At 42.9% G+C, this 128501-nt stretch overlaps 4 protein-coding genes and 1 pseudogene across 9 annotated transcripts; all 5 read right to left on the minus strand.

Annotated features, from left to right (window-relative positions):
- Positions 1-7319: 7319 nt before the first annotated feature.
- On the minus strand, positions 7320-21918 carry LOC115109099 (vascular cell adhesion protein 1-like). The gene is made up of 10 exons (XM_029633694.2): positions 19648-21918; positions 19033-19308; positions 17369-17659; positions 16711-16971; positions 16229-16504; positions 14883-15152; positions 12122-12433; positions 11485-11760; positions 9073-9333; positions 7320-8675 (listed from the first exon to the last, which is right to left on the minus strand). Exons 1-10 carry the CDS (start codon positions 19682-19684, stop codon positions 8515-8517), a joined length of 2421 nt encoding a protein of 806 aa, XP_029489554.1. The 5' UTR covers positions 19685-21918; the 3' UTR covers positions 7320-8514.
- Positions 21919-23320: 1402 nt separating this feature from the next.
- Positions 23321-29768, minus strand: LOC115109100 (vascular cell adhesion protein 1-like). Its single transcript, XM_029633695.1, has 6 exons — positions 29550-29768; positions 29168-29449; positions 28692-28982; positions 27897-28154; positions 25165-25440; positions 23321-24636 (listed from the first exon to the last, which is right to left on the minus strand). Exons 1-6 carry the CDS (start codon positions 29596-29598, stop codon positions 24521-24523), a joined length of 1272 nt encoding a protein of 423 aa, XP_029489555.1. The 5' UTR covers positions 29599-29768; the 3' UTR covers positions 23321-24520.
- A 127-nt stretch (positions 29769-29895) lies between these two features.
- LOC115109764 (G protein-coupled receptor 88-like) lies at positions 29896-31292 on the minus strand (annotated as a pseudogene).
- Positions 31293-39582: 8290 nt separating this feature from the next.
- LOC115109101 (dual specificity protein phosphatase CDC14AB-like) lies at positions 39583-103752 on the minus strand. Of its 6 annotated transcripts, none has more exons than XM_065009623.1 (18): positions 103359-103752; positions 102668-102820; positions 101397-102159; positions 93787-93877; positions 90118-90193; positions 85508-85600; positions 81675-81754; positions 76733-76799; positions 65458-65520; positions 64672-64759; positions 64115-64345; positions 60776-60914; positions 55605-55776; positions 53852-53955; positions 50346-50393; positions 47048-47179; positions 44231-44630; positions 39583-41870 (listed from the first exon to the last, which is right to left on the minus strand). In XM_065009623.1, the coding sequence occupies exons 3-18, from the start codon at positions 101497-101499 to the stop codon at positions 41841-41843; spliced, it is 1917 nt and encodes a 638-aa protein (XP_064865695.1). In that variant the 5' UTR covers positions 101500-102159; positions 102668-102820; positions 103359-103752; the 3' UTR covers positions 39583-41840. The 6 variants fall into 6 exon arrangements, with proteins under 6 accessions (XP_064865695.1, XP_029489557.1, XP_029489556.1 ...); XM_029633697.2 differs by having other exon boundaries at positions 47048-47182; XM_029633696.1 differs by lacking the exons at positions 101397-102159; positions 102668-102820; positions 103359-103752 and adding exons at positions 87638-87682; positions 94340-94841 and having other exon boundaries at positions 47048-47182.
- Positions 103753-103853: 101 nt separating this feature from the next.
- LOC115109102 (RNA 3'-terminal phosphate cyclase-like) lies at positions 103854-119797 on the minus strand. Its single transcript, XM_029633701.2, has 11 exons — positions 119355-119797; positions 119140-119240; positions 118461-118604; positions 117506-117629; positions 116985-117043; positions 116747-116888; positions 109684-109805; positions 106050-106108; positions 105290-105384; positions 104957-105061; positions 103854-104837 (listed from the first exon to the last, which is right to left on the minus strand). The coding sequence occupies exons 1-11, from the start codon at positions 119397-119399 to the stop codon at positions 104739-104741; spliced, it is 1095 nt and encodes a 364-aa protein (XP_029489561.1). The 5' UTR covers positions 119400-119797; the 3' UTR covers positions 103854-104738.
- Positions 119798-128501: the final 8704 nt, after the last annotated feature.

The following is a 128501-nucleotide window of genomic DNA, read 5'->3' on the forward strand; positions in this document are numbered from 1 at the left end:
ATCTCTTGCAAAAAAAAAACATGTTTACACCTATGCAGTACCTTTAGCAATAAGAATAATAAACCTCTACTTTAGTAAGGAAAACCATTATGATAGGTGTGTTGTAATAAAAACAAGGGGTGTCCACTGATTAAATGCAGTCGTTCTGCATTGTGAAGAGGGAAAACCCAGATATTCACAAAGTTTGTGATAAATGACAGGTTTCTTCATGCAAAATAGATTTGGTGTCACACCCTGACCTTAGATATCTCTGTTTTTCTATATATTTTGGTTAGGTCAGGGTGTGACTAGGGTGGGTACTCTAGTTTTTGTATGTCTAGGGTTTTTTGTATGTCTAGGGGTTTTTGTATGTCTATGTTGGCCTGATATGGTTCCCAATCAGAGACAGCTGTTTATCTTTGTCTCTGATTGGGGATCATATTTAGGTAGCCATTTTCCTAATTTGTGTTGTGGGATCTTGTCTATGTATAGTTGCCTTAGTGCAGTAGCGGCTTGGTTGTTGTTTTGTTAGGTGAGTTTCAGTTTATTAAAATGATGTGGAACTCTACTCACGCTGCACCTTGGTCTCATCCTTATGACGAACGTGATATTTGGGGTATAAAATTAATTTAAGATGTTTTATTTTAGGGGGTTAGAGAAGGAGTGTCATTTTTTAAAACCGTAGCACAAGGGGAGTATACAGAATGTTAAGACTACACAAAGGTTAAAGGGCTGTATTGATGTCTATTCAACCATTCTAAGGTCATCACAAATTATGCAGCCTGTTGCTCTCCAAGAGCAGAGAACACACAGACAGTACAGATTTCTGCTTAATTAAGAATGCAAGTCTTGGCCAAGCATTTTTATCATCATTGCTAAAACTACTTTAACCAAGGTAGACACGTGGCAAGACAAAGTATCCATTCAATGGGTCAAGTACTTTATTTAACTAGGCAAGCCAGTTAAGACCAAATTCTTATTTACAATGATGGCCTACCCAGGCCAAACCCGGACGACGCTGTGCCAATTGTGCGCCGCCCTATGAGACTCCCAATCACAGCCGGATGTGATACAGCCTGGATTCAAACGAGGGACTGTAGTGACGCCTCTTGCACTGAGATGCAGTGCATTAGACAGCTGCGCCACTGAGTAAGTAAACCCATCTGCAGCAGGCAACAGGAAAGCAAGCATAACTTTGGTGTTACTTTGAATACTTCTTAGTGCACCTTGTGCAACCACTTTATCCCGGACAAATTGTTATTTCGAGACACAAGCACTTGCTTTCCTCATTGATTTTCATAAGGAACTTGGAACTTCAAACATAGCGTTCCTGCATGGATCAGCATGCTTTGGGAAGGCCTTAGGGATGTGGGGGAAGGCAGGGGGAACATGCAAGAGGGAACATGGAAACACAGGTCATTGGAGAAGATAAACACTCTACTGCCCTTGTACTCCCTTACATTTTTCTCCCTAGACAAATGTTCTGACATTTATTGACTAATATTAATGGTAAGTTAACTGGCAAGCATTCTAATGAAATATTCCATGTCAATTGTTTTGTGTGATGTAAATATAAACTGTGAGGGCCTCCCAAGTGGCGCAGTGGTCTAAGGCACTGCATCACAGTGCTTGAGGTGTCACTACAGACCTGGGTTTGATCCCAGGCTGTGTCACGGCAGACCGTGACCGACAGACCCATGAGGCGGCACACAATTGGCCCAGCGTCGTTAGGGGAGGGTTTGGCTGGCCGGGATTTCCTTGTGCCATCGCGATTTTGCGACTCCTTGTGGCGGACCAGGTGCCTGCAAGCTGACTCCGGTTTCCAGCTAGACGGTGTTTCCTTCAAACATTGGTGCGGCTGGCTTCCGGGTTAAGCGAGCAGTGTGTCAAGAAGCAGTGCGGCTTGGCAGGATCGTGTTTCGGAGGCGGCATGGCACTAGACCGTTGCCTCTCCCGAGTCCGTAGGGGAGTTGCAGCGATGGGACAAGACTGTAACTTCCAATTGGGGAGAAAAAGGGGTACAAGTACAACAAAAATAAGTATAAACTATGAAGATTTCTCACCCAGTCTTGTCGTGCAAACTACACAAACAACAATCAAAATCAGGTCTGTTGGAGACTGGTCGAGTTCAACCCAAACCCAGACCACATATGCCCCTCTGGCAACAGGGGTCCGAGCCCTGTCTCGACCATTCTGTCTGGGGTTACAACTCATTTGTGGCCCAAAAAACGAGAAGCAAGCGTTGAGGTCGGAATAGTTTGCCCAATTGAAGCGAGCGGGTTGGTATGAGAATCATGCCCACATCTACTGTATGCAGTGCTTGTAACGGCTGTTTGAAGAAGAGGACCAAGGCGCAGCGTGGTAAGTGTTCATGATTTATTAATAGAACTGAACACTGAATAACAAAAACAAAGAGAACGAACAAAACTGAAACAGTTCTGTCTGGTGCAGACACAAAAACAGAAAACAACTACCCACAAAACACAGGTAGGAAAAGGCTACCTAAGTATGGTTCTCAATCAGAGACAACGATAGACAGCTGCTTCTGAGAACCACAACCGGCCAAACACACAGAAATAGAAAACATAGAACACAAAAAAAGGATCTCTAAGGTCAGGGCGTGACAGTACCCCCCCCCCCCAAAGGTGTGGACTCCGACCGCAAAACTTAAACCTATAGGGGAGGGTCTGGGTGGGCATCTATCCGCGGTGGCGGCTCTGGTGCGGGACGTGGACCCCGCTCCACCTTACAGGCTTGGCCCACTTAGGTGGCGCCTCTGGAGCGGGGACCCTCGCCGCTGACCTCGGACTGGGGACCCTCGCAGCGGGCCCCGGACAGGAGGGAGACTCCGGCAGCTCCGGACAGGAGGGAGACTCTGGTTGGGTGAGCAGAAGGACTTGAGTTCATGTATGTTTTTATGATTACACCATGAGTCGTTAATCATGATGCATACCCCCTTCTTCTTCCCAGAGAGGTGTTTATCTCTGTCGGCGAGACTCATGAAGAAGCCAGGTACTGAACCGACTCCGACAACGTATCCCGAGAGAGCCATGGTCCTGTGAAACAGAGAATATTATAATCTCTGATGTCTCTCTGGAAGGCAACCCTTGCTCTAATTTTGTCTACCTTGTTGTCAAGTGACTGGACATTGGCAAGTAGTATACTCGGAAGTGGTGGGTGGTGTGCTTGCCTACGGAGCCTGACAAGGAGGCTGCTCCGTCTGCCTCTTCTGCGGTGTCATTGTTTTTGGTTGGCTTTTGGGATAAGATCCACTGTCCTGGGTGGTATTCCTGGTCATAATGTTGGTAAGTTGATGTCGCTCTTATTGCTAATAATTCTTCCCGGCTGTATTTAATAACACGTAAGATTTTCTGGGCTAATAATGCATTAAAAAAAACTAAATACTGCATAGTTTCCTAAGGACTTGAAGTGAGGCGACCATCTCTGTCGGCGCCATCTTGCTAAGGTAGCCTAGCGGTTAGATTGTTGGGCCAGTAACTGAAAGGTTGCTGTTTTGAATCCCGAGTCGACAAGGCTCTGTTGATGTGCCCTTGAGCAAGGCACTTAACCCCAATTGCTCCTGTAAGTCACTCTGGATAAGAATGGGTCTGCTAAATGACAACAAAAAAAACACAACTCAACACCATCACAGGAAAGCTTTTTAAATGGAAAAGCACTCAACAGTGTTAGCTGTGAGATATCTCCTTTAATACCAATATGGCACAGGCCAGTGAAGCAAGAGAGCAGCTCATGTGCTTCACCATGTACAGAACTGTCCTTTACTCCCATACACATGTTGAACGTTAGCTGAGTTCCATTGATTTACCATAGCTAATTGGTTAAAAATGCTTTGTAAATATTTTCCATGATTATTATCTTCTTTTAGAAAGACATTTCTGGTAACTCTTCTTCTAGCGTAGGCCGGCCCTAGACTGGCCAAGTGCATTCTTATACAATACAAACTTGCTGAGCAGCATATCAATGCACACCTCACGTGCCCACTCTAATGTGTTCAAAGTTAGGCTGTGGAGAGAACCTAATACAACAATAGATACTATAGGAAGAGTTTTCAATTGCACATCTGACCAAAATAAGATTCAAATGTGTTTTTTGATCAAAATCAAAAGTGATATTCATTTCCAATATCCCTCAATGTGCTTTTTCACTCCTTATTCAAGTGTAAGTACAGGGCTGCTTAGTATATCGGAAACCAATCAAATCACAATAAAATCATGAAGTATATTTTATATATTATAAGTATATTATAAGTCTTCATAAATTAATAACAGTATTTCTACTTAATGAAGGTGAACAGTAAATGTATTCCAATGAAACTGCTTGCGAACACTCATTAATTCCAGAGAAGGACTGTTTTTTTTCTTCATATTCAGCAACATGCATTTTTAACCCATTCAGCAAAATAGCATTTTTAACCCATAGTCTTGGGATCCATATGATCACAAAATAGACCTATACCCAAGGAGATCCTCTTCACCCTTAACATGTTCTGCTACCAATGGGTCTCTCGCTCACTGTCTGTCAAATTTGAGACATCAGTGGCCTGGATAAACTTACTTTGCCATCTCTCCAAGACAGACCACAATGCTCCATTTGCCCCTCCCCTACTCTCTCACACGTCTTTGTCCTCGGGGGTTGTCTTTGTCCTCTGGATATTACACCCGTCTTTCCTTCTAAAGCCAGGCATCGGGGCTGTTTCCATGGCGACTAGCCAATATGGTGGAAAGGGAAAAGAAAATAGACAATAGACAATAGACAATGTGCTGAAGAAAGGAGCTGGGAACATTATAAAGCCTTGTTAAAGCAGCAATGCCTTGTTCTGATTTGTCCACCCTGATTTCTTTGCCATATTGAGAACGACTATCAGTGCCCATGGGGGCTCAATATACGTTTGATTAAAGACATCAATGGCCATCACTTAAAGTAACCTTTAAAGACAGAACATGGAAGCTTGTTATGGACACTAATTATGTTTTAAACCCAATGATTCAACAGTTTAGTTTGGTGTGACATATCCTCAGTGTGCTAGAACTCTCTGAACATGCAATCTGATTGTATAAGACACCTGGGCCTCTTTTCACTACATAATTGAGAAACTCAATGTTCCCTGTAATTAAGAATAGATACTACACTCTTATAAATCAAGGTAACAGTTGAAACCAAATAAGGTTCTTCAGAATGATGCCATAGGGGAACCTCAAAGGGGCATTTCACCACTGCTCTAGTTAACAATATATGTCCATTAACATGTTATTAACATATCATATGTTTCATAAAAATCAAGAATTTCCTCAATACATGCAAAAAATTGCGTTTCTTCATTTTAGCGGTAGAAACAGGACAACTCAATGTTCTGGTTGTAAGGAAACCACAATGTCCAGAATTCATATTGATTTCAGGACGTGGAGGACCGCCCCGTTGAGGTGTATCCAATTGATGTCAGAAATATAAAAATGTGTCGCACCAGCCTTCGCTTTGGCTCTCCCTCCTGTCCAGCTCAGGCGTTTGGCATCCCCGGCCTTCGAGCTGCTGCCAAACATACTGCTGGCAAATGCCCTTCACTCATCAACCCCGGACTTGTCTCGTCATCATTACATACACGTGGTTCCAATCCCCACTCTATCACTGTATATATACTCCCTCTGTCATTTGTCTTTGTCGGTCATTGCAAATGTTACTTGTTTTCCTGAGAGGAATCTCGCCTACTTGCCAGTTGGTCAGCACATGCTCGCAGTACACGTCCTGGTAATCCGTCTGGCCCTGCCTGAAACATCCTGGAAAAACACTGCAAATAGTGTCTAGCGGTGAGGTTTCCTGTTAACCCTTTAAATGGGATGGTTATTTGAAGAACCCTACAAAAATTAAAAGCTCCAAAGAACCATTATTGTATCTACAATATTATGGAACCAATAATGGTTATTTTGATGTTTTTGGGGTGTTGTTTTGGGTGTTGAGCCTGATTTGCATATTTCCCATGGTGCATTTAGAGGAAATGTTAGAGTTAAAATGATCTATATATTGACAAGATATTGGACGGACCACTTTAACAATGCGATTAAATGTCTGCAAAGGTGGAAGACAGGCGGTAGCAGGCAGGGACATTCTAGCCAACAATAGGGAAGACACACGTGAACAACAGGCACAACTCTGATATAAAATAGTTTTTCTGAAATTTGCCGTGATGCCATGTGCGTCCAAATATATCCTAAACAATCCTAAACACTTATGTTCTAAACAACCTTAACATTACGACACTTCTATTTGATCAAATAAGCCCCTCGTAGCAAATTAGGAATCCAAATTTGACACTCTCATTGACCTTCAGGCAAAATATCCCCATGTCACGCAGACAAATTTTAGCCCTCTCGGTTCGCTTCTTTCTCTCTGATACCACCCATTACTGTGTTTGGGGTCTTATGTATCAAGTGTCTCAGAGAAGGAATCTTGATCGAGCGTCTAAATAATCTGATTCAATATGATCTAAAAGGGAAAACTGATGCTAGCACTTTGATGACGCTTTTTGACTACGGCATAAGAGCAACGCAAGATGTACATATTCCTAATCTTCTATTGTCCTCAACGTATGATTCATGACAGGATTCAGCCCTATGTGAATATCAACATCCCAATATAATATATATGAATATAACACCCCAATCAACCAGTCATGTGGCTTTCACCCATGTGAGATCCTAAGTGAATATGCTATCATTGCATTATTTAAGACGATACAATACATATTTCATAAGGCCTTATTTTGAGGGCCTAGTTTACCCTAATACAGTGGCCTGAAACTCACAGTTTGCAGGCCACATCAGGCCAGCAAGTCGCATTATATTGGCTTGCAAAGTGATGTGTAATTCCGATTGGAATCCAGCCAGAGTGGGGACAGCTAACATTTCAGATTTTTAAGAGTTAAGAAGACTAAGATAAGAGACTACATAAAGGATCTAAACTCGGCATCGTTGGGAAAGAGCTTGTAAGATCCTGAGTGGCGCAGCGGTCTAAGGCACTGCATCTCAGTGTTAGTGGTGTCACTACAGATCCTGGTTTGAATCCCTGCTGTATCACAACTGGCCATGTTTGGGAGTTCCATAAGGCGGCGCACAACCCAGCGTTGTCCAGTTCAGGGTTTGGGGTAGGCGGTCATTGTAAATAAGAATTTGTTCTTAACTGACTTGCCTAGTTAAATAAAGGTCAAATAAAAATAAATAAAGCATTCAATACAAAGCCCCTGATACTTGTTGAAACGTACCCTGGCTTTTCCCACTGCAACAGGAGACCCCAAACCCAAAGCTCCTATTTCAATGAACAGCTTTTAGTTATGGAAATAAATATTTAATAATGAACATCTCTACGAATGTACATTCCAAACACAATTCACAAAAAATAGGGCACAACATATTCACAACATACAAAGGAGTATGAACAGTCATAAACATAACAAATACATTCTATATAGGCTTTGATTTAAAAACAACAGCTTCTTTAATCACGTACCAAACCGGCTATAATATCCCACAGCAATAAAGAAAATGGTGTGGGACAAAAATACTCCATGCACATTGCACACATGCAAACACTTCTAGTAAGAGTCCACATTAAAGCTGGAATCCTTAATGGTGAAATTGCCACATCCGTTTGCGATATTACATCCACCAAATAAGTTAATGCAAACAACAAACACTGTTTTTTTCCCTGCAGCGGACATGATTGCACGCGCGAAAGAACACCATTTTTTTGTTACTACGACACTCCCCAGCTCTGCTTCATCAACAAAACAAAAACAATAACAACAGCTGTGGGGGTGGACAGTGGCGCTGTTTCCCCTGTATACAAAAAAAGCAATGAGGCAAATACAGTTTACCTTGCTTCTCTATATTACATTACCACAATACCGACTTCACCTATTGTTGGGAAACCACCTTCCCATACTGATATAACAAAGTTAATTTAAACTGTACATTTCAAATGCATTGTAATTAACTCATTAAACATTTCAACTTTTTATCACAGCAAATTACAAATGGTATAATTTTGTTTAAAAACATGTACATTGCATTCATCCAATAGTTGTGACACTTAGACATCAATGGGTTCAATGAAAGCTGCCAAGAAGTGAAAAAAGGAGCAAATAATAGTTAGTTGCAGACAGTTAGATTATTAAACATTTGACTGACTTCTAGCTTAGGTTTAATAAAAATGAAAAACATCCAGAAGACCACATCTCCTTAAAGGTACTTCTCTTTTCCTCTTCCAGTAACATCCAAAGGTCATACGGCCTTGTCCTCTGCCCTTCAACGGAGACCTGACAGTGGACAAACCTCTCGTCTGTTCCCTCTCCACTCCAGGTAGGTCTGTCCCTTGGTATGCCTCTGCACACAGTGTAAAAGTCATTTTGCCTGAGGAACCACAAAACACTCACCGATGTGATACTCATACAGTACATGGTCATTTTGGTAGCACAAGTGGGGGCCACAATCTGGCTCTGGACCGCAGGTTTTAGACTCCTCTAGTCTATGCAGACCCGGGCTTACACTTTGCCAGCTCATAGAAGCCCTTCCTCCTGGCTCTCCTCAGGTAGTCCAGGATTAGGCCCGTGGTGGTCACCATGATACCCACACAGACAGCAGGAATGACTACGTGGTTCCAGTCTGGTGAAGTACTGGAGTGCTTCTCTGGAGGCCAAGGGAAGAGGGGAAGAACAGGGAGACAGTGAGGACGAGACAGATTGGCTAACATTTTAGATTTTATGTTTCAACAGCATTCGAGTCCTCTCAAATGACACCAGTGTTTGTTATTGGTGGATGGAATTTCCTTGGCTTTTGCAAGCTTCACTGTTCTCAAACTACTGTACACTGTTGTCAGGTCTATCTCTGAGTTCACTGTTCCCAATTTCTCAGTTCAACATAGGGTTCAAAGTGGTTTCAAGTAACTGGTTTTATTGTGACTTATATTTCATATAATAATAACAAATATAATAATTATATTTGTGGTGAAGGGAAATAAAGAGCTCTCTTCCTGTTTCTTCTAGCATGCCAAGCTAAAGAGCGAACACTGAACCACATCACTCACCTATGACGTTGATGCTGAAGATCTCGGTCTCATAACCCAGGTCATTGGTGACATTCACCTGGTATAGGCCTGTATCATTGGGTGTAAGGTTAACCAGCAGGAAGTTCCCATCCAGGGAGTAGAGCTCTGTGCCATTATCCAGTTTCCTTAAAACCACAGCAGGTGGGGGGAAACTGACAGAGTGACAGCAGATGGTGACATTTTGGCCTTCCTGCACCTCAGCAGATGGATATATCAGGACTGTTGTGTTCCTAGGAGGTGCTGGACACAAGGAAAATAGAACACACATCAATGCTGAGGGAAGACACTTGAGACTGCCTTGAGACAACAAAGGAATTTTAAAAATTAATATAGTACAGTTATAGTCTGAAATACTGTACAACATTTAGTCTATTGGCAGTTTACAATGCAACATACAATATTTATAAAAAAGTATGTCGACACCCCACTGTCATAGGATGCCACATTTCCAACAAGCCAGTTCGTCAAATTTCTGCCCTGCTAGAGCTGTCCCGGTCATCTGGTAAGTGCTGTTATTGTGAAGTGGAAATGTCTAGGGGCAACAAAGGCTCAGCCACGAAGTGGTAGGCCACATAAGCTCACAGAACAGGACCGCAGAGTGCTGCGATAAAAATTGTCTGTCCTCGGTTGCAACACTCACTACCAAGTTCTAAACTGCCTCTGGATGCAACGTCAGCACAAGAACTGTTCGTCAGGAGCTTCATGAAATAGGTTTCCATGGCCGAGCAGCTACACACAAGCCTAAAATCACCATGCGCAATGCCAAGTGTAAATGGAGTGGTGTAAATCTTGCCGCCGTTGGACTCTGGAACAGTGGAAACGTGTTCTCTGGCGTGATGAATCACCATCTGGCAGTCCGACGGACAAATCTGGGTTTGGCGGATACAAGGAGAACGCTACCTGCCCCAATACATAGTGCTAACTATAACGTTTGGTGGAGGAGGAATAATGGTCTGCGGCTGCTTTTCATGGTTCGGGCTAGGCCCCTTAGTTCCAGTGAAAGGAAATCTTAACGCAACAGCATACAATTATATTCGAAAAGATTCTGTGCCTCCAACTTTGTGGCAACGGATTGGGGAAGGCGCTTTCCTGTTTCAGCATGACAATGTCCCCGTTCACAAAGGCGAGGCGAGGACAATACAGAAATGGTTTGTCAAGATCAGTGTGGAAGAACTTGACTGGCCCGCACAGAGCCCTGACCTCAACCCCATCAAACACCTTTAGGATGAATTGTAACGCTGACTGCAAGCCAGGCCTAATCCCCCAACATTACTGCCCGACCTCACTAATGCTCTTGTGGCTGAATGGAAGCAAGTCCCCAGAGCTATGTTCCAACATCTAGTGGAAAGCCTTCCCTGAAGAGTGGAGGCTGTTATTGCAGCAAAGGGGGGACCAACTCCATATTAATGCCCATGATTTTGGAATGAGATTTTCGTACAATTACTGTCTGTTACATTGTTGATTACTGAGCAAAATGTGTGAAACTACTGACAACAGTGTGTGAAATATCAATGAGGCATGTTCTATAGAACCCATTATCTAGAATGACTTGTCATTGTCATTTCATGTTGTTGAGTTCCTGTGCAGTGTTAAGTGTGGTATAAGTGTGATATTCTATTTTGGTACAGTGTGACAACAGCTCAGCCAATGACGAACTTATAGAGCATGTTCTTAGATACTGACAGCTCCCCAGACGTGGAAAAAGTATTAAATTGTCGTACATGAGTAAAAGTAAAGGTACCTTAACAGAAAATGACTCAAGTAAAAGTCACCCAGTAAAATACTACTTGAGTAAAAGTCTAAAAGCATTTGGTTTTAAATATACTTAAGTGTCAAAAGTAAAGGTATAAATAATTTCAAATTTCTTATATTAAGAAAAACACAATTTTCTGTCTTATTTTTTTAAAACGGATAGCCAGGCACACATTCCAACACTCAGACATAATTTACAAACAAAGCATTTGTGTTTAGTGAGTCCACCAGATCAGAGGCAGTAGGGATGACCAGGGATGTTCTCTTGATAAGTGTGTGAATTGGACAATCAAAATGTAAAAAGTACATTATTTTCTTTAGGAATATAGAGAAGTAAAAGTTGGCAAAAATATAAGTAGTAAAGTACAGATACCAAAAAAAGTACTTAAATACTTTACACCACTGCAGCTGCCACATGATGATAGAACGGCCACACTCCAACAAATGAGAGCAAATAACAGACCATAAACAAGAAGCAAAAACAAGAGATCTGTGGGTGTAGAGAACAGTGACTTCATTGAAGAAGCAAAAAAAAGCTAATCAGGGTTAGGGAAAGTTTACTGTTGTTTCCAGTATGAATCCGTGGGAGCGGAATAAAGACTTGATGTGGTGTGTTCTTGCCAGAAGCCTGGCACCCACCTTTGACTGTAATGTATGTGCTAGCTCGCTGGCTGCCGAGCTCATTGAAGGCCTCGCACCGGTAGAGAGCAGAGTCTGCTAGCAGGGCAGAGGAGAGGGTGAAGGAGGTGGAGAATCTGTTGCTGGACTGGAGTTCTATATCCTGGTCCTCAGAGAGTCTCCTCAGCACCATACGTCCCACCGGAACTCCGTCCGACAGGCAGGACACCGCCACGCTCTCCCCTTCCTTCACCTCGTTGGCTGGGCTCACTGTGATGGTGGTTCCCCTGGGGGCATCTGCACAGCAAACATCAGACTCAGTTTAGGTTTATAAACACAGACATCGGTTATAAACCCTCACTACACAACTGCCATTCACACCTCAAGGACTGAAGTTCGGCATAAAGGATTCCCTAAGTTGCAGGCACCAAGGGGGTGGACAACCCACCATAAACACATGTGATTCAAGCAATTAACTGTTCATGGTCCTCCATTCAGAACACAATGTGTGGAATCCGGTGTGTTATAATGATGGGGCGGAACAAAATCCTGTACCACCTTGTGGCTCTCTAGGACCATCCCAATCCTTATCTACCCCACGGCCATAAAAAAAGTTTAGTTTTTTTTTCAGATTTCAATGATCTGTAAAACCACTTACAGTGGAGCTCCAGTACAGTCACTGCCTGCCTCTCTCTCCCACTCTGAGGGACTTCATCCATCTGAAGACTGACTCTGCAGGTGATCTGTCTGCCCTGGTCCTCCGGTCCAATCGAGAAAGAAAGCGTTGACGTCACATTCTGGAGTTCACTGGAATACTGTCCCATCTTGGAGGCTAGCTCGATTTCCCCATCAAGCCACTGGATCTGCAGGAGATTGGCTGGGTAGACGTTGGCTACCGAACAAAAAAAGATGCCAACTCCGTGTTCCAGAAAGGGGCCAGTGTTCTCGATGATAGGGTCCGAGGGGAAAGCTGGGGGGAGAGAGAAATGGGTAGATTAAAATATTAATATGTGACTAAAAGAAGCTGAGACCAGATAGAGATGTGAGCGAGTAAGTCAGGCATGTTGAATGGTAGACTCTTCACTTTGAAGGTTCAAAGATGGGGTGTTTCAAATCCTAATGTTGGGACCTGACAAATTCCCATAAGATACCGTTTTTTAAAAATGACTTCCAGTAAGGGAGGCATTAATCCACACAACTTGTGAAACATCCCTCTGGATATAACCGTGGGTCAAAGACCTGGAATACAGCAACCCTTACCCCCTTCAACACAATGACATTCACATCTAGGAAATATGAAATGTCTTCACTTCAGTGACCCTGGAGTGTATTTATTATTCTTCACTTCTTGGTGATCCCTCTCCCACATTGAACCAGACTACTGATCCCAGTGCAATCCGACAAAAGCAAACTGGACCTCTGCCCATGTTATGTGGGAGAGCAGCATGAAGGATCATTCAAGCTTTAAGTCCTACGTTTGGTTTCATAAGAGGAGGAGTATTCTTCTAACCTCCTACAAAGCGTCACTGTACTCTTTCCAAGTCAGTGAAGTGAACCTAAGCATTACCCAAAACTGAGCAAAACAGTTACTGTAGCAACATAAACCTGTAGAATTGAATGAGGCCATGATCCCACTGAACAAGTGTAAGGCAAGAAAACACACAACCCCAACTAACTTTGTTTTCAACTGGACATTTCCAAATAACCTTGAATTCATCGTATCAATCTGGCATTGGACTTCTGTAAAAAGATGGCTGATGCAAAGCACGTTTCAAAGCAAATACATTGACCTAAACCAAGCCACCTTTCTGATGATATACAGTGGCAAGAAAAAGTATGTGAACCCTTTGGAATTACCTGGATTTCTGCATAAATTGGTCATCAAATTTGATCTGATCTTCATCTAAGTCAAGACAATGGACAAACATAGTGTGCTTAAACTAATAACACGCAAATTATTGTATTTTTCTTGTCTATATTGAATACATCATTTAAACATTCACAGCATAGGTTGGAAAAAGTTATTGAACCTCTAGGCTAATGACTTCTTCAAAAGCTAATTGGGGGTCAGGAGTCAGCTAACCTGGAATCCAATCAATGAGACGAGATTGGAAATGTTGGTTAGAGCTGCCTTGCCCTATAAAAACCACTCACAAAATTTGAGTTTGCTATTCACAAAAAGCATTGCCTGATGTGAACTATGCCTCGAACAAAAGAGATCTCAGAAGACCTAAGATTTAAGAATTGTTGACATGAATAAAGCTCGAAAGGGTTACCAAAGTATCTCTAAAAGCCTTGATGTTCATGAGTCCACGGTAAGAAAAATTGTCTATAAATGGTTCAAAGTTCAACACTGTTGCTACTCTCCCTAGGAGTTGCCGTCCTGCAAAGGTAACTGCAAGAGCACAGCGCAGAATGCTCAATGAGGTTAAGAAGAGTCCTAGAGTGTCTAGTAAAGACTTATAGAGATCTCTAGAACATGCTAGCATCTCTGTTGATGAGTAAGATATGTAAAACACTAAACAAGAATGGTGTTCATGGGAGGACACCACGGAAGAAGCCACTGCTGTTCGTCTGAAATTTGCAAAAGTGCACCTGGATGTTCCACAGCGCTACTTTCAAAATATTCTGTGGACAGATGAAACTACAATTGAGTTGTTTGGAAGGAACACACAACACTATGTGTGGATAAAAAAAGGCACAGAACACCAACATCAAAACCTCATCCCAACTGTAAAGTATGGTGGAGCTGCTTTGCTGCCTTAGGGCCTGGACAGCTTGTTATCATCGACGGGAGAATGATTTCCCAAGTTTATCAAGACATTTTGCAAGAGAATGTTAGGCTATCTGTCTGCCAATTGAAGCTAAACAGAAGTTGGGTGATGCAACAGGACAATGACCCAAAACACAGAAGTAAATCAACAACAGAATGGCTTCAACATAAGAAAATACGCCTTCTGGAGTGGCCCAGTCAGAGTCCTGACCTCAGCCCGATTGAGATGCTGTGGCATGACCTCAAGAGAGCAGTTCACACCAGACATCCCAAGAATATTGCTGAACTGAAACAGTTTTGTAAAGCGGAATGGTCCAAAATTTCTCCAGACCGTTATGCAGGTCTGATCCTCAACTACAGAAAACATTTGGTTGAGGTTATTGCTGCCAAAGGAGGGTCAACCAGTTATTAAATCCAAGGGTTCACATACTTTTCCCACCCTGCACTGTGAATGTTTACACGTTGTGTTCAGTAAAGACATGAAAAAATATAAGTGTTTGTGTGTTATTAGTTTAAGCAGACTGTGTTTGTCTATTGTTGCGACCTAGATGAAGATCAGATCAAATTTTATGACCAATTTATGCAGAAATCCAGGTATTTCCAAAGGGTGCACATACCTTTTCTTGCCACTGTATCGTATACTCACAGAAGACCTTGACCTCAGCGTGCTTGGCCTTAATGACAGAGCCACACTTGGCCTCACAGGTGTAGGCTTGCTGGTTGATCAGCCCAAGTGGGCCCAGGTAGAGCTGGGAGAGGGAGTCCTGGGTGTGTGCACGGCTATGGACGGGCATGTCCAGCATGCTGCTCCAGTAGAAGGCTGGCTGGGGACAGCCCCAAGCCCGGCAGGAGAGCACCAGGTTGGATCCCATCTCAGCCGTCACCCCCACATCCATCGCCACCTCCAGGGGATACCCTGAGAGAATAAAACCACAGGAGAGAGGATAGATGCCGTTGCAGTTTCTATGCCCAGTTCAATTGAATAGAGAGAAATTCAGTTCAATTTGATTCTGTTCCATTTTCAAAAATTCTGTTCAGTTAATTGAATTAAATTAAAACTACTATCCTGCAAGAAAAGCTCTTAGCAAAATCAAACATCTCTACATCTTAATCTACAACAGAAAAAAACAAGGCAAACATTACAGTGAATTAAGAAGAGTAAACACACATCACAAAGTAAAGTTTCATCACAAAAATAATCTGATGGGTAACACAATGAATATTTTGCCAGAGCCCTCCACTTCACATGATCATCACCAATAGTATTAGAAACATGTACTTTATTTATCAGATTCTCTTATCCAGAGCAACTTACAGGAGCAATTATGGTTACATGCCTTGCTCAAGGGCATATCAGCAGCTCCTGTACTTATCTCATCTTACCTGGAGGTGTGAAGCCTATCCTCAGAGTGAAAATAGCAGCAATCCACATTGGAGTCTCTCAAATGTCTGTATGAGTGTGAACAGATCATTTACTATTTCTGCTATCTGCTATGCCACTGTTCTGTGGCTCTTCTACCCAGAGGGGAACCTACTGGCTTGGTGACGCAACACTGTTTGCTCCCCAGAGGATGTGGGTTATCAGTAAGTTTACTAAGACAAATTCCCCGTTTACGATAGTACGTGCCTCTTACCTGTACATTACTAAAGTAACATTCTGTTCATTCTTATAGTTCAACTGAAGGACAACCACCCAGACATACTGGTGACCTTTTTGCAGAACAACAGGGCATACTGTATTTAGGTTACATTTTACATTGAAATATATTATACAGCTACTTTGGTAATTATATGTAATACACTGAAACAAGGCAACTATTTTGAAAAATAATTTGGCCAGTTTCCATTATTAGAATCCTGCCCTTGTTTAATGTACAAAGCTGAAATTACATAATTTGACTCTGGTAACTAAAGTAGTTATAGTAACTACTGTGCAAAAGCATAAAGTCAACTTAAAATGTAATATTACCCAAATGTTTAAAAAAATCTCACCTTCAACAGAGAGCAAGGCGCTGACCTTCTGACTGCCGTGTTCATTGAAGGCCTGGCACTGGTAGAGAGCAGAATCTGCTAGCAGGGCAGAGGAGAGGGTGAAGGAGGTGGAGAATCCATTGCTGGACTGGAGTTCTACATCCTGGTCCTCAGAGAGTCTCCTCAGCACCATACGTACCACCGGAGCTCCGTCCGACAGGCAGGACACCGTCACACTCTCCCCTTCCTTCACCTCACTGGCTGGGCTCACTGTGATGGTAGTGTTGGTTGGGGGAGCTGCCAGAAGGGAAATCATCCAGGATAGAGAGCACAAGACAAAACTTTAGCTTGCTAGTTTAGACATTGTTTTATTGAGATTGCTCCTCCAAACATACTTTTTAGACAAAGCAATAAAGATTACTCCTAACTATTAAACTATCTAGTGACACCAAACAGTAATGATCCAAAATACAAAACTAAGGGGAAATTCAAAGTCATCCTACCTTGAACAATAACGTTCACGCTGGCTGTGATGTTTCCAATGGTGTTGCTCACCACACACTCATATTGACCAGCATCCACCAGTGTCATCTCTGTAAGGACAAGCTCCTCGCTCTGCCCCACAATAACAGCCTGTCCATCTGGACCAATGGCCTTCCACTGTGTATCTGGTCTGGGGTTCCCTTCAGCATGGCATGACAACGTGAGACTGGAGCCAACTCTCACAGCAGTCGGCTCAGATATTGATATATTCTGTGGCGCATCTGGAGAAAATAAAGAACACATTTTTGATGTGGTTGTTGTAGGTAGGTCTCAATCTAATCCTTACTCATGACTCAAATTCCATTGCATTCCATTGAGTCATTGTTAATTGCTAAACTGCGCATGGTAAGTGTATCTTTTGAATTCAAAAGATTATTTGTTGCCGTTATGAAAGTTAAGTTCCAAATGTTTCCAAACTCTATAGTAGTTCAATTGAACCAGTTGTGCCTGGGGAAGTCCTGGGTGTGTGATTTTCCTTTTGTGAGGGTGGAGACAGAACTCTCAATTTCTAACACATATAAACAGAAATGAATCACACAGCTGACCAAATTCCGCAATATTTTACACTGGGTTAACAGAGATTACCCTTTGTCTAACATTTATACTTTAGTAACTTACAAAGCACTGTGAGAGATACGGTGGTTTCCTTGGTCTTCTCTTCATCAGGCACACCATCCTGATCGTGAGAGGCTCTGCATGTGATGCTTGTCTCTTTGTCCTCTGGGGTGGGCGTGAACCTGTAGGTAGATACAACGGACTCTGCGTCTGTCTGGAGCATGCTGTCTCCTCGCAGCCACTCAAGTCGCAGGTGCTCCACGGGATAAGCATCTATCACCTCACATGTCAGAGTGTTGGACTGGCCCAAGAGAAGATGGTCGTAGCCTGATATGACAGGTGCCTCTGGAAATGCTGTAATATCAAATGTCGATCGTAGGGCAGCTACACATGTTTGAAATTGAAATTCGTAGACCTCCTTTCAACATGTACAGTGCCTTCAGAAAGTATTCATACTCCTTTATTTATTCTACATTTTGTTGTTACAGCCTGAAATCAAAATTGATTAAATATTTAAAAAATTACCACCCATCTACACACAAATACCCATAATGGCAAAGTGAAAACATGTTTTTAGATAGTTTAGCACATCTATTGAAACTAAAATGCATCTCTAATTTACCTAAGTAATACATGTTAGAATCACTGTCGCCAGTGATTATATCAGTTTGGAGTCTTTCTGGGTAAGTGTTTAAGAGCTTTGCACACCTGAATTGTACAGTATGTGTACATTATATAAACTGTCTTAAAACTGGTTGTTCATTGCTAGACAGCCATTTTCAATTCTTGCCATAGACTTTCAAGCTGATTTAAGTAAAAACTGTAACTAGTCCACTTAGGAACATTCAATGACATCTTGGTAAGCAACTCCAGTGTATATTTGCCTTGTGTTTTATGTTCTTGTCCTACTGAAAGGTGAATTTGTCTCCCAGTGTCTGTTGGAAAGCAGACTGAAACAGGTTTTCCTCTAAGATTTTGCCTGTGCTTAGCTCTATTCCATTTATTTTTTATTCATAAAAACTCTGTAGGCCTTGCCGTTGACATGACAAGCAAACCCATAACATGATGCAGCCACCACCATGCTTGAAAATGCGACTCAGTGATGTGTAATGCTTTGTATTCAAGAAGTAAAGTACATTTCTTTGCCACATATTTTGCAATATTACTTTAGTGCCTTATTTCAAACAGGATGCATGTTTTGGAATATTTGTATTCTGTTCAGGCTTCCTTCTTTTCACTCTGTCATTTAGGTTTGTATTGTGGAGTAACTACAATGTAACTCCTCAGTTTTCTCCTATCACAGCTATTCAACTCTGTAACTGTTTTTATGGGGTATTGTGTGTCGGTCAGTGACACAAAACCCAAATTTAATCCATTTTAAATTCAGGCTGTAACAAAACAAAATGTGGAAAAGTCCAGGGGTGTAAATACTTTCTGAAGTCACTGTAGAACTGATTCAATTGGACTGATTAAATTCCCTAATGAATTAAGTTACATACGGCTGACTTTATAATACGTTGTGTGATTATTAAAGTATTAATAAACAATTTATTGATCCATTCATATTTCATTTATAAGCATTTATAAGGATGATAAGCATTACAATTCAACAGCATTCATCATATTTATAATAATAGTTGACAAACTTATAAGCATTCATGTGCATTTTATATTGGCTAATTACAATGGTTTATGATGGCTTACTGAATCAAGTTTAATGGACTTACAGTACACTTTGACAACCACACGCTGTTGTTTGGTCAATGCTCCGCAACTGACTTTGCAGAGAAGTATGTCATCATGTACTGTCATCACAGGCTCAAAGGCCGCCACGGAATCCGATCCTGAGGTGTGTATTTTAGCAAACATGGGCTTATCCCCCAGCAAAGCCCAGGACATAGTAACCTTTTCGTTACAATCCTTCACCGAACATCGCAGCTCCTGCCTATCACCAACTCTGAAAAATGCACTCTTTGGTTTTAGCTCCACATGAAATGCAAAGGCTGAAATGTAAAATAAGAATGAATTAGAATTCCCATTCATAATCAATAACACATAACGGTAGCTATAAAGTAGTCTAAGGAATGTTGAGGTCATGACAGTCAATTATTAGTCATAAGGTAGGCCTATTAGTAAATGATCATATTTAGCTACTATGGCTGCATATGTAAATATCGTCAAGTACAATACTGACATTTTCTGATTAGTTCACATCACAAGTCTACCCATAATCATATTAAAATGCATGAAACACAGTAGGCTTCCTACAGTATATAGATTGAAGACAAGTCACATTGATTGTAAAGTATAAATCTGTTGGAATGATAGGAATATAAGCTTACCTGTTACTGGTAGTATCACTATCCATAACAGAGACATCGAGCTAGACTGTAAATTTCCTTAGTCCTCCTTTGTTATGCTGTGGATGTTGTGTCTGGTCTGCCCAGTGTCCAGATCCAGAGCCTGTGGATTTATCACTTGTAATAGGGGGGATACAAACAGGGGGGAAATATATATTTAAAACACCCCCTTAAAATACCAAGGATGAATTCCCCCACTCTTTGAGTGGCCTCTAGTCTCGGTCTCTGTCTCTGTCTCTGTCTCTGTCTCTGTCTCTCTCTCTCTCTCTCTCTCTCTCTCTCTCACTCTTCTTTCTTTCTCTCTCTCTTTGTCTGGTTTGGTTGTGAATGACAACCCCCTCTGCTGGTTTAAATGGAACACAAGATGGTTTCCTTTAAAACGTGATTAAATTATATTTTAGCAGAGGAGCAAGATATTTGGGATCCCTCTGAAAATCACAGACATGATATGTTAACTAACATAGACATGTTCCATATTTATGTATTTTATCTGCCTGCCTGTCAAGTATTTTTTTTAATTGAATTTAACCAGACAAGTCTTATTTACAATGACAGCCTCTCCTAACCCGGATGACGCTGGGCCAGTTGCGCAATGGGACTCCCGATCACGGCCAGTTGTGATACAGCCAGGGATTGAACCAGGGTCTGCAGTGATGCCACTAGCACTGAGATGCAGTGCCTTAGACCACTGCACCATTAGGGAGCCTACATATATACAACACGTATTGAGCTAAATTAAATCTCCATGAACATAAATATGTGTATGGTTTACCACCTAACTGCAGCATTAAGTATAACCATAGCAATATAACTAGAATGTATTCCTAGGACAACACCAATGCATCTGAGGATATAGATGTCCATGTGATGAGACCAGTCTGATTTACAGACCAGTATCCTCTCATATACAGTGCATTCAGAAAGTATTCAGATCCCTTGACATTTTCCACATTTTGCTACGTTACAGAGTTATTCTAAAATTGAATCCATAGTTCGCCCCTCATCAATCTACACACAATATCCCATAATGACCAAGCAAAAACAGGTTTTTAGACATTTTTGTAAATCTATTAAAAATACAAATCTGAAATATCACATTTACATAAGTATTCAGAACCTTTACTCAGTACTTTGTTGAAGCACCTTTGGCAGCGATTACAGCCTTGAGGCCTCTTGGGTATTACGCTACAAGCTTGGCACACCTGTGTTTGGGGAGTTTATCCCATTCATCTCTGCAGATCCTCTCAAGTCCTGTCAGGTTGGATAGGGAGTGTCGCTGCACAGCTATTTTAAGGTTTCTCCAGAGATGTTTGATCAGGTTCAAGTCCGGGCTCTGGCTGGGCCACTCAAGGACATTCAGAGACTTTTCCCGAAGCCATTCCTGCGTTATCTTGGCTGTGTGCTTCGGGTAATTGTCCTTTTGGAAGGTGAACCTTCACCCCAGTCTGAGGTCAAGAACACTCTGGAGCAGGTTTTCATCAAGGATCTCTCTGTAGTTTGCTCTGTTCATCTTTCCCCATCCTGACTGGTCTCGCAGTCCCTGCCACTGAAAAACATCCCTACAGCATGATGCTGCCACCACCATGCTTCACTGGATAACAGCTGCACCCCACCCCCAAATTACTTCCCGTGGCTATGGTCAGGCGCCTTTTGGATCGTATGAAATTGCTGTGGTATGTCAATGAGATTTCAGGGGTGCTGGAGGGTGTGGAAGAGCACTGCCCTGGTATAGAATGTACCCTCTAAATCAGTCTTACTTGTTGAAAAACAGACACAGAGAGAGTCTAGTACACAGAGTGCTCCGTGTTCATCAATTTGAATAATAACTTTTAGCTAGCTGAGTGCACAAAGTTTCTTCAGGAATGTCCTTTTCTTGTTGTTTTGTTTTAAAATCTCAAATTGATAAAGTGGTAATCCGCTGATTCTCTTCACCGCAGATCTAACCCATCACACCCCTCTTCAAGAGGGGCACTACGCTCCAGATCGCCTTATGTGCTCAGAGGTCCTTGATGAGGATCTACCCCATCACACCCCTCTTCAAGAGGGGCACTACGCTCCAGATCTTATGTGCTCAGAGGTCCTTGATGAGGATCTAACCCATCACACCCCTCTTCAAGAGGGTCACTACGCTCCAGATCGCCTTATGTGCTCAGAGTTCCTTGATGAGGATCTAACCCATCACACCCCTCTTCAAGAGGGTCACTACGCTCCAGATCGCCTTATGTGCTCAGAGGTCCTTGATGAGGATCTAACCCATCACACCCCTCTTCAAGAGGGTCACTACGCTCCAGATCGCCTTATGTGCTCAGAGGTCCTTGATGAGGATCTAACCCATCACACCCCTCTTCAAGAGGGTCACTACGCTCCAGATCGCCTTATGTGCTCAGAGGTCCTTGATGAGGCTCTAACCCATCACACCCCTCTTCAAGAGGGTCACTACGCTCCAGATCGCCTTATGTGCTCAGAGGTCCTTGATGAGGATCTACCCCATCACACCCCTCTTCAAGAGGGTCACTACGCTCCAGATCGCCTTATGTGCTCAGAGGTCCTTGATGAGGATCTACCCCATCACACCCCTCTTCAAGAGGGTCACTACGCTCCAGATCGCCTTATGTGCTCAGAGGTCCTTGATGAGGATCTACCCCATCACACCCCTCTTCAAGAGGGTCACTACGCTCCAGATCACCTTATGTGCTCAGAGGTCCTTGATGAGGATCTACCCCATCACACCCCTCTTCAAGAGGGTCACTACACTCCAGATCACCGTATGTGCTCAGAGGTCCTTGATGAGGATCTACTCCATCACACCCCTCTTCAAGAGGGTCACTACGCTCCAGATCGCCTTATGTGCTCAGAGGTCCTTGATGAGGATCTACCCCATCAATACCCCATGATCTATTTTAAATGTAAGACTATGTTGCATATTTAAAATTAAATTGTTGACTATGGAAACAAATAGAAATGTGATTAACAATATTTTCAATATCCAACTTTACCCTCTGCAATACTTTTTACAGTAGGTAATAAGCTGTAGCTTTTCGTGGAGAAAATATATAAAACACATTGACTGCAATCTGGTATGAAACAATCAGAAGAAAAACAAAGGACCTCTTGGACTTCCTTGAATTGTTGTTATATCTGGATTACTATTCATATCGTGGAAATCTTCTTGCTTCAAACAATTACAAAAATATAACAAGTGTGTTTTTGAGGTGGGGGAGAAGGGCACCGATCATATTTGCAATAGAGATGGTATAGCATTACAGTAAAACCCATACACAACCTATGTTGTAGACTTTCTGGTAAGGTTCAAATCCTTCCATTGGACCCAAGCATTCCATTTATTTCCGTTTGATTGTTAAGAACAACCTGTTATCTTCACAATATACACTGAGTGTTCAAAACATTAGGAATATCTTCCTAATATTGAGTTGTACCCCCTTTTTCCCTCAGAACAGCCTCAATTCTTGCGGGACTGAGTGGCGAGCGGTCAAAGGCACTGCATCTCAGTGCTAGAGGCATCACTAGATGTTCGATCCCGGGCTGTATCACAGCCAGACATTGAATATCCCTTTGAGCATGGTGAAGTTTTTAATCACACTTTGGATGGTGTTAGGTTCTAACTTTTCAGAGTAAATAACTCACGGACACTAGAGAAGCTTAACCAAGTTTAATTCTTCCCCAAGGGTCATTACAGCTGTATTCAGACAAAATAACATTTCTCACCCTTACAATTATATATACCCCACTTTAGACACTCCTCCGGCTCTCCAATCCTTACATCTTATGGTTCCACAGGAAGAGAGTAATAGGGTAATAAACCCTTATTACTCCCTTCAGGGGATCTGACCTGACCTCAACCTCTCCTTCGCCTAATCCACAGATATCCATCTGCTCCCCTATAGATCTCCTCCTGTACACACAACACATTCCAAAGCCATGTCTTTCTACAGAAAACAATTAACTTCTGACATAAAACCCAGTCTCTTTCACTCCATATATTCAATGCTTATGATAATTTATTTAATATCTCAATGTTCAGAGTTCATCCCGAATCCAACAATGGTGTATCAATACACCCAGTCACTACAAAGATACAGGCTTCCTTCCTAACTCAGAGTTTAATGGCTGTGATAAGAGAAAACTGAGGATGGATCAACAACTCCAAAATACTAACCTAAATGACAGAGGGAAAGCAGGAAGTCTGTACAGAATATACATTTTCCAAAACATGCATCCTGTCTGCAAAAAGGTGCTAAATTAAAACTGCAAAACATGTGGTAAAGAAATTAACTTCATGTCCTGAATACATAGCATTATGTTTGGGGCAAATCCAACACAAAACATCACTAGGTACCACTCTTCCTATTTACAAGCATTGTGGTAGCTGCATCATGTTATGGGTATGCTTGTAATCAGCAAGGAATAGGGAGTTTTTTGGGTTAAAAAGAAACGAAATAGAGTTAAGCACAAGCAAAACCCTAGAGGAAAACCTGGTCTGCATTCCAACAGATACTGGGAGTCAAATTCACCTTTCAGCAGTACAATAACCTAAAAACAAGGCCAAATATACACTGCAGTTGCTTACCAAGACAACATTGAATATTCCTGGGTGCCCTAGTTAGAGTTTGGACTTAAATCGGCTTTAAAAAAAATGATTTAATCTATTTTGAATTCAGGCTGTAACACAACAAAATGTGGAATACATTATTAAGGGGTATGAATACTTTCTGAAAGTACTGTACATTAATCGCTGTTAAACTCTGCTGTATGAATTGATAATAAGGCACTCTGGTTGAGACCATCTGAATGGCTCCGGATTAGATCCCACACAGTGAGGTGATTTAAGGTAGCATCACTTCAGCCATTTAGCTAACATGAATCCTGCCACGATGCCTCCTGTGATTCCGCTGACAAGACTGCCAGCCACTGCACCCACCATCTGAGTGAACACCTTAGACTCGGGCTCCGCTGCAGGCACAACAGAGGGACACCACATTTAAATAACATGGCATTTTAGGGAATGTAGTACAAGTAGTGCAAAAGCCTGTATTACTAAGCCGTTTAAAGATGTGGAACTGGCAATATGAACAGCAGTAAGGTTTGACTGGTTAGTCTCCATGTAGAAACCTCCACGTTTCCTTTTTACAAATGACTATCAATCTATAAATCAGTTCTCTTTAACCACTTAATTCCTTGATAGCATTTTCTATTTACTTATACCAGGGCTCTCCAACCCTGTTCCTGGAGAGATACCGGCCTCTAGGTTTTCACTCTAATCTAGCGCACCTGATTCTAATAATTAACTGGTTGATAAACTGAACCAGTTAGTTACAACTGAGGTTGGATTGAAAACGGGACAGGAGCTCTCCAAGAAGAAGGTTGGAGAGTCTTGACTTATACATAGACTGGTAATTTTGTGAATCAATATACATTTATTGATGGAGGAAATCATTACAAGGCAGCAAATATGACAACACACGGGTGGCTATTACGTACCTTGAACAGAGGCGGTATAGAATGCTCTCTCTGTATTCCCACTGTGGTGAATCACTCTACACTCATAGATGCCTTGGTGGTGCTCTTGGAAGTTATCTATGATTAAATGGCTGTTCGTAACCATGGCCTCCTTGGGTAGGGCCATATCTGGGATTCTGGTCCAGATGTACTGTTTGGCTTTGGGGTACATGTCTGACAAGCAGGTAAGGTTCAGCTGAACCCCATAGGAAATGGCCTGCAGTGGGAAGGACTGGATACTTGTGTTTGCTGGTCCGTCTGCAAAGATCAAACAAATGTTGTTAAAAATGCATAGATAATATGAAAGTATATACACTGAACAAAAATTGTATATTTCAATTTCAAAGATTTTGCTCTGTTACAGGAAATCAGTCAACTGAAATAAATTAATTAGGCCCTTATCTATGGATTTCACATGACTGGGAATATAGTTGTGCATCTGTTGGTCACAAATACCTTTAAAAAAAGGTAGGGAGGTGGATAAGAAAACCAGACAGTATCTGTGTGACCACCATTTGCCTCATGCAGTGCGACACATCTTGTTTGCATATAGTTGATCAGGCTGTTGATTGTGGCTTGTTGTCCCACTCCTCTTCAATGGTTGTGCAAAGTTGCTGGATATTGGTGGGAACTGGAACACGCTGTCGTACACGCCAATCCAGAGCATTCCAAACATGCTCAATGGGTGACATGTCTGGTGAGTATGCAGACCATGAAATAATTGGGACATTTTCAGCTTCCAGGAATTGTGTACCGATCCTTGCGACATGGGGCCGTGCATTACCATGCTGAAACATGAGGTGATGGCGACGGATGAATGGCACGACAATGGGCTTCAGGATCTTGTCACATTATCTCTGTGAATTCAAATTGCCATCGACAAAATGCAATTGTGTTCGTTGTCCGTAGCTTATGCTTTCCCATACCATAACCCCACTGCCACCATGGGGCACTTTGTTCACAACGTTGACATAAGCAAACCGCTCGCCCACATGTCTGCCATCTACCCCATACAGTAGAAACCGGGATTAATCCGTAAAGAGCACACTTCTCCAGCATGCCAGTGGCCATCGAAGGTGAGCATTTGCCCACTGAAGTCGGTTACGACGCCGAACTGCAGTCACGTCAAGATCCTGGTGAAGATGACAAGCATGCAGATGAGCTTCCCTGATATGGTTTCTGACAGTTTGCACAGAAATTTGTTGGTTGTGCAAACCCACAGTGTCATCAGCTGTCCAGGTGGCTGGTCTCAGATGATCCCGCAGTTAAAGAAGACAGATATGGAGTTTCTGGGCTGGCGTGGTTACACGTGGTCTGCGGTTGTGAGGCTGGTTGGACATACTGCCAAATTACCTAAAACTATATTGGAGGTGGCTTGCAGTATAGAAATTAACATTAAATTATCTGGAAACAGCTCTGATGGACATTCCCGCAGTCTGTGTTGCCGATTGCACGCTCCCTTAAAACTTGAGACATCTGTGGCATTGTGTTGTGTTACAAAAGTGTACATTTGAGTGGCCTTTTATTGTCTCCAGCACAAGGTGAACCTGTGTAATGATCATGCTGTTTAATCATTGATATACCACACCTGTCAGGTTGATGAATTATCTTGGCAAATGAGAAATGTTCACTAATAGGGATATAAACAAATTTGTGTACGAAAATTTGAGAGAAATAAGCTTTTTGTGCATGTGGAAAATTTCAGGGATATTTTTTTTCAGCTCATGAAGCATGGGACCAACACTTTACATGTTGTGTTTACATTTTTGTTGAGTACAGATGTCAAAATGCTGTCATTTGTAAATGCAAATAGTACAATTATGAATCAAACGATGATGCGGACACGGTCAACCACTCACCACTGCGACCTGTATGCTCTAGACAGCTGGCCCTCGCTACATATTCATCGCCAGACCCACTGGCTCCAGGTCATCTATAAGTCTATGCTAGGTAAAGCTCCGCCTTATCTCAGCTCACTGGTGACGATAACAACACCCACCCATAGCACTCACTCCAGCAGGTATATCTCACTGGTCATCCCCAAAGCCAACACCTCTTTGGCCGCCTTTCCTTCCAGTTCTCTGCTGCCAATGACTGGAACGAATTGCAAAAATCGCTGAAGCTGGAGACTTATATTTCCCTCACTAACTTTAAACATCAGCTATCTGAGCAGCTAACCGATCGCTGCAGCTGTACATAGCCCATCTGTAAATAGCCCACCCAATCTACATACCTCATCCCCATATTGTTTTTATTTACTTTTCTGCTCTTTTACACACCAGTATTTCTACTTGCACATCACGATCTGCACATCTGTCACTCCAGTGTTAATATGCTAAATTGTAATTACTTCCCTACTATGGCCTATTTATTGCCTTACCTCCTGACGCCATTTGCACACACTGTATATAGACTTTATTTTTTTTCTATTGTGTTATTGACTGTACACTTGTTTATTCCATGTGTAACTCTGTGTTGTTGTCTGTGTCACACTGCTTTGCTTTGCTTTATCTTGGCCAGGTCGCAGTTGTAAATGAGAACTTGTTCTCAACTGGCCTACCTGGTTAAATAAAGGTGAAAAAAATACATTGCCATAACAATTAGCGTGGGCATATTATTACAGTTCCAGTACCATCAGATAAGGTATCTTAAGCTTAGCAATGTGGAACCCCTGCTTGTTGGCTCCTGGCTAATGTAGTTAGTAGAACACTTACATTGCACCTCCAGTTTCATCTCTTCCTTTGCCTCGGACACCCCGTTCTTGGCCACACACTGGTAAACCCCTTGGTTGCTGCGGTGTAGCCGGCCCGTGACATTTCCTTGTGCGTGTCGATGCAGATTCTTGGGCCACAGCTCCCCTTTTCTCTCCCACTCAATAGTAGGGGTGGGGTTGCCGTCACTTCTACAGCTCATCACCACTTCCTCCTCTTCCATCCCAGATGAGGAAGCACTGATGTTGATCTTAGGTGCATCTGGAACACAACAACACGTTACTATGAGATATCTGAGGACATATCATATTATCATATTGCTTCAGGATCTATGTGATCCTGTCTGATCTACATGAGTGCCCAGGGAGTGGCGCCTTGAGGGCGATTAGTAATTCAGCATAAGTCAAACAGATTAAGTGTACTGTACTGCCATCAAGGTTGGAAGGAGACATCTTTGAACACAGTGAATCATTTCAGTAACACTCTACCGAGAGCATGTAGGAGCCTTTATAATGTCTTATAACAAGTCTTATTTGCTATGTTTCTCTATGTGTAACATTTTCTGACATCCCAAACTGGCTGGCATTTTAGTCCAGATCATTGGGATTATAAGACATTATAAAGGGGCTCAAACATACGCATGACAAGTCTTACACTGCATAGCTGCATCATAATGCATTATACGTGGATGCTTTCAGTAACGTGTTAGCATTATCTATTCACAAACCAACTAGGGACTATCACTAAGACACCGTATACCCATTCTGAAGTGAATCGGAATTGTAATCAGGTACTCACAGTGTATGTCGAGACAGTAAGAAACCTGTTTTGAGTTATTTCTCATGTCTGCTTTCACTTCACAGGTCAGACTCTTCCCAGTATAGTCCCTCAGGGCAGTGAGAGTCAGTGTGTCCGACACGTTAGCTGCATCCAAAGTCTGCTGAGTTTCATCTTTAAGAAGCTCACTTCCTAGATACCAGCTTATGTGGACACTGTCAACGTGGTCAAATGCATCAACACTGCATGTGACATCACAAGCCACATTTTCCGTCAAAATACTTGGCATCACCAAAACAGGTTGACTAAAAGCTGTAAAATCAGAGAGAAGTTGATGGAGAGTGATTTTGCTCTTTCACACGATGGCAAAACAAGTTATTTAGGCCTTGGCTAAAGTAGACTAGCATTATAATTTACAGTGTAAATATGTCAAACTATTCAAGACATTACTCAAGGCATTGACAGTAGTTTTTGAGGTTATGTCATCACATACTTACCATAGACAGTCATCTTGACAGATTTGAGTTTTTTCTCTGAACTGCCATCGCACTTTGCATCACAGGTATATCGACCCGCATCCTCAATCTTCACCTTGGAAAATTTGAGAGTGCTGTTTTTGGTTCGCATACGATCAGAGTCAGTAGTAGCTCTTGTCCAGCTGAACTGTGGTGTCTTACAACTACCAACGCAAACACAGGTGAACTGGAAGGCTGAACCTGCTAGCACAAATACCTCATTCCCAGGAGGTGAAATGGCGACTTCTTCTATCTGACTACAGACTACAAAACAACAATACATACATTAATTGAATACATAAAATATCCAAAGCATAAATGGAATGAATAATATGAATTTATTGATCAGAGAAAATATGTTTACCTGTGACATGGAAGAAGGCACACAGTTGAAGAAGTTGCATCTTTTTCATATCCAGTTAGAATATTGAGCTTGAATGTAAAGTTTTGCTGCAGAGCTTGGCCACTCGATGTGCAAGGTATCCACCCTTTACTCTAAAAAGACTGGACATTCCATGATTCTGATGCCAAAAAGGGCTAAGCTAGATCTTTTCCTGTTATTATTGGCTCCTTAAGTCATTTCCAAATGGAAACAATGATGGCGACAGGAAACCGTGTGTGTGTGTGTGTGTGTGTGTGTGTGTGTGTGAGAAAGTGAAAGTGATGATAAAGAAGCCCCTAGTCTCCTGTAATGGCCAGATGTGAAACAAAGTTTTGCACTTAAAAATGTTGCTTTATTAAAATGAACACAAACTGATTTACAATTAGCATATAACACTATTACAACCATGGTCCATAAAACAGTATATTGAAAAATACATGAAACTAGACAAACTAGTGTTATACACAATGTTTTTACAAATATTTGACTAATTTGTTGAGTGTGCTTCCAGTTGACAGTGTTTTCCATAATGGACCTACAGAATAAGCTGTAACAGCATCAGTAACATTTTCCAATTGAGAGTAACATTATGGTGTCATTTTTTTATTGCGTTGTCAGGTAGGCTTTCTAAAACACTGTAGCAGCTGTATCCTTACAATAACCAATGTCATAGCAGTTCAGATTATGTTCAATTCATCTCGGCCAAAAATTTGACTATTTTGTCTTGGGAGAAGCTGAGATATTGTATTCATGGTAATGGGCTCAACTCCAACTGCAAACCCTCTCCAAAATTCTCCCTTGAGCACGGATCTGAAATATTTTCTAAACTCCTCGTTCTTCCACGTGTAGAGAAATTGGTTTGTAACAAAGATAGTGCAGAAAATAATCCATGAACATGTCCCAAGTGCCAATGGAACCGTGGTAAAAAAAAAGTGCTGTTAATAAACACCCGGAAATGGGGCTCTGTAGTGAGGATGAATATGAAACACACTGCCAACACGTAGAACCCCCAACGTTTGTCCTTTCTGGGGAGCGAATATGGAAGGTTATTCACGATAGGAAAATGTAATATGTTGACCCTCTTCACACTCATCCGCACCCTTCGAAATATTTAGAAATAACAATACAAAACAACCATTGTCTGACCAATAATAGTCAACACCAGGGTACCAGCTTCAAATGGGTCAGAGAGAATGGGCTTCCCTCATTTGAGCAGTGATGCTGCGGAATCAAGGAGATATGAGCATCCTTCCTGTGGGTACCGCGAAGACGTGATCCAGGGTAGAAGAAATCCCAGCGCCGAATGCCAAGACGCAATTAGCATCCATTATGTGTGTCTTTTTTGGTAGATGGACAGATACGTCGCTGGTGATTTGGTAATCAACCCGTATCGATTGACGGCTATGAGGGGATGGGAGAAAAGAGAAGTGATGCCGAGGAATAGGAGCGCATCTTTGAAGGCTTGGTACCCAGCCGGAAAAGGACTACCAGAAGAAATCTCCACTGCCTCGTGCGGCATCCAAATCGCGCACACCAACAGTTCGGCTATTGAGCCGTTCACAATGAACGCATTACTAGCCGTTCGAAGTTTCTTAAATGTCTTGACCAGGTAGACAACCAAAAGGTTTAAAATTGTCCCAGACAAGCACATGAGAGAATAGACTGCCGCAAGGTTGATTTTGCATTGTGTCCCACATCGCAGTCTATCAGTTGCGCCGATTCAAATCAAATCAAATGTATTTATATAGCCCTTCGTACATCAGCTGATATCTCAAAGTGCTGTACAGAAACCCAGCCTAAAACCCCAAACAGCAAGCAATGCAGGTGCTTGCTGGTGCCATTCGTTTGGCATGTTTGAAGAATAAAAAAGGTTTTTCATATGAAAGGATGAAAAAGGAGTCCTTATGCAATATTGTTTATGCCAATCTCCTATTCAGTGGATATGTTCCCCATGTTAATGCGGCAGTGATACAGTTGCATGGGGGGTAATAGACTATGCGCGCAGCGCGCCTGTGGTGATGCTACAGAGTGCAGAAACTAGCTCAACAAAGACCTATAAGAAGAAGAATGGAGCAGCACGCAGGTTGATGTTAACACTTAGCCTACACATCTAGCCTATTGCACCCAGCGTCTTCATTAATATGGAATGATTTCAGATACTGAAATAACTAGAAGCGCAAATAGGCAGGGACTGATTAATGCAGGCAGGGTGTTATGCGGGTGAGTGAGGACCCAAAAGCGATTTAACAGAAACAGAGTCTTTTAATGTCCAAACAGGGAAAACATAAATCCTCAATCTTTACAGGAGATGTCCAAACAGGGAAAACATAAATCCTCTATCTTTACAGGAGAGTCCCCCTTCTAGTAGTAGAGGAGAATAGCAGGGCTAGCGGCAACAGACTGCTGGTCCCTCCGGGTAGGCGCGGGCCGTAGAGGACAGAGACACCTGCTCACACGCAGCATCTGATGAAGAGGCAGATTATGACAGGACGGGACAAGGGCAAAGCAAACAAGAATCCGACAAGGACAGAAGCAGAAACAGAGAGAGAAATAGAGACTTAATCAGAGGGCAAAAGAGGGGACAGGTGTGAGAGAGTAAACGAGGTCGTTAGGAGAATGAGGAACAGCTGGGAGCAGGAACGGAACGATAGAGAGAGAGAGAGATAGAGAGAGAGAGAAAGTAACCTAATACGACCAGCAGGGGGAAACGAAGAGAAGAGAAAGCACAGGGACAAGACATAACATGACAATACATGACACAGGGTAAATAGGGGAAGGCCCTGGGCCCAGGCCAAAAGAGGGCCCAATAGGCAAAAAATAAAACAATAAACAAATATATACAGTATATATTATATATACAGTATACAGTTGAAGTTGGAAGTTTACATACACCTTAGCTAAATACATTTAAAATCAGTTTTTCACACTTTAGTCCTAGGAAAAATTCTGTCTTAGGTCAGTTAGAATCACCACTTTATTTTAAGAATGTCAGAATAATAATAGAGAGAATGATTTATTTCGGCATATATTTCATTCATCACATTCCCAGTGGGTCAGAAGATTACATACACTCAATTAGTATTTGGTAGCATTGCCTTTAAATTGTTTAACTTGGGTCAAACATTTTGTGTAGCATTCCACAAGCTTCCCACAATAGGTTGGGTGAATTTTGGCCCATTCCTCCTGACAGAGCTGGTGTAACTGAGTCAGGTTTGTAGGCCTCCTTGCTTGCACACGCTTTTTCAGTTCTGCCCACAAATATTATATAGGATTGAGGTTGGGTCATTGTGATGGCCACTCCAATACCTTGACTTTGTTGTCCTTAAGCCATTTTGCCCCAACTTTGGAAGTATGCTTGGGGTCATTGTCCATTTAGAAGACCCATTTGCAACCACGCTTTAACTTCCTGACTGATGTCTTAAGATGCTGTTTCAATATATCCACATAATTTTCCTCCCTCATGATGCCATCCATTTTGTGAAGTGCACCAGTCCTTCTTGCAGCAAAGTACCCCCACAACATGATGCTGCCACCCCCGTGCTTTACGGTTGGGATGGTGTTCTTCGGCTTGCAAGCGTCCCCCTTTTTCCTCCAAACATAACGATGGTCATTATGGCCAAACAGTTCTCTTTTTGTTTCATCAGACCAGAGGACATCACTCCCAAAAGTACGATCTTTGTCCCCATGTTCAGTTGCAAACCGTAGTCTGGCTTTTTTATGGCTGTTTTGGAGCAGTGGCATCTTCCTTGCTGAGCGGCCTATATCAGGTTATGTCGACTCGTTTTACTGTGAATATAGATACTTTTGTACCTGTTTCCTCCAGCATCTTCACGGGTCCTTTGCTGCTGTTCTGGCATTGATTTGTACTTTTCGCACCAAAGTATGTTAACCTCTAAGAGACAGAACGCGTCTCCTTGTTGAGCTGTATTTTTTATTTTTTATTTATCTTTATTTAACTAGGCAAGTCAGTTACGAACAAATTCTTATTTTAAATTATGGCCTAGGAACAGTTTGTTAACTTCCTTGTTAAGGGGCAGAATGACATATTTTTACCTTGTCAGCTCGGGGATTGAATCTTGTAACCTTTTGGTTACTAGTCCAACGCTCTGACCACTAGGCTACCTGCCGCCCCAATAGTATGACGGCTGTGTGGTTACATGGTGTTTATACATGCTGTGGTAGACCAGGGGGTTGGGTCAAGACGTTTACACAGATCAGACACAGACAGAGTATGATTAGGGTGTTTATTAAATAATAAATCAAAAGAAAAGGATAGATCTCCCCCATGAGACCCCCCCGGGATACCGTATTCTGGGCTCCGGGTCTTGCTGTATCCTGTCGGGCACACAAACTCAAATTCCCTCGTCTTTGCTCGGGCACCGTCTCCAACTACACGGATGTCATCTTACTTCCCCCAGTCCTCTCCTGTGTGCTGCACTTCTGGCAGCTTTATGGGGCTTGTACAGCTGGTCAGACATTGATTACTCACAAACTCCCCAATCACCCCCAATTAGTCCTTGGCGGAGAGCCCGTCGAGACCTGGCACGTCCAGCAGATGGAGCCATCGCCTTCTGATGTACACTCCGTCTGTCACCAGGCCTCGACGAGTCTCCCCCTGGTAGCTGACCTGTTGTACGCAACTCCACCCCCCACCCCCCCTAGCTCTGTCGGGAAGGGGACTGTCATCAGTGCAACGTACGTCTCCCTTCTCGATAGGGCATCCGCGTTTCCATGCTTCACCCCTGACCTTTGCACAACAGAAAAAGAGAAGTGTTGAAGGGACAAGAACCACCTGGTAACCCGATCGTTTGTGTCCTTTCCCCTGGCCAACCAGACCAGGGGAGCATGGTCCGTGACCAGGGTGAAGTGGGTACCCAACAGGTAATACTTGAGAGTGTTTAGCGCCCACTTCACCGCTAGACACTCTTTCTCCACAATGGAGTACTTTTTCTCTCTAGGAACCAGCTTTCTGCTGATGTACATGATGGGGTCCTCCTACCGATCGTGTATCTGGGACAGAACGGCGCCTAGTCCCATATCACACCCATCCGTCTGGACCACCATCGGAAACCTAGAAATCGGGCATTACGAGAATCGGATGGCAGCACAGCGCTTCCTTCAGATGGCTGAACGCCGCTTCTGTCTCGTCCGTCCATTTCACTGTTTTCAGGGGCGGGCCCTGGTTAGATCGGTGAGGGGGGAAGCTATAGCCGCAAAGTTGGGGATAAATCTGCTATAGTATCTTGCCAGTCCCAGGAAGGACTTGACCTGTGTCTTGGTGCATGGAACGGACCAGTCACGCATCGCGTGAACCTTCCTCTCCTGGGGATTGACGTTCCCCTGTCCGATCAAATACCCCAGGTACTCCACCTCCTCGAAACCTAGTTTGCACTTCTTGAGGTTCGCTGTCAACCCGGCTTGTCTGAGCGCGTCCAGCACCGCCTGGAGGCGCGTCAAGTGCTTTTCCCAGCCTTGGCTGTGGATGATGATGTCATCCAAATAGGCTGCTGCGTACTGCTGATGGGGTCAAAGTACTTTGTTCATCAGCCGTTGGAATGTGGGTGGGGCTCCGTGGAGACCGAACGGGAGTACCCGGTACTAATACAACCCGTCTGGTGTCAAAAACGCTGTCTTCTCCCGGGAGGAGGCTGCCAATGATACCTGCCAATATCCTTTGGTCAGGTCAAGGGTGCTGATGTACTGGGCCTTTCCCAATCGGTGGATGAGCTCGTCCACCCTCGGCATGGGATATACGTCGAACAAGCTGATGTCAGTCACCCGCTGGAAATCGTTACAGAAGCGGAGGCTACCGTCCGGTTTGGGAACCACCACTGGTCCCGTTGGCGTCCTGGGTCCCGACCACAACATGGCCAAGGCTGTTCTCTCGTGCCACTTCTTCAACAGGTTCACGTAGTAAATCTGTTGATGTTTCCGTCTCTCCGGTTGACGTAGACGGTAATTGACAGGTCCCATCTTCTAGACCACCTCGTATGATCCGTGCCATGTTGCCAGGAACTTTCTTTCGGCTGTGGGGATTAAGACCAGCACCCTGTCTCCCACCTGGAATTCTTGGGGGCTGGGCTCCCCAATTATAGACCTGGGCTTGGGCGCGTTGGGCCTTCTCCATATGTTCCCTCATGACGGGCCATATGGCTGTCATCCTCTCCCTCTTCGTCTCCACGTGCTCTACCACGCTGCGTAATGGGGTCGGTTGGGCTTCCCACACCTCCTTTGCGAGGTCCAGTAGGCCGCGTGGCCTCCTCCCGTAGAGGAGTTCGAACGGGAAAAATCCGGTGGAGGAGTCGGGTACTTCTCGTATTGAGAACATTAGGTGGGATAGTAGCTGGTCCCAGTTCTTCCCGTCCTGCTCGATGACCTTCCACATCATCTGTTTGAGCGTTTTATTAAAGCGCTTGACGAGCCCATCCGTCTGCAGGTGAAAAAGGTCCAGATCTGCTTGATCTGCAGGGGGGGATAAAACTCTTTCATGAGGCTGGATATAAACTTCGTACCTTGGTCTGTCAAGGTCTCGTTCGGGATGCCCACCCGGCTAAAGAGGTGGAACAGCTCCTGGGCAATTCCCTTGGATACCGCCGCCCGTAGTGGAATGGCCTCGGGATACCGGGTGGCATAATCTACTATCACCCGGATGTACCGGTGTCCTCATGCTGGTTTAACCAGGGCTCCCACTATGTCCATGGCGATGCGTTCAAAGGGCACCCCGATGATCGGTAGGGGGACCAATGGGCTTCGGAAGTGGGCTTTCGGGGCTGTGAAATGACACTCCGGGCAGCTGTAACAGTAGACGTCCACGGCCCTCCTCATCCCGGGAGGCGATCCGTTCCCGGGTCTTCTCCATTCCCAGGTGCACCCCCAACAGGTAGGTGTGGGCCAGCTGAAGAATGGTTCCCACGTACAGTCGGGGCAGTAACAATACCTCTCGAAGTTGGACACCTTATACAAAAGGTTATTCTTGATTTGGAAATGGTGGTATCGCCAGTCACTCACTCCCGGAAGTAGCTGTCCATCCACCGCTATCATTTGGGCTGCGGCGGATTTCAAGTTCGGATCCTCCCACTGGGTCATCCCGAATTGTCCCCTCAGTTGGCCCCCAGCGGGGGTCTCGACAGGACCCTCGAAATCGAGGAGGGGGAGGATGGGCTCCTTCCAGAGGTTCCCCAGGGGGTTCGGGTTCCGGTGCCCCCTCCGACTCCGGAGCCGTAGACTCATGCTGGTTAACCGGTTGCTTCCGGGCCACACAGGCTATTGGTCGTCCCGCTCTCTTCCTCGGCTGGCTCGTACCTTCTTCCTCAACTCGTGTCCCCATAGGGCTGCGATCCCGTCCCACTAGGAGAGGTACCGGCAGTTCTGGCACTGCACCCACTGTAATCTGGCGGCTCCCTTGTGGTCCATACGGTTGATTACCACTTTGTGTCAACCGTGAACACAGGAAATGGACATCTTCCTACCCCTTTCGGTCTCCTGGATCAGAAAGGCACGTGGTTACGAGCGAAACCATACTTCCGGAGTCCAATAGCGCTTCCGTGGCTGACCTGCTGTACGCCACAATGCGTACTATTGTTTGTACAGATGAACGTGGTACCCTCAGGCATTTGGAAATTACTCCCAAGGATGAACCAGACTTGTGGTGGTCTACAATTATTTTTGATTTTCCCATGATGTCAAACAAAGAGACACTGAGTTTGAAGGTAGGCCTTGAAAAACGTCCACAGGTACACCTCCAATTGACTCAAATGTTGTCAATTAGCCTATCAGAAGCTTCTAAAGTCATGATGTAATTTTCTGGAATTCTCCAAGCTGTTTAAAGGCACAGTCAACTTAGTGTATGTTGACTTCTGATCCACTGGAATTGTGATACAGAGAATTATAAGTGAAATAATCTGTCTTTAAACAATTGTTGGAAAAATTACTTGTGTCATGCACAAAGTAGATGTCCTAACCGACTTGCTATAGTTTGTTAAAAATAAATTTGTGGAGTGGGTTGTGCCGTGGCGGAGATCTTTGTGGGCTATACTCGGCCTTGTCTCAGAATGGTAAGTTGGTGGTTGAAGATATCCCTCTAGTGGTGTGGGGGCTGTGCTTTGGCAAAGTGGGTGGGGTTATATCCTTCCTGTTTGGCCCTGTCCGGGGGTGTCATCGGATGGGGCCACAGTGTCTCCTGAACCCTCCTGTCTCAGCCTCCAGTATTTATGCTGCAGTAGTTTATGTGTCGGGGGGCTAGGGTCAGTTTGTTATATCTGGAGTACTCCTTCGGTCTTATCCGGTGTCCTGTGTGAATTTAAGTATGCTCTCTTTCTCTCGGAGGACCTGAGCCCTAGGACCATACCTCAGGACTACCTGGCATGATGACTCCTTGCTGTCCCCAGTCCACCTGGCCGTGCTGCTGCTCCAGTTTCAACTGTTCTGCCTGCGGCTATGGAATCCTGACCTGTTCACCGGACGTGCTACCTGTCCCAGACCTGCTGTTTTCAACTCTCTAGAGACAGCAGGAGTGGCAGAGATACTCTTAATGATCGGCTATGAAAAGCCAACTGACATTTACTCCTGAGGTGCTGACTTGCTGCACCCTCGACAACTACTGTGATTATTATTATTTGACCATGCTGGTCATTTATGAACATTTGAACATCTTGGCCATGTTCTGTTATAATCTCCACCCAGCACAACCAGAAGAGGACTGGCCACCCCTCATAGCCTGGTTTCTCTCTAGGTTTCTTCCTAGGTTTTGGCCTTTCTAGGGAGTTTTTCCTAGCCACCGTGCTTCTACACCTGTATTTCTTGCTGTTTTTCTGTACAGCACTTTGAGATATCAGCTGATGTACGAAGGGCTATATAAATACATTTGATTTGACAAGTCGCGGTTTTGTCTCACCAGGGGTGATGGTCGCATTCGTGTTTATCATCGAAGGAATGAGCGTTACACCGAGACCTGGAGGAGGAGGGTCCGTCATGGTCTGGGGCGGTGTGTCGGCCTGAGCTTGTTGTCATTGCAGGCAATCTCAACACTGTCCTCCCTCGTGGTACACTTCCTGCAGGGCCATCCTGACATGACGTTCCATGATGACAATGACACCAACCATACTGCTTGTTCTGGGAGTGATTCCTGCAAGACAGGAATGTCAGTGTTCTGCCATGGCCAGCAAAGATCCCAGATCTCAATCCCATTGAACACGACTGGGACCTGTTGGATCGGAGGGTGAGGGTTAGGGCCATTCCCACCAGAAATGTCCGGGAACTTGCAGAGTGGGGTAACATCTCACAGCAAGAACTGGTGCAGTCCATGAGGAGATGCACTGCAGGACTTAATGCAGCTGGTAGCCACACCAGATACTGACTGTTACTTTTGACCCCCACCTTTGTTCAGGAAGACATGAATCCATTTCTGTTAGTCACATGTCTGTGGAACTTGTTCAGTTTATGTTTCAATTGTTGAATCTTATGTTCATACAAATATTTACACGTTAAGTTTGTTGAAAATAAATGCAGTTGACAACGAGAGGACTTTTTTTTTTTTGCCGAGTTTATTCATGCACCAGAAGAGACTAATTGACCCTTTCGGTTTCGATTGACCTCGCACAAAGTGCATCTTTGTGGAGTATTATACAAAGGTATTTGGTAATCGACTTTCATGATAACGATTGTCTGTGGCTGTTAAAAATCTCTTTCAAGATAAGAAATGTAGGTTAACAACCCAGCTTAACAGAGTTGATGCAGAGCCTTTATTGCAATAGGAGGCTCTGAGTTGATGTGCCTTGGTTGTTGTCATTGGAAATAAATATGCTATTTATAAAGGGATGCTATGTTCAGTTAGCGTTTTCAAATAAAGCATTTAACCTGAAAGGATAGAACAGCTGTCAAACCAAGACAACCAGAATCAGTCAGAGCTTGTGTTCCTTCCTTTGCTATAATAAAAATGTTCATTCTTATCTGTCAAGATGGCAAGAGTTCTAAAGAGACAGTAGGAGCAAGAAAAAATCATTTACAGAGGCAAGAATCTTGAAAAGTATATTTTTTAATTGTGTTACTTCCTTCAGCAACCTCTGTTCCCTGTAAAATATACACATGTAGTACAGTAGACATTGTACTATTCTTACTGTATGAAAATGAATACTAATCTACAGTTATAGATTTTCTTTACATACTGCTTGAAAAATAAATTCAAGTACGAATTTTATCGCTATAAATTGTACATTTCAAGGAGGTAGAATACCTGCATTATTAAGATTCTCCCATCTCGAAACAAAGAAACACATTTCACTGCCAGGAATGTACAGAGCTCTAACAAAATAAAAAATAAAATCCTTGCAGCCATGAACAGATGCTTCGGTACACATTTATTTAAATCAACTTTGAAATTCAACAAAAGTTGAAAAAGTAAAAAGCATATAGGGACTCTTATAAGGTCCAACAGAAAATGGATGAGTTAGTCGCGCCACAGTAGGTCATATTCATTGGTAAAAAAACAAGCTTTGATAATGACTGCTGCATTGTACACACAATGACATCCAGCATGAGATTTTAAAGACGGTATTTTGGGGGACAGTTGTGCTTTTCCATTTTTTTTAGGAACCTCTACCTGCAAAGCGGAAATGTTTTTTATCTCCTTCTACAGTCTGAAAGAATCGTAATATGCAGGAAAAGTTTCTGCGTTGTTTTTACATTCTTGACAAAAACTGGGAAATATTTCAGTAATAGCGACAAACATATGTTATCATTGTGCCCTGACGATAACACAACTAACATAACTGGTTCTACAGTAGGTATGTGTTAAAAATAGGCTGCCACAAATCAAGTTCCATAACCCACAGCTTGTCGAATAACACTGAAAATGTGCTCCTTTTCCTTTCAAAGAGCATTATTGCAGTGGGATCTTGTCTCTGTGGAGGGGATTGCTAAACTGCCTGGTGTATGGTATACCGCAGGGACTGAGGCTTATGTTGTGGGTGGTGTTGGTCCAACAACACAATACATTTTCTCTACTAATGACCACTGTTCATCATGCTCAACATACCTAGTCACAATAACCTAGTCTGGTTATTGGTATGACTTTAGTTGTCAAATCATTGACCTGTGAGGGTTTATGAAATGAGCTACATCCTTTTTGGTGATAATATTCTGTATTTATCCTTTACTTGACCATGAGTCCCATTGAGATGCAAATCATTCAAAGGAGTGACGTAGGCTTGCGACAGAGGAGAACATTAAGCATGAATTAGTTCCAATTGGGGGTTACCAAATCCCACCAGTTCATTGAATCGATTTAAAACCATTTAAAATAGTGAAGAGGAGACAACACTCATCTCTTCCCTATATGTCATTCTCTTCTCTCTAGAGACCCTTTCACTCCATGGGCAGAGGACTGCACACACATGGTTTCTAGACACACTCACTATGCAGTCTCATTCACACGCTCACATAGGTAAGTACGTACGTACAGGTTTTTATACAGTCTATGGAACATACATTAGCGTGCCTGTGCACGCGGTCTACATTCTCACACACAAAACAGAATCATAATTGCAAGAGCACATCACCCTGAGCCTGGTCCTGTGCTGCCAATACATTGCTGATAAGGAACCTCTCCATAAACCCCTCGCATATTTGGATGTTGTTAGTGAAGTAGTAACACTCAGACAAAAATAGAATTGCGATAAACCAAAACATGTTTGCTAACCCACTTGTAAATATAAACATATTTCTTTATCCAGGCAACACAATTGTCATGTTTCATGTATAAAATCCTCGTCTAAAAATATCCTATTTTTTCAGTACATGTCATGTGTTGTGTACACAGTAATTTTGTATAGCACATGTACACATAAATAAAAACGGAAATCTGTGATGCAGGGAAGCAGAGAACCTCCAGTCTACAGTATATGGCCATATCTCAGCTTTAAAGAGACAGAGCACTCACATAGTTACAGCCTGGCCAAGCCTAACTACAGCCGGGTAATCTCCCTTTGTTAGCATTATACAGTGACTTCAGTTAAGGTGGATCGAGGCCGTCTGAAGCTGACAGAAGAAGCTCAAAACTCAAAGTTCCATAAGCCCTTGTGAGTTTGTGGCTGTCTATGTGCCTGCCCCCAAAGATGACAGCCGTCCAGATGCCAAGAGAGAAGAATAAATGTAATACGTCCTATAGCGCCTCGTGGTTTATTCATTTCCCTTTTCAGTATGTGGGAGAAAGCAGGGAAGAGGGGTGGGAGACTCCATGGCGCCCAGTCCGGTCTTGGTCAACGCAGAACCGCAGCTTTAGTATTGGACATATTCAGATTGAAGGGACTGCAAGAGGTGGAGAGGGGAGACAGACACAATATGACCTTGAGTATAATGAACGTGAATCACAGGGCATCATAACACAACCTATGACATCATAACACAACCTATGACATCATAACACAACCTATGGATCCATGGTAAATGTAAAAGCAAATTGCTGCATGTAATTGTTTTCAAAGTGTTGACGGCAGACAAAGAACATGCAGGGAGAAGGTTGTTATATAACAAGTCTGCATGAAATGTTATATTCTAACAGGGTACAATAGAACTGTTGGTTGCAAAGGTCAAAGAAAAGCCATTCAAATAGACAATCCTTAAAATGCCAAATGTATATTCCTGAACTAATGAATACATTTATGGTGGACAAGACAGACAGGGTGTCTCTGTGTGTCTGCAGCTAGAGAAGGAATTAGCAGGACTGACACAGATGGGGGTAGGAGGCATGTTGCAAGAAGGGAGCAAATGAGAGAGAAGGAAAAAGCTTATGTTATTCTGATGAAGCCACAACTCCACTGACTGGCAAAACAAAGAGACGAGAGGACAGCTGAGACATTCATAACAGACAGTCATCCAATAATCCCCATTGTCAACCACTCCCTCTGCCATAACCACTCACTATCCGTCACATCACCGGTTCCCCCTATTCACACGGTTTGTGGGCCTGTGGCTGCCAGAATGGTGTGCCACTATCACCTAGGAAGGGTTAGGGGAGTAGATTGGAAGATGACGCGATTTCATCTACAATTTATTTATTTAGTAGGCAAGGTGATAGCGAACAAACGTGAATTAACTTGATATCTGTGCAAGGGTAGCAGCTTTTGAGTCTGTCCCTCCTCCAATGCTAAATTAATGACAATGGTGCAACACTCTAGGTTGCCTGAGAAACAGTAGTGAGAATGTTGGCACAAAGCATCATTCCTATATCACCAAAATGCTACCAGTGGTGTAGAATGAGAAGTAACGTCAGCTTGCCCGGTGTAATCTAAAGACAGCGATACTGCACCAACCGTATACGTTTTTAACCAGAGTCCGTCTATTCTGAGCGGAATCAAGTGTGGGAAGTTCTGGGAATTAGCCTTAGATGTCTGGCCTTCATGGTCGTGGCCTATGAAAGTCCCCCTCGTGGTCGGGGCCTATGAAAGGCCTCCAAATATTCATTATAAAGGAAGAGGATTACTAGGCTGGCCTCTCAGGGAATGAGTGAGCGCTACAGTATGGCTGAGCGTGTCAAATTCTTGTAATAGCAGAGAGCAGCACCAGACTGCCAGCCTAAAAACGTACAGTTTTTAATTTAGCACATTCTTATCCACATAGTCTAGATTTAATAATAATGCTTACAAAAAGTGCATCTTTGGGGGAAAAAAGTTTACATTGAAAATTATGTATACAAAGGCCTTCGGTTGGCCAGTCGAATGGAAAAAAAGCATAAAAGTCAGGATGGACAAAGATGAAAAAGTTTCCAGGATCAATTGGAAGTGGAAATGAGTCAAACTTTAATCTCTCTTAGGCATATGATGGCCTACGACGTTGGGGGGGGAATTATGGTGTGATCGGTCTTCCTTTGCATCTATAGAACACACTAGTCTATCTTTCATTTCTTATGTTTCAAGTGTTGTTAGATGGCTCAGATATTAGATGTACTCATGTTAAAGCCAAACCCAGAAACCAAAATGAATCACTCTGAAATCTAGCCAATCACCCAATGAAATGACCTCGCACATCAGCCAATGAGACCACAGTGTTGAATAAACCTTTGTTTACCCAGAATCCACCTGGTTAGTAGTTAAAGCACATTTTCAGTTTAGTGTTCATTCTGTTGATGAGTTTTATTACTTTTAATTGGTATGCGATGCTAGGATCCACTCAATAGAGGTGAATACAGTAAACAGCCTAGGAAGAACAGAGCCGCAAAATAACTCTCCACCAACACACATTTGAAGAGGCACCATCGTTCATAACACTAATTAGACTTCTGCCCAAATGGGCCAGTAAATGATTTTAACTGGAGACGGATATCGAGTGGGAAATGGCCGAATAGCCATGGTTAGTGTGTATGAAGTAGGCATTTAGACTGGAACAAGGCCATCGCAGGTCCTGTTTCAGCACCATGCAGACAACAGACAAGGAACAGAGGAGTTCAGTGGAGCCGCCAGAAAGTTAGACACACAGTTAGAGCCCTTAGCAGCAGCAGGGATAGGACAAAAATGTTGACTGGCTACGATTATAAATAGACAACATCGACACAAAAAGGGAGGACAGAAGTGCAGAGAGGAAATATGACAGTTCAAAATAAGGGTAAGAGTGTAGAAATACCAAAAAGATGGTGATGTTGGAGTATTTTTGGGGGCAGGGCACACACTTACGGGTATGGAGCGGCTGAGGTAGCGGCCGGAGGGTCCGCTGAGCCCAGAGTAGCCCTCCTGCTGGGGTCTGAATGGGCTGTACTTATCAGGCCCGGGGCCCAGCCTGCCTGCAGCATGTTGGGGGGCCCCCGCAGGGCTGAACACCCCAGTAGGGGACGAGTTATACTGATTGTTGTTGACCTCATGGTGGTGGTAATTGGCGCCGTGCACGCCGTTAGCCACGTAGCCGTGAACGGAGGCGGCCCAGCCCGACGGAGGGATGGGGGTGGTGACGATGGAGGGAGGAGAGGAGGAAGAGTGTGATGAAGAGGGCGTGTACGGCAGCTTCCTATTGCCCTCGCTGCTGTCAGCTGCGTACAGGTTGCCTAAGGAGCTGGCTAGCCTGCAGTTAATGAAGGAGCTGAGGGAAAGGTAGATGGGAGCGGGGAAGGGGACATAAATACATAGCACACATCCCAAACACCAAACAAACACAATGACAAGAGGACTAACTTCTTTCACCGGCTCAGGAGAGGACGACTGCCTACTGTGGACTGGTACTGTGGATCTAATAGTGGACTGATTTACTATATTTTCACTGGGGCTGTCACAAACTAAAACAAAATCTTGGTCGACCAAGTGCCATCTGTTCTTTCAACCAATCTACGAAATTTTAAAATGTTTTTCCCCATATATAGACACACTGTATGTGTTTAAATAAAATCAACTATATGTAAGATACTCAGCTTGTCTGAGTAGTCTACATAAGCGCACTGTGATTAAATAATTAAGACAAATGACACAAGAGGGATTCCGAGGTCAAGACAGCCTAACCAGGAGAAAAAACCTGTTCCCGAACCACCACCTCCCGCTGCTGGCCTTCTCAGGTTCTGCCATAAGCTCCTGAAGTTGCAGGTAATAGGCTACACCAGGGGTCAGCAACCTTTTCCATTCGGAGTGCCAATTTACCTTACCATTTCTACTAATCTGCGTGCCAGTTACTTTCATTTATTTTATAATAAAGTCTTTACATCTCAAAATCGTTGTCATGTGATTAATAAAAAATGATATCGAAATGAAAATTATACAAATCTAAAAGTATTGTCATTTCCAACTATGTAAAAATAGCTGACATAAAGGCAACAAATAAAAACATTGCATCGTGCAGGTAGAAAAGATCCCGATAAAAATAAATCACATTGGCTATGCATGGCCTGTCTGCAAGGAACTTGAAACATTGTATGAACTATCAACTTGGTTCAGCCCAAAGCTTGCACTAAGGATCTTGCAACATTGTATAAGATATTCTGGACCCTCAGAGTTTCCTGGCCAGTGAGCTCTGGACAAACACAGCTGTATTTGTGCAAGGGATAACAAGTAACCAGGTAGGCCTATTTTATGACGTCTCCACCGGATCAGAGCATGACATTTTTCCCCCAATTCACACCAAGTGGTGGTTACTGAAAGGGAGAGAGCTGGAAAGATTGTTCAAATAGGCTACATTGAGGAACTATTGTGATTCTCAACAGATGTAAAAACAGATGTTGTTTACTTGTTGTTTGAAGTGATGAAAAAAATAACTGAGAAGATCCACAGCTCATTAGTGGTGGTGAGTTAAGACAATCAGAAATATCAGATCCCCAAATGGGAACATTTATAAGACTACCTTTGCGCGCAGGCCAGGTAGACTAGTCCTACTTCTATGTGTAATCACGTGCATGTCCTTACTCAATGTTGACAAAAACAAAACGAATAAATTGACAACTCATAAATGGAATGAAATAAACCAAAACTTGTTTTTCACAAGTGTAGCCTAGATTGTGCGTTCTGCAAACAATGTGTCCACTCCTACAATGACAACAGTAAGACTGTAATAATATATGTAATGCGTTAACAGAAATGACGGTAACCAAACAGACATTGTAGGTTAGAAATGATGGGAATTAACGTTAAATATACTACTGGTGATACTAGTGTGCCACCTCTGCAATGGATTTGTCTACTGAGACTGGCGTCAATCAAGACTTGGCGTTAAACATCTTTATTTATTTCTTAACTGCTCGACAAACCCTATCGATCAAACAATCGACCAGTCGACTAAATGGGATCAGCCAAATTACACACAACCGATTTACACTGACGGCAAGCAGTCTACAATAGTGGATTGAGTCGGACAGTAATAGCAGATTGATTCAGCCAATCTATATTGCCATGGCTACCTACCTACACATTCACTGTTGAATAATTTGGTAGAATAGAAAAAGACAATAACAAATCCTGAAAAGAGCACAAAGTACAGTAGGTCTGGTACCGCTCCTCCAGAGGAGAGATTGTTGTGACATATTTCTGTGTTGTGTTATGTGCTAGTCCCTGTCTCTAGTGGTGCAGAATGCGGGGGATTTAGATTTGGTCTGTTGAGAATGCTCACAGCCTGCAGAGCATCAACCCTCTCTGTGAATCGGTCTGGTCACTGAGACACACTGCACACGTGTTCCCTGTCCTGCCCTGCATATCCTTCCACCTGCCACTTGCACTCAGGACATGGGGTAGTCACAGACAGGCAGAAACACAACCAGGGGACTGAGACAGCCAAAAAAGGACAGGACAGGAAAGAGAGGGAAAGAGAAATGTTAAAGGAGTAAAATACAAATCTATAGGAAACAAGAGAAAGGGTAAGTGGATAAATGGAGGGATGGGAGGCTGCGCAGTGTGAAACAGAAAGAAAAGGGAGGAAGAAATGGGAGGAGAGGGGGAAGAATGAAATAAAAAAAGAAATAGTGAGTAGATAAAAGAGGAGTAAAGGGTAAGACGTGTCGGGGGGGGGGGGGGGGGGCTCACCTCTTGAGGTTGGATGCCGAGGAGGAGGAGCTGCGGCTGATTCTCTTGGCCGTGGCGGAAGCAGAGGATGATGGGACTTTGGAGGACTTGAGTGGGGAGATGGTACACTGAGTGCCCACTCCAAGGTTCATCCTACTGGGAGAGAGAAAGAGGGAAGAGAGAGAGAGACAGATAGAAGGAAAGGAGGAATCATTGGATAGACATAGTGTGAGGTGAAATAATAGTAAGAGCTGTTAACACTAGAGCTTTTGCCAACACACAATCTCTACTACTAGACACACATAAAACATTTAGTCGGACATGCTAATTGGATAGTTTACACTCCTTAAAGACATAAATGACCTACAGTACAAATCCCATTGTCAGAAACAAACAAAAGAGTGGGCAAGACTTTGATGACACCCAGTGAAAGTTCTACCCTGTAACCACAGACTACAGAACAGTACCTGAAGGACTACTGATTAGGTAAGGATTTATCAAAGCATAACCATTTAATATTTACTCTCGTATAATACGCCAGTATTATAGATGTGTGAATGAATGAGGGAGAGAGATAATAAGAGACAGAAAAGAGGTAAGAGGCATCACTCCCAGTTCCTTCATTAAAGCAGTCTGTCCGCTGCTTGTGGATGTCTGTGATCTGTCTGTCAGTACTGGGCTGAAGAACTTCCAACGTCATTCAGGATGGTACAGCAATTAGAGGAGACTGTGCTAGTCTGAGTAGCCTTGGCCTCTTTCAGTGACACACACTAGAGGTCGACCGATTAATTAGGGGCGATTTCAAGTTTTCATAACAATCGGAAATCGGTATTTTTGGACACCGATTTTGGCCCATTTTTTTTTTTACACCTTTATTTAACTAGGCAAGTCAGTTAAGAACACATTCTTATTTTCAATGATGGCTTAGGAACGGTGGGTTAACTGCCTTGTTCAGGGGCAGAACGTCAGCTCTGTGATTCAATCTTGCAACCTTACGGTTAACTAGTACAACACTCCAACCACCTGCCTCTCATTGCACTCCACGAGAAGCCTGCCTGTTAAGCGAATGCAGTAGAAGCCAAGTTAAGTTATTGCTAGCTAGCAACTTATCTTATAAAAAACAATCAATCAATCATAATCACTAGTTAACACATGGTTGATGATATTACTAGTTTATCTAGAGTGTCCTGCGTTGCATATAATCGATGCAACGCTGGGGGATGATTTAACAAAAGCGCATTTAAAAAAAAAGCACAATCGTTCCACGACTGTACCTAACCATAAACACCAATACCTTTCTTAAAATCAATACACAGATATATATATATTTTTTAAACCTGCATATTTAGCTAAAAGAAGTCCAGGTTAGCAGGCAATATTAACCAGGTGAAATTGTGTCACTTCTCTTGCGTTCATTGCACACAGAGTCAGGGTATATGCAACAGTTTGGGAAGCCTGGCTCATTGCGAACTAATTTGCCAGAATTTTACGTAATTATGACATAACATTGAAGGTTGTACAATGTAACAAGAATATTTAGACTTAGGGATGCCACCCGTTAGATAAAATACCGAACGGTTCCGTATTTCACTGAAATAATAAAAGTTTTGTTTTCGAAATGATAGTTTCCGGATTCGACCATATTAACGACCAAAGGCTCGTATTTCTGTGTTATTATGTTATAATTAAGTCTATGATTTGATATTTGATAGAGCAGTCTGACTGAGCGATGGTAGGCAGCAGCAGGCTCGTAAGAATTAATTCAAACAGCACTTTTGTGCATTTTGCCAGCACCTCTTCGCAAGCACAGCGCTGTTTATGACTTCAAGCCTATCAGCCTAATGGCTGGTGTAACCGATGTGAAATGGCTAGTAAGTTAGCGGGATGTGAGCTAATAGCGTTTCAAACGTCACTCGCTCTGAGACTTGCAGTAGTTATTCCCCTTGCTCTGCAAGGGCCGCGGCTTTTGTGGAGCGATGGGTAACGCTGCTTCGAGTGTGGCTGTTGTCGATGTGTTCCTGGCTCGAGCCCAGGTAGGGGCGAGGAGAGGGACGGAAGCTGTACTGTTACACTGGCAATACTAAAGTGCCTATAAGAACATCAAATAGTCAAAGGTATATGAAATACAAAATGGTATAGAGGGAAATAGCCCTATAAATAGTATATTAACTACAACCTAAAACCTCTTACCTTGGAATATTGAAGTCTCATGTTAAAAGGAACCACCAACTTTCATATGTTCTCATGTTCTGAGCAAGGAACTCAAAAGTTAGCTTTTTTTACATGGCACATATTGCACTTTTACTTCTCCAACACTTTGTTTTTGCATTATTTAAACATAATTGAACATGTTTCATTATTTATTTGAGGCTAAATGGATTTTTATTGATGTATTATATTAAGTTAAAATAAGTGTTCATTCAGTAATGTTGTCATTTTCATTATTACAAATAAATAAATCGTCTGATTAATCGGTATCTGCTTTTTTGGTCCTCCAATAATCGGTGTTGAAAAATCATAATTGGTCGACCTCTAACACACACACACGCACGCAGACAACACACACAGTCACACATGCTGTCACCCAGACAGACACGCAGAGATACACACATACAGATGTCACGGATGTGAAACGGCTAGCTTAGTTAGCGGTGCGCGCTAAATAGCGTTTCAATCAGTGACGTCACTTGCTCTGAGACCTTGAAGTAGTAGTTCCCCTTGCTCTGCAAGGGCCGCAGCTTTTGTGGAGCGATGGGTAACGATGCTTCGTGGGTGACTGTTGTTGATGTGTGCAGAGGGTCCCTGGTTCGCACCCGGGTATGGGCGAGGGGACGGTCTAAAGTTATACTGTTACACAGACACACAAACAAACACACAACAAACACACCTACACGCTAACCTTTGAATAGGTGAAAGAACCAAGCCTAAAGGAGTGGGAGGACGGAGAGCTGTGTAGAGGCTCTTCTCTCGCTCCTCTTTGAGGAAAATTAATTAAGGGCTGTACTTTAGCACAAAAGAGGGAGTTCCATTTCCATCCCTCTTCACACTCCCAAGTCGCCTCTTCTCCTCTACCTCTGACCATCCAGCACTTTGCTGCAGGTAACCTAGTTACAGCTTGAGTTGAGCTATACTTTGCACCGAATTTAATGAAATATAGACAGGCATGGTAGCATGTGTGAGGGACATTGTGTGTGCCGAGATATGCGTTGAGACTCGAGAGAGGTGTCGATGGCACATATTGAGGAGACTGTTTTGTGATAGCTAGGATACACCCCTTCCACTTAGACAAACCACATAGTCAACACTATTGTAAAGGTACCTAAAAGGTTGGGACGGTGACCTGGTGTGCATTTTCATGTCTTCAAGTCTGAAAAAAAAGAGCAAGAAAGATAAATGAGGTTTCACTTCCAGAGACAGAATGTTTACACATTTCCAGTGCATTCGGAAAGGATTCAGACCCCTTGACTTCTTCCACATTTTGTTACGTTACAGCTTTATTCTCAAATGGATTAAATAAAACATTTTCCTCATCAACCTATACACAATACCCCATAATGACAAAGCGAAAACAGGTTTTTGAAAAGTTTGCAAATGTATTAAAAATAAAAACAGAAATAACATGGGAGTCCACCTGTGCTAAATTTAATTGATGGGACATGATTTGTAAAGGCACACACCTGTCTATATAATGTCCCACAGTAAACAGTGCATGTCAGAGCAAAAACCAAGCCATGAGGTCAGAGGAATTGTCTGTAGAGCACCTAGACAGGATTGTGTTGAAGCATAGAGCTGGGGAAGGGTACCAAAACATGTCTACAGCATTGAAGATCCCAAAGAACACAGTGGCCTCCATCGTTCTAAAATGGAAGAAGTTTAGAACCACCAAGACTCTTCCTAGAGCTGGCAGTCCGACCAAACGGGGAAAGGGCCTTGTTCAGGGAGGTGACCAAGAACCCAATGGTCACTCTGACAGAGCTCCAGAACTCCTCTGTGGAGATGGGAGAACCTTCCAAATGGACAACCATCTCTGCAGCACTCCACCAATCAGGCCTATGTGGTAGAGTGGCCAGATGGAAGCCACTCCTCAGTAAAAGGCACATGACAGCCCGCTAGAAGTTTGCCAAGAGGCACCTAAAGGACTCGCAGGCCATAAAAAACAAGATTCTCTGGTGTGATGAAACCAAAATTGAACTATTTGGCGTGAATGCCAAGCGTCACATCTGGAAGAAACCTGGCACCATCCCTAAGCTGGAGCATGGTGGTGGCAGTGTCATGCTGTGGGGATGTTTGTCAGTGGCAGAGTCTGGATCGAGGGAAAGATGAACGGAACAAAGTACAGAGAGTTCCTTGATGAAAACCGGCTCCAGAGTGCTCAGGACCTCAGACTGGCGCAATGGTTCACCTTCCAACAGGACAACGACCCTAAGCACATAGCCAAGTCAACGCAGGAGTAGCTTTGGGACAAGTCTCAATGTCCTTGAGTGGCCCAGCCAGAGCCCGGTCTTGAACCCAATCGAACATATCTGGAGAGACCTAAAAATAGCTGTGCAGCATCGCTCCCCATCCAACCTGACAGAGCTTGAGAAGGTTTCCAGAGAAGAATGGGAGAAACTCCCCAAATACAGGTGTGCCAAGCTTGTAGCGTCATACCCAAGAGGACTCGAGGCTGTAATCGCTGCCAAAGCTGATTCAACAAAGTACTGAGTAAAGGGTCTGAATACTTATATAAATATGATATTTTAGTTCTTGATTTTTTTTATACATTTGCAAACAATTCAAAAAACCTGTTTTTGCTTTGTCATTATGGGGTATTGTGTGTATATTGATCAGGGGGGAAAACAATTTAATCCATTTGAGAATAAGGCTGAAACGTAACAAAATGCAGAAAATGTTAAGGGGTCTGAATACTTTCCGAATGCACTGTATATGTACTTAGAGCACTGGGAAGTGGAAAAGTAGCGATTACTAGCCTAGCGTTCAAAGCACTTTACTGAGTCATGTAGGCTACATGACTAAAACCTCAAACGAAAAGCTCAAAAATGACTTTAGAGGTTTAGAAAACAAAGCAAGTATTTAACAGAAAAGCCCAGCATGACACCAAGCCAATATACTGGATAACCTGCCGGACCGCGCCTGTGTTATTTCAGCAAGGTAACCATGGAAACCAGAGCCCTGAGTCAGATCACAGAGCCACAGACTGTCTCACTAGCTAGGAGACAGATAAATCCAAAACATTCCATTTCGTTGGACGATGTATACCATGCGTTTCCTGTACATACGACTAATACAACTTGAAACCTCCTTGACACTGAACCCAGCAGGGCGGTGGTTTCCATGCCAACCAGAACTTGTCGTACCAGCGAAAATACACTGAACAAAAATACAAACAACATGTAAAGAGTTGGTTCCATGTTTCATTAGCGGAGGAAAAAAAATCCCAGATATGTTCCATGTGCACAAAAATCTTATTTCTCTCAAAAGTTTTTCACAAATTTGTTTACATCCCTGTTAGTGAGCATTTCTCCTTTGACTAGATAATCACTCCACCTGACAGGTGTTGCATATCAAGAAGCTGATTAAACAGCATAATCATGGGGACAATAAAAGGCCATTTTAAAATTAGCAGTTGTCGTCACACAACACAATGCCAGAGATGTCTCAAGTTTTGAGGGAGCGCACAATTGGCATGCTGACTGCAGGAAAATCTACCAGAGCTGTTTCTAGAGAATTGAATGCTAATTTCTTTACCCTAAGCTGCCTACGATGTCGTTTTAGAGAATTTGGCAGTCTGTCCAACCAGTCTCACAACCGCAGACCACGTGTAACCACATACAGCTTCTTTACCTGCGGAATTGTCTGAGGGGGGTTGGGGGGGCTGGGGTGCTGAGGAGTATTTGTCTGTAATAGAGCCCTTTTATGGGGAAAAACTCATTCTGATTGGCTGGGTCTGGCTCCCCAGTGGGTGGGCCTATGCCCTCTAAGGCCACCCATGGTTGCACCCCTGACCAGTCATGTGAAATCCATCGATTAGGGCCTAATTAATTAATTTCATTTGACCGAATTCCTTATATGAACTGTAACTCAGTAAAATCGTAGAAATTGTAGCATGATGCATTTATATTTTAGTTCAGTATACTTCTGGTTTGATTTCTATTTACTTCAGCATTTTGTCTCAGTGCCTTGACGTATACCAGGGACCATCAACTATATTTAGCCGCGGGATCATTTTTTCTTGTGCGGATGGTCAGGTGGCCAGAACATAATTACAAATAATTCATAGACTGCAAATTAACCGCAAGAAGCCTTAACAGATATAATATTGGAATAAAACATAAATTTAGCTTCCATTTGTTTATGATCACGTGTCTCTATTATTAGTGGAAATACTTCGGAACAGATTTCCCAAATTTAAATGTAAATGTAAATGTAAAATCACCTGATATCCTGGTGTTTTTACATTTTTTTACACCCAACAATGAAATTTGTATTTATTATTTTTTGCTCAGAAAACTTAAGGGTGGGGGGGGCAAATAAAACTACCTGGGAAATTCGGGCCTGTGAGCTGCCAGTTGGGGAACCCTGAAGTATACTGATCTGATATCTCCTGTATAGACCTTTAACCTGTCATAGAAGTTGTAATGGCATTATGGTTGAGTAACTGAAATACTTAAATATGTATTACTTTCCATAGAACGGAGGACAGAGTTCAAACGTAACAAGCTATACAGCTAAAGGAGAAAAGTCCTTGAGATCTCAAAAAGGTGGAAACTAATAAAGTGAAAGGATCTTAAAGGGGAAGTTTGGAGTATCCCAGGCAGCTCTTACCTTAGAGCTCCTGTTGTGGCCGACCTGGGCTGGCGCCGGCCCTTTAAGGCACGCAATTTATCTCCTTGGGTCATGCATAGGCCATTCTCCCCAATGTAGTCGTTCTGTGGAGAGAACACATGATCACATAAGATAATGTGGCTAAGTATATACGGTAGATTGGATTAATCTTGACGCTACCCATCCCTTCAGTGGGATAATTGTCATCAACAACCGCTGAATTGCATAGCGCCGCATTCAAATAATATTACTAAAAATATTTATATTCATGAAATCACAAGTGCAATATAGCAAAACACAGCTTAGCATTTTGTTAATCCACCTGTCGTGTCAGATTTTGAAAATAAGCTTTACAGCGAAAGCAATCCAAGCGTTTGTGTAAGCTCATCGATCACTAGAAAAAACATTATGAACACCTAGCATCAAAGTAGCGTGGTCACGAAAATCAGAAAAGCAATAAAATTAATCGCTTACCTTTGATGATCTTCGGATGTTTTCACTCACGAGACTCCCAGTTACACAATAAATGTTCCTTATTTTTTATATCCTAAATACCTCCGTTTGTTTGGCGCGTTATGTTCAGAAATCCACAGGCTCGAGCGGTCACGACAACGCAGACGAAAATTCCAAATAGTATCCGTAATATCCACAGAAACATGTCAAAGTTTTTAAGTTTTTAAAATATATCATCGATAATATATCAACCGGCACTGTCTCTTTTTCAGTAGGAGAGGGAGAGTCAGTGGCTGCCCCACTGTGTTACACAAGCAAAACTCATGCGAACACCCAGCTATCCACCGACCCGATGTTATCTTTCTCGCTCATTTTTCAAAATAAAAGCCTGAAACTATGTCTAAAGACTGTTGACACCTTGAGGAAGCATTAGGAAAATGAATCTGGTTGATATCCCTTTAAATGGAGCGAAGGCAGGCTATGGAACATGGAGCTTTCAAAATAGAAGCCACTACCTGGTTTGATTTTCCTCAGGTTTCGCCTGCAATATCAGTTCTGTTATACTCACAGACAATATTTTGACAGTTTTGGAAGCTTTAGAGTGTTTTCTATCCTAATCTGTCAATTATATGCATATTCTAGCATATGGGCCTGAGAAATAGGCCGTTTACATTGGGAACGTTATTTTTCCAAACATAAAAATAGTGCCCCCTAGCTGAAAGAGGTTAACAGACCAGAATATGGTACTGTTTTGTGTATAAGAACAATTGTCTATAAAAATAAATCCTCTAGTCCAGGGTTTCCCAAACTAAGTCCTCGGGATCCCAAGGAGTGCACGTTTTGGTTTATGCCCTAGCACTACACAGCTGATTCAAATAATCAACTAATCGTCAAACTTTGATGATTGTGTAGTGTTAAGGCAAAAATAAAAATGTGGGGTCCCGAGGACAGAGTTTGCGAAATGCTGCTAAAGTCTGTTTAGTGCTGGTTAGTGCTGGTTTGATTAATAAATTACATTCCAACACATTCCATTACAGGTATGTACTAAATAATACACCGCAGACATCACAGATTTTCTCCAGTCAACAGAGAGAACACTAAAAGGTAGGAGAATATCTGCAGCCTCTTAGCTGGAAACAATGCAGATGTACATCACATCCACAGGGAAAATGGGGCATTGTCAGGGTCCTGTTCATTAGGCACCAAACGGAAGAGAAACTCTCATTTTTGTTTCAGCCTGTTTTATTCCGTTTGGTGCCTAATGAACAGGACCCAGGGCAGGGTTGTGGGCGGCGCTGACCTCTTGAAGGCGGTCGGTACTGTGGGACCTGAGGATGCCAGCGGGGCTGCTGGTGGTAATAGAGGTGTGGGTTGGTCTGAGGGTGAGGTCGTCCATGCTGGAGATGAGGTGAGACACACCCCTCGGCTGCGAACGCTGCATGTCCCCCTGCATCCACATGGCTGCCTGCCTCCTGAGACAAAGAGAGAGAGGGAGGGAGGGAGAGGGAAGGAAGGAGAGAGATGGAAAGATGGAGAGGTTGCATTAGGAAATCCTCGCCTACCATGTGACCTTAAGTCTATAACACCGTGTCACTTGTGGCCTGACCAGAGAGAGACCGATACAGACCAGCTTGTCCATCCATACCATTCCATTGTGTTGGGATGGAAACTATGCCAAGAGATAAGACCATAGCTGCTGTTGAAGGATTGAATGGAGCAGAGGAAACAGAACCCCATTTAATCTTTACCCTTTTGTTCACCCCAGAACATGGACAGATTGGAGAATTAGGACAAACAACATTTACACTGTAGTCATTTAGCTGACACTCTTATCCAGAGCGACTTACAGCTAGGTTCCAACTCCTGGTTTAAAGACAAACACTTGAGCAGACAAACACTTCCCACAGAACGGCTGTTGGGTAAGCCTGAAAAGCTGTCAAAAGTATCCTACTGGTGTGTGTGTGTTAAGGGGGAACACACTCCTCCATGGGGGAAAGTCTAACAGGAAATGGACAGACAATGCACACACACAGAGTAGTCAGCAACTTGAAAGAAGCGGTCCCCTGCCAAAATCTACAACATTTCGGAAAATTCTGCATTTAATTCAGAGGGGAATTCACAGATAGCTAGTCCGGAGGGATGAGTCGAGATGAGGAAGGGGGATGATTAAAGATACTCTGATACAAGCTGTGGAGGACCAGGACAGGAGTCTGTTCAGCTTCACAGATGACCGAATAGGAACAAGACCCGAGCACTGCAACCAGCGTTTGGAACCGGTTCAGGGAACAGAACAAAAACCGGAAAATAAATGTCATTTTTCAAGGAACAGAAACGTAACCGGCAACAAACATGAACTGTTATTTTAAAAGCAGTTCCATGTTGTCATGGCTCTATGTAGTACTGTGCGCCTCCCATAGTCTGTTCTGGACTTGGGGATTGTGGAGAGACCTCTCGTTTCATGTCTTGATCTTTGCAAGAGGGAAGGAATCTGATTTCATTGGTCCTTAACTCAGTCGTCATTTCATTCAGGGTAAGTGGAGTTAGCTGTTAATTAGCCTGCCCCGGAGCAAGTTAGTTCTGAAGGGTTCGTTGCCATAGAATTTACGTGGCTAAAAGGTGGGCCACTTTCATATGACCAGTTATCCTGAGTTGAACGCAGAGTTGACTAAAGTTACCTCGCCAAGTCCTCAAACACAGTGCTCAATTTGAGACGGATCCTGCCACCTTTCAGTTTTGGACTGTTTCGTTCCAGAACCCATTTGCCAGGATTTGGTACATCTCTTGGCATAAAAAATAATTTTCACTGTTTGCAATGTAAAAATTCTAATAAAAGCGATCAGTGTTCATTCAAGTTGCCGCCTCTGTAAATTCTCCTGCCCAGGTGAAAAACGTACTCACATCCTACCATACCTTTGTCTGTACGTTATGCCTTGAATCTATTCTATCACGCCCAGAAACCTGCTCCTTTAACTCTCTGTTCCAAACGTACTAGATGACCAGTTCTTATAGCCTTATCATACTCCTCCTCTGTTCCTCTGGTGATGTAGAGGTGAATCCAGGCCCTGCAGTGCCTAGCTCCACTCCTACTCCCCCTGGTGCTCTCATTAGTTGACTTCTGTAACCGTAAAAGCCTTGGTTTCATGCATGTTAACATTAGAAGCCTCCTCCCTAAGTTTGTTTTATTCACTGCTTTAGCAGTCCGCCAACCCGGATGTCCTAGTCGTGTCTGAATCCTGGCTTAGGAAGACCACCAAAAACCCTGAATAACATCTTCCGACAAGGTAGAACTGCCAAAGGGGGTGGTGTTGCAATCTAATGCAGAGATAGCCTGCAGAGTTCTGTCTTACTATCCAGGTCTGTACCCAAACAATTCAAGCTTCTACTTTTAAAAATCCACCTTTCCAGAAACAAGTCTCTCACCGTTGTCGCTTGCTATAGACCACCCTCTGCCCCCAGCTCTGCCCTGGACACCATATGTGAATTGATTGCCCCCCCATCTATCTTCAGAGCTCGTGCTGCTAAGTGACCTAAAACTGGGACATGCTTAACACCCCGGCCATCCTACAATCTAAGCTTGATGCCCTCAATCTCACACAAATTATCAATGAACCCACCAGGTACAACCCCAAATCCGTAAACACGGGCACCCTCAGATATCATCCTAACCAACTTCCCCTCCAAATACACCTCTGCTGTTTTCAACCAAGATCTCAGTAATCACTGCCTCATTGCCTGCATCCGTTATGGGTCTGCAGTCAAACAACCACCCCTCATCACTGTCAAACGCTCCTTAAAACACTTCAGCGAGCAGGCCTTTCTAATCGACCTGGCCCGGGTATCCTGGAAGGATATTGACCTCATTCCGTCAGTAGAGGATGCCTGGTTATTCTTTAAAAGTGCATTCCTCACCATCTTAAATAAGCATGCTCCATTCAAAAAATGTAGAACCAGGAACAGATATAACCCTTGGTTCTCTCCAGACCTGACTGCCCTTGACCAGCACAAAAAAATCCTGTGGCGTTCTGCATTAGCATCGAATAGCCCCCGTGATATGCAACTTTTCAGGGAACTTACACAGAACCAATATACACAGGCAGTTAGGAAAGCTAAGGCTAGCTTTTTCAAGCAGAAATGTTCATCCTGTAGTACAAACTCAAAAACAGTTCTGACACTAAAGTCCATGTAGAATGAGCGCACCTCCTCCCAGTTACCCACTGCTCTGAGGCTAGGAAACACTGTCGCCACTGATAAATCTACTATCATTGAGAATTTCAACAAGCATTTCCTTAAGGCATTTCCTTAAAATATATAAACGCAACATGTAAAGTGTTGATCCCATATTTCATGAGCTGAAATAAAATATCCCCAAAATTTTCCAGACGCACAAAAAAGCTTCTTTTTCACAAATTTTGTGCACACATTTGTTTACATCCCTGCTAGTAAGCATTTCTCCTTGACCAAGATAATCCATCCACCTGACAGTAGTGGCATATCAAAAAGCTGATTAAACAGAATGACATTAGCCTCCCGAGAGGCGCAGCGGTCTAAGGCACTGCATCGCAGTGCTAGAGGCGTCACTACAGATCCGGGTTCGATCTTATACACATTTTACAGACACAGTCTATTTTACAATAGTTATGTTTTGTTTGTTTTTAGTCCTTCCTCTATTTCTGATGTCCATCCAGTTTGATATCTATTTGTAACTTTGCTATTTCACAAAAGTTCTGATCCTATATACATTTTACAGACCCCGTATGTTTTACATGGTTTATCTTGCTTTTAGTCCCACCCTTCAGCTCCATTCAACCTCTCCCATCTATCTCTCAACAGCATCCATTTTGGATTTCTATTTGCCATATATTTTTCAACTGTGCTATGATGCTTCACAAACTAATTGAACCTTTCTATTCTCATAGCTTCTACAGATTGTAAATTAAAAATAAACATTTTTGCTAAAATAATTATTATATTATTGATAGATTGACTATGGCTTTTCAAATCACCCAGTATTGCTATCATTAGTTCTAGGCAAATGTTGCAAATGTTGCAATTCTTCAGCCATTCCTGGACCTGTGACCAAAAACGAGCTACATATGGACAATACCAAAATAAATGATCTAATGACTCTGCCTCCTAACAGCAGAATCTGCAGAGCTGGGAAGATTGTATCCCCCCATATATATAACATTCTATTAGTTGCAAGAATTTTGTATAGTAATTTAAATTGAAACATTTGAAGTTTTGCGTATCAATTCATAAACCATGTGCCATGGAATGGGTACATTGAAAATCTCTTCCCAACGATTTTGCAATTTATATGGCACAGCTGTCCGTTTTTTGGTCCTTAAATGAAATTTGTACATGATTTTATTTATTACACTTTTCTTTAACCATTTATGTTCTTTAAAACAGGGCCGACACAAGTTCCTTACTTTTTCCCCCCTTCTACTTGCCTCTTCCATTTTTGTGGTAATGCTGCAATTAATTGGTTGTAATTTTGGATAGAGCAGACATTTCCATATGTCTGTGTTAGCTGCATGTGTGACATAACTCCACCAGTCCTATTTAAGATATCATTCACTAAAATTATACCTTCTTTAAACATTTCTTCGAAAAATACAGTGTTTTTATCCATTAGTATATTTGAATTTAACCACAATATTTGTTGTATTATTTGTTCTGTCTTTTCAGGTGGATTAAACTGAAATCATGTTTAAAAAATAAAGAAAATAAATGTGACTCAAGTTGAGGGAACTTGCAATTGGCATGCTGACTGTAGGTATGTCCACCAGAGCTGTTGCCAGAGAATGAAATGTTAATTTCTCTACCGTAAGCCGCCTCCAACAATGTTTTAGAGAATTTGGCAGTACGTCCACCCAGCCTCACAACCGCAGACCACGTGTAACCACGCCATCCCACATCCCGCTTCATCACCTGAGGGATTGTATGAGACCAGCAACCTTGACAGCTGATGAAACTGTCGGTGTGCACAACTGAAGAACTTCTACATAAGAAATCTACTGTCAGAAACCGTCTCAGAGAAGCTCATCTGCGTGCTCGTTGTCCTCACCAGGATCTTGACCTTGACCTGACAGTTTGGCGTCATAACCGACTTCAGTGGGAAAATGCTCACCTTCGATGGCCACTGGCATGCTGGAGAATATTTGTATTTTTTTTAAGGCATCTGCGACCAACAGATGCATCTCTGTATTGCCAGTCTTGTGAAATCCATAGATTAGGGACTAATTCATTTATTTCAATTAACTGATTTCCGTATATGAAATGGAACTCATTAAAATCTTTGACCTTGTTGCATTTATATTTTTGTTCAGTGTATATGAATGAGACATGTAGCTGAATTAAACTGATCTAGGACCAGCTATTAGGAGTACTATATTTTTGTTCAGTGTATATGAATGAGACATGTAGCTGAATTAAACTGATCTAGGACCAGCTATTAGGAGTACTTACTCCTCCAAGAAGTGCTGCTGAGGCCCGATAATAGAGCCCGGCCGGCAGACCCTGATCCAGGCGATGGTCTCTGCTGCCGTGAAGTGGTAGTGCTTCATTAGGTAACAGCCTATCAGGGTACCAGTACGCCCAAGGCCAGCTGATGACAAGAATGAGCGAGTGAAAATAATGAGGATTTAATTTTTCATGAATAAGGAATTGAATAGAACATATTAAAAGTAACAATGTCATCAGACCTGATTGAGATATATATATATACACACACATATACACACACACGTCAAAAGTTTGGACACACATACTCATTCCAAGGTTTCTTGATTTATTTTCCACATTGTAGAATAATAGTGAAGACATCAAAACTATGAAATAACACATATGGAATCATGAAGTAACCAAAAAAGTGTAAAATAAGCTACATATATTTTATATTGGAGATTCTTCAAAGTAGCCACCCTTTGCCTTGATAACAGCTTTATACACTCTTGGAATTCTCTCAACCAGCTTCATGAGGTAGTCACCTAGAATGCATTTCAATTAACAGGTGTGCCTTGTTAACAGTTCATTTGTGGAATTTCTTTCCTTCTTAATGTGTTTGAGCCAATCAGTTTTGCTGTGACAAGGTAGGGGTGGTTGGTATACAGATGAAAATAATCCTAATCTCATATTGCTCAAACAGCAAACCTGGTGTCAAAAAACAGATAAAGTAACACCTCGCAGCACAACACCTCTCCCCTATTTGACCTAGATAGTTTGTGTGTATGTATTGATATGTGGCTACATGTGCCTTTAAATTTTTTTTTTTGTAGTTCTGTCTTTGAGCTGTTCTTGTCTATGGATGTTCTGTATTATGTCATTCTGTATTATGTTTCGTGTGGACCCCAGGAAGAGTAGCTGCTGCTTTTGCAACAGCTAATGGAGAGCCTAATAAAAAAAAATATTACAAAATTGTCCTATTTAGCAAAAGACCAACTCCATATTATGGCAAAAACAGCTCAAATAAGCAAAGCGAAACGACAGTCCATCATTGTTGTAACTTTAATGTGTTTGAGTTAATGTTTAAGTTTATTCTTTGAGCTTTATTTAAGGATATTTCTTTGGATTTATTTGCATATGTAATTGTATTGGGTTGTGTTGAATTACGCTTTTTGACTGCAAGTCCCAGAATGCCTTGCGAGAGGAATGAGTGATAACGCGCCAATTATGTGCAGGTGCGAGTGATTGTGGCTGACTTTCCGACAGCATCTTACCTGCATTGCTCTGTACCAAAACAATTGTTGTTAAATGTAACGTGAACAAGTATTCTTACTAAAAGAAGCTTTCGTATCAAACCCGACGTCCCGAGTCATTACTTTGAAGTTAGTTAATCTAAAATTTGGTGCCGTAACCCGGGATATGAGCTGCGACGAAGAAGTGGCTGAAATGGCTGAGGAGGAACGTCGGCATGAAGCAGAAAGAATGAGACGAAAGCGGGGTACCATTCGAGGCGCAACAACTCGGATTTTGAATCAGATTGACGTGGAAATATCCCAGTCAAATCCGGATACTGATCAGGCTATCAGACTGCTAAACAGTCATCACTAGCACATCAGAGGCGGCTGCCTACAGACATAGATTAGGAATCACTAGCCACTTTAATAATGTTTACGTATCTAGTAGGGTTGCACATTTTGGGGAATATTCAGAGGTGGAAACTTTGTGGGAATTAACAGGAATATATAGGACCTAATGGACCTAAATGCAAATTAATATTAATACCATTTAAATGTAGATGTTTTTTGCATTGGATATATCTACCATCTACCACTGATACAGAAACATAAACATTTTACCTTATCATAAGTAGACATAATTGCAAATGATTAAATCCTTCCAATAGAAATTAAAAACCAAAAAAACAATTTAGTCTCATCGCTACAACTCCCGTACGGGCTCGGGAGAGATGAAGGTCGAAAGTCATGCGTCCTCCGAAATACAACCCAACCAAGCCGCACTGCTTCTAAACACATCCAACCCGGAAGCCAGCCACACCAATGTGTCGGAGGAAACACCGGCCGGCTGCGACAGAGCCTGGGCGCAAACCCAGAGTCTCTGGTGGCACAGCTAGCGCTGCGATGCAGTGCCCTAGTCCACTTTAAGCACCAGCTGTCAGAGCAGCTCACAGATCACTGCACCTGTACATAGCCCATCTGTAATTAGCCCATCCAACTACCTCATCGCCATATTGTTATTTAATTTGCTCCTTTGCACCCCAGTATCGTGACTTGCTCACTCATCTTCTGCACATCTATCACCCCAGTGTTTAATTTGCCATGCTGTAATAATTTAGCCACTATGGCCTATTTATTGCCTCACCCCCCTTATCCAACCTCATTTGCACACACTGAATATATCTATTGTATTATTGACTGTATGTTTGTTTATTCCATGTGTAACTCTGTGTTGTTGTTTGAGTCTCACTGCTTTGCTTTATCTTGGCCAGGTCGCAGTTGTAAATGAGAACTTGATCTCAACTAGCCTACCTGGTTAAATAAAGGTGAAATAAATAAAAATTGTCCTGCTGAAAGGACAATTCATCTTCCAGTGTCTGGTGGAAAGACTGAACCAGGTTTTCATGTAGGATTTTGCCTGTGCTTAGCTCAATTCTGTTCATTTGTTATCCTGAAAAACTCCCCAGTCCTTAACGATTACAAGAATACACATGACATGATGCAGCAACGACTATGCTTGAAAATATGGAGAGCAGCACTCATTAATGTGTTGTATTGGATTTGCCCCAAACAGAACACTTTGTATTAACAACGTCACCATGTTCAAAGGGATATTCAATGTTTGCTTTTCTTATTTTTACCCATTTACCAATAGGTGCCCTTCTTTGCGAGGCATTGGAATATATCCCTGGTTTTTGTGGTTGAATCAGTGTTTGAAATTCACTGCTCGACTGATGGACTTTACTGATAATTCTATGTGTGTGGTACAGAGATGAGGAAGTCATTCAAAAATCATGTTAAACACTATTATTGCACACAGCATGAGTCCATGCAACTTATTATGTGACTTGTTAAGCAAAGTATCAGACCTGCATAAAACAGCCCTTTGGGGCCAAGAATACAAATTGAGCATTGTATTACTGATTAACTTGGCTCAGCCATGTAGGCTACATTTTGTGAACTCTAAAATCCCTCTCAACATATTTTAAATAGTCAGGGTACGCGTGATTTAGCTTTCCAGGCACACCAATGCAATACATCAATATAGTCCCAAAAAAGCAGAGTCCATATGCCAGGCAAGCTATTTGAAATATCTCAACAGATACTGCAGTGTGTGTGTGTCTCTCACCCTTGCAGTGAACGGCCACGGCTCCATCGGTGCTCTCACAGATGTGCAGGAATCGGCGGGTGATGACGTCGTTGGGTGTGCTGCCATCCACGAAGAACAAGTCGTAGTGGTCGAAGCCGGCATCCGTGAAGCGCTTGGCGTCATAGATCTTCTTGTTGAGCCGCACCACTGTGGTAATGTTGTGTTTCCGGAAGTAGGGGAAGTACGCCTCTGGGGCATGGAGAGGGTAGCCTGGGTTGGGATGGGGAGGAGATTAAAGGTAAGCTAATTTGTGTAAAACGTAGGTAAGGAAAACTGATTATGTTGAAGCATAGAGCAATCTTCCTTAGTATGTTGTCAAATGTATTACTACACTAATGGTGCCATCTGCTGTTACAGAAGAGAAAGGATTAGCGAGAACAGATGCATAGGGAAAGTCTACCTGAATCTAAACCTGAACCCTGTCAAGGTTCATCGGTCGAGACAACTGTACTAAATTACTCTAGAACAGCGGCTGTTTTTCTTAAAAGGGGAAGAGCACATAAAAGGTCAAGGACTGAATCCAAAACTCGTCTCACCATTCTCTATTTTACTTTTGGGATGGGGTCCACTGAAGGCCAGAAACTTCCCCGGCACGATCCAGTTGAAGTCACCGTTTTCCACTCGCTATAACACAGAGAGAAGGGAGAAGACTGATTGTCTCGACTGATTGGGAATGTTGTGAATCTGAATAATTGTGTACATGCAGGGATTCCTTGTAAAGGAGGTCTTGGTCTCAATGGGATTTCCCTGTTTAAATAAAAAAAGGTACAAAAAATAAAAGGACTCATCAAACAGGGCCCCAGACTGATATGGACAAAAAACGTTCCTAAGACTTTAGCCTTTACTTAATCAGATTGGCCTACAGTTAGTAGCCATCTTTAGTAACAACCTAACCTTACACTGCAGGTGGGCAAAACTGCACAAACCGATCTGGGACCAACAATGGCACGACGGCAGAGACAGGCTAGTTTGGTACGCAATAGGTCATTATCAACAACTGCTCAATTTGCAAAGGACCAATCCCTCCTCTTTGCTGCTTTTGTTTTAGTGACCAAGTGCCAAACACTTTTTTCGGTGACAATATTCTGTCTGTTTTTGCAGAGTCGGGTCAAATGAAACTGATGACGCTCACAGAAGACTATTTATGAATCTAAAAGGTCATGTCAGGTCATCAGTGGAGCGCAAAGTTTTGTAACATCTTAGAGTGGGATTGTGAATATTGTAGGTGTGCTGCGGTTTGCATTTACAGATGTTTCGCCGTTCAAACTGATGAGTGGGCACTTATTATTGGAGCGGGTCCAATGTCACTATGACAACATTACCTCGTAGTGCTCATATTCGTCCACGTCAAATGTCTCAAAGTCAAAGAATCCATGTTGCAGGGCCTGGAGAAAAGAGAGCAGAGACCGTTTAATATATATATATATATACATACATACAGTACCAAAAGTTGACACACCTACTCAAAGGGTTTTTAATTTTTACTATTTTCTACATTGTAGAGTAATAGCGAAGACATCAAAACTATGAAATAACACATGTGGAATCACATAATAACTAAAATATCAAAATATTTTTTGATATTTGAGATTGTTCAAAGTAGCCACCCTTTGCCTTGATGACAGCTTTGCCCACTCTTGGCATTCTCTCAACCAGCTTCATGAGGAATGCTTTTCCAACAGTCTAGAAGGAGTTCCCACGTAAGCTGAGCACTTGCTGGCTGCTTTTCCTTTACTCTACGGTCCAACTCATCCCAAACCAACTCAATTGGATTGAGGTTGGTTGATTGTGGGGGCCAGGCCTGTGTGTCTAAACTGATTCATGACCAAGCAAAACTAGTGACCCAGGCAGCCCCAGAACTACATTGACCTCAAACTCTCGGTCTGCTGGGAAGCCTGAAGCAGCATCATGATGACCGATTATAATCTGTTATGGCGGAGATCAGCAAAGTGACCCCCGCAGACATTATCAGCTGTATCAAACTAAGCCACAGCCTGTCATGGAAAGAGCAGGTGTTCTTAAATGTTTTGTACACTCAGTGTACAATGTTGGTAATGATAGGTACACAGTGAACAGTCAGCATCCAGCCACCAGGATCATGGTGAGCCTGAGGAGAACATGATATCACCATGCTCCTTCCCAGTATTCTATCCTACTCCACACCACTGTGTCCCTCTTGTCTAAGACCTGTGACATTTGTGGCAGTGGTGTCAAATAGAGAGGGTCTGATTATAAGAGTGTGTGTGAAGCCAGTACTACACTGTAAGAGCCATATGCTGCTGAACTGTTATCGATAAGCATTAGGGGGTGATTCACAACACTGTACAAGGAAGTAAATTATTTAGTGAATTTTATAGTTCGGCTGAGCGCCCCCCTCTTTTTATTTTTTAGCTCAAGTCCTGGTGGTCCGGAAGTTTAGACTGGTTCTTTATCCACAGGAAATCAATTATCAACTGGTTTAATGGACTGGACACAGACATCACAGTTCTGGTTTATCATGTCTAGATCAGTCACAGACTACAAAGTCAGTATAATAGCCTAAGAGATGATTTATTTATTTTTATCCAGTTGATAAACCAAAAACTGAAATATATTTTCATAAGTATTCAGACACTTCACTCAGTACTTTTTATGCACCTTTGTCAGCAATTACAGCCTCGAGTCATCATGGGTATGGCTACAAGATTGGCAAACCTGTATTTGGGGAGTTTTTCCCCATTATTCTCCGCAGATCTTCTCAAGCTCTGCCTGGTTGGATGGGGAGCGTTGCTGCACAGCTATTTTCAGGTCTCTTCAGAGATGTTCGATTTGGTTTAAGTCCAGGCTCTGGCTGGGTCACTTAAGGACATTCAAAGACTTGTCTAGAAGCTACTCCTGCATTGTCTTGGCTGTGTGGTTAGGGTCGTTGTCCTGTTGGAAGGTGAACCTTTGCCCCAGCCCTGAGCACTCTGGAGCAGGTTTTCATCAAGGATGTCTCTGTACTTTGTTCCGTTCATCTTTCCCTCGATCCTGACTACTCTTCCAGACTCTGCCGCTGAAAAACATCCCCACAGCATGATGCGGCCACCACCATGCTTCAGCGTAGGGATGGTGCCAGGTTTCCTCCAGACGTGACGCTTGGCATTTAGGCCATAGTGTTCAATCTTGGTTTCATCAGACCATAGAATCTTGTTTCTCATGGTCTGAGTGTCCTTTAGGTGCCTTTTACTAAGGAGTGGCTAGCGTCTGGCCACTCTACCATAAAGGCCTGATTGGTGGAGTGCTGCAGAGATGGGGGAACCTTCCAGAAGGAAAACCATCTCCATAGAGGATCTCCTTCAGAGTGACCATTGGGTTCTTGGTCACCACCTTGACAAAGGTCCTTCTCAGTTTGGTTGGGCAGCCAGCTCTAGGTAGTCTTGGTGGTTAAAAACTTTTTCCATTTAAGAATAATGGCCACTGTGTTCTTAGGGACCTTATATTTTTTAAATTAATTTATTTAAAAAACAATGAAATGTCAAATCACTTTATTAAACAGAAAGTCAGAGTAGGAGACTACCCCGTTCAGACAGGGAAACAGAGTGGACAAAAAAAGCACAAACATTGGATATGTGAACGTGCCGTGGGCACGTGCATGCACAGTCTTTTTCCATCCCCTATTCTCCCTGCCAGGTCTGTAGTGTTGACCGCTGTCTGTGAGCTGCTCTCTCTCCCAGGCCTGTGTTAAGTACCTTTTCTCAGTTCTCCTGGGCAGTAGGTTCCTCTGCCAGCCACAGTAAACAGTGAAAATGTACTACTCATGCTCTGTACCATGTTAAGGTTTACAAAGGAAGGAGATCCCTTTAAAACCTCAAGGATCCACTCTTTATTTTTTAGTTGCCTAAAATGACTTCTAACTGCCTGCAGCAAGGATATGCAATATTCTTGATACCATTTGAAAGGAAACACTTTGAAGTTTGGAATGTGAGAGGAATATAACATTGTATTTTCTTTTACAAGATCTAAATTAAAAAAATATATAAGTTTTTGTTGTATCATCATCTATGTACATTTGTGCGTGTGTACCACGGTTTTCGTTAGGAAAATTAGGTGCCGGACAACGTGACCTGCAAGATTTTAATTTACCATTTCCATCCAACTACAACATTTTCCGTCAAGATAGAACTGCCAAATGGGGAGGAGTCTCCCTTATAGATATTATCCTGACCAACTTGCCCTCCAAATACAACTGCTGTTTTCAATCAGGATCTTAGGGATCACTGCCTCACTGCCTGCATCCATTATGGGTCCGCGGTCAAACGACCACCTGATCACTGTCAAACACTTCTGCAAGCAGGCGCCTTTCTAACCGACCTGGCCCGGGCATCCTGGAAGGATATTGACCTCATCCCGTGAGTAGAGGATACCTGGTTGTTCTTACAAGTAATTTCCTCACCATCTTAAAAAAGCATGCCACTTTCCAAAAATGTAGTACTAAAAACAGATATAGCCCTTGGTTCACTCCAGACCTGACTGCCCTCAACCACAAAAACATCCTGTGGCAGACTGCAATAGCATCGAATAGTCACTGCGATACGCAACTTTTCAGGGAAGTCAGGAACCAACACTCAGTCAGTCAGGAAAGCAAAGTCTAGCTTTTTCAAACAGAAATTTGCATCCTATAGCTCTAACTACAAAACGTTTTGGGACAATGTTAAGTCCATGGAGAATAAGAGCACCTCCTCCCAGCTGCCCACTGCACGGAGGCTAGGAAACACTGTCACCACTGATAAATCCACGATAATTTCAATAAGCATCTCTACGGCTGGCCATGCTTTCCTCCTGGCTACCCCAACCAACAGCTCCACACCCCCTGCAGCTACTTGCCTAAGCCTCCCAGCTTCTCCTTAACCCAAATCCAGATAGCAGATGTTCTGAAAGAGCTGCAAAACCTGTACCCGTACAAATCAGCTGGGCTAGACAATCTGGACCCTCTAACATTATCCGCCACCATTGTTGCAACCCCTATTACTAGTCTGTTCAACCTCTCTTTCGTATCGTCCGAGATTCCGAAAGATTGTAAAGCTGCCACGGTCATCCCCCTCTTCAAAGGGGGTGACACTCGAGACCCAAACTGTTACAGACCTAAATCCATCCTGCCCTGCCTTTCTAAAGTCTTTGAAAGCATTGTTAAACAGATCACAGACCATTTTGAATCCCACCGTACCTTCTCTGCTGTGCAATCCGGTTTCCGAGCTGGTCATGGGTGCACTTCAGCCACGTTCAAGATACTAAACGATATCATAACCGCCATCGATAAAAGACAGTACTGTGCAGCAGCACCACATTCTTATCGGCAGACTCAACAGTCTTGGCTTCTCAAATGACTGCTTCACCAACTACTTCTCTAATAGAGTTCAGTGTGTCAAATTGGAGGGCCTGTTGTCCAGACCTCTGGCAGTCTATGGGGGTACCACAGGCTTCAATTCTCGGGGCGACTTTTCTCTGTATATATCAACGATGTCGCTCTTGCTGCGGATGATTCCTTGATCCAACTCTACGCAGACGACCCCATTCTGTATACTTCTGGCCCTTCTTTGGACACTGTAAACAAACCTCCAAACGAGCTTCAATGCCATACAACACTCCTTCTGTGGCCTCCAACTGCTCTTAAACGCTAGTAAAACAAAACGCATGCTATTCAACTGATCGCTGCCCACACCCGCCCAGCATCACAACTCTGGACGGTTCGGACTCAAAATATGTGGACAACTACAAATTCCAAGGTGTCTGGCTAGACTGTAAACTCTCCTTCCAGACTCACACTAAGCATCTCCAATCCAAAATTAAATCTAGAATCGGCTTCCTATTTCACAACAAAGCCTCCTTCACTCACGCTACCAAACATACCCTCATAAAACTGACCATCCTACCGATCCTCGACTTCGGCGATGTCATTTACAAAATAGCCTCCAACACTCTACTCAACAAACTGGATGCAGTCTATCACAGTGCAATCCGTTTCGTCATCCTAATGACTGCAACTCTCCAATGTGACTAGTTGGCAACAATGTTGCTACATGATACACATTATTACTCAAGTTTTGGAATGGATTGATACTATACATGACACAGGGGCAGCATATGTTGATCTGGCCTAGGGTGGTAGCAGAACTGCTAGGACTGGGCCTGATGAACACAATGTGCTTCTAATTTACTTGCGTTTGCAGCAGACCTTTGCCTGATCAAAGAGAACAGATGGGAAGTAAAAACTGTAAACTCCTTGGAAAAGCTTTACGCCCATCAGCCTCGTTACTTTGTCCTCAAGGCACGATCGTGAGGCAGTCTGTCGGTTTTGAAAAAATAATCTCCTCGGCGGGAACACTGGACACAGGGATAATCAACACAATTTATGCCAATTTTGCCCAGTCAGGGAACACTTAGCTATAGTGCCTATGAGGACCTCACGTCTTTTGCGTGAGTAAAAATAGCACACCCAACACTAATTTCCAAGCAGCTTGAGGATTTATTAGCCCATTTGCCTTTGAAGTTGAAGCACATCAACTGGTATTTCCATGAATGAATAAAAAGCGTTATTTTGCAATGGATTTATTCATTTTTCTCCAGACATCTTAATGGATCAGCTTTTCATACATACAATATTTGTTTTTCATGTATATACAGTTGAAGTCAGAAGTTTACATACACCTTAGCCAAATACATTTAAACTCAGTTTCACAATTCCTGACATTTAATCCCAGTAAAGAATTCCCCGTTTTAGGTCAGTTAGGATCACCACGTTTATTTTAATGTGAAATGTCAGAATAATAGTGGAGAGATGTATGATGTATTTCAGCTTTTATTTATTTCATCACATTCCCAGTGGGTAAGACGTTTACATACACTCAATTAGTATTTGGTATCATTGCCTTTAAGTTGTTTAACTTGGGTCAAACGTTTTGGGTAGCCTTCCCCAAGCTTCACACAATTAGTTGGTTGAATTTTGACCCATTCCTCCTGACAGAGCTGGTGTAACAGTCAGGTTTGTAGGCCTCCATGCTCGCACACACTTTTTCAGTTCTGCCCGCATATTTTCTATGGGATTGAGGTCAGGGCTTTGTTATGGCCACTCCAATACCTTGACTTTGTTGCCCTTATGCCATTTTGCCACAACTTTGGAAGTATGCTTGGGGTCATTGTCCATTTGGAAGACTCATTTACAACCACGCTTTACCTTCCTGACGGATGTCTTGATGTTGCTTCAAAATATCCACAATTTTCCTACCTCATGATGTAATCTATTTTGTGAAGTGCACCAGTCCCTCCTGCAGCAAAGCACCCCCAACAACATGATGCTATCACCCCCGTGCTTCACTGTTGGGATGTTGACTCAAATTAAGTTAATTAGCCTATCAGTAGCTTCTAACGCCAAGACATCATTTTCTGGAATTGTCCAAGCTGTTTAAAGGCACAGTCAACTTAGTGTATGTAAACTTCTGACCCACTGGAATTGTGATACAGTGAATTATAAGTTAAATAATCTGTCTGTAAACAATTGTTGGAAAAATTAATTGTCATGCAAAGTAGATGTCCTAACCGACTTGCGAAAACTAAAGTTTGATAACAAGAAATTTGTGGAGTGGTTGAAAATTTTGTTAAATGTAAACTTCCGACTTCAACTGAAAAAAATTAATAATAATTGCGTCCAGAAGCTAGCATTTACCGGTGGTTTTTTAAATGTTTATTTCACCTTTATTTAACCAGGTAGGCTAGTTGAGAACAAGTTCTCATTTACAACTGCGACCTGGCCAAGATAAAGCATAGCAGTGTGAGCAGACAACACAGAGTTACACATGGAGTAAACAATAAACAAGTCAATAACACAGTAGAAAAAAAAGAGTCTATATACATTGTGTTCAAAAGGCATGAGGAGGAAGGCGAATAATTACAATTTAGCAGATTAACACTGGAGTGATAAATGATCAGATGGTCATGTGCAGGTAGAGATATTGGTGTGCAAAAGAGCAGAAAAGTAAATAAATAAAAACAGTATGGGGATGAGGTAGGTAAATTGGGTGGGCTATTTACCGATGGACTATGTACAGCTGCAGCGATCGGTTAGCTGCTCAGATAGCAGATGTTTAAAGTTGGTGAGGGAGATAAAAGTCTCCAACTTCAGCGATTTTTGGAATTCATTCCAGTCACAGGCAGCAGAGAACTGGAAGGAAAGGCGGCCAAATGAGGTGTTGGCTTTAGGGATGATCAGTGAGATACACCTGCTGGAGCGCGTGCTACGGGTGGGTGTTGCCATTGTGACCAGTGAACTGAGATAAGGCGTAGCTTTACCTAGCATAGACTTGTAGATGACCTGGAGCCAGTGGGTCCGGCGACAAATATGTAGTGAGGGCCAGCCGACTAGACCATACAGGTCGCAGTGGTGGGTGGTATAAGGTACTTTAGTAACAAAACGGATGGCACTGTGATTACTCAGCAAACTGGATGCAGTTTGAGTATTGGAAGCCGTTTTGTAGATGACATCGCCAAAGTCGAGGATCGGTAGGATAGTCAGTTTTACTAGGGTAAGTTTGGCGGCGTGAGTGAACGAGGCTTTGTTGCGGAATAGAAAGCCGACTCTTGATTTGATTTTCGATTGGAGATGTTTGATATGAGTCTGGAAGGAGAGTTTACAGTCTAGCCAGACACCTAGGTACTTATAGATGTCCACATATTCTAGGTCGGAACCATCCAGGGTGGTGATGCTAGTCGGGCGTGCGGGTGCAGGCAGCGAATGGTTGAAAAGCATGCATTTGGTTTTACTAGCGTTTAAGAGCAGTTTTAGGCCACGGAAGGAGTGTTGTATGGCATTGAAGCTCGTTTGGAGGTTAGATAGCACAGTGTCCAAGGAAGGGCCAGAAGTATACAGAATGGTGTCGTCTGCGTAGAGGTGGATCAGGGAATCGCCCGCAGCAAGAGCAACATCATTGGTATATACAGAGAAAAGAGTCGTCCCGAGAATTGAACACTGTGGCACCCCCATAGAGACTGCCAGAGGACCGGACAACATGCCCTCCGATTTGACACACTGAACTCTGTCTGCAAAGTAGTTGGTGAACCAGGCAAGGTAGTCATTAGAAAAACCGAGGCTACTGAGTCTGCCGATAAGAATATGGTGATTGACAGAGTCGAAGGCCCTGGCCAGGTCGATGAAGACGGCTACACGACACAAGTGATTAATTCTTCAGCCCAGTGGCATGCTAATGAGGGCACTGGGAGAAGCCCGGGCAGAGAAACAGCCAAACAGTGAATCATGGAACAGATCACTGTGATTAGAACCAAAACAGCCTGTAATTAACACAACAGGCTGCCGTCTGAGCCAACACCATACATTAGAGACTCACAGCATTACAGGACCATAACGAGGTGGGGAAATGGGTGCTTAAAGCACCAGCAAAACAGCAACGAAGGGAAGTAGGCAAGTTGTTCTGAGGGCTATATACTAGCCTATACCAGGACTTGTATACATTTCATGACAATTAACAAAGCAAGTTTAAATTCACCCCAAATCCTCATTTCAAATAAATGGGCACTGGAGTTTAAAATCTCCTGTAAATTTCAATATCGCCACGGATTAAGGTGTTATTCCCTGCCTCTCACAATGGGAAGAGACATTCCCTAGGTTTTTGGGGAGTGATGTAGTGGGGTAGGTGAGCGCTAGGGCCTTTTGGGGAAGATGGCAGAAAAAGCTGGAATGTGCAGAGGGATCTGAGACATTCCTGTCCGATGGGTGTTTGACAAATCTTTCTGGAATGACATGGCCAAACACACACACACACACTGACAGACAGACAGACAGATTCAGCTGTAGTACGTCTCGACTAGAGGTCGACCGATTATTGGAGGACCAAAAAAGCCGATACCAATTAATCGGACGATTTTTATTTATTTGTAATAATGACAATTACAACAATACTGAATGAACACTTATTTTAACTTAATATAATACATCAATAAAATCAATTTAGCCTCAAGTAAATAATGAAACATGTTCAATTTGGTTTAAATAATGCAAAAACAAAAGTGTTGGAGAAGTAAAAGTGCAATATGTGCCATGTAAGAAAGCTAACGTTTCAGTTCCTTGCTCAGAACATGAGAACATATGAAAGCTGGTGGTTCCTTTTAACATGAGTCTTCAATATTCCCAGGTAAGAAGTTTTAAGTTGTAGTTATTATAGGAATTCTATGACTATTTCCCTCTATACCATTTGTATTTCATTAACCTTTGACTATTGGATGTTCTTATAGGCACTATAGTTTTGCCAGTGTAACAGTATATCTTCCGTCCCTCTCCTCGCTCCTCCCTGGGCTCGAACCAGCAACACAACGACAACAGCCACCATCGAAGCAGTGTTACCCATGCAGAGCAAGGGAAACAACTACTAGAAGGCTCAGAGCGAGTGATGTTTGAAACACTATTAACGCGCTAATTAGCTAGCCATTTCACTTCGGTTACACCAACCTCATCTCGGCAGTTGATAGGCTTGAAGTCATAAACAGCGCAATGCTTGACGCACAACGAAGAGCTGCTAGCAAAACGCACGAAAGTGCTGTTTGAATGAATGTTTACGCGCCTGCTTCTGCCTACCACCGCTCAGCCAGATACTTAGATACTTGTATGCTCAGTCAGATTATATGCAACGCAGGACATGTTAGATAATATCTAGTAATATCATCAACCATGTGTAGTTAACTAGTGATTATGATTGATTGTTTTTTATAAGATTAATGCTAGCTAGCAACTTACATTGGCTTACTGCATTCGCGTAACAGGCAGTCTCCTTGTGGAGTGGAACGAGAGAAAGGCAGGTCGTTATTGCGTTGGACCAGTTGAAGACCAAGGTGAAAATCTGTCGTTCTGCCCCTGAACGAGGCAGTTAACCGACAGTTCCTAGGCCGTCATTGAAAATAAGAATGTGTTCTTAACTGACTTGCCTAGTTAAATAAAGGTATAAAATAGAAAAAAGAAAAAAAAATTAATCTGCGCCCAAAAATACCGATTTCCGATTGCTATGAAAACTTGAAATCAGCCCTAATTAAATCGGCCATTCTGATTAATCGGTTGACCTCTAGTTTCAACCAAGTGTTGATGCTAAGTACGTAATAAGGTCACATCATCCCATTTTAAAAGGAGGCCCTCCATTCCATGTCAAAACATGGACAGAACCTTTGTAGCTAAAAACACAGCACAAGCACTGTAAAGCTTTCTCCATGACTTCCAGCAACTAAATGGACCAGGTTTGCACACACTACACAGAAATATACAGGAAAAAAAGCCTAAGGTGGCACCATAAAGATGTTCTGGGTTTTGTTTGTATAGTTCTCATTCCCTTTTGACCACTAGATTTGCCATTAAATACAGGGAACGTTCTGAGAGACCCTGCATCTACAGGGAACGTTCTACCCAAATACTGACCTCCATATCTGATCGGAGGAGGATTAGTCAGCCATGATAAGAACAGACCGAGGCACACACTGCCGGCACCATAAGTCCCCAGCTTAGCCACTGCGAGAGAGCGAGCGTGTGTGCCTTCGTCCATGTACCTGCAGGGAAGTGTGCCCCACATACTGTGCCACGTGAGTCCATGCTACCTTCCTACCGCTCACCACCACCCCCCCCAACAAAGTAGAACACCCTCATACCCCATAGACTACACACAACATAGGATCCTCCACCCACCCGGACTACAGAACTCTGCCCTCAGTCTGGGATTATGGTCTTAATAATGCTAGGTCAGGATGTGCGGGCAAAGCTGTAAACAAAGACACTTCTTTAGACTGCTATGGCAGGTTTGTTTGACCATGGAGTCTCAATGCAATTTTGGTTGGATAAAAGCAGGTTATTTAAGCAATAAGACCTGAGGGAGTCTGGTACATGGCCAATATACCACGGCTAAGGACTGTTCTTAAGCACGACAACTCGGAGTGCCTGGATACAGCCGTTAGCAAAATATTCCATGGCTATCCCCCGAGGTGCTTTATTGCTATTATAAACGGGTTACCAAAGTAATTAGAGCAGTAAAAATATATGTTTTGTCATACCCGTGGTATACGATACACCACGGCTGTCTGCCAAATCAGCATTCAGGCCACGAACCACAGTTTATAATTGGTCCTATGAGACAGATGAAAAACTTTAATTTGTAACCCCCGTCACACTGCAAGACTCATCCTAACCCATTACATTGAAATAGGTCTAGATTTCCTCAGTTTAGACTGAAGGTGTTATTAACTTCAGGTTATGATGCATAAATACCATGTAGATGTTTGGGGTTTCAAATCATTTGGATGAAGGTAATTACACATCAACATTGACATGTGTAGTTAACCTAAGGACAGAAATAAAATAAGTACTGTGTTTACATTTAGGCTACCATGGTAGTTACTGAGTAAGTGAAGACCAGCATCACTTCCTGTAAAGTGTTAGCTTGCCTTGGATATAAAAAGTGCTTAGAATGGTGATAGAGGGAGGAAGAGAGGGCGCAGGAGGAAAGCAATCAAGATATGTTACAAAAATTATTAAAGTTCAATTTAACATTACAATTTACTGTAAATCCAATAACTCCATAAATACACACAACTCACTTTCCGGATTCCTTGTAGGCAGTTGAGAATCGTCAGGTTGTATGTGCAATTTCCAAACGAGGCATCCCTGAAAAACAAAGACATGAAGGCTTGAGTGAACGATTCATTGAAAAATGAGTGAATGATAAGAGTGTCGCAATGAACACATCAGAGATTGGAAAAACTGGAGCCCACACATGGGTACTTTATAGGTAGAGCTATGGATGGATAAGAGGGGTATACAAGGTGCTCTTTGAATAGGGTAAGCTATATATTCTCCATGTTTTCCTAAGTACTTCAGAGAGATTGGCAGAGGACAGCCAATGTAGCATCCTCATCCCCCTAGGACCATGCCTCAGGACTACCTGACATGACGGACTCCTTGCCGTCCCCAGTCCACCTGGCCGTGCTGCTGCTCCAGTTTCAACTGTTCTGCCTGATTATTATTGTACCATGCTGGTCATTTATGAACATTTGAACATCTTGGCCATGTTCAGTTATAATCTCCACCCGGCACAGCCAGAAGAGGACCCCACATAGCCTGGTTCCTCTAGGTTGCTTCCTAGGTTTTGGCCTTTCTAGAGAGTTTTTCCTAGCCACCGTGCTTCTACACCTGCATTGCTTGCTGTTTGGGGTTTTAGGCTGGGTTTCTGTACAGCACTTTGAGATATCAGCTGATGTACAAAGGGCTATATAAATACATGTGATTTGATTTGATAACAACCCTCCAGACACACACCCACATCAGATTCAAAATACAGCAAACATCCCCATTGCACACAGACACAAATAAGCAACTCTATCCAAACCTATAAAATAATGATATCATCTTCGTGGGACATGGGTACCAAGAGGAATGCTCCAATAGAACCAGGCATTGCGCCAGGACAACATTGATGTCACCATACACTTAGATCTAGAACCCCTGATATACAGGCTGTGGGTGACACTGAGTCACCTTGGAAACAATTACCATTTGCAGTGTCTCATATTATGGGATAGATGGACACTAAATAATAGGCCAGAGACAAAGGAGAATAAAAAAAACGTTTTCAAACAGAGCTTGAAACAGGGCTCTGTATATTCATGGTGCAAAGCGGAAGACGTTCTCCATGTTCTTATGGGGATGTTGTGTGCAGAGTTGGCCCTGAGAGAGGACACCAGACAATGTGGGAGAGATCTTTCTAGAGATATCCTTCACAAAATCCAAGCATTTGCATTGCAGCCCTATTTGGCCTAGCCAATAACAGAGTTTGTCTCAAAAACACATTTACGCACACACAAACTGAATGTACATTATGCGCAAGTTTACTTGATTCCTCATTTCATATGCATATTGTAGATGGCAGAAAGAATCTGGGTCAAAGTCAGCTGTCGTGTTCCCTTTCCACTCTTGGAGTGAAGCTGCAGGCTGTGAGCGTTCTGCTACTGACAAGAACATCAGCGTGAATGGGAGAGGTTCAACCAAGAACCTTCAAGAGGCCACCTACACAAAGCAGTGCGGCGGAAGCATGAGGAGCTCAGTTACCGTGACACCACACACAGACATTCACACAGAAAAAACATTTGTGCATGTGTGTGATTATATGCCACAATGTGTTGAGTCTCTGTATCGTAATGTGTATCAATGTACTACTGTGCGTGTGAGTCAGTCCATTTCCCTGTCATGACAGTGTAGCAATACCATCTCAAACTCCAGTCCTCACACAGCTAAAATAAGTCAACCACTAATTAGTAGGGCTGTGATGACACCAGTACCGTAATAGTTTTTCCATGTAAAAAATTAAAACACAAAGCAGGTCAAACTCCTTGGTCCTTTAAAAACCTGCAGTATGTAAAATATTGCGTTATATAGCTTGGAAAATAAATAAATGTGACTCTGGATGACAAAATAATGATAATTGTTGCCAACATTTGGGCCGTTTCTCTAAACAATTCAAATCCGCTTCGTATTTTATTTCCTTGCCACAATACTAGTGAATATTGCAATACAGGTATTGTCCCTGCCCTACTAATTATGGGAGCTGAGGATCGGGGTACAGTCTGTCCCTCCATCACCCCCTCCCTCCATCCCAGCTTGCTAATATTCTACCCACACTGACTGACCCTCTGAAGGGAACCACTGGGGAGAGATGGAGGAAAAGTCAAGGTCAAAGGCCCAGTTAGACTTTCTAAAAGTAGCTCAGAGATATCCATCAAACCCAGTTCAAAATTAAACTAAAAAAAAGTGCTGGCTTCGCAGAGTGGAAGGAGGAGGGTTGGTCCAGCCTCTTTACACAACTATGTAAAACGAGGCCTATATGCTGTAGTTTAGGTGGGAATGAACACATAGCTCTTAAAGCAATTCAAATTGCTGTTTGACTTTAGTCGTTTGTGTTCGTAATTCCTCAAGCTAACACTGGGGGAAATGAAATGAACATTACAGTTTAAAGTGATGGACCAGAGAGCCTAATAATGGAATGATGAGAACGCCATCCCCTTCTTCGCCCTTCTCCCCTTGTTCATTCTTCATCAATTTCAACATATTATGCAAGTGCCATCCCATTTGCTAGAGGCCCATTACAACTGGTCAAGTAAACTGTCAAAAGCTCCATTCTCTCTCCAAACAAGCAGGCAGGTTGAGACAAGCCCGCAGGGCCAATATCTGTCACTATCATAACTCGAGCCAACAATACCCAAATCAATCCTAGAGCCTGGCTGCCAACCCGTGTCACAGGGCAATGAATCACAGTCTTTGTGGCCAAGACAAGTAAAGAAAGCAGTCATACAGGTCAATTTAGTGGCAGAGTGGCAGAGAGTGGGTAAAACATGGACATGCCTTCACTTTATTTACCAGACGACGTAACCTCGCTCTGTCCCTTTCCCGCAACACATTAAATGTTCCCCTCCACCCAAATTCCTGACCTCCATGTGGAGTTGGGTTGGAATGCCGATGGGACGGTGGTCATGAGGGTGTGACTCACTCCACAGTTCATTAGGAAAGAGCTGGTGAGATAAGGCTATTTGCTACAGACTCGAGTACAGCCAACACACACGACTATAGCCTCGTTCCTGGTATTTGTTCAAGGAAAAAGGTAAAATTAACACTGAGGTGAACAATTGCAAAAACAATCCTAACCAATCCTAAAATTATAGCTTGGAAAACAGTAGCCCCATACTCATAATTCCAAATTAAAGATCTTAATCTAATCCAGCTATCTATTCTAAACAGTCCACTCCATCCAGATGCATGACAACTGTTTGTTTGTTTGTTTGTGTTATGACGAGACAAACAAACCAGGCTAACATCAGGATTAAACAAAGTGACATAACATTCTTGTTTATTCCATTTACCACTTTCACTCCTCTGAAATGTCATGCAATCCTATTAAAAAGTGTGAGTCCGCTGATCCACAATAGGCATAGATATTTTATGCTACGGGAAAGCAGATCGGTCCATGTTATGCTCGGGAGAGAGTGGTTGGAATATCCAGAGTAAAAAACAAATGTGTGTTCTGTTTCAGAGTAGGGCAGATCTAATAACTGAAGAAAATGTTTTGGCTAAACTTGTAGGATATAGAAAATGTTTCGTCATTGCCACAAACCTACCTGGGAAAACTACAGACCGTACTATATGAAGTATAATTACTTTCAGAGAGGGCATCGAATCTGTTTTTTCAGGTCTAATACCTGACCTGGTTGAACGACACGAGACACTCCGGAAGTTATTTGAGCCTCATAGGTAATACGTCATTATGTACACATACAGTAGCAGTCAAAAGTTTGGACACACCTACTCATTTAAGGCTTTTTCTTTATTTTTTACAATTTTCTACATTGTAGAATAATAATGAAGACATCAAAACTATGAAATAACACTTGGAATCATGTGGCAATTTTTATTTAACAATGAAAGTCAATTAAGAACAAATTCTAACTTACAATGACGGTCTACCCCGGCAAAACCCAAATGACGTTGGGCCAATTGCGTGCCGCCCTATGGCACTCCCAAGCACAGCTGGATGTGATACAGCCTGGATTCGAACCAGGGACTGTAGCGACTCCTCTTGCACTGAGATGCAGTGCCTTAGACCGCTGCGCCATTCGGGAGCCCAGTTCCATATATTTGTATTTGTTTAACACTTTTTTGGGTTACTACATAATTCCATTAAATAATATGTTAATTCATAGTTTTGATGTCTTCACTATTATTCTACAATGTAGAAAATAAAGAAAAACCCTGGAATGAGTAGGTGTCCAAAATTTTGAATGATACTGTATACACACAGGCCCAATCTACTGTAAGACACACACACATCCTGTTAATAAGAGGATGAAGACACAGAGGGAGCTGTGACCCGGGCCTGTCTTGTCAGGTGGCGCTGTGATCCGGGCCTGTCTTGTCAGGTGGCGCTGTGTCCCGGGCCTGTCTTGTCAGGTGGCGCTGTGTCCCGGGCCTGTCTTGTCAGGTGCCGCTGTGACCCGGGTCTTTGTCAGGTGCAGCTGTGACCCGGGTCTTTGTCAGGTGCAGCTGTGACCCGGGTCTTTGTCAGGTGCAGCTGTGACCCGGGTCTTTGTCAGGTGCAGCTGTGACCCGGGTCTTTGTCAGGTGCAGCTGTGACCCGGGTCTTTGTCAGGTGCAGCTGTGACCCGGGTCTTTGTCAGGTGCAGCTGTGACCCGGGTCTTTGTCAGGTGCAGCTGTGACCCGGGTCTTTGTCAGGTGCAGCTGTGACCCGGGTCTTTGTCAGGTGCAGCTGTGACCCGGGTCTTTGTCAGGTGCAGCTGTGACCCGGGTCTTTGTCAGGTGCAGCTGTGACCCGGGTCTTTGTCAGGTGCAGCTGTGACCCGGGTCTTTGTCAGGTGCAGCTGTGATGTAAGGCAATTAGCCAAGATATGCTTCCTAGACAATTATCAAATGATTGTTTCTGTTGTTAGAAATCATGCTGCTGTGTGGTAGAGTGGACATGGCTGGTCTGGTATTACCTGAAGGGAAGATATGAAGCATTGGAGCCTGAGATCAGAGCCCTGTAGGCCTCCTCTGGTGTCTTCTTTAGGTAGATTACCTGGTAGATAGACAGAAGAGAGAGAAGAGAAAGACAAAAAGAAAGAGCGAGAGAAAGAGTTAGAGAGAGTAAGAGAGAGCGAGACAGAGGAAGTGTGAGAGAACGCAGTTAGTAAACCATGGCTTTGAATCACTGAAGCCACAGTTCATTCCCTCATTTTGGTAATCCTTCAGCTTCCTGATTTACTCTGGTTTTGAAAATATTTGTTCTTAGAGCTCTAATATAAAACAGGGAATGTAACAAGGACAGGTAATATAACAGGGAGAGGGAGACACGGTGTCACATGAGATTCCCCAGGCATCTGCCTAAATAGGCCAGCAAGGGGCCAGACGGCATGGTCACAGCACCACATGCTCTCCAAATGGAAGCCATACATATAAACACACGGTAGCCAACTCATATCCATCCACGAAAGTGCTGCTCTCCCAACCCCAGGTCAGAAAAGCAGGGCTCATCTGAATCAACACCTCGGCATCCCACATCCATACAAGGAGTTGTAACGACAGAGAGTGGAGGGCAGAGACAAGCAACATCTGCTATTTCATTTCCACTAAAGATGTAGAGAATTAAGCAGAACTATGAACAAAGTAAACGAAGAACGTAAACAAACCCTCTGGAAATAACAAAACTGGTCTCAGAGCATTACATATTATTCTGTACGTAAATCCCGGACACTCCATTTAAAAAAAGATGAATTCAACATGTAAAGTATTGGTCCTATGTTTCATGAGCTGATATAAAAGATCCCAGAAATCAGCCACACACAAAAAGATTACTCTCAAGTTGCAAATTTGTTTCCATCCCCATTAGTGAACATTTCTCCTTTGTCATGAGATTCCATCCATCTGACAGGTGTGGCATATCAAGAAGCTGATTAACAGCATGATCATTATACAGGTGCACCTTGTGTTGGGGACAATAAAAGGCCACTCAAATGTGCAGATGTCACAGAACACAATGCCACTGATGTCTCAAATTCTGAGCGAGAGCACAACTACATGCTGACTGCAGGAATGTCCACCAGAGCTGTTGCCAGAGAATTGAATGCTAATTTCTCTACCATAAGCCACCTCCAAAATTATTTTATAGAATTTGGCACTAAGTCCAACCGGCCTCACAACTGCAGACCACGTGTATGGCGTCATGTGGGCGAGAGGTTCGCTGATGTCAATGTTGTGAAAAGAGTGCCCCATGGTGGCGGTGGTGTTATGGGCAGGCATAAGCTACGGACAACGAACACAATTGCATTTTATCGATTGCAATTTGAATGCACAGAGATACCGTGGTGAGATCCTGAGGCCCATTGTTGTGCGAATCATTCACCGCCATCACCTCAACTTTCAGCATGATCATGCTGTGACCAACAGATGCATATCTGTATTCCCGGTCATGTGAAATCCATACATCAGGGCCTAATGAATTTATTTCAATTGACTGATTTCTTTCTATGAACTTTAACAGGTCCAACCAGCCCTGGTGTGAAAATGTTGAATGGAAGATTTGTCTTGAAGGAGGCTTGTATGGGAGAGTGGGCTTGTGTATGCAGCGTATATATCAGTAGATCTGGTGACATGGAGGCCAAGCAGTGCATGAAGCCTGTGTCCCCTCAGCAAATAGAACAGAGCTTTGTTATTGCTGCTCCCACTTCATGAAATATTCACCAGTCAGACAACTGGATACTGCTGAAATGCACCATCTTAAATTCTACTGCTGGTGTCTGTGTGTGTGTGTGTTGTCCCACGTGACACAGAATTTGGAGTCCCACAGGGACAGCTGTTCGTCCCACACATAATTCTCTTGGGTTCAAAGCGGGTCATTTGTATTAAAACATCTGTAACAAGAGCAGGCCTAGGAGGACTCAACGGAGCCCACACAATCACCTGACCGGATCAATGTAGACCCACTTGGAGAGAAAACAACAGGGAGGAAAGCCCTGCCACCTTCCCTGCATGTTCTCTCATTATTAAAGACAACACAATCCCCCTAGGCTGAATAGCTAGACACACAGCAGAACAGAGGTTACAACATTGCAGACAAACCTCACATCCCATCTCCCATCTAAGTGGATAAACGCAGTTCGTCAGGCTCGATATTGATTTCTGAATGCCATGTCCTCCGTGTGCATTTGTGAGCCAATGACTTGTGCAGAGGAAAGAAATGATATGGCCTGGTTTTGAAAGAGGTGCTGATATTTCAGTCATTGAATGGGGAGTTCATCTTGGGCTTCGGGTCAGGGTTCAGGCTAAATTTAGCGGAGCGCCTCGCCTTGTGCATTTACCCTTGAGAGATTGTCTAGGAAGGAATAAATGACAGCAGCTTTAATAGGGTCACTGAGTGACAGATTAGACACACCATCAATGCAATTCAACTCCCACAACGTCATCAGTCTCCTATTGGCCAATACAGGAAATGTAAAGGGAAAAGTGACAGGATCTATTTGGTGAGTGGATCAAATCCTATTTTTGTTTGGAAAGTGCTGTACATACATTATTTCTAGCATGGACAGACATTGACAAGCATCTGATCATGTGTCAATATGGCTAGTGTCTAGACATGCTGACAGGACTAAACTAGCATGTGAACAGTTGGTCATAGGATAGCATGATGTACAGGGTTCAGCTCAGGGGTGGGTGTGTTGGGGGGTATTATGGCATGCAACTGTCCTCCTGCCACTGTCAACCAGGATTAGATGCCAAATCCAGATTATAATCCAGCAAGGCCCCTGCTGCAACGATGCTTCAAATCTCATCCCAGAGCTATGAGACTGGGGCCCTGCCTGGGTTGGCTAACAAGACCACGGTCCTTATTCAATCCAACCCTGGCCATTATAAGAATATACTTTGGGATGTATATAGACTAGCTAGTTAAGAAAACCATGTTAACCGTGAGAAACTCAACAACTGCATTTTACCAATCACTGTCATAGCCATTAAGGGTGAAAACCAGAAGGGCTGATATAGGCTCTATCATGTTTCTAGTCATGTTTCTAGTCCAGGCAGGGCATATTCAGAGAAGGGCCTTACATTACATGCTAAGTATGTCATGACAGTTGCTGTTCCTCTGCCTGTTCCCTTGGGGTAAGGACTGGGCACAGTCCACTGAGTAAATACTAGTGACCCACATTGCCTGAGAAGATCATCATGCCATTGCCGGGCTCTGTCATAAGGCGTGTCCTCATCATAGCATAACAACAGAAGAACCGGATAAATCCCCTCATTTACTGCCATGTGACAGAGCGGCCAGCTGGCAAGAGATGCCGTCACACATTACAGTCAAGGCTGGTATCTGACTGGGACTGAAAGGACATCCTTCAACCATGTCTGGCAGCAAGGGACCAAATGAATAGGGACTAATGCAACAGGAGCTGCTGGGCATTCAAAGGGGGCAGGAAGATGGGGTCACTGTGGCAGGACAATAGGGCTGTCTATAGCTGTCCTCTCCCACCCGTTTCTCCAAGAGTCAGAGAGAGACCTGGCTGGAAGGGGTTGTGCCACCTTAAAAGGAAATCAGCACTGACTGAAAGAAGCCCTGAAAAAAAGGCCTGGGTAGAAAATATTGCAGATACAACAAAAACAACACGCTAGGGGAAAAGTGCATAGGGGCCATCTGGGTACATTGATACTAATGCAAAATGAGTTGAGCTGCATTTTGTTGAGGGGTGCAGCATGACGCAACGGCCCAATATAAGCTTTTTTCTCCTTGCCTAACTTCCTTCCCTGCAGAGAGAGGAGAGAGATAGAAGGCAATACTCACAGCATAGGCAGCGATTAAAACAGCAGCATTAGCCCTTTTCCGCTGGTCAAAGCTGGTGTAGTGCACGATTCGCTTTCTGGTCAGTGTGAACGACTGCAGACAAAAGGAGAAAAAACACGTAAGAAAAAAACTGAATCACATTCATTTAGAACCTCTTCACATTAGAGCTATTTAGATTAGAATAATTGATAAAGATATGCACAAACACTGGATGAGTCACAGAAAACTCAACTAAACCACGTCGAAACAGTTATGTGACCAAAGATTGTACAGTACTGTGTATGACGTATTTCTATCTAGCTTAGAAATACACTAGTCCTATAAATACTAGTGTTCATGAAACATACAGAAATCAACAACGATAAACTCAGCCGCCTCCTATTTTGCACTCAATAAGAAAGACACTAGAACGTGGCAGTTTTGGGGCTAATTAACAGACCTAAAGGCACATCTGGTTCTGGCTTGTATATGATATTACATTAGGATATATTATTTGGACAGATGCAGATAGACGCTGGGGCAGCTGCTGCTCAGACGCTCAGGACACCACCGATCCGCTAGGGATGCAGGAAGAGGAGCCGCTGGCAGATGGGCTGCCGGTGTATGCCGTGGTCAGTGTTCTCGTTCAGAATCACTGCCCGAGTCGGCCAAAGCACTCAGAAGCAGCACAGGCAAGCTAGAAGAGAGACGCATCCATCCATACACATAGTCACTGCTACACAGGGCTAATCAGCAATATGAGGAACAGCATGCTTGGGTCTCTAGCCTAATTGAAGTTTGGTATGGAAATGAAACCACAAAGGCGTGTAAGGACGAACCCAGTCCCCCCATCACGCAAATTATGTTTACAGGGGTGGATCCCAAAATACATGTGTAAAGTGCTAAACTAATTAAGTCATGTGCTAGACATTTTATAGTTATAAAGTAGCATGTTGCTTTTTTTCCCTCCTTTGACAAAACAAAAGCTGATTCAAAGGGGTGTGGCAGATTTCAAAACTCTTCCACGAAGGACTATCCTCAATGAAAAGGTGTCTATCGGGGAGGGGAGGTCACTTTGACCGGTTTCTCGGTCACAGAGAAAAGAGGACAGAGGCAAGAGAGGTGGATGGACTTTTGCCCAAATGAGAAAAATGCCAATATCATCATCATCATCATCATCTCGGCCTGAGTGAAGCAACCTACAGTGGGGCAAAAAAGTATTTAGTCAGCAACCAATTGTGCAAGTTCTCCCACTTAAAAAGATGAGGCCTGTAATTTTCATCATAGGTACACTTCAACTATGACAGACAAAATGAGAAAAAAAATCCCGAAAATCACATTGTAGGATTTTTAATGAATTTATTTGCAAATTATGGTGGAAAATAAGTATTTGGTCAATAACAAAAGCTTCCAACCATAATTTGCAAATAAATTCATTTAAAAAATCCTACAATGTGATTTTCGGGGATTTCTTTTCAGGGATTTTTTTTGCCCCACTGTAGTTCTTGCATTCAATGGCAACAATATGCTAGTCTTCATACGAAGAAAATGCTTTATCACAGAAAAATGTAGCCTACTGTCAGTGTTTCCAATACATTGACGGCTATGAGCAATAGGACATAGCCTACAATGCACTGTGGGGGAAATAGACCCAATCTGCTCGAATACTTTCACTTTATACGTAAAATACTTCGACTAACTAACAAGGCTTCTAGAGGATGTAGGCCTCGGTAAAGGTCAGAGTTAAAACAGGTGAACTGCATCGCTAAGCAGGTTAAGCCAGACCAACCGGAAGCCAGGCCAGACACAAGCATGAGTGGTGAGAGGATGTGGAAATGGGGTAGGTGAGTGGGGGCAACACATATCAAATGGGCTCTGTACGTCCCAGATCAAGTTCCACAGGTGTGGGATGTTCACATCCTCCAAACGGTGTCATTTCTTAAATCAGGGTTGTCCACTAACTGTCATATATTTTTTTTTGACATCTCAGCTTTAATGTACCAGATTCAAACCAATGGAGGTTCAAAGGAATGCTGTCCCTAAGGCAACACACTATTGACAACACAAACACTGGAGGGCAAAGCGTGGTAGCGTGGACTGGGAGGGAGGGAGAGACAGCCATAAAAACATCATGCTTGCTTGAGACTTTACCTTCAACACTGACCAACACCTACATATGACAGATCTACAGATCGTCTGCTTCAACGGAAAAATGACAGGACAAAAAGACGCAGAACCTCTATTAATTAAACTCTTTATGAGAGCAACATTCACACTGGGGTAGAAAGGCATGAGTTAGACAAAATTGGCAAATTTATTGGTGTGTGTCTGGGAAGTTGGGAGCTCCCCTTGACCAGGGTCTTATGAGAAGGTTTTGGCCTGGTGGGCTTTTAAAAAGGGCAATTGAGAGCTAAAAATTGAGTAGGTATAGCGAAAACTTCACATCTCCTTTACCTCACATACCTCTGAATATAATTGAGATTGCTGAACAATAAACATATTGGGAGAATTTAAGCACCCAGAATGACAACCATAACTCAAATTCTCAGGTTAGCCTAACAGCAACTGAATTCATGTCAAAATTGGCATTAGTGTCATAAATCGTGAATAGCAGAATTGTTGTTATGACTCCTGGATAAAAGCACATCCACAAACAAGAACAAAGACAGCTTTATAAACAACATGCCATGTACTTGAAAGGCATGACCACTGAAATTATTTTAACTAGCTAGGTTTCCATCCAACCGGCGACAGATTTTTATGTGAATATTCTCAAATATGCATTTAAACAACATGAGTCTGTACCCGCTTTAAGTTAGAGTTAAAACAGTGACCAAGTAGGCTACTGTGGCTAATTGACACTCCTACCGGAGTGTCCTACCATCAAAAACAATGAAGAAAATGCATCCCATAACATTTTAACATTGATAGAACAGCCATTTCCTTAAGCCTACAGTAGCAATGTGTGGTGTTCAATGTAGGCCTACATTCCATGAGACTTCTGAAACACGCAGGGCTCGACATGAACCTGTTCATCTACTTGTCCTCCAGACAAGGAGGTGACTGAAAATGTTTAGGTTGTTTGATGCTGCATGCAGCTCTTAGTTTGATCTTAAAACAAGTGCATCTACTCATAACCACAGCTGTAAACACAGTCCAGTTCAAAGTAAATGGCACAGATCCACATATGGCATGGTCTATTTGCATATAGGCCTAAGACAACTTTGTTTATGCAGGTCTGTGTAGAGTACAGGCTGAGTCATGACCATGAGAACCCTACAACCATGAGAACCCTTGCGTAGTTTGTTTAGTTTCGGTATGTTGCATTGAAAGTGGCTAATATTGTTCTGCACTCTGTCCCGGGGAGCTGCGCGGCAGTCTCTGGCTACTTCACGCCTGCGTGAGGCAGGCAGGCATCAAGGCATTCAGTTACTGTTTGATTGAATGTTAGAATGGGCTAAATGAGTTACCTATGCCACTGAGTGTGGTATAATTGTCGGTGCCAGTACCTCAGAAACAGCCGGACGAGAATGGTGCGACAAATAAAAAAACATCCAGTCAGCAGCAGTACTGTGAGAGAAAACAGCTCGTTGATGAGAGGTCAAAGGTGAATGGCAAGAATCGTGCAAGCGGGCCACAAACAGGCAAATAACAGCAGGACAACGGTGGTGTGCAGAACAGTATATCGGAACGCAACAGTCCTTGTCACGGATGGGCTATTGCAGCAGACGACCACACCGGGTTCCACTCCTTTCAGCTAAAAGCAAGAAGCGACTCCAGTGGGCATGTGATCACCAAAACCATACAACTAAGGAGTAGAAAATGAACGCCTAGTCCGACGAATCCCAGTTCCTGTTCCGTCATGCTGATGTCAGAGTCAGGATTTGGCGTAAGCAGCATGATTCCATAGCCCCAGCCTGCCTGGTACAACCTGGTGGCAGTGGTGTGGGTAATGTTTTTCTTCCACACGTTAGGTCATTTGATACTAAATTCCACACCCTGAAGAATTCAAGCTGTTCAAGAGGCAAAGGGGAGTCCAACCTAGTACTAGAAGGGTGTACCTAATAAACTGGCCACTGAATGAATATTGTAGCCTATACTACGAGCTGGAGCAGATTGTGTCAGCCTACACAGATTATCCTGGCATCTCTAATGACTCTGTCCGAGGGAAAGTGCCAACGCAGCTTTGGGACAGGTGAGTCAGTGGCTAAAAACAGAAAGCCAATTACTTTGCCAAAGCTTTGATTTAAATGGTCTGAGGACTTGTGCTTTATCCGTTAATTCCATACCTACCCTTCAAGTTGCACAATGGTTTTAAAATGACATGCAGACAGAAAAAGATGCTCATATACTACTGCTAAAGACCTCTCTGAATTTAGTATTGTCCTTGCAAGTAGCTAAACTCTAGCCGAGCGGGCAGTGTGTGGGTTTTGCAATTATCTAATAACTAACCCCATAAACTACACTACTGTATGTGCTGGCATGTTTTCAAATGCCACAGACCTTGCGGTTGTTGTCAATGAGGGCGTGCGAGGTAGAACTACACAAATTGATTTTGTTGTCACTGATGCATAATGTACATTCTTTAATGGGGGAAGAAAGGCACGAACAGAGAGAGGCACATGACTTACCTTCAGCTTTTTGTTGAGTTTACAGCTGTATCTGTATAGCATGGCTAGGTTGAGTGGTCCAAAATCCGCATAGAAGCTGAAATACAATTAACATTAAAAAAATGTCAGACAACTGGTTAAAACATATTTTCATTCAACATAGAACTTCCTAATATTGATATGACATCACTATCCTAATTCAGGAATGAACCCCATCTGTAATATTTCTTATCAATTACATTTTTGTACTGAACCACAATTTTGTGTTTCACTTTCCTGTTCACAAGTTCAGCCGGGAGGGATAATCAAACGCTTGCACTTTGTAAACCTGGTATTCCCAAGCTGGGGTACACGTAGACCTGGGGGTACAGCAAATAAAAATGCGATTCCCTTTAAAAATAAAATTCCCTTCACATTTTCAAACAGTCCATTTATATATTCCCACGGGGCTATAGATTGGGGTGAGGTTTTTTCCTCGCCTGAGTATCCTCATTTTACTGCCAAAAAATACAAATTAAACCATCTAGTGTTCAGCAAAATAACAACACAATGTCAAATACAGGTAGCCTAGTCAAATAATTAACATCCAATCACATGAACTGTTACTCTCTCGTGGGAATTCCACTAACGGTCCGTATGTAGCTGCTGCTCATGTTGGTATCTGTACTGATTGTGCAAAAGCCATGACAGGGAGACATAGTGGAGTGGTAACATGCGTGCAAGCAGTTGCTCCTGACGCCACTTGGGGACACTGCAGAGGCTCTCCACTGAGAGGCTCTCCACTGAGAGGCTCTCCACTGAGAGGCTCTCCACTGAGAGGCTCTCCACTGAGAGGCTCTGGCTGCCAAGGGAATGCCTGACGGCTTGAAAGACATTTTGGACACAACAGTGAAAATGGCTAACTTTGTTAAAGCAAGGCCCCTGAACTTTCCTGTATTTTCTGCCTTATGCAATGATATGGGCAGCAACCATGTAACACTTTCACAACATACAGAAGTACGTTGCTTATCAAGGGGCAATTTTATTTTATTGAGATAAGAACTTGAAGTTTCCTTTACTGACGATCATTTTCACTTGTTTAACTACTTGCATGACGACGAGTTTCTCAGACTGGCCTATCTGGGTGATGTTTTTTCTCGCCCGAATGATCAGAATATAGGATTACAGGGACTCTCCGCAACTATATTCAATGTGCGTGACAAAATTGAGGCTATAATTAAGAAGTTTGGAGTTATTTTCTGTCTGAGTTAACAAGGACAACACACAGGTCTTTCCATCATTAGTATGATTTTTTGTATGTACAAATGAACTCAAGTTTACGGACAATTTCAAATGTCATATAGCGAAGCACCCGAGTGAGTTGGGTGCGCAATTACGCAGGTACTTTCCCGAGAAGTATGACACAAACAACTGGATTCCTTATCCCTTTCATGCCCTGCCTCCAGTCCACTTACTGATATCTGAACAAAAGAGCCTCAAAATTGCAACAAGTGGTTCTGTGAAAACTGAATTTAATCAGAAGCCACTGCCAGACTTCTGGATTGGGCTGCGCTCAGAGTATTCCGCCTTGGAAAATCTCGCTGTTAAGACGAGAGGTCGACCGATTATTGGAGGACCAAAAAAAACCGATACCAATTCAAATCGGCTGATTCTATATATGTAATAATGACAATTACAACAATACCGAATGAACACATTTATTTTAACTTAATATAATACATCAATAATATCAATTTAGTCTCAAATAATGAAACATGTTCAATTTAGTTTAAATAATGCAAAAACAAAGTGTTTGGGGGAGTAAAAGTGCAATATTTGCCATGTAAAAAAGCTAACATTTTAAGTTCCTTGCTCAGAACATGAGAACATATGAAAGCTGGTGGTTCCTTTTAACATGAGTCGTCAGTATTCCCAGGTAAGAAGTTTTAGGTTGTAGTTATTATAGGACTATTTCTCTCTATACCATTTGTATTTCATATACCTTTGACTATTGGATGTTCTTATAGGCACTATAGTATTACCAGCCCAATCTCGGGAGTTGATAGTCTTCAAGTCATAAACAGGGCAATGCTTGAAGCACAGCGAAGAGCTGCTGGCAAATGCAGGCAAGTGTTGTTTGAATGAATGTTTACGAGCCTGCTGCTGCCTACCACCGCTCAGTCAGACTGCTCTATCATATCATAGACTTAATTATAATATAATAACACACAGAAATACGAGCCTTAGGTCATTAATATGGTCAAATCCGGAAAGCATAATTTAAAAAAAAAATAAAAAAAAGTTTATGGTGGCATCCTTAAGTCTAAATATTGCTGTTACACATTGCACAACCTTCAATGTCATAATTATTTACAATTCTGACAAATTAATTACGGACTTTGTTCGGAAGAAATGTTCTTCACACAGTTCGCAACGAGCCAGACAGCCGAAACTGCTGCATATACCCTGACTCTGCTTGTACAGAACGCAAGAGAAGTGACAATTTCCCTAGTTCAAAGAAGTTCATGTTAGCAGGCAATATTAACTAAATATGCAGGTCTAAAAAGATATACTTGTGTATTGATTTTAAGAAAGGCATTGAAGTTTATGGTTAGGTACACATTGGTGCAACAGTGCTTTTTTCATGAATGCGCTTGTTAATTCATCACCCGTTTGGAGAAGGCTGTGATTCGATGATAAATTAACAGGCACCGCATCGATTATATGCAACGCAGGACAAGCTAGATAAACTAGTAATATCATCAACCATGTGTAGTTAACTAGTGACTATGTTGAACTATGTTAAAGTTTAATGCTAGCTAGCAACTTACCTTGGCTCCTTGCTGCACTCATAACAGGTGGTCAAGCCTGCCACGCAGTCTCCTCCTGGAATGCAATGTAATCAGCCATAATCGGTGTCCAAAAATGCCGATTGCCGATTGTTATGAAAACTTGAAATCGCCCGACCTCTAGTTAAGACACTGATGCCCTTTGCAACCACGTACCTAAGTGAGAGTGGATTCTCAGCCCTCACTAGTATGAAACCAAATCCAGGCACAGACTGTGTGTGGAAAATTATTTAAGACAGACTCTCTCCAATACAACCAACATTGCAGAGTTATGTGCATCCTTTCAAGCACACCCTTCTCATTAATCTGTGGTGAGTTATTCAACATTTTTGATGAACAAATAAGGTTTTATATGTAAGATGGCTAAATAAAGAGCTAAATGGTTTATTATAATGTGTGCCCTGGTCCTATAAGAGCTCTTTGTCACTTCCCACGAACAGGATTGTGACAAAAACTCACACTCCTTCAAACATTCAACCTCTAGCTGCGTACCAGTGTCAGTTCAATTTCAAATGTTTTTTTTTTGCCATGGCAGGCTTACAATGATGGCAAAAAACAACATTTGAAATTGAACTGACCCTGGTACGCAGCTGGAGGTGTAATGTTTGAAGGGGTATAGGACTGTAAAAAGTTTGGGAATCATTGATGTAAACCATTGGTCAACTCCAAGCCGAGTGGAACACAATGGCTTTATTAATCTGAATTGGAAAACGTTAAATTAAAAGCTGTTACATAATTGCAGTGACAGCTCTTCAGCAGCCCCTGCAACACTTGTTGGCGCTGTCCAGTGGACCGTATCTAAACAAATGCACTGAAGCTAATGAAAGTGCGAAGAGATACTGCGAGGGAGAACAAAACTTACTTTTCATAGATAAATTCGTCATCTGTGCAGAAGTAATGAGTGTTTGCAGTGCTTTTTGGCTTGCTTCTTAGGGTAGCAAAATATAATCGATCTGAAGAAGAAAAAACATGGGTACATACATGTATGAAATGCAAACCTTCAGGGGCCATAAAAACAGACATCACACCATCGATAGAACAAACAAATCGTTTAACACACTTCACCAAGGAAGACTTGGCAACATTGTTTACTCATGCGATTGTCACTCGCTTTCCACGAGCTGTGGTTACAAGGTAGCTAGCTAGTTGACGTCCCGTACAAAACTACATTCATCTGAAAATATCAGATGAATTCGCTCTTAGTTTACTTTGAAAATAAGACAATATTCGTTTCAGGTTAGCCAGTAACGTTAGTCATAGCTAGTAGTTCTCCAACCAATTCATGTCAATCACAGACAGCTTAGACTGGCTCGCAAAAGAAGGCTAGCTAGCCAGGTTGGCGAAAATACTCGCGTTGACATGATAATTAATTAGTAGAAAGTTTACACATCGCCAACTAGCAAATGTTGACTTACCTTTTATTAATTCACAGGCTCCTATCAATTCTATGTCGTCTGCCATTTTAAACAAAGTTGAAAGGATAGGAGAATGTTTAAGGCTGTCGAGAGTCATCGACACAAACAAGTTGCTAAGACTGACTAAACTGGTAAAAAAAGCTAACTAGTTAATGATATTAGTAAACACTAAAAAATAGAATAAAAAACAGAGGAGCTCATTTAGTTAGGATAGCGTCTATCCAACTAGTAGCTAAGTTAGCGGTTTGCTAGCAGCCACGCACTTTGCTCTGGCTAAAATAATAAATTAAACGTAATTTGACTATTCGAAATCCATGCCCAAGAAAAAGTAAAGCTCTGCAGCAGAAAATATTTGCGTGCCTCTTGGTTTCATTCAGCGCTGAGGAAAATATCCATGCATTGCAAATAGCAGACGTCCTCTTGACTTATTTCCTACCCAGACAGTGCACAAATCTTTTTCCTGAAACCCTGCCATGATTGCGGATAGTCATTCGACTACAAGCAAACATCTTAAAGGGACATCACATGGTAACCAGAAACCCAATCGCCACACAAAGGCACGTTGCCAGGGCATGGTCTCCCTCAACCAATCAGTGATCAAATACGTTGTCTGAACTCGACAATAGAGGGAAGGACACAGTAAAGAGAGTAGAATAAAAACGTATATGGGTAAACACTGAGGCCTATATCAGTAACACACTTTGATTATGCCTGTTCAACATGGCCCAGTGGATTATTTACAAAAGTTATAGAATGCAGGAAAAAACATCATGATATGCTATAAATCCCCCAGAACTATATAAGTAAATATATAGCTTGATATGAGCAACTGAATCTTCTGTTAATATTGTAACAACCTTTGTCAAACGCCTACTTTTAGGTGTTCAATCATTTCAGACCTCTTGGAGTAACGGCTAAGATGTTGGTTGCTGATTAGATCAGATTTTTTATTTATTTATTTATTTAATTTTTATTTCACCTTTATTTAACCAGGTAGGCTAGTTGAGAACAAGTTCTCATTTGCAACTGCGACCTGGCCAAGATAAAGCATAGCAGTGTGAACAGACAACACAGAGTTACACATGGAGTAAACAATTAACAAGTCAATAACACAGTAGAAAAAAAGGGAGTCTATATACATTGTGTGCAAAAGGCATGAGGAGGTAGGCAAATAATTACAATTTTGCAGATTAACACTGGAGTGATAAATGATCAGATGGACATGTACAGGTAGAGATATTGGTGTGCAAAAGAGCAGAAAAGTAAATAAATAAAAACAGTATGGGGATGAGGTAGGTGAAAATGGGTGGGCTATTTACCAATAGACTATGTACAGCTGCAGCGATCGGTTAGCTGCTCAGATAGCAGATGTTTGAAGTTGGTGAGGGAGATAAAAGTCTCCAACTTCAGCGATTTTTGCAATTCGTTCCAGTCACAGGCAGCAGAGTACTGGAACGACGAAAGGCGGCCAAATGAGGTGTTGGCTTTAGGGATGATCAGTGAGATACACCTGCTGGAGCGCGTGCTACGGATGGGTGTTGCCATCGTGACCAGTGAACTGAGATAAGGTGGAGCTTTACCTAGCATGGACTTGTAGATGACCTGGAGCCAGTGGGTCTGGCGACGAATATGTAGCGAGGGCCAGCCGACTAGAGCATACAAGTCGCAGTGGTGGGTGGTATAAGGTGATTTAGTGACAAAACGGATGGCACTGTGATAAACTGCATCCAGTTTGCTGAGTAGAGTGTTGGAAGCAATTTTGTAGATGACATCGCCAAAGTCGAGGATCGGTAGGATAGTCAGTTTTACTAGGGTAAGTTTGGCGGCGTGAGTGAAGGAGGATTTGTTGCGGAATAGAAAGCCGACTCTTGATTTGATTTTCGATTGGAGATGTTTGATATGAGTCTGGAAGGAGAGTTTACAGTCTAGCCAGACACCTAGGTACTTATAGATGTCCACATATTCAAGGTCGGAACCATCCAGGGTGGTGATGCTGGTCAGGCAGCGAACAGTTGAAAAGCATGCGTTTGGTTTTACTAGCGTTTAAGAGCAGTTGGAGGCCTCGGAAGGAGTGTTGTATGGCATTGAAGCTCGTTTGGAGGTTAGATAGCACAGTGTCCAAGGACGGGCCGGAAGTATATAGAATGGTGTCGTCTGCGTAGAGGTGGATCAGGGAATCGCCCGCAGCAAGAGCAACATCATTGATATATACAGAGAAAAGAGTCGGCCCGAGAATTGAACCCTGTGGCACCCCCATAGAGACTGCCAGAGGACCGGACAGCATGCCCTCCGATTTGACACACTGAACTCTGTCTGCAAAGTAATTGGTGAACCAGGCAAGGCAGTCATCCGAAAAGCCGAGGCTACTGAGTCTGCCGATAAGAATATGGTGATTGACAGAGTCGAAAGCCTTGGCAAGGTCGATGAAGACGGCTGCACAGTACTGTCTTTTATCGATGGCGGTTATGATATCGTTTAGCACCTTGAGCGTGGCTGAGGTGCACCCGTGACCGGCTCGGAAACCAGATTGCACAGCGGAGAAGGTACGGTGGGATTCGAGATGGTAGGCAAGTTGAGAACAAGTTCTCATTTATAATTGCGACCTGGCCAGGTTAAAGCAAAGCAGTTCGACACATACAACGACACAGAGTTACACATGGAGTAAAACAAACATACAGTCAATAATACAGTATAAACAAGTCTATATACGATGTGAGCAAATGAGGTGAGATAAGGGAGGTAAAGGCAAAAAAAGGCCATGGTGGCAAAGTAAATACAATATAGCAAGTAAAACACTGGAATGGTAGATTTGCAATGGAATAATGTGCAAAGTAGAAATACAAATAATGGGGTGCAAAGGAGCAAAATAAATAAATTAATTAAATACAGTAGGGAAAGAGATAGTTGTTTGGGCTAAATTATAGGTGGGCTATGTACAGGTGCAGTAATCTGTGAGCTGCTCTGACAGCTGGTGCTTACAGCTAGTGAGGGAGATAAGTGTTTCCAGTTTCAGAGATTTTTGTAGTTCGTTCCAGTCATTGGCAGCAGAGAACTGGAAGGAGAGGCGGCCAAAGAAAGAATTGGTTTTGGGAGTGACTAGAGAGATATACCTGCTGGAGCGTGTGCTACAGGTGGGAGATGCTATGGTGACCAGTGAGCTGAGATAAGGGGGGACTTTACCTAGCAGGGTCTTGTAGATGACATGGAGCCAGTGGGTTTGGCGACGAGTATGAAGCGAGGGCCAGCCAACGAGAGCGTACAGGTCGCAATGGTGGGTAGTATATGGGGCTTTGGTGACAAAACGGATTGCACTGTGATAGACTGCATCCAATTTGTTGAGTAGGGTATCGGTGGCTATTTTGTAAATGACATCGCCAAAGTCGAGGATTGGTAGGATGGTCAGTTTTACAAGGGTATGTTTGGCAGCATGAGTGAAGGATGCTTTGTTGCGAAATAGGAAGCCAATTCTAGATTTAACTTTGGATTGGAGATGTTTGATATGGGTCTGGAAGGAGAGTTTACAGTCTAACCAGACACCTAAGTATTTGTAGTTGTCCACATATTCTAAGTCAGAGCCGTCCAGAGTAGTGATGTTGGACAGGCGGGCAGGTGCAGGTAGCGATCGGTTGAAGAGCATGCATTTAGTTTTTCTTGTATTTAAGAGCAATTGGAGGCCACGGAAGGAGAGTTGTATGGCATTTGCTGGACCTAGGATCATGGAGTCAGGTCTATCCCCCGAATTCGGGGGATGGTGCTTATTTTATTTTATAAACGCAATACAATATGCAACCAAGCTTGATCTCAGCTTAATCTCATCCTCAATGTTTGATGTATCTTTATATCCAAACATAAGTACTGCCCCTAAAGTACACTGTGACACCAGAATCAGATATCATTATATAATTAGCAATTAGAATACTAATAATAGTATAGTAATAATACAGATATTTTTTGTGTGCAAGACATCTTATAGATAAAACAATAGGTAGCATATTGTTTTTAAATGTGTGCATGTTTTTTTCTGACAAAACGCTTAAGCGTGTGTGGCAGATTTCAAAACGCTTAAGCATTTTTTTCGACTCAGAGGAAAATAGAGCCGAACATATTGATAAAAGTAACCCTGTCCTTGAGAAATTTACACCGTAATCAAAAAGTCACACCAGGTTAAGCCTACATGAAACACATCCCTTATTTTAAGTGTCTAAAATCTCCTATGGGAAAATGAATGGTGTAAAAACCATTGGAACTATTTTCCTGTTTGACCGCTAGGTTTTATGGGTATTATGACTTATACTGTGGTACAGGAAACATCCCTCCATTTTACTATGATGTCTTACATGGTCCTGAACCTCTCTATTTGTAAAATGTCTACTGATGTTGCCCTAAAAATAAATACTTTACCCAATAGTATAATGATATTTCCCATTGACTGATCATGTTTTTTCAGATCCCCTAACAATACAGTTTGCAGGTCCATCTGAACTCTGATATTATGACATAACAACCATTCATGGGTCGGACTCCAAAAGCAAACCACCGATGGACAGTACCAGAAAATATGTTATTTGATTATGTTTCCTTGAGTCAGAGTCTGCACAAGGCTGACTGTTCAATGCCCCATATACTGAGCATCCTATTTGTATCAAGTATTTTATATAATAGCTTAAATTGAAATTAATGGATTGTTGTGTCAATTGTTGTTTTACAGGGCCTTCGGAAAGTATTCAGACCCCTTGACTTTTTCCACATTTTGTTACGTTACGGCCTTAATCTAAAATTGATTTTTTTTTTATCCTCATCAATCTACACACACTACCCCATAATGACAAAGAGAAAGACAAACAGTTTAGAAATTCCTTATTACATAAGCATTCAGACCCTTTGCTATAAAATTGAGCTCAGGTGCATACTGTTTCCATTGATCAACATTAAGATGTTTCTACAACTTGATTGGAGTCCACCTGTGGTAAATTAAAATGATTGGACATGATTTGGAATGGCACACACCTGTCTATATAAAGTCCCACAATTGACAGTGCATGTCAGAGTAAAAACCAAGCCATGAGGTCGAAGGAATTGCCCGTAGAGCTCCAAGACAGGATTGTGTCGAGGCACAGATCTGAGCAAGGGTGCCAAAAAAATGGTGCAGCATTGAAGGTCCCCAAGAACACAGTGGCCTCCATCATTCTTAAATGGAAAAAGTTTGGAACCACCAAGACTCTTCCTAGAGCTGGCCCCCCAGCCAAATGGAGCAATCGGGGGAGAAAGGCCTTGGTCAGGGAGGTGACCAAGAACCCAATGGTCACTTTGACTGAGCTCCAGAATTACTCTGTGGAGATGGGAGAACCTTCCAGAAGGACAACCATCTCTGCAGAACTCCACCAATCAGGCCTTTATGGTAGAGTGGCCAGACAGAAGCCACTCCTTAGTAAAAGGCACATGACAGCCCACTTGGAGTATGCCAAAAGGGACCTAAAGAACTCTCAGACCATGAGAAACAAGATTATCTGGTCTGATGAAACCTAGATTGAACTCTTTGGCCTGAATGCCAAGGGTCACGTCTGGAGGAAACCTGGCACCATCCCTACGGTGAAGCATGGTGGTGGCAGCATCATGCTTTGGGGATGTTTTTCAGCGGCATGGACTGGGAGACTAGTCAGAATTGAGGGAAAGATGAACGGAGCAAAGTATAGAGAGATCCTTGATGGAAACCTGCTCCAGAGCGCTCAGGACCTCAGGCTGGGGTGAAGGTTCACCTTCCAACAGGGCAATGACCCTAAGCACACAGTCAAGACAACGCAGGAGTGGCTTTGGAACAAGTCTCTGAATGTCCTTAAGTGGCCCAGCCAGAGCCCGGACTTGAACCCAATCTAACATCTCTGGAGAGACCTGAAAATAGCTGTGCAGCATCGCTCCCCATCCAACCTGACAGAGTTTGAGAGGGTCTCCAGAGAAGAATGGGAGAAACTCCCCAAATACAAGTGTGCCAAGCTTGTAGCGTCATACCCAAGACTTGAGGCTGTAATCACTGCCAAAGGTACTTCAACAAAGTACTGAGTAAAGGGTCTGAATACTTATGTAAATTGAATCTTTTTTAAATTTAAAAATAATAAATTTGCAACCATTTCTAAAACCCTGTTTTTGCTTTGTCATTATGGGGTATTGTGTGTAGATTGATGCGGATGAAAAAATATTTAATACATTTTAGAATAAAGCTGTAACCTAACAAAATGTGGAAAAAGTCAATTGGTCTGAATACATACCGAAAGGAACTGTATATCACTTGATAGGAATTTAATAGGATCTCTATGGGTATCATCCTCTCGTGCCAGTATGTATGTGGGTCACCCCCAATGAGAGGGAGTAAGTGAGTGAACTGAAAGCAACCCCTTGTTTTTGTTGCCATCGTGCAGTTTGGGACTACACAGAATGTATGCCTCCGGAGCTGCTCAAGTCAAAAAAGTCCCATAAATTGACAGAAATATAATCCAGAACATGACCGGGACAAACTCTGGCCTTTCAAGGTAGGCTTTCTTAAATGGATGGTTCACTTATTACCTAGGCTTGTATCAACTCGGGTTTATTTGGTAAGCACAACATTATGTACATTTGTATTCTTATTAAACCATCCTTTAAAGACGGAATCCGCAGTAGGGAAACAGCGTCACTGGCCACCCCTCGGATGTTGTTTTTGTTTTGTTGACGAAGCAGAGCTGAGGAGCGTCGCACAATGCGCACATTTTTTTGTTGCTGCGTCGGGAATGATGTTCAAGGGAGAAAAAAAGTGCTCATTGTATACAATAACTTCTTTGTAATGTCACAAACGGACGTGGCAGTTTCACTATCTGTGATAGCATGCCTTGATAATAGTATCTGTTTGTTTCATTTTCATTCAATCACAGGATTGCAATAAAGACCGTGCCTGTTTTCGGTGGAGCTTAGAAGAGACCACATAAAACAAACCCCAATCCCAGATATAATACTCATTGATCCTAGTAAAGATTGATGCCTCTGGCAGCAGTTAGGGAGAGTGTGGTTTTCAATGTATCTAGCTCACCTGCTATGAGAGAGATCCAGACCCGCTGGGGGGCTGATGCTGCGGCTGCAGGCTGGCTCCACTCAGCGTGCTCCTGGGTCCTCCAGGAAGCAACGTCTGACATGCCTTCATTGGGGTGCAGCAAAACGGGAGGTTTGGGGGCCACCCGGGACCTTCAGCGACAACTCTGTGGATCACTGTGCCGCTCCAACCCCAGAATATAAACAAGTCGATGTTTACCAAACGATAGAAAGAGGGGCTTTGTGAGTGCTGTACCCCTGAGCATGCCAGAGGAACACAAAGCTAGCAAGGTGGGATCAGGTAACCACCTCAGGTTACTGCAATGTGATCGGCCCTCACATGGGGCTCCTGTTCCTGTTACACAGCAGGCAAGGTGGGAATTTCAATCTTCCTTGAGTTCCCTCTCCGATTGATCAACCACTAATGTGCCATTTACTCTATGTAGATAGAAATCCATCTGCCCTATAAATGCTGCTCACTTGTCATCTGATTGCCGTGCTTTGTATTACAGTATTTCACACACACCATTCATTGACGAGTTGTTTGTATTTGATGTTGAGGCAACTTAATACTCTCCATGTCTGACATCATGGACAAGGACAAGCAAACCTGTACCTGTAAAGCAGTGGTCGGCTCATAAGAATGGCTAGAACGGAGCAAATGGAATGGCATCAAACCATGTGTTTGATACCATTCCACGGATTCCGGTCCAGCCATTACCACAAGCCCGTCCTCTCCAATTAAGGTGACGCCAACCTCTGTGCTGTGAAGAGATGGAAAGCAATTTCAGACAAGAGAATGTTTGGATGTGCATAGTTTCCTCTCATCAGTTTATTCTAAAGAACCACCAGACAATAGGAGTATTAGATCAAGAGAGTTGTCTTGACAGGGTGTTTTGCGAATTTAAAACTGTGGCGTGATGCAATTTCCCCAACCTCTCAGTGTTGGGTAGTTGAAATAGCACTGGTTTTGAAACATAGGCTTTTATGGCTCTGCCAACTCTGAGTAAATCTTTTCACTTCAGAAGTGTGTTGACAATAATCCCTTATGCAACCATTGTAAGGGCAGTTCAGAAAGGTTAAGCAATGGTTGACGAGGAACAACATAAGTGTGTATATTTGACAAATACAGGTTACAGTAGATTGTTTACACTACATTTTCAGGCCTGTTCCTACACTATGAACCTGATAAGATTACTATAGTTTGTTTCTCTTGCTTTATTTGCAGTAAAAATGCTTCAACGGCCCTAAAGTCATGTGGTGTTGACATACTGTATCTATCAGCACTGCCACGGTTTGTGAACGCAGAGATGACTGATTGTAGGCCTGCTGTACTGTAGCAAACAAATCTTTCTCATTATCATACTTTCAAGTCCGACATCAGCTCCCTAAATGGTCTTCAAGGTTTGGAACCTTTTATTGCATCTGAGAACAGACAAACAGGATGGGTGGAGAAAAACGATGAAAAGATGGAAGGAAACAGGCCAAGATGATAACTGATAAGATTACACAATATCCCCTGCCGTGAGTACATAGCCAGGACCTGGGGTGTCCCTGAAATAGACAAAGCAGACTAAAGTTTATATAGTGGTGCTATTATGGGTGTAGTACTTTGGGATTATTTTTTATTGAGAATTTGTAGTTTTGTATGTACTGTAAAATCGGTATACAATTCAGTGACTGAGCTAACAATAAAAACAATTGTTTCAATCTAAAACAATAGCTTAAAATTAGGAAGTTTGTGACTATCAGCAACACACGTAGATTATGGTTGTGAATAACTGGAGATTGAGAAAAAGATCAATGTTCTCAACAACCTCACCAATGAGATGTCCACACATTTGGTGGTGAGTGAAGATAATTGGATTAGGCCACAAAAAGTAACAAGCCTTGCAGTCAAACCTCAAGCCCTCACACATTAACCACTTTCATAACCACTCAACAAGCAAAGCTAAAAACATACCATAGTTGACCTTCTCATTACTTGGAGAGCTTGTCGAAAAAGTTGTCAAGTAGTTGCAGACGGGAGGAAAAAAAAGTCAGCTTTGCTGAGAGAAGTTGCATAAGGTTTTTCACGGGTCTACACTTCACTCCTGAAGACTTAGTTGTCACATGCACAAGTACAGTGAAATGCTCAAGGTGTCTGACTGCATGCTATCCAGTCAGACAACCCTGCAGCTATTTCTGCTAATGATCTGGAATAAGAACACCAAGCACCTCAACAGTTGCAATGGCAAAAAGCAAAGGTTCTTGCTGGCGAATCATTAGTTGGCAAGTATAACATGACCATGCTATCAAGCTGGGTCAGCTGGATAGTTATTAGCTATCAGACAAGCAACTCCATGCTATGGCTATGTACTCTTCAGCACATTAAGATTCCTGGAACGAGTCATTCACTGGAATTAAATAGTCTCCTGTACTAAAACAGTTTGAATCACTACCATGATATGTAAAGACATGGATTTAATTGTTTAATGCAATGAAGGGGTTATGAGTGATGACAGACATCCAGCTACGCATTTCTGGGGGTGAGAAGATATCTGAATCAATCCATGATATGTCAGAAATCCTTTACTCAAGATCATCTTTTGTTCAGAGAAGGCAAAAATAAGGTATTTTTATTCATATTTTCTCAAAACAATGTGGAAAACAAATCTCCACATTGTCTTTTAAACATTATCTGACTAATACAGTAGTCAACACAACTCTGCAGTCTAATCTGCATTACCTGAGTGACAAACAATGCACCAAAAAAAATTCTAATAAGTGAAACAATTGACATAAAGGAAAACTCCACCCAAAAACAACATATTGGTATTTGTTTCATTAGTCCATTGTTGTCATAGCCCCAAAATGTTTTGCTTTTCAGCAATCACTTTTTCAAGACATATCTTTCAAAATACAGAAATCCTCCCCATATGAAGCAAAATGGAACTAGAATGATCAACTAGGGACAGAGACCATGAACAATGTTTTTTTTTGCCATAAAAGCCTGTATGCACTGAGACTGCTGAAACGTACACCCCTTCTACACAGAAATCTAATGTTTTTATTATAACAGTGTAAGGCATTAATACCCTGAGTTATACAAGCTACGAGGGTAATGACAGTTAATGCAATAGGGGGAAAGGACAACGATGACCAACTGTCATGTGGCTGTGCGTTTGTAAACCAATAATTCATTTGCTTGAATATTGTGCCACGAGGGCCACAATAAATCCTAATATAAATAGAAGCAGCATCTGACCGTTAGGTGACATCACAGTAGTGTCTCCAGTGCCTCTTCTATCCACGGCTGCAGGTGGAGACAACATAAAAGGGGCGGTTAGACACATGGGTGTGGCTAGAAATGAGGGTTGGTGACACCCACTCCTTGGCACTCGATGATGTAGGTGTCATTGCTGGCATTCTCGTCATCTGCCTTGGTCACTGTAAACTTGGCCTGGGAATAAGGGGGAAAAAATTATGTCAACTTTTTTATTTTATAAAACCATGCACTGAGTACTCATTTTCCCATCAATTGAGTCTTTGGAAATCAATTAAAATGTGTTTTGGACCCACCTGGGTGAGCTGTTCTGCCACATGGATTGCAGTCTTTGTGTGTAGGGTGACTGGGCCAGTGCGGATTCTGGAGATGCCGTTTGCCAAGGCCATGAAAAGGATGAGCTGCCAGAGAGTGAAAGAAGAAGAGTTCAGCAGCTGACTTCAAATGGAGTAAGTTCAAGTGGCTGCTGTGAGATGGACAGTGAGGCAAGGAGAGGTATGGTGTCAAGCACCCATTCTTAACTTGAATTTGGAAGTATACGTTAATTACAATGATTCTAGATTACTTACAGGAGGACACCCAAGCTTGCTTTGTGAAATACCCCTGTGTGTGCGTGGTTAATTGCTAACCTGGTCCTGCAGAAACTCGTCCACACAGCCGTTGTGCCTTATATTCCTGAGCAGCATCTCTGCAGCCTCAAAGCCCACTTTGTCTGGGTACACACCTGAGACATTGGGGGACCAGCGTTAGACAGCCAATCTGCTCAGCATGTGTTATATTTTTTCCCCCAATTATTTTATCTGGGCCCATATTTGTAGCGTCTAAGAGCAGAAGTGCTGATCTAGGATCAGGCCTCCCTAGAATAATCAAATCAGATTATGATCTAAAAAGCAAAACTGACTCCAAATCAACAGATATTTTAGTCTTAGAAGATTTGAGAATACTGGCCCAGAGGTTATCGGTGTGCGAGGGTGTGCCAGAGAGTCACAGGGGAGGTGCAAACCAGGTCATTGGATAGAGCTGGGTTGGATATTTAAATTATTCAGATACATACACTTCCTAACTCTGCCCCCAATAGAACAAACTTTTGTTCATGTAACGGTCACAACATAAAAAAACAACCTACAGATGCATAGGATAGCAATTTGAAAATGTTAGCCAACAACATTTTCCTTTTTCTCAATATTTCCCCATTCTCTGCTGTTGACCGCTTACCTTGTATGGCTGTTGAAGCACAACTTTACTCACCATCCAAGCTTATATACAGTTTCCCATCATAATATTGTCAAGCATGTCTTTCTTTGTAGAACGTTGCCCACTAGTGGTACATATTGGTCTGTACACATCACTCCAAAGACCAAACAAGCATAAGAACAATGGATTTCTCACCTTTCTTGCCAAGAGCTGACCCTGCAAATATACAGCCTGTGGAAGACTCTGCAATGATTCTGGGGAGAATAGAGACACCATATCAAAAATGTGGTAGAGGTGGATAGCATTTAAGATGAGACAACCCATGGCAGTTCTGTTGAAAGTAACCTTCTCTATTGTCTATCCACCAAACTAGGGACACAAAACATTATGCAAGCCATCAGTCTGTCATGACTTTCCCTCCTGGGTGAGGATCAAAGACAAGCACTCCCACCCTCTCCTCTCTCTCACCCACCATGAACATACTATTCTCCTCCTTAAATTGTATAATTTATTTACATATTAGGGTACCTGAGGATTGATTAGAAACATTGTTTCACTTGTTTGGACAATGTTTATTGGTAACATTTGGGATTAATGTGTATGCATTTTGAACGAGGGAAACCGGTGGATTACTGAATCAAGTGCGCCAACTAAACTGACTTTTTTTGTGATATAAAGGACTTTATCGAACAAAACAAACAGTTGTTATGTAGCTGGGACCCTTGGGATTGCAAATAGAGGATGATATTCAAAGGTAAGGGATCTATTTCCGACTTTCGTGACACCTCTGCTTGTTTGGAAAATGTTTGTAATGCTTTTGTACGCGGGGCGCTGTCCTCAGATAATCGCACGGTTTGCTTTCACTGTAAAGCCTTTTTGAAATCTGATAAAGTGCCTGGATTAACAAGAGGTTAAGCTTTTAAACGATGTTAGACACTTGTATTTTCATGAATGGTGAATTTTAAGAATTTTGAATTTCGCGCTCTGCAATTTCACCGGATGTTGGCTTAGCGTCCCACTGATCCGCAAAAAGGACAGTAAAACTAAATAACTATCTCTGAAAGTGTACGCATTCACAGGGTCAGGTTTACATCTAAATGTTGTACAACAGATGATTAAATATAAAACAATTTGTGAGAAGATTAAATGTGATTTTAACCTTCTAAATTAGATAATTTTTATATAAAAACCTTTTGCCTAGTCAGTAACCACGCCCTTCAGTAGACCAGAAAACGTGGAGCGGTGGCAACACATTGAAATGGTTGCAATTTAAATATACACCAGTACATTGCCGCGTAGCTACTGGCGGTTTAACTTCTTGACGCTACCCATCCCTGTAGCGGGATAATTGTCATCAACAACCGCTGAATTGCATAGCGCCACATTCAAATAATATTACTAAAAATATTTATATTCATGAAATCACAAGTGCAATATTGCAAAACACAGTTTAGCCTTTTGTTAATCCACCTGTCGTCTCAGATTTAGAAAATATGCTTTACAAGCGAAAGCAATCCAAGCGTTTGTGTAAGTTTATCGATTGCTCGACAAAACATTATATACACTTAGCATCAAGTAGCTTGGTCACGAAAATCAGAAAAGCAATAAAATTGATAGTTTACCTTTGATGATCTTCTGATGTTTTCACTCACGAGACTCCCAGTTACACAATAAATGTTCCTTTTGTTCCATAAAGATTATTTTTATATCCAAAATACCTGTTTGTTTGGCGCGTTATGTTCAGAAATCCACAGGAAAGAGCGGTCACGACAACGCAGACAAATTCCAAATAGTATCCGTAATGTCCACAGAAACATGTCAAACATTTTTTATAGTCAATCCTCAGGTTGTTTTTAAAAGATATCATCGATAATATATCAACTGCAACTGTCTTTATCAGTAGGAGAGGGAGAGGCAATGGCTGCCCAAACTCTGTTGCGCGAGCAAAACTCATGCGAACACCTGACGCGATGTAATCTTTCTCGCTCATTTTTCAAAATAAAAGCCTGAAACTGTCTAAAGACTGTTGACACCTTGAGGAAGCGATAGGAAAGGAATCTGGTTGATATCCCTTTAAATGGAGCTTAGGCATGCTATGGAACATGGAGCTTTCAAAATAGAAGCCACTTCCGGGTTTGATTTTCCTCAGGTTGCCCCTGCAATATCAGTTCTGTTATACTCACAGACAATATTTTGTGTTTTCTATCTGTCAATTATATGCATATTCTAGCATTATGGGCCTGAGAAATAGGGTGTTTACATTGGGAACGTTATTTTCCCAAACATAAAGAATAGTGCCCCCTAGCTTCAAGAGGTTAACCTACTAGCCCAGTATACGTGCAGCGCGAGCTGAATACGTGACAAATGGTCTAAAACTACAAGACCAACTACAAGACCCTCCAATCTAACTAACACTTCCAAAACAAAGAAAGACGACAACAAATACAAAGGACACTGTGACCTCTGGTGGACAAACCAGAGACTTCTGTCGAATGACTCCCAATAGATGGACCAGACGATTTCAACAGAGACAACAAAGACATACAAGCGTAAATATATATACACATTGCAATTATTTTCGAATGATCGGTCGTTCATGTGCAAAGTATTCATATTCCCATGAGCATAGCTTCACACGTATGTATAATAAATTAACATGCCCCTCCCTTTTCATTGTGTACCAAGCTGTCATATCAGGTTAGTCCACTAGGGACTTTATTGCATTATGCTAGTAATCAACATATAATCTATTGTGTGTGTGTTTATGTAATTCTGTGTGATTATTTAGTTACACAAATTGTCTTAATTATTTACTATCACTGAAACATTTAGACTAGGGTTCATGCAGATTTGAAGTCAATGACATTTAGAAAGACTGATATGAGGTAATAATACTAATAATTAATGAATGGATGACTAATTTTACAATATATTCTGATATTCTTTAGTTAATTCGGGAAACGGTAACTCATGAAACAAACTTTGTGGTGCCCCAAGATTGCTAATGAGTTAATTGTTACATGATTAATTTAATCACGTAAATAATTAAACAGTTAACTGATTTGATAAAATAACCATCACGATAGTCACGTCACTACCTATGAAGCATGTTCAGATGACACCCAATGTCCTCCACTAGTGCAACTGTTTTGACAAAGATCTTCACAGAAAACATTACCATTGATTGTGATTGATCCAGGTTTACTGAGGTCATACAGGTATAGACAACTTTTTACAGTTTTATCTGGTGTCCCTCTAATTCTCCCATCGCTCTCCCCTCCCGGAGGACCATCTGGACTGATGACTCCTGGGTGTCCCTAGTTCACCTGGTTGTGCCTCTGATCCAGTTTCTGTGGCGATGGAAAACGTGACCTGTTCCCCAGAGGTGCTACTTTGTCCCGGACCTGCTGTTTAGACCCTCCCTCTCCCTACCCCATCTGCTGTCTCGACCTCAAAGCCAACAGACATTTACTCCTGAGGTACTGACCTGTTGCACCCTCTACAACCACTGCTTATTATTTGACCCTGCTGGTCATCTATGAACGTTTAAACTTCTTGAAGAACGATCTGGCCTTAATGGCCATGAACTCTTATAACCTCCACCCGGCACAGCCAAAAGAAGACCCCTCAGAGCCTGGTTCCTCTCTAGGTTCCTGCCTTTCTAAGAAGTTTTTCCTAGCTACAATGTTTCTACATCTGCATTGCTTGCGGTTTGGAGTTGAGGCTGGGTTTCTGTATAAGCACATTGTGACATCTGCCAATGTAAAAAGGGCTTTATAAATACATTTGAGTGATAATGCAATGGTTAATGTCATGTAAATACGCTCACATGATGCCGTTGCCGCTTCCACAGGCCATGTCCTTCTCCTGCAGTGTTTGAATGTTGATGTAAAGGTCCTTTATCTCTCGCCTGATAACTCTTGTTGCAGTCGTGGCCATGTCCTTGGCAAGCTGGAGGAAAAGGAGTATTTGAGCTCACTCAAATCTGATCTCAGAAACTACTTCATTTTATCATGTGCATTTAAGTCCAGAGGGGTAGCAGACGGACAGGAAACTGCTCCATCACATGCATTTCACCTGTCCAGAAAGGTCTAATTCGTTGTTTGTAAGTACACAAGTGGAATAAGGACAAAACCGCAAAATTTCAATTTTACTTTGTCACATGCGCCGTATACAACAAGTGTAGACTTCACCGTGAAAAGATTATACAAGGAGTACCGGTACTGAGTAAATGTGCTGGGGTACAAGGTAGTTGAGGTAATATGTACATGTAGGTAGGGCTAAAAGTAATCACTACAGTACAACATTAAAGACATGCTCCGGTATTTTACCTCCCTATTTGGGCTGGATGTGTCAATGTGTAGCTCAAACATTAAGATTTTTTATTTAACCCTTATTTTCCCAAGTACGTTGACGGAGAACACATTCTCATTTACAGCAACAACCTCGGAAATAGTTACAGGGGAGAGGGGTGAATGAGCCAATTGTAAGCATAATGTCTTACCTCAATTAGCCACGAAATCACTAGTTTGAAAGAAACGTTTTCTTGAAGCTGCGCCATTTTCCCTAAATTTCCACCCCATGTGGGCCAGCCCCGTAGGAATTTGAGTTCTACCCAAAGAGCTTCAGCCCCTCTCATTTGAGTGACAGCTACCAAAAGGCCTGCCCAGCGTTAACCAATAAGGTTGCAGGGCAGGGCCAACAGCTCAGTGGACATAGCAGAGAGAGAGCCGGAGAGCAAAAACGTTGTGCACATGACATAGTACACAGAATCTCTTTCATACACAGCCACAGATTGTGTTTTTTTTGTTCGTTTCTTTGCGTTGTTTGGAACTTGTATTCTTAACTTATTTTGTACATAATGTTGCTGCAACCGTCTCTTATGACTGAAAAAACTTCTGGACATCAAAACTGCGATTACTCACCACGAACTGGCAGGATCCTTTTTTCCCCTTTAACGAGTCCGACGTGAATGACATACTGCTTTCCCCAGATCCCCGTCATTTCCATGAAGAGAAGGTGGAGAAAAACAGGCTGGAGGGCAAGCTGCATTCTGAGAATTCGTAGGCCAACGGATAAACCCCCACTGCCTTCCATTCAGCTAGCAAACGTGCAATCTTTGGAAAGTAAAATCGATGACTACACGGAAGATTAAACTACCAAATCTTATGCTTCACGGAGTTGTGGCTGAATGACAACATTATCAACATACAGCTGGCTGGTTATACGCTGTACTGGCAGGATAGAACAGCGGCGTCTGTTAAGACAAGGGGAGTCGGACTATGTATTTTTGTAAACAAGAGCTGGTGCACGATATCCAAGGAAATCTCAAGGTTTTGCTCGCCTGAGTATCTCTTGATAAACTGTAGACAACACTATCTACCAAGAGTTTATCTGTATTTTTCATAGCTGTCTACATACCACCACAGACTGATGCTGGCACTAAGACCGCAATCAATGAGCTGTATTCCATCATAAGCAAACAGGAAAACACTCCCCCAGAGGCAGCGCCACTCTTGGCTGGGGACTTTAATACAGGGAAACTTAAAATCACCCTCCATTTGGCAAATCTGACCATAATTCTATCCTCCTGAAACCTGCATACAAGCAAAAATTAAAGCAGGACGCACCAGTGACTAGATCACCACATCAGTCATTGGCTTCATCAATAAGAGCATCAATGACGTCGTCCCCACAGTGACCGTACGTACATACCCCAACCAGAAGCCATGGATTACAGGCAACATCCGCACTGAGCTAAAGGCTTGAGCTGCCGCTTTCAAGGAGCGGGATTCTAATCCGGAAGTTTATAAGAAATCCCGCTATGGCCTCCGACAAACCATAAAACAGGCAAAGCGCCAATACAGGACTAAGATCGAATCGTACTACACCGGCTCTGATGCTTGTCGGATGTGGCAGGGCTTGCAAACCATTACAGATGATAAAGGGAAGCACAGCCGAGAGCTGCCCAGTGACACAAGTCTACCAGATGAGCTAAACTACTTCTATGCGCGCTTCGAAGCAAATAACACTGAAAGATGCATGAGGGCACAAGCTGTTCCGGAAGACTGTGCGATTACGCTCTCTGCAGCCAATGTAAGTAGGACCTTTAAAACAGATTAACATTCACATGGCCGCAGGTCCAGACGGATAACCAGGACATGTACTGCGATCCTGCGCTGACCAACTGGCAAGTGTCTTCACTGACATTTTCAACTTCTCCCTGTCTGAGTCTGTAATACCAATATGTTTTAAGCAGACCACCATAGTTGCTGTGCCCAAGAACACTAAGGTAACCTGCCTAAATGCACTATGCACTATTGTAAAGTGGCTGCTCCACTGGATGTCATAAGGTGAATGCACCAATTTGTAAGTCGCTCTGGATAAGAGCGTCTGCTAAATGACTTAAATGTAAATGTAAATGTAAATGACGACCAACACAAAGCACTCACATCATTTGCATACTGCGCTGACAGATCCACAGATGATGCAATCTATTGCACTCCACACTGCCCTTTCCCACCTGGACAAAAGTAACACCTATGTAAGAATCCTATTCATTGACTACAGCTCAGTGTTCAACACCATAGTGCCCTCCCTCAAAGCTCATCAATAAGCTAAGAACCTGGGACTAAACACCTCCCTCTGCAACTGGATCAGGAACTTCCTGATGTGCCGGCCCCAGGTAGTAAGGGTAGGTATAACAACACATCCGCCACGCTGAACCTCAACACAGGGGCCCCTCAGGGGTGCGTGTTCAGTCCCCTCCTGTACTCCCTGTTCACTCATGACTGCATGGCCAGGCACGACTCCAATCGTTAAGTTCGCCGATGTCAGAGACCTGGCCATGTGGTGCCAGAACAACGTCCTCTCCCTCACCATGATCAAGACAAAAGGAGAGGATTGTGGATTACAGGGAAAAAAAGATTGAGCATGCCCCCATTCTCATCGAAGGGGCTGTAGTGGAAAAGGTTGAGAGCTTCAAGTTCCTTGGTGTCCACATCACCAATAAACTAACAAGGTCCAAGCACACCGAGACAGTCGTGAAGAGGGCACGACAAAACCTATTCCCCCTCAGGAGACTGAACAGATTTGGCATGGGTCCTCAAAAGGTTCTACAGCTGCACCATCAAGAGCATCCGGACTGGTTGCATCACTGCCTGCCTGGTATGGCAACTGCTCAGCCGCTGACTGCAAGGCACTAGAGGGTAGTGCGTACATCACTGGGGCCAAGCTTCCTGCCATCCAGGACCTATATACCAGGCAGTGTCAGAGGAAGGCCCTAAAAATTGTCAAAGACTCCAGCCACCCTAGTCATAGACTTTCTCTCTGCTACCGCGCGGCAAGCGGTACCGGAGCACCAAGTCTAGGCTTCCAAACAGCTTCTTCCCCTCCAAGCCATAAGACTCCTGAACAGCTAATCACATGCCTACCCAGACTTATTGCATTCCCCCCCCCCCTTACACCACTGCTACTCTCTGTTATTGAAGTGACTATGCATAGATAATAACTCAACCTACATATACATCTTACCTCAATTACCTCGACTATCCGGTGCCCCCCCGCACATCGACTCTGTACCGGTACCCCCTGTATAGTCTCGCTATTGTTATTTTACTGTTGCTCTTGACCGCAACATTTCCCAATCCCCTCCAACTCACAAGGCAGGCACGCTTGAACTCATCTTTACTAGAGGCTGTTCGCCTACTAATCTCACTACAACCCCCCTCCGGGTCTCTGATCACTACTTTGCTTCCTTTTCGGTCTCCCTTTCCGCAAACCCTAGCTACTCAGCCCCTACCCAGACGGTCATGCACCGTCGCAATTGTCGCTCTCCCACTACTCCCTCCTCTATCCTATCATCTCTCCCTTCTATTAAATCCTTCTTCGGGCCTCCCAGGTGGCACTGTGGTCTAAGGCACTGTATCTCAGTGCTAGCTGGGCCACCAGAGATTCTGGTGATTCTGGAGGTCCATGGGGAGACGCACAATTGGCCCAGCGTCGTCCGGGTTAGGCAGGGTTTGGCCGGCAGGGATAGCTTTGTCTCATCGCGCACTAGCGGCTCCTGTGGTGGGCCGGGTGCAGTGCACACTGACCAGGTCGCTAGGTGTACGGTGTTTCCTCCGACACATTGGTGCGGCTGGCTTCCGGGTCGGATGTGAATTGTGTCAAGAAGCTGTGTGGCTAGGTTGGGATGTGTTTCAGGAGGACGCATGGCTCTCGACCTTCACCTCTCCTGAGTCCGTACGGGAGTTGCAGCGATGAGACAAGACTGTAACTACTACCAATTGGTTCCCACGAAATTGGGGAGGGGAAAAAAAGGGGTAAAATTTTTTAAATTTTTTAAATCCTGTCTCCCGATTCTGCCTCGTCGACCCTACTCTCCCCTCCCTTTCCGCATCCTATGACTCGCACTGTCCCTTATCCTCCTGGCCGGCTCAGCCCTCCCACTACGTGGCTGAGTGACTCATTGCGAGCTCACAGAACAGGGTTGCGGGCAGCTGAGTGAAAATGGAGGAAAACTAAACTTCCGCAGGACCTATCATACTTTCACTCCCTCCTCTGAGGGAAAGGGTGATACCTTGTCAGTTGTACAATTGAATGCCTTCAACTGAAATGTGTCTTACGCATTTAACCCAAACCCTCGGAATCAGAGAGGCGCGGGGGGCTGCCTTAATCAACATCCACGTCTTCGGCGCCCTAGGAACAGCGGGTTAACTGTATTGCTCAGGGGCCGGACAGATTTTTACCTCCTCTTCTGTATCTGCCGCTAAAGCCACTTTCTATCACTATAAATTTCAAGCTTCTGCCTCTAACCCCAGTTAACTCTTTTCAACCTTCTCCTCGCTCCTTAATCCTCCACCCCCTCCCCGGACAACTTTGTCAGCCACTTTGAAAAGAAGGTTGACGACATCCGCTAGTCATTCACTCAGCCTATTGATTCAACTGGTCCACTCACACAGAACTTCCCTACGCTGTGACCTCTTTCTCTCCAGATGAAATCCTGCAACTAGGGAGGTCTGACTGCCCAACAACCTGCCCGCTTGAACCCCTCCCCTCCTCCAGAACAACTCTGGAGACCTTCTCCCTGTCCTCACTTCCCTCATCAATTAATCCCTGACCACTGGAAGGGTCCACTCTTGACTTCAAAACGTCCGGAGACGCTCCCCTCCTCAAAAACACAACACTTAAATCATCTTGACATCAAAAACTATATTTTTTTAATATCTTTCCAAAACACTTTGTCTGATCAACTCCGATAACCAGTCAGACTTCAAGACTGGTCACTCAACCAAGACTGCTCCTCTGTGTCACAGTGGCTCTCCACACTGCCAAAGCTTACTTTCTCTCTCCTCTGTTCTCATCCTCTAATCTAGCCACTGCCTTCGACACCGTGAACCATCAGATCCTTTTTTAAACACCTTTATTTAACTAGGCAAGTCAGTTAAGAACAAATTCTTATTTTCAATGACGGACTACGGTTAACTGCCTTGTTCAGGGGCAGAACAACAGAGTTTTACCTTGTCAGCTCGGGGATTTGATCTTGCAAACTTCCAGTCGAAGTTCGCATCCACTACAAGACCATGGGACTTGCATACAGAGCAGCACAAGGACCTGCCCTTCCCTACCTTCAGGCTATGCTCAAACCCTACACCCCAACTCCGTACAGCCACCTCTGGTCTCTTGGCCCAACCACCCCTAGAGGAGGGCAGCTTCCGCTCAGTCTGGTCCAAGCTCTTCTCCTGACACCCAAATGGTAGAAGAAGCTTCCCCCTGAAGCTAGGAAAGCAAGAGTCCCTGCACATCTTCCAAAAGCACCTGGAACCCTACTTCTTCAGGGAGTATCTTAAATAACCCCTCTCCTTTTTACGTGTGCCTTTTTTTTTAAAGTCTGTATTTCTGTCCTTGAGCTGTTTTTGTCTAATGATGTTCTGTATAATGTCATTCTGTATTATGTTTCATGTTTTGTGTGGACCCCAGGAAGAGTAGTTGCTGCTTTTCCAACAGCTAATGGGGATCCTAATAAATACCAAATACCTTGTTTTTAATAATACAATAACTTTCCTGAACCAGCACTTCACAAAAGTCTTGCCATAGATTTTCAAGCAGATTTAAGTCAAAACTGTAACTTGGCCACTCAGGAACATTCAGTCTTTTTGGTAAGCAACTCCAGTGTACATTTGGCTTTATGTTGTAGGTTATTGTCCCACTGAAAGATGCATTCCTTTCTGGTGTAAAGCAGACTGAAGCAGGTTCTCTTGGATTGTGCCTGTGCTTAGCTCAGGATTTCCCAAACTCGGTCCTCTGGACCCCAAAAGGTGCACGTTTTGGTTTTTACCCAAGCACTACACAGCTGAGTCAAACAATCAACTAATCATCAAGCTTTGATCACTTAAATCAGCTGTGCAGTGTTGGGGCAAAAACCAAAACGTGTACCCGTTTGGGTCCTGAGGACAGAGCGTGGGAAACATTGGCTTAGCTCAATCCTGTTTCTTTTCATCCTGAAAAACTGCCCAGTCTTTGCCGATGTCAAGCATTTTTCTTCCTCGGTTGTTTTCGCCCATCATAGCCATTGAACTCTGCAGCAGTTTTCAAATCCCTAATGGCTTCATGGTAAGTCCATATAACTTGTGATTTGTTAAGCCAGTTAGCCTAAAAAAAAACTGTAATTTGTAAAATGAGTGTAATTCTCTTTTCACTTTGACATTATGGAGTATTTTGTGTAGATCAATTACAAAAAAAATACAATTAAATATTCTTAAATCCCACTTTGTAACGCATGTGGAAAAAAAGTTCAAGCTGGTGTGGACTTTTTATAGGCACTGTATAACAGTATCTTAAATTAAAATGCATAGGCAACTCTAACCCAAAGCCATTGCTTGCTATGGTACCTTATAGGGTAAAACCCCAGCAACAAAGGACCTTCCATAGATCTTGGAGATGGTTCCTCGTTCGGTCATGTTGACAGGGCTCAGCTCGCTCACTGGGCTAACCTTAGCCACCACCTCACCTCCGCCTTTGGGGTAGTAGCCCCTATTCAAGACAAGAACATGCACGCATGGTTATATTTTGGGTACCAGGCAGTATTTTTTACACCAACACTAATCTAACAGGGAGGACGATACTAACCTCATTCTCAAGTCACAGTTGAAATGTACACCAAACTTCTCCACAATGGGCTTGAATACCTGGGGGAAAATGTCAAACTGACTTTAGGAGTACATATAACGGTAACACAAAGAAACTAACTTAAAAATAAGTAGATGGCAAATAAGAGGATGTTTAGTGACAGTCATAAACCAAGCAGTCCATCTTCGTGCCTGTCTATAGACAAGGTATTTAAGAATTTGTGAGAACTAAAATTCATGATTTCCCAGGAACACAACCCACATTACGGCAGGGTAGCCTAGTGGTTAGAGCGTTGGACTAGTAACCGAAAGGTTGCAAGATCGAATCCCCAAGCTGATGAGGTAAAAATCTGCCGTTCTGCCCCTGAACAAGGCAGTTAACCCACTGTTCCTAGGCAGTTATTGAAAATAAGAATTTGTTCTTATTAACTGGCTTGTCTAGTTAAATAAATAAAGGTAAAATACAGTTTAAAAATTACAACCACTGGTACCTCTCCCAACACAGGTTAAGGTTAGCCATACCTTGATGGTGTAGTCAATCTGCGGGGCCATATCCGCGTTGGTGCCCCCCTTCAGACAGAGCTCAGAGGGGCCATCAGCGTACAGGGCACAGGGTAGAGAGACCTGCAGCAGCAGCCCCACACTCCTGGAACAGAGCAAGATAGAAGTATGAGATAGATTGACTAGGTTTCCCCTTTACCTTCCCTGTTGTACAACTAAATGCATTCTACCAAAATAAACCCAAACCCTCTGAATCAGAGGTGCAGGGGGTTGCCTTAAAAATCGACATCATAGGTGCCCAGGGAGCAGTTGTTGGGGGTTAACTGCCTTGCTCAGAACGGCAGATTTTTCCACCTTGCCGGCTCAGGGGATTCAAACCAGTGATCTTTTGGTTACTGACCCAACGCCCTTAAACGCTAAGCTATCTGCCGCCCCAGGAGACTAACAGGGCTTCCATACTCCCAAATGTAAATATCCCCCATCGTTATACACAAAATTAATTTCCATTTAAAAATTGACACTGAAGTATATTGTATCGTCTGAGGCTAAATGTTTTTTTTCCCCTGCTATTTTGTGAAATTGTCTAACTCTACATAGTTTTGGGTAATGTTTATATGGGTATCATGTCAGATTGATAGTAAACAAGGTTTTTAACAAGTGCATTTGGATAGCCATCCACAGCTGTCTTTCTTTGGGGCGGCAGGTAGCCCAGTGTTTAGAGCATTGGGCCAGTAACAGAAAGGTTGCTAGATCGAATCCCCGAGCTGACAAGGTAAAAATCTGTCAATCCCGCCCCTGAACGAGGCTGTTAACCCACTGTTCCTAGCCCTTCATTGTAAATAAGAATTTATTCTTAACTGACTTGCCTAGTTAAATAAATTATTGTCTGAGATTAGGAACCAAAAACTGTGTGTCCCATACTCCCATTGAATGTGTGCCGTCAGGAATAACGGTGGTGCAGCCTAACATGATTTACCCTGCCGTTTGTGGGTCTGCGGTGTGATTCCCAGCTTTTATTTTCCCAGGGGTGAGTGTGACTTCTGTAGATCCCACTGAGCCTCCCTCAAGATTTCCACAACAAATGTCCCTCACCAACTCCAACCCTGACAGATGCTGTGGTCTAGTAGTGAAATGGGGAAGGGGGGGCAAGTGGTTAACAATGAAAGGAAAAAAACGTAGCTATTTCAATTGAATAATGACAATATGTAGGCTATGATATCATCTGCACTGAATGACACAAGACAATGAGGGAAAAGTTTTCTAGTTCAGTTGTTGATAGAAATAAGTCAACTGCCATGTGCTTGCACATTACCAACAAAGGATCACATGAAAAATATAGCTATGAGGGTGGGCATCTGCCATTAAATATGAAACAAAAGATAAGACAAGTTATAGACTATGGGCTGTAAAACAGCTAATTGTCAGATTAAAGTTGACGCTCTATCTGCTTGGAAAATAAAGGTCCTTTAAACCAACTTTGCTTTGTTTTCTGATTGACTAAACTTCTGTCTGGAGACGCCGGCGATTGCCCCAGGGCTATAGACTGCAACGCGAATGAAGCTTTCTTATAGTAGTAGGATGACATGTGGCTTTTGTTGTCGTCTAGCCAGCTACATACTCTACAAATTCATGACATGGATTTAGGAAATGAATACCTTAATCCTGGTGTACCTCTACCTGCGCGAATTTTGTTTATTCTGATGGAAGCGCCGTTGATGCAACTCAGTGCGGCAGATACTCTCAAAATTTGCCCACCCTGAAAGAGGACAAAACATAATATACATAGTAAAAACATATTCTAAGTTCAATGTCAAATCATATTGCTAAAATATGTAGTAGAAAGTGTATTTTAATCGTGTGAAATACTCACACCCTCCATTATACTTCCGTCCATTTCCACCATTGCTGCGGCCATTTTTGAAACAAGAAGAAAAATATTTATGTTTTTCAATGACTTCTCCACTATAAGAAATGTATGATGTCTGTCCCTAAAGATGTGAAAACACGCAAATATGGATGCTCTGCTCTGAAGTAGCTTTTTATAACGTTTGATGTAACAGACACTCCGCCGGCGTCTGGGGTAGCTACTCCAATTGTGAACTTCCCCCAACCGTCACTGCGCAGTGCGGTAGTTATCAATGAAAGCAATTTCTTATTACTTGGGAGAGAAAAAAGGAAAATCCCACAACGATACGAAAAAACGGGTTATATTTTAACTGCGATGTTCACGTGTTATTCACATTTTTCCATGAAATGTTGCTCAGCATTAAGGCTGCTACTCTTGATCGTGTTGACTGTTGGCACATGCGCAATTGTGATCAGCATGCAATCAATTGACTCACCCCCTCCCTGTTCAAAGTTGGAAAAGTAGTGGGAAAGGCCTAGAAAAAAAATACTAAAAATGATAACAATGAATTAATGCATAGGCATTAAAGGGATGGTTCACCAAAATTACATTGGTGTCCTTACCTTAGATATTTAGCATTTTCGTGCTTCATGACCAATGAATTGTTAATTGTGTGTGTGTGTGTGTGTGTGTGTGTGTGTGTGTGTGTGTGTGTGTGTGTGTGTGTGTGTGTGAAAGAGAGCGAGAGAGCATTTAAGTCATGGCATTGCAACGAGCAACACCGCAGATATTGAGATGAGCGAGATGCAAGACTTTGCTCTCACACGGTCACACACAGTATCTGCGCAAGCGCGCATGTTCGCTTCACACTGTTACAGCTTAAAAGCCACGGGACTGAAACAGCGGAGAAGTTGAGCCTCGTGCTTGTTGAAGGAAATTGACCTAATATGCTGTTTACTTTCTGCATCTACGTCATATTGCTGAGTCTACCTTAATAAACACTGCCACATAGGTACAGTATGTTCCTATTATTATTGGCATTTTGACTAGTAGCAAGTAGAATATTTGTCTTGGGGTCAGAGGAGCCAGGTGTTTGCCCCATTCAGCACACCAAAAATAATACTGGATGCACTTGCACCCAATAAACATATCCATACGTTAGCACAGACATTCTATTAGGAAGATTTTCCTATGCAGTCAAGGCTCTGTCTCCTCCACTGATCAGGTTGGATACTCTTATTGGATAAGCAACAAACACCCACATCCCTTTGTTGTTGAGATGCATCAAAACACAAAGTTCAACAGTGGTTGCAGACCTTGTCTTTGGATAGGCATCCCATTGTTTGATTGGTTCCCAGTTTTAAAATGTATAACACATTCATAACCTATGCATAACCTATACATAACCCATTCATAACCCATACATAACACATTCATAACTCATATTTCACCCATTCAAAACCCATACATAATGCATTCATAACCCATACATAACACATTAATAACCTATAATAACCTGACGCATTCATAACATACATAGCCCACTCATAACCCATACATAACCCATTCATAACCCATTCATAACCCATACATAACCCATTCATAACCAATGCAAAACACATTGATTAGCAGCACTTGATCATTTTGCATGTTCAAATCTGCAGTATAACAAACAAACTACATTTACTGTGTGATATACCGGAAATATCAACTTGTGGTTGTTATTGATCATGAATGTGTTATTAATGTAACAGGGTTGGTTATGTTTCCACTTGACACAGCAGAATAAATATTTATATTAATTGATTTAATTTAAATATCAATAAGGTTTTATGCCGTTGGTTACGCAGATAGGGGAAGATTGCGAACATAAATTCTTCTTAGTCTGATATTGACATGGGGTAGGTCACATTCTGAAATTCTATATTCTATTTTCATATTTACAATGTGTACGAGTTCACTATGTAAATGTCCTAATGTATATACACTGAACAAAAATATAAACGCAAGATGTAGTGTTAGTCCCATGTTTCATAAACTGAAATTAAAGAGCCCAGAAATGTTCCATATGCACAAAATTGTATTTATTTATTTTTATTTCACCTTTATTTAACCAGGTAGGCTAGTTGAGAACAAGCTCTCATTTACAACTGCGACCTGGCCAAGATAAAGCAAAGCAGTTTGACACATACAACAACACAGAGTTACACATGGAATAAACAAACATACAGTCAATAAATAATACAGTATATATTTATTTAAATAAAATAAATAAATATATTTTTAAAGTCTATATATAAAATGCTAATTTCTCTCAAATGTTGTGCAAAAATGTGTTTACATCCCTGTTACTCAGCATTTCTTCTTCTTTCACAAGATAATCCATCCACCTGACAGGTGTGGCATATCAAGAAGCTGATGAAACAGCATGATCGTTACACAGGTGCTGGGGACAATAAAAGACCCTTCTAATATGTGCAGTTTTCTGACATAACACAATGCTACAGATGTCTCAAGTTTTGAGCAAGCATGCAATTGGCATGCTGACTGCAGGAATGTCCACCAGAATCATAAAACACGGGACGAGATGTTAAAACTGTCCATTGTGCCAATAGATGGTATGCACTCACATGAGATTTGCCGTGATGTTGACAGAGTGGCATGGGAGGTTTATTTCTTAAACTGGGTTAAGATGTCAATTTTGGGACACATCCTCAGTAGTGTGCCTTCAAATCAGTGGGTGTTTCGGCCTTTAATCACTAAACACCCTCATCAAAGGTGGCCAGCTAAAGGGTGATCAAGCCTTAGCTTGTGTCCCATGCACAATTAAGATTTCCCACGGGACTATGCAAGGCAGGGGCGTCCTCTTCCCTGAGCCAGCCCTACAGCTGACCGCATATCTCATATGCCCTCCTCAAGTTGGAGGGATCTGAATTGGGTTCTCAGGTGGGGGTGGGGGGGTCATGAAGTTATAGCGCAGCAAGGGTCCTTCCGTTTGATCCAGATCCACTGGCTGCCTCTTTCAGCTGCTTGAGAAACTGCTCTGACGGTCTGCCTCAGAGCCTGTCCATGGATTCCAAGTTCTTTCAGCAACCTGATGGTGGAATAAGCCACGAATCCTCTGCATCCCACTTCAACTAGCCAGACTTTTGCATTCCAGCCACGCTGAGTTGCGTCTGCTGCCAACTCTGTGTAACGCAGTTTTTTACACTCGTAGGCCTCTTCAACAGAGTTTTCCCACGGGTCTGTGAGCACTATGATGTACACAGCCTTTCGTGAAGGGGACCAGAGTACCATGTCTGGCCTAAGGTTGGTAGAAGCAATCTCAGGTGGAAAAATGAGTTGCTGGCCAGCATCTTCCAGTCCCGGGCCATGGCTAGGTGTCCAGTTTCTGGCTTCGTAGGAGGATGCTTGGGCCTTTTCTGTCCCTCCCGGATGAATGTTGTTGTTTTGACGGGATTGCTTGTTTTTGGAGGTAATGAATTGTTTACATGTTTTTATTTATACCTTTATTTAACTAGGGAAGTCAGTTAATAAGAACAAATTCTTATTTTCAATGACGGCCTAGGAACAGGGGGTTAACTGCCTGTTCAGGGGCAGAACGGGGGTTTGAACTTGCAACCTTCCGGTTACTAGTCCAACACTCTAACCACTAGGCTACCCTACCGCACTCCTCTTGGTCTCAAGTGCTGCAGAAAGGCTCTTGAGAACCTGATTGTGCCTCCAAGTGTAGCGGCCTTGTGAGAGGCTGGTCTTGCAACCTGTCATTATATGCCTGAGAGTCGCTGGAGCTGGGCAGAGGGGGCAGGTCGGGTCCTCGCCATACCATTGATGTAGGTTTTTTGGTGATGGATGCACATCATAAACAGCTCTTATGATGAAGCTGATGTTGCTTGCCTCCATTTGCCAAAGCTCACTCCAGTTGATCTTTCTCCTCTTCAGGCCTTCCCACCGCGTCCATTGCCCTTGTTTAGCAAGAGAGACAGCCTTTGCACTTCTTGCAGTCTCCTCCTGTCTGCGCACCTCCTCGACCACCAGCTTCCTGCGTTCAGATGTTGTTGCCTTATGGAACGTTGGTTTGCTTGCTGCCAGGCCAAAGCCTCCTCTTCCATGCTGGATATTCCCCACAATGTCTTGGTGTCTAGGGGCTGATGTTGCTTGCTGCACATCCTTGGATGATGTCCATTTCCGTCCAGTTTGTAGGGGAGGTGCAGCCTTGCTAATGGTCGGATATTTGGAGTCCTTCAATGTCATCTGAAGTCTTACTTTAGAGCACTTGTACTCCTCCGTTTTTTTATTTTATTTTTTTATTTCACCTTTATTTAACCAGGTAGGCTAGTTGAGAACAAGTTCTCATTTGCAACTGCGACCTGGCCAAGATAAAGCATAGCAGTGTGAGCAGACAACACAGAGTTACACATGGAGTAAACAATTAACAAGTCAATAACACAGTAGAAAGAAAAAAAAGGGGGGAGTCTATATACAATGTGTGCAAAAGGCATGAGGAGGTAGGCGAATAATTACAATTTTGCAGATTAACACTGGAGTGATAAATGATCAGATGGTCATGTACAGGTAGAGATATTGGTGTGCAAAAGAGCAGAAAAGTAAATAAATAAAAACAGTATGGGGATGAGGTAGGTGAAAATGGGTGGGCTATTTACCAATAGACTATGTACAGCTGCAGCGATCGGTTAGCTGCTCAGATAGCTGATGTTTGAAGTTGGTGAGGGAGATAAAAGTCTCCAACTTCAGCGATTTTTGCAATTCGTTCCAGTCACAGGCAGCAGAGTACTGGAACGAAAGGCGGCCGAATGAGGTGTTGGCTTTAGGGATGATCAATGAGATACACCTGCTGGAGCGCGTGCTACGGATGGGTGTTGCCATCGTGACCAGTGAACTGAGATAAGGCGGAGCTTTACCTAGCATGGACTTGTAGATGACCTGGAGCCAGTGGGTCTGGCGACGAATATGTAGCGAGGGCCAGCCGACTAGAGCATACAAGTCGCAGTGGTGGGTGGTATAAGGTGCTTTAGTGACAAAGCGGATGGCACTGTGATAGACTGCATCCAGTTTGCTGAGTAGAGTGTTGGAAGCCATTTTGTAGATGACATCGCCGAAGTCGAGGATCGGTAGGATAGTCAGTTTTACTAGGGTAAGCTTGGCGGCGTGAGTGAAGGAGGCTTTGTTGCGGAATAGAAAGCCGACTCTTGATTTGATTTTCGATTGGAGATGTTTGATATGAGTCTGGAAGGAGAGTTTGCAGTCTAGCCAGACACCTAGGTACTTATAGATGTCCACATATTCAAGGTCGGAACCATCCAGGGTGGTGATGCTAGTCGGGCACGCGGGTGCAGGCAGCGATCGGTTGAAAAGCATGCATTTGGTTTTACTAGCGTTTAAGAGCAGTTGGAGGCCACGGAAGGAGTGTTGTATGGCATTGAAGCTCTTTTGGAGGTTATATAGCACAGTGTCCAATGACGGGCCGAAAGTATATAGAATGGTGTTAGACTTGTAAGAGGTAGTTTAAGGACCCCTTTGCCATAGAGGCCGATGTTACTCAGGCATTGTGGGACACCCAGCCATTTCTTCACGTATGAGGTAATAGTTCACTCCATCTTCTCCACTGTTGTTATTGGGACCTCATAGACGGCGAGTGGCCACATTACCCGGGGGAGAAGTCCAAACTGTAGGCACCAAAGCTTGAGCTTCCCAGGCAGTAGGGTCTTGTTGATGTTCTCAAGACCGTCGGCGATGTCCTGCCTTACTTTCTGCACTTGATCTTTATCCCGGAGGGTTTCGTTGTACCATCTACACAGGCTCTTGACGGGTTGCTCAGACACCGTTGGTATCGGGTCATCTCCAATGCAGAACCTCACATCTTCAAGCTGTCCCTTGACTATGGAGATGCTTCTAGATTTGCTTGGCCTGATTTTCATCCAGGCCCACTTGATGTTATACTGCAGTTTTGCAAGTAGCCCCCTGGTGCATGCTGCAGTGGTGGTCAGTGTAGTCATGTCATCCATGTATGCTCGGATAGGTGGGAGATTTCAGATGACATTGAAGGACTCCAAAGACCAGACCATTAGCAAGGCTGCACCTCCCCTACAAACTGATCATGAGGAAGGTGAGGGATCAGCCCAGAACTACACGGCAGGACCTGGTCAATGACCTGAAGAGAGCTGGGACCACAGTCTCAAAGAAAACCATTAGTAACACACTACGCCGTCATGGATTAAAATCCTGCAGCGCACGCAAGGTCCCCCTGCTCAAGCCAGCGCATGTCCAGGCCCGTCTGAAGTTTGCCAATGACCATCTGGACGATCCAGAGGAGGAATGGGAGAAGGTCATGTAGTCTGATGAGACAAAAATAGAGCTTTTTGGTCTAAAGTCCACTCGCCGTGTTTGGAGGAAGAAGAAAGATGAGTACAACCCCAAGAACACCATCCCAACCGTGAAGCATGGAGGTGGAAACATCATTCTTTGGGGATGCTTTTCTGCAAAGGGGACAGGACGACTGCACCGTATTGAGGGGAGGATGGATGGGGACCTGTATCGCGAGATCTTGGCCAACAACCTCCTTCCCTCAGTAAGAGCATTGAAGATGGGTTGTGGCTGGGTCATCCAGCATGACAACGACCCAAAACATACAGCCAGGGCAACTAAGGAGTGGCTCCGTAAGAAGCATCTCAAGGCCCTGGAGTGGCCTAGCCAGTCTCCAGACCTGAACCCAATAGAAAATCTTTGGAGGGAGCTGAAAGTCCGTATTGCCCAGCGACAGCCCCGAAACCTGAAGGATCTGGAGAAGGTCTGTTTTTATTTTTTTTTATTTCACCTTTATTTAACCAGGTAGGCTAGTTGAGAACAGGTTCTCATTTGCAACTGCGACCTGGCCAAGATAAAGCATAGCAGAGTGAACAGACAACACAGAGTTACACATGGAGTAAACAATTAACAAGTCAATAACACAGTAGAGAAAAAAAAGGGGAGTCTATATACAATGTGTGCAAAAGGCATGAGGAGGTAGGCGAATAATTACAATATTGCAGATTAACACTGGAGGAGGAGTGGGCCAAAATCCCTGCTGCAGTGTGTGTACACCTGGTCAAGAACTACAGAAAACGTATGATCTCTGAAATTGCAAACGAAGGTTTCTGTACCAAATATTAAGTTCTGCTTTTCTGATGTATCAAATACTTATGTCATGCAATAAAATGCAAATTAATTGCTTAAAAATCATACAATGTGACTTTATGGATTATTATTTTAGATTCCGTCTCTCACAGTTGAAGTGTACCTATGATAAAAATGACAGACCTCTACATGCTTTGTAAGTAGGAAAACCTGCAAAATCGGCTGTGTATCAAATACTTGTTCTCCCCACTTTATATATACAGTGCCTTGCGAAAGTATTCGGCCCCCTTGAACTTTGCGACCTTTTGCCACATTTCAGGCTTCAAACATAAAGATATAAAACTGTATTTTTTTGTGAAGAATCAACAACAAGTGGGACACAATCATGAAGTGGAACGACATTTATTGGATATTTCAAACTTTTTTAACAAATCAAAAACTGAAAAATTGGGCGTGCAAAATTATTCAGCCCCCTTAAGTTAATACTTTGTAGCGCCACCTTTTGCTGCGATTACAGCTGTAAGTCGCTTGGGGTATGTCTCTATTAGTTTTGCACATCGAAAGACTGAATTTTTTCCCCATTCCTCCTTGCAAAACAGCTCGAGCTCAGTGAGGTTGGATGGAGAGCATTTGTGAACAGCAGTTTTCAGTTCTTTCCACAGATTCTCGATTGGATTCAGGTCTGGACTTTGACTTGGCCATTCTAACACCTGGATATGTTTATTTTTGAACCATTCCATTGTAGATTTTGCTTTATGTTTTGGATCATTGTCTTGTTGGAAGACAAATCTCCGTCCCAGTCTCAGGTCATTCTTCCAGAATGGTCCTGTATTTGGCTCCATCCATCTTCCCATCAATTTTAACCATCTTCCCTGTCCCTGCTGAAGAAAAGCAGGCCCAAACCATGATGCTGCCACCACCATGTTTGACAGTGGGGATGGTGTGTTCAGGGTGATGAGCTGTGTTGCTTTTACGCCAAACATAACGTTTTGCATTGTTGCCAAAAAGTTCAATTTTGGTTTCATCTGACCAGAGCACCTTCTTCCACATGTTTGGTGTGTCTCCCAGGTGGCTTGTGGCAAACTTTAAACAACACTTTTTATGGATATCTTTAAGAACTGGCTTTCTTCTTGCCACTCTTCCATAAAGGTCAGATTTGTGCAATATACGACTGATTGTTGTCCTATGGACAGAGTCTCCCACCTCAGCTGTAGATCTCTGCAGTTCATCCAGAGTGATCATGGGCCTCTTGGCTGCATCTCTGATCAGTCTTCTCCTTGTATGAGCTGAAAGTTTAGAGGGACGGCCAGGTCTTGGTAGATTTGCAGTGGTCTGATACTCCTTCCATTTCAATATTATCGCTTGCACAGTGCTCCTTGGGATGTTTAAAGCTTGGGAAATATTTTTGTATCCAAATCCAGCTTTAAACTTCTTCACAACAGTATCTCGGACCTGCCTGGTGTGTTCCTTGTTCTTCATGATGCTCTCTGCGCTTTTAACGGACCTCTGAGACTATCACAGTGCAGGTGCATTTATACGGAGACTTGATTACACACAGGTGGATTGTATTTATCATCATTAGTCATTTAGGTCAACATTGGATCATTCAGAGATTCTCACTGAACTTCTGGAGAGAGTTTGCTGCACTGAAAGTAAAGGGGCTGAATAATTTTGAATGCCCAATTTTCCAGTTTTTGATTTGTTCAAAAGTTTGAAATATCCAATAAATGTCGTTCCACTTCATGATTGTGTCCCACTTGTTGTTGATTCTTCACAAAAAAATACAGTTTTATATCTTTATGTTTGAAGCCTGAAATGTGGCAAAAGGTCGCAAAGTTCAAGGGGGCCGAGTACTTTCGCAAGGCACTGTATATTCACAGTACCAGTCAAAAGTTTGGACACAACTACTATTTATTTTAACTATTTTCTACATTGTAGAATAATAGTGAAGACATCAAAACTACGAAATAACACATATGGAATCAAGTAGTAACCAAAAAAGTATTAAACAAATCAAAATACATGTTATATTTTATA

The sequence above is a fragment of the Oncorhynchus nerka genome, linkage group LG25, assembly GCF_034236695.1.
Source record: "Oncorhynchus nerka isolate Pitt River linkage group LG25, Oner_Uvic_2.0, whole genome shotgun sequence".
NCBI classification, from domain to species: domain Eukaryota; kingdom Metazoa; phylum Chordata; class Actinopteri; order Salmoniformes; family Salmonidae; genus Oncorhynchus; species Oncorhynchus nerka.

Bases quoted from the DNA above. Each gene is read 5' to 3' on its own strand.
- LOC115109101 (XM_029633696.1), bottom strand. From the start codon at position 94,436: ATGACTCTCGACAGCCTTAAACATTCTCCTATCCTTTCAACTTTGTTT. The intron at 93,878-94,339 runs GTAAGTCAACAT...TTTCTTCTTCAG, and splicing joins AGCCTGTGAATTAATAAAAG to ATCGATTATATTTTGCTACC. The intron at 47,183-50,345 runs GTACCTTTACAA...TCTCTCTCCCAG, and splicing joins TCACCGTCCCAACCTTTTAG to TAGGATGAACCTTGGAGTGG.
- LOC115109099 (XM_029633694.2), bottom strand. From the start codon at position 19,684: ATGTCTCTGTTATGGATAGTGATACTACCAGTAACAG. The intron at 16,505-16,710 runs GTAGGATGACTT...CCCTTCTGGCAG, and splicing joins CGTGAACGTTATTGTTCAAG to CTCCCCCAACCAACACTACC. The intron at 9,334-11,484 runs GTGGGTGCCAGG...CCTTGTGTCCAG, and splicing joins CACATACATTACAGTCAAAG to CACCTCCTAGGAACACAACA.
- LOC115109102 (XM_029633701.2), bottom strand. From the start codon at position 119,399: ATGGCCGCAGCAATGGTGGAAATGGACGGAAGTATAATGGAGGGT. The intron at 117,044-117,505 runs GTATGGCTAACC...ATTTTCCCCCAG, and splicing joins AGATTGACTACACCATCAAG to GTATTCAAGCCCATTGTGGA. The intron at 105,385-106,049 runs GTGAGAAATCCA...CCAATGTCTCAG, and splicing joins GTCAGCTCTTGGCAAGAAAG to GTGTGTACCCAGACAAAGTG.
- LOC115109100 (XM_029633695.1), bottom strand. From the start codon at position 29,598: ATGAAAAAGATGCAACTTCTTCAACTGTGTGCCTTCTTCCATGTCACA. The intron at 28,983-29,167 runs GTAAGTATGTGA...CTGATTTTACAG, and splicing joins TGTCAAGATGACTGTCTATG to CTTTTAGTCAACCTGTTTTG. The intron at 25,441-27,896 runs GTAAGTGTTCTA...TGATCTTTGCAG, and splicing joins GATGAAACTGGAGGTGCAAT to ACGGACCAGCAAACACAAGT.